Raw genomic sequence first — 144,179 nt, 5'->3', positions numbered from 1 at the left:
AGAATACTTCCAAGATTGCAAGTTTACTTCCAAGTTTTCTAAATCCATTCCAAGTAATCATCCAAGATCAAGAAACCTTTGTTACTTACAGTAGGTTATCTTTCTAATACAAGGTAATAATCATATTCAAACTTTAATTCAATTTCTATAACTATAACAATCTTATTTCGAGTGGAAATCTTACTTGAAATTGTTTTCGTGTCATGATTCTGCTTCAAGAACTTTCAAGCCATCCAAGGATCCTTTGAAGCTAGATCCATTTTTCTCATTTCCAGTAGGTTTATCCAAGGAACTTGAGGTAGTAATGATGTTCATTACATCATTCGATTCATACATATAAAGCTATCTTATTCGAAGGTTTAAACTTGTAATCACTAGAACATAGTTTAGTTAATTCTAAACTTGTTCGCAAATAAAAGTTAATCCTTCTAAATTGACTTTTAAAATCAACTAAACACATGTTCTATATCTATATGATATTCTAACTTAATGATTTAAAACCTGGAAACACGAAAAACACCGTAAAACCGGATTTACGCCGTCGTAGTAACACCGCGGGCTGTTTTGGGTTAGTTAATTAAAAACTATGATAACCTTTGATTTAAAAGTTATTATTCTGGGAAAATGATTTTTATTATGAACATGAAACTATATCCAAAAATCATGGTTAAACTCAAAGTGGAAGTATGTTTTCTAAAATGGTCATCTAGACGTCGTTCTTTCGACTGAAATGACTACCTTTACAAAAACGACTTGTAACTTATTTTTCCGACTATAAACCTATACTTTTTCTGTTTAGATACATAAAATAGAGTTCAATATGAAACCATAGCAATTTGATTCACTCAAAATGGATTTAAAATGAAGAAGTTATGGGTAAAACAAGATTGGATAATTTTTCTCATTTTAGCTACGTAAAAATTGGTAACAAATATATTCCAACCATAACTTAATCAACTTGTATTATATATTATGAAATCTTAAGATACCATAGACACGTATACAATGTTTCGACCTATCATGTCGACACATCTATATATATTTCGGAACAACCATAGACACTCTATATGTGAATGTTGGAGTTAGCTATACAGGGTTGAGGTTGATTCCAAAATATATATAGTTTGAGTTGTGATCAATACTGAGATACGTATACACTGGGTCGTGGATTGATTCAAGATAATATTTATCAATTTATTTCTGTACATCTAACTGTGGACAACTATATATTAAAAGTGTTGTAAATATATTTTGAACATACTTTGATATATATGTATATATTGTTATAGGTTCGTGAATCAACCAGTGGCCAAGTCTTACTTTCCGACGAAGTAAAAATCTGTGAAAGTGAGTTATAGTCCCACTTTTAAAATCTAATATTTTTGGGATGAGAATACATGCAGGTTTTATAAATGATTTACAAAATAGAAACAAGTACGTGAAACTACATTCTATGGTTGAATTATCGAAATCGAATATGCCCCTTTTTATTAAGTCTGGTAATCTAAGAATTAGGGAACAGACACCCTAATTGACGTGAATCCTAAAGATAGATCTATTGGGTCTAACAAATCCAATCCAAAGTACCGGATGCTTTAGTACTTCAAAATTTATATCATATCCGAAGGGTGTCCCGGAATGATGGGGATATTCTTATATATGCATCTTGTTAATGTCGGTTACCAGGTGTTCACCATATGAATGATTTTTATCTCTATGTATGGGATGTGTATTGAAATATGAAATCTTGTGGTCTATTGTTACGATTTGATATATATAGGTTAAACCTATAACTCACCAACATTTTTGTTGACGTTTAAAGCATGTTTATTCTCAGGTGAATACTAAGAGCTTCCGCTGTTGCATACTAAAATAAGGACAAGATTTGGAGTCCATGTTTGTATGATATTGTGTAAAAACTGCATTCAAGAAACTGATTTCGATGTAACATATTTGTATTGTAAACCATTATGTAATGGTCGTGTGTAAACAGGATATTTTAGATTATCATTATTTGATAATCTACGTAAAGCTTTTTAAACCTTTATTTATGAAATAAAGGTTATGGTTTGTTTTAAAAATGAATGCAGTCTTTGAAAAACGTCTCATATAGAGGTCAAAACCTCGCAACGAAATCAATTAATATGGAACGTTTTTTAATCAATAAGAACGAGACATTTCAGTTGGTATTCGAGCGTTGGTCTTAGAGAACCAGAATTTTGCATTAGTGTGTCTTATCGAGTTTGTTAGGATGCATTAGTGAGTCTGGACTTCGACCGTGTTTACTTGAAAAATGATTGCTTAACAAATTTTGTTGGAAACTATATATTTTTAACATGGGAATATTATGTGATATATTAATCTCTTAACGTGTTTGATATTATGTGATAGATGTCTACCTCTAGAACAAGTCCCATTGACTCACCTAATAATAATGAAGAGTCAAATGTAAATTGGAATGATTCGTGGACTGATTCACAAGTTCCCGAAGAGGAACCGGAAAAAGAGTCAAAATCGGAAGAAAAATCGGAACCGGAAGAAGAATCGGAACCGGAAGAAGAAATAGAACCAGTGGGGGAAATAATAAAACGGTTAAGTAGAATAAAATCCTCAACCAGCCGACCAAAGTTAATTATGGTTAATGGTGTTTCCGCCAAGGAAGCAAAGTATTAGGAGGATTACTAATTCTCCGATGAATCGGATCCCGAAAAGGATTCCGATGATGTTATAGAAATTACCCCAACACAATTTAATAAGGCAAAAGAGAACAATAAGAGAAAGGGCATAAAAATAGAGAAATTTGATTCCAAACCCGATGAACTTTATATGTATCGTCAACACCCGTATTTATTAAGTTGTGACAATAACCCGGGAACCTCTAAACCACCAGGTTTTTCTAAACCAATGTGGAAAACGACGGCTCGTATTAGGGGAACATCATATATCCCTAGAAACTTGGCAAAACGAACCAAAACCGAAGAAGAAGAAACGAGCGAATCGGAATAAGATAGTTGTATTCGTGTGGTGTAATATATGTAATATAGTGTGCTTATGCTTTATGATATATGTAAAAATTTCTTGTATTAATAAGTATTTTTTTTTTATGAATCTAACTCTTGTCTATTTTACAGTATAAAAACACAAAAATGGATAGACAACCCAATATTTTAAGAGACCTACCCGGAGACATGATTGATGAAATCTTGTCTAGAGTCGGTCAGAATTCTTCGGCACAACTATTTACGGCGAAATCAGTTTGTAAGACAATCGAAGAACGTTCCAAGAATGTCTTGGTTTATAAGAGACTTTCGTTTGAAAGATGGGGGATATCACATTGGGAAACCCATAAGTTACGATGTGTTTACTTTGACGCATATATTGCGGGGAACCCAAATGCTATTTTACGCAACGGGTTAAGAAATTATTTTGACTCAATGTATCCGAATATAGGACTTCATGATTTAGAAAAAGCGGCTAACATGCAACATAAAGAAGCATGCTATGCTTACGGGTTAGTAATGTTCGCTTCTCACCAAAGTGAGAAAAAGAACATCGGGCTACAACTATTAAACAAAACGTTCCCACAAGTGACGGAGTCGGTAATTGGGGTAAGAAATGAGGTTTTTAGGTTATTACGAGACTGTTGGTCATTACGTAACCCTCGTCCCTTTGACGACGTTACAACACGCTGTCTTATCAACGGCCATAACGGTTATGTTACACAAGACCAAGGATGGGAAGTAGTCCTAGTAAAACCAGAATGCATGACTTGTTTCTGGACGTATAAATTACGTGTCTTTATTGCCTTTGCTGAACGACTTGTGTACTAGCTAGAATTATCTTCACAACCATCTAGTATCAAATTTATTGTGTGCTATATTTCATGCTATATGTAAAATAAGCGGTATTGTAAGTTTGTAAAATATTGTGTAAAAGTTTGAACGCGAAATAATATTATAATCAGTTTTTCATATAGAATTGTAGTAGTTGAATTGTATATTAGCTACTAAGTATGAACTTAACGGGTAGGTACTACCCGAATTTAAACTTATAAAACGCTAATATGAAGAAAAAGATTTTATAAATGAGTTCATATTATGCTACGAGATACTATTGACTACTCTTAATATTCTGTATGATTAATTTGTTTCATTTGACTATTTTTAAGGAAATGGCACCAACTACTCGACACACCTTGAATATGAGCGAAGAGGAATTTCGTGCCTTTCTAGCTTCAAACATAGCCGCACTACAGGCTGCGCTACATACCAACAATAACCTTGGATCTAGCAGTACATGAAATCGTGTAGGATGCACCTACAAACAATTCACTGCCTGCAAACCGTTGGAATTTGATGGAACCGAAGGACCGATCGGATTGAAACGGTGGACCGAGAAGGTCGAATCGGTGTTTGCCATAAGTAAGTGTACTGAAGAGGACAAAGTGAAGTACGCTACGCATACCGTCACAGGTACTGCGTTAACATGGTAGAATACCTATCTAGAGCAAGTGGGACAAGATGATGCTTACGCACTACCGTGGTCAGCATTCAAGCACTTGATGAACGAGAAGTACCGTCCCAGAACCGAGGTCAATAAGCTCAAGACAGAACTTAGAGGGTTACGAACCCAAAGATTTGATATTACCACTTATGAAAGACGATTCATAGAATTGTGCCTATTGTGTTCGGGAGCGTTCGAAGATGAGGAAGAGAAGATCGACGCGTTTGTGAAATGATTACCGGAAAGAATCCAAGAAGATATAAGTTCACACGAGCCCGCCTCCATACAACAGGCATGTAGAATGGCTCACAAACTAGTGAACCAGATTGAGGAAAGAATTAAAGAACAGACGGCTGAAGAGGCTAATGTGAAGCAAGTCAAAAGAAAGTAGGAGGAAAACGGTGATAAGAATCACCAATACAACAACAACAGCAATTACAATAATAATCGCAACAATTATCCCAACAATCGCAACATCAATCGCAACTACAACAAACAGCCCAACAACAACAACAACAACAACAACAATAACAACAACTACAACAATCATCCCAACAACAATAACAACCGCAACAACAATAACAATCAGAAGCAGCTATGCCAAAGGTGTTGTGATGACCCGGAAATTTCTGACCAAATTTAAACTTAATCTTTGTATGATTAACATTTCTGACACGATAAGCAAAGTTTGTAAAACTGAATCTCAAAATTTTTGAACTATTTTCATATATTCAAATACCTTTCGGTTGTTCTCGACGATTCGCGAACAATTATATGTATATAGATACATATATATATATACTATAACTTGAAAACGTAACAATGTATTAATTTTTTTGATATCATACATTAAACTTATTGGTTTAAATATTTATTTGAATATATATATGATAAGTTGGAATATTAATTATGTGAATAACTTGCGACGTATATTTAAAACGTGTTTATGAATGTTGAAAATATATATTAACTTGGTCATAAAACGATTTGTTATTATATATATATATATATATATATATATATATATATATATATATATATATATATATATATATATATATTAACAAATAGCGAGACAATGATTTATAGAAGTAAATGAACAAAACACTCGAAAGTTTAAGATACACTTTGAATGATATAGTTTATTGATAATTTAATACTATATTTTGATAAAAGTACGAGTCACAAAACGTAAATTGCGAGTTTTCTAAGCGTACGAAAATGCGTTCGAGAAACCGGAACCGGAACATAAGTCGAGTTACAACGTACGAGTCATCGGAACGAAAATTACAAGTCAACTATACACATGAATTTAATATAATATATAATTAATTATTTAAATTATATATATTATATATATTATATTAAATTATGTCGACAAACTAAATTACAAATTATATGTGAGCTGTCCAGACGGGCCATGCGATCGCATGGCATTTGCACTGAAAGCCCATGCGATCGCATGGGCATCAGATTCAGCAAACATGTATAAATAGCTCGATCTATTCTGTTTCTTTCCTCATTCTTTTTACTCCGTATTATTTAAATTATTATTATTATTATTATTATTATTGTTATTATTATTATTATTATTATTATTATTATTATTATTGTTATTGTTATTAATCCTAATATTATTATTTGTAATATTAATGTTATTATTAGTATTATGCATAAAATACTACGACGAAGTACTGCTCAAATGATTTCAAACCGAGTTTTCAAATAAGTCAAAGCTAAGGAAATTATGGGTTATAGCTATGGAGGTTATGGGTAATGTTCGTGGGCATTATTTGCAAGTCAAACCTAGTGTTTATCATCTCCGTCACGTCTACGTACTTTCCTACAATATTGAATCACAATATTGATACGTAAGCATTTATATCTTATCTATTATATATTAATAGTGTATCCATGTCTAGTGCTCGAGTATATATTTATACATGCTTGTATGCTAAATTTCGTCGTTAAATAGTTTATAATGAATCACGAATTAAATACATATATTACTGGTAAAAGGTATATGATATACATGTTTTTGGAAACCTGGCGAAAAATCAATAACTTTTTATTTAGATATCGAATAGTTTTGAAGAACGGATTAAAAGATATGATCAACTGAATTATGATTAACGTTAATTGGAATTCTTTTGAATCTGCAATTAATATTTAAACAACTTGTTTGTAAGATTGATAAATTGGATTTTTGAATATTACCAATCGAGTAAATGAATCCTTATATGAGGTACGTCTCGTTTTGTTAAACTATTGTCAAAATTGACTTTTTGAAACGACTTTGGATAACTTTTGTATGCTGATCTCGAGCATTAGGATTATGATACACTATGACCAGACCTAGCTTGATAGTCATTTATTGACCAACATACATTCTCTAGGTTGAGATCTACGATTATTTGATATTCCGAATTTCGGTCACATTACGATGAACAACTTTGTGTGCTGCTAAGGTGAGTTTCATATGATCCCTTTTACTCAATATATTTTTGGGCTGAGAATACATGCGACTGTTTATAAATACTGAAAATACTAGATTTATATGCGTGAGTTTCATTGATCCCCTTTTAATTGCTTTTGCAATATATATTTTTGGGCTGAGAATACATGCACTTTATTTTAAACGCAATGGATACAAGTACATACTAAATTCTATACTGAGTTTGAACCGAAAATCCCTTAGCTTTGGTAACTAGTAACTGTCGGTTATAAGAACTGGTGGGCGCGAGTAGTAGTATATGGATCCATAGGGCTTGATATCCCCGTCCGAGCTAGAGCACTAGCCTTTTAACGGACGTATGCTATTTGAGAAGCGTACACGTTGGTTTGCGTGTATTATTAAGATGATTATACAAAGGGTACAAATTATATATACGTTAAGTTTAGTTACCAGGGTGCTCAATTTCGTAGAATATTTTGATAAATGTTTCTGGATTGAACAACTGAAATCTTGTTATCCAGTTTTATATACAAATTATGCGAAACACTAAAACTATGAACTCACCAACATTTGTGTTGACACTTGTTAGCATGTTTATTCTCAGGTTCCCTAGAAGTCTTCCGCTGTTTCCTTATATGATAGACAAGCTATGTGCATGGAGTCTTACATGGTATATTTTTCAAAAAACGTTGCATTCACCAATTCATCACCATGTACCTTATTTTGACTGCATTGTCAACGGAAGTACTGTTGCAAACTATTATATAAGGTGATTGTCTATATGTAGAAATCATCAGATGTCGAAAACCTTTGATTTAAATATTCATTTATGATGTGCCTTTTCAAAAGAATGCAATGTTTATAAAATGTATCATATAGAGGTCAAATACCTCGCAATGAAATCAATGAATGACGTATTCGGCCAAATGGATTTGGAGCGATCGTCACAGGTGTGAAAAGTATCACTCGGGGTTCTGCACCAAATTTTGCAACAAGTGTAAAAGAAATGGTCATAGCGCGGCGAAGTGTGAGGTCTACGGACCAGGGGTTAACAGAACGAAAGGAACAAATGGTGTCGGAACGAGTAATGGTGGAGCAAGTAGTGTCGGAGCAAGTTATGCCAATGTAGTTTGTTATAAATGTGGAAAACCGGGCCACATTATTAGAAATTGCCCGAACCAGGAGAATACGAATGGACAAGGTCGCGGAAGAGTTTTCAATATTAATGCGGCAGAGGCACAGGAAGACCCGGAGCTTGTTACGGGTACGTTTCTTATTGAAAATAAATCCGCTTACGTTTTATTTGATTCGGGTGCGGATAGAAGCTATATGAGTAGAGATTTTTGTGCTAAATTAAGTTGTCCATTGACGCCGTTGGATAGTAAATTTTTACTCGAATTAGCAAACGGTAAATTAATTTCAGCAGATAATATATGCCGGAATCGAGAAATTAAACTGGGTAGCGAAATATTTAAGATTGATTTGATACCAGTAGAGTTAGGGAGTTTTGATGTAATAGTTGGCATGGACTGGCTGAAGAAGGTGAAAGCAGAGATCGTATGTTATAAAAATGCAATTCGCATTGTACGAGAAGAAGGAGAACCCTTAATGGTGTACGGAGAAAAGGGCAACATGAAGCTACATCTTATTAGTAATTTGAAGGCACAAAAACTAATAAGAAAAGGTTGCTATGCTGTTCTAGCACACGTCGAGAAAGTACAAACTGAAGAAAAGAGCATCAATGATGTTCCCGTCGCAAAAGAATTTCCCGATGTATTTCCGAAAGAATTACCGGGACTACCTCCACATCGATCTGTTGAATTTCAAATAGATCTTGTACCAGGAGCTGCACCAATAGCTCGTGCTCCTTATAGACTCGCACCCAACGAGATGAAAGAACTGCAAAGCCAACTGCAAGAACTATTAGAACGTGGTTTCATTCGACCAAGCACATCACCATGGGGAGCTCCTGTTTTGTTTGTCAAGAAGAAGGATGGTACATTTAGGTTGTGTATTGACTACAGAGAGTTGAACAAACTTACCATCAAAAACCGTTATCCACTGCCGAGAATTGACGACTTATTTGATCAACTACAAGGCTCGTCAGTTTATTCGAAGATCGATTTACGTTCTAGATATCATCAAATGCGAGTAAAGGAGGATGATATTCCAAAAACTGCTTTTAGGATGCGTTATGGTCATTACGAGTTTATGGTTATGCCGTTTGGATTGACTAACGCACCAGCTGTGTTCATGGACCTTATGAACCGAGTGTGTGGGCCATATCTTGACAAGTTTGTCATTGTTTTCATCGATGACATACTTATTTACTCAAAGAATGATCAAGAGCACGAAGAACATTTGAGAAAAGTGCTATAAGTATTGAGGAAAGAAAAACTGTACGCTAAGTTTTCAAAGTGTGTATTTTGGTTGGAAGAAGTTCAATTCCTCGGTCACATAGTGAACAAAGAAGGTATACAGGTGGACCCGACAAAGATCGAAACCGTTGAAAAGTGGGAAATCCAAAAAACTCCGAAGCATATACGTCAATTTTTAGGATTGGCTGGTTACTACAGGAGATTCATCCAAGATTTCTCCAAAATAGCAAAACCCTTGACTACATTAACGCATAAAGGGAAGAAATTTGAATGGAAGGATGAACAAGAGAAGGCGTTTCAGTTATTGAAGAAAAAGCTAACTACGGCACCTATATTGTCATTGCCTGAAGGGAATGATGATTTTGTGATATATTGTGACTCCTCAAAGCAAGGTCTCAGTTGTGTATTAATGCAACGAACGAAGGTAATTGCTTATGCGTCTAGACAATTGAAGATTCACGAGCAAAATTATACGACGCATGATTTGGAATTAGGTGCGGTTGTTTTTGCATTAAAGACTTGGAGACACTACTTATATGGGGTCAAAAGTATTATATATACCGACCACAAAAGTCTTCAACACATATTTAATCAGAAACAACTGAACATAAGGCAGCGTAGGTGGATTGAATTGTTGAATGATTACGACTTTGAGATTCTTACCACCCGGGGAAGGCAAATGTGGTAGCCGACGCCTTGAGTAGAAAGGACAGAGAACCCATTCGAGTAAAATCTATGAATATAATGATTCACAATAACCTTACTACTCAAATAAAGGAGGCGCAACAAGGAGTATTAAAAGAGGGAAATTTAAAGAATGAAATACCCAAAGGATCGGAGAAGCATCTTAATATTCGGGAAGACGGAACCCGGTATAGGGCTGAAAGAATTTGGGTACCAAAATTTGGAGATATGAGAGAAATGGTACTTAGAGAAGCTCATAAAACCAGATACTCAATACATCCTGGAACGGGGAAGATGTACAAGGATCTCAAGAAACATTTTTGGTGGCCGGGTATGAAAGCCGATGTTGCTAAATACGTAGGAGAATGTTTGACGTGTTCTAAGGTCAAAGCTGAGCATCAGAAACCATCAGGCCTACTTCAACAACCCGAAATCCCGGAATGGAAATGGGAAAACATTACCATGGATTTCATCACTAAATTGCCAAGGACTGCAAGTGGTTTTGATACTATTTGGGTAATAGTTGACCGTCTCACCAAATCAGCATACTTCCTGTCAATAAGAGAAGATGACAAGATGGATAAGTTAGCACGACTGTATTTGAAGGAAGTCGTCTCCAGACATGGAATACCAATCTCTATTATCTCTGATAGGGATGGCAGATTTATTTCAAGATTCTGGCAGACATTACAGCAAGCATTAGGAACTCGTCTAGACATGAGTACTGCCTATCATCCATAAACTGATGGGCAGAGCGAAAGGACGATACAAACGCTTGAAGACATGCTACGAGCATGTGTTATTGATTTCGGAAACAGTTGGGATCGACACCTACCGTTAGCAGAATTTTCCTACAACAACAGTTATCATTCTAGTATTGAGATGGCGCCGTTTGAGGCACTTTATGGTAGAAAGTGCAGGTCTCCAATTTATTGGAATGAAGTGGGGGATAGACAGATTACGGGTCCGGAGATAATACAAGAAACTACCGAGAAAATATCCAAATTCAACAAAGATTGAAAACCGCCCAGAGTCGACAAAAGAGCTACGCAGACAGTAAAAGAAAAGATATAGAGTTTGAAATTGGAGAAATGGTCATGCTTAAGATTGATTTATTGAACCCGTTAAGACTTGTTAAGACTTGGAGAAATTACCCCAACTGAATTTAAAAAGGCAAAAGAAAATAATAAGGGAAAGGGCATAAAAATAGAGAAATCTAATTCCAACCCCGATGAACTTTATATGTATCGTCAACCCCCGAAGCCCTTAAGTTGTAACAATGACCCGGGAACCTCTAAACCACCAGGTTTTTCTAAATCGTTGTGGAAAACGACAGCTCGTATTAGGGGAACATCATATATCCCTAGAAACTTGGCAAAATGAACCAAAACCGAAGAAGAAGAAACGAGCGAGTCAGAATAAGATAGTTGTATTCGTGTGGTGTAATATATGTAATATAGTGTGCTTATGCTTTATGATATATGTAAAAATTGCTTGTATTAATAAGTATTTTTTTTTATGAATCTAACTCTTGTCTATTTTACAGTATAAAAACACAAAATGGATAGACAACCCAATATTTTAAGAGACCTACCCGGAGACATGATTGATGAAATCTTGTCTAGAGTCGGTCAGAATTCTCCGGCACAACTATTTACGGCGAAATCAGTTTGTAAGACATTCGAAGAACGTTCCAAGAATGTCTTGGTTTATAAGAGACTTTCGTTTGAAAGATGGGGGATATCACATTGGGAAACCCATAAGTTACGATGTGTTTACTTTGACGCATATATTGCGGGGAACCCAAATGCTATTTTACGCAACGGGTTAAGAAATTATTTTGACTCAATGTATCCGAATATAGGACTTCATGATTTAGAAAAAGCGGCTAACATGCAACATAAAGAAGCATGCTATGCTTACGGGTTAGTAATGTTCGCTTCTCACCAAAGTGAGAAAAAGAACATCGGGCTACAACTATTAAACAAAACGTTCCCACAAGTGACGGAGTCGGTAATTGGGGTAAGAAATGAGGTTTTTAGGTTATTACGAGACTGTTGGTCATTACGTAACCCTCGTCCCTTTGACGACGTTACAACACGCTGTCTTATCAACGGCCGTAACGGTTATGTTCTACAAGACCAAGGATGGGAAGTAGTCCTAGTAAAACCAGAATGCATGACTTGTTTCTGGACGTATGAATTACGTGTCTTTATTGCCTTTGCTGAACGACTTGTGTACTAGCTAGAATTATCTTCACAACTATCTTGTATCAAAGTTATTGTGTGCTATATTTCATGCTTTATGTAAAATAAGCGGTATTGTAAGTTTGTAAAATGTTGTATAAAAGTTTGAACGCGAAATATTATTATAATCAGTTTTTCATATAGAATTGTAGTAGTTGAATTGTATATTAGCTACTAAGTATGAACTTAACGGGTAGGTACTACCCGAATTTAAACTTATAAAACGCTAATATGAAGAAAAAGCTTTTATAAATGAGTTCATATTATGCTACGAAATACTATTAACTACTCTTAATATTCTGTATGATTAACTTGTTCCATTTGACTATTTTGAAGGAAATGGCACCGACTACTCGACACACCGTGAATATGAATGAAGAGGAATTCCGTACTTTTCTAGCTTCAAACATAGCCGCAGTACAGGCTGCGCTATATACCAACAATAACCTTGGATCTAGCAGTATAGGAAATCGTGTAGGATGCACCTACAAAGAATTCACTGCCTGCAAACCTTTGGAATTTGATGGAACCGAAGGACCGATCGGATTGAAATGGTGGATCGAGAAGGTCGAATCGGTGTTTGCCATAAGTAAGTGTACTGAAGAGGAAAAAGTGAAGTACGCTACGCATACCTTCATAGGTTCCGTGTTAACATGGTGGAATACCTATCTAGAGCAAGTGGGACAAGATGATGCGTACGCACTACCGTGGTTAGCATTCAAGCACTTGATGAACGAGAAGTACCGTCCCAGAACCGAGGTCAATAAGCTCAAGACAGAACTTAGAGGGTTACGAACCCAAGGATTTGATATTACTACATACGAAAGACGATTCACAGAATTGTGCCTATTATGTCCGGGAGCGTTCGAAGATGAGGAAGAGAAGATTGACGCGTTTGTGAAAGGATTACCGGAAAGAATCCAAGAAGATATAAGTTCACACGAGCCCGCCTCCATACAACAGGCATGTAGAATGGCTCACAAACTAGTGAACCAGATTGAGGAAAGAATTAAAGAACAGACGGCTGAAGAGGCCAATGTGAAGCAAGTTAAAAGAAAGTGGTAGGAAAACGGTGATAAGAATCACCAATACAACAACAACAGCAATTACAATAATAATCGCAAAAATTATCCCAACAATCACAACATCAATCGCAACTACAACAAACGGTCCAACAACAACAACAACAACAACAACAGCAACTACAACAATCATCCCAACAACAATAAAAACTGCAACAACAACAACAATCAGAAGCAGCTATGCCAAAGGTGTGAAAAGTATCACTCGGGGTTCTGCACCAAATTTTGCAACAAGTGTAAAAGAAATGGTCATAGCGTGGCGAAGTGTGAGGTCTACGGACCAGGGGTTAACAGAACGAAAGGAACAAATGGTGTCGGAACGAGTAATGGTGGAGCAAGTAGCGTCGGAGCAAGTTATGCCAATGTAGTTTGTTATAAATGTGGAAAACCGGGCCACATTATTAGAAATTGCCCAAACCAGGAGAACACGAATGGACAAGGCCGCGGAAGAGTTTTCAATATTAATGCGGCAGAGGCACAGGAAGACCCGGAGCTTGTTACGGGTACGTTTCTTATTGAAAATAAATCTGCTTACGTTTTATTTGATTCGGGTGCGGATAGAAGCTATATGAGTAGAGATTTTTGTGCTAAATTAAGTTGTCCATTGACGCCGTTGGATAGTAAATTTTTACTCGAATTAGCAAACGGTAAATTAATTTCAGCAGATAATATATGCCGGAATCGAGAAATTAAACTGGGTAGCGAAATATTTAAGATTGATTTGATACTAGTAGAGTTAGGGAGTTTTGATGTAATAGTTGGCATGGACTGGCTGAAGAAGGTGAAAGCAGAGATCGTATGTTATAAAAATGCAATTCGCATTGTACGAGAAGAAGGAGAACCCTTAATGGTGTACGGAGAAAAGGGCAACATGAAGCTACATCTTATTAGTAATTTGAAGGCACAAAAACTAATAAGAAAAGGTTGCTATGCTGTTCTAGCACACGTCGAGAAAGTACAAACTGAAGAAAAGAGCATCAATGATGTTCCCGTCTCAAAAGAATTTCCCGATGTATTTCCGAAAGAATTACCGGGACTACCTCCACATCGATCTGTTGAATTTCAAATAGATCTTGTACCAGGAGCTACACCAATAGCTCGTGCTCCTTATAGACTCGCACCTAGCGAGATGAAAGAACTGCAAAGCCAACTGCAAGAACTATTAGAACGTGGTTTCATTCGACCAAGCACATCACCATGGGGAGCTCCTGTTTTGTTTGTCAAGAAGAAGGATGGTACATTTAGGTTGTGTATTGACTACATAGAGTTGAACAAACTTACCATCAAAAACCGTTATCCACTGCCGAGAATTGATGACTTATTTGATCAACTACAAGGCTCGTCAGTTTATTTGAAGATCGATTTACGTTCTAGATATCATCAAATGCGAGTAAAGGAGGATGATATTCCAAAAACTGCTTTTAGGACGCGTTATGGTCATTACGAGTTTATGGTTATGCCGTTTGGATTGACTAACGCACCAGCTGTGTTCATGGACCTTATGAACCGAGTGTGTGGGCTATATCTTGACAAGTTTGTCATTGTTTTCATCGATGACATACTTATTTACTCAAAGAATGATCAAGAGCACGAAGAACATTTGAGAAAAGTGCTAGAAGTATTGAGGAAAGAAAAACTGTACGCTAAGTTTTCAAAGTGTGCATTTTGGTTGGAAGAAGTTCAATTCCTCGGTCACATAGTGAACAAAGAAGGTATCCAGGTGGACCCGGCAAAGATCGAAACCGTTGAAAAGTGGGAAACCCCAAAAACTCCGAAGCATATACGTCAATTTTTAGGATTGGCTGGTTACTACGGAAGATTCATCCAAGATTTCTCCAAAATAGCAAAACCCTTGACTGCATTAACGCATAAAGGGAAGAAATTTGAATGGAAGGATGAACAAGAGAAGGCGTTTCAATTATTGAAGAAAAAGCTAACTATGGCACCTATATTGTCATTGCCTGAAGGGAATGATGATTTTGTGATTTATTGTGACACATCAAAGCAAGGTCTTGGTTGTGTATTAATGCAACGGACGAAGGTGATTGCTTATGCGTCTAGACAATTGAAGATTCACGAGCAAAATTATACGACGCATGATTTGGAATTAGGCGCGGTTGTTTTTGCATTAAAGACTTGGAGGCACTACTTATATGGGGTCAAAAGTATTATATATACCGACCACAAAAGTCTTCAACACATATTTAATCAGAAACAACTGAATATGAGGCAGCGTAGGTGGATTGAATTGTTGAATGATTATGACTTTGAGATTCGTTACCACCCGGGGAAGGCAAATGTGGTAGCCGACGCCTTGAGCAGAAAGGACAGAGAACCCATTCGAGTAAAATCTATGAATATAATGATTCACACTAACCTTACTACTCAAATAAAGGAGGCGCAACAAGGAGTTTTAAAAGAGGGAAATTTAAAGGATGAAATACCCAAAGGATCGGAGAAGCATCTTAATATTCGGGAAGACGGAACCCGGTATAGGGCTGAAAGAATTTGGGTACCAAAATTTGGAGATATGAGAGAAATGGTACTTAGAGAAGCTCATAAAACTAGATACTCAATACATCCTGGAACGGGGAAGATGTACAAGGATCTTAAGAAACATTTTTGGTGGCCAGGTATGAAAGCCGATATTGCTAAATATGTAGGAGAATGTTTGACGTGTTCTAAGGTCAAAGCTGAACAACAGAAACCATCAGGTCTACTACAACAACCTGAAATCCCGGAATGGAAATGGGAAAACATTACCATGGATTTCATTACTAAATTGCCAAGGACTGCAAGTGGTTATGATACTATTTGGGTAATAGTTGATCGTCTCACCAAGTCAGCACACTTCCTGCCAATAAGAGAAGATGACAAGATGGAGAAGTTAGCACAACTGTATTTGAAGGAAGTCGTCTCCAGACATGGAATACCAATCTCTATTATCTCTGATAGGGATGACAGATTTATTTCAAGATTCTGGCAGACATTACAGCAAGCATTGGGAACTCGTCTAGGCATGAGTACTGCCTATCATCCACAAACTGATGGGTAGAGCGAAAGGACGATACAAACGCTTGAAGACATGCTACGAGCTCGTGTTATTGATTTCGGAAACAGTTGGGATCGACATCTACCGTTAGCAGAATTTTCCTACAATAACAGCTACCATTTAAACATTGAGATGGCGCCGTTTGAAGCACTTTATGGTAGAAAGTGCAGGTCTCCGATTTGTTAGAGTGAAGTGGGGGATAGACAGATTACGGGTCCGGAGATAATACAAGAAACTACCGAGAAAATCATCCAAATTCAACAAAGATTGAAAACCGCCCAGAGTCGACAAAAGAGCTACGCGGACAGTAAAAGAAAAGATATAGAGTTTGAAATGGGAGAAATGGTCATGCTTAAGGTTTCACCTTGGAAAGGCATTGTTCGATTTGGTAAACGGGGGAAACTAAATCCAAGGTACATTGGACCATTCAAGATTATAGATCGTGTCGGACCAGTAGCTTACCAACTGGAGCTACCTCAACAACTCGCGGCTGTACATAACACTTTCCACGTCTCAAATTTGAAGAAATGTTTTGCTAAAGAAGATCTCACTATTCCGTTGGACAAAATCCAAATCAATGAAAAACTTCAATTCATTGAAGAACCCGTCGAAATAATGGATCGTGAGGTTAAGAGACTTAAACAAAACAAGATACCGATTGTTAAGGTTCGATGGAATGCTCGTAGAGGACCCGAGTTCACCTGGGAGCGTGAAGATCAGATGAAGAAGAAATACCCGCATTTATTTCCAGAAGATACGTCAACACCTCCAACTGCTTAAAATTTCGGGACGAAATTTATTTAACGGGTAGGTACTGTAGTGACCCGAACTTTTCCATGTTTATATATATATTAAATGAAATTGTTATTTACATGATTAAGTGTTTCCAACATGTTAATCAATCAAACTTGTTAAGACTTGATTTATTGAAATAGGTTTCATATAGACAATTGACCACCCAAGTTGACCGGTGATTCACGAACGTTAAAACTTGTAAAAACTATATGATGACATATATATGGTTATATATATAGTTAACATGATATTATGATAAGTAAACATATCATTAAGTATATTAACAATGAACTACATATGTAAAAACAAGACTACTAACTTAATGATTTTGAAACGAGACATATATGTAACGATTATCGTTGTAACGACATTTAATGTATATATATCATATTAAGAGATATTCATACATCATAATATCATGATAATATAATAATTTAAAATCTCTTTTGATATTATAAACATTGGGTTAACAACATTTAACAAGATCGTTAACCTAAAGGTTTCAAAACAACACTTACATGTAACGACTAACGATGACTTAACGACTCAGTTAAAATGTATATACTATTGGTATATACACTCCAATGATCAGCTCTTAGCAGCCCATGTGAGTCACCTAACACATGTGGGAACTATCATTTGGCAACTAGCATGAAATATCTCATAAAATTACAAAAATATGAGTAATCATTCATGACTTATTTACATGAAAACAAAATTACATATCCTTTATATCTAATCTATACACCAACGACCAAAAACACCTACAAACACTTTCATTCTTCAATTTTATTCATCTAATTGATCTCTCTCAAGTTCTATCTTCAAGTTCTAAGTGTTCTTCATAAATTCCAAAAGTTCTAGTTTCATAAAATCAAGAATACTTCCAAGATTGCAAGTTTACTTCCAAGTTTTCTAAATCCATTCCAAGTAATCATCCAAGATCAAGAAACCTTTGTTACTTATAGTAGGTTATCTTTCTAATACAATGTAATAATCATATTCAAACTTTAATTCAATTTCTATAACTATAACAATCTTATTTCGAGTGGAAATCTTACTTGAAATTGTTTTCGTGTCATGATTCTGCTTCAAGAACTTTCAAGCCATCCAAGGATCCTTTGAAGCTAGATCCATTTTTATCATTTCCAGTAGGTTTATCCAAGGAACTTGAGGTATTAATGATGTTCATAACATCATTCGATTCATACATATAAAGCTATCTTATTCGAAGGTTTAAACTTGTAATAACTAGAACATAGTTTAGTTAATTCTAAACTTGTTCGCAAATAAAAGTTAATCCATATAACTTGACTTTTAAAATCAACTAAACAAATGTTCTATATCTATATGATATGCTAACTTAATGATTTAAAACCTGGAAACACGAAAAATACCGTAAAACCGGATTTACGCCGTCGTAGTAACACCACGGGCTGTTTTGGGTTAGTTACTTAAAAACTATGATAACCTTTGATTTAAAAGTTGTTATTCTGGGAAAATGATTTTTATTATGAACATTAAACTATATCCAAAAATCATGGTTAAACTCAAAGTGGAAGTATGTTTTCTAAAATGGTCATCTAGACGTCGTTCTTTCGACTGAAATGACTACCTTTACAAAAATGACTTGTAACTTATTTTTCCGACTATAAACCTATACTTTTTCTGTTTAGATTCATAAAATAGAATTCAATATGAAACCATAGCAATTTGATTCACTCAAAATGGATTTAAAATGAAGAAGTTATGGGTAAAACAAGATTGGATAATTTTTCTCATTTTAGCTACGTGAAAATTGGTAACAAATCTATTCCAACCATAACTTAATCAACTTGTATTGTATATTATGTAATCTTGAGATACCATAGACACGTATACAATATTTCGACCTATCATGTCGACACATCTATATATATTTCGGAACAACCATAGACACTCTATATGTGAATGTTGGAGTTAGCTATATAGGGTTGAGGTTGATTTCAAAATATATATAGTTTGAGTTGTGATCAATACTAGGATACGTATACACTGGGTCGTGGATTGATTCAAGATAATATTTATCGATTTATTTCTGTACATCTAACTGTGGACAACTAGTTGTAGGTTACTAACGAGGACAGCTGACTTAATAAACTTAAAACATCAAAATATATTAAAAGTGTTGTAAATATATTTTGAACATACTTTGATATATATGTATATATTGTTATAGGTTCGTGAATCAACCAGTGGCCAAGTCTTACTTCCCGACGAAGTAAAAATCTGTGAAAGTGAGTTATAGTCCCACTTTTAAAATCTAATATTTTTGGGATGAGAATACATGCAGGTTTTATAAATGATTTACAAAATACACACAAGTACGTGAAACTACATTCTATGGTTGAATTATCGAAATCGAATATGCCCCTTTTTATTAAGTCTGGTAATCTAAGAATTAGGGAACAGACACCCTAATTGACGCGAATCCTAAAGATAGATCTATTGGGCTTAACAAACCCCATCCAAAGTACCGGATGCTTTAGTACTTCGAAATTTATATCATATCCGAAGGGTGTCCCGGAATGATGGGGATATTCTTATATATGCATCTTATTAATGTCGGTTACCAGGTGTTCACCATATGAATAATTTTTATCTCTATGTATGGGATGTGTATTGAAATATGAAATCTTGTGGTCTATTGTTACGATTTGATATATATAGGTTAAACCTATAACTCACCAACATTTTTGTTGACGTTTAAAGCATGTTTATTCTCAGGTGAATACTAAGAGCTGCCGCTGTTGCATACTAAAATAAGGACAAGATTTGGAGTCCATGTTTGTATGATATTGTGTAAAAACTGCATTCAAGAAACTGATTTCGATGTAACATATTTGTATTGTAAACCATTATGTAATGGTCGTGTGTAAACAGGATATTTTAGATTATCATTATTTGATAATCTACGTAAAGCTTTTTAAAACTTTATTTATGAAGGTTATGGTTTGTTTTAAAAATGAATGCAGTCTTTGAAAAACGTCTCATATAGAGGTCAAAACCTCGCAACGAAATCAATTAATATGGAACATTTTTAATCAATAAGAACGGGACATTTCATCACCTTGGAAAGGCGTTGTTCGATTTGGTAAACGGGGGAAACTAAATCCAAGGTACATTGGACCATTCAAGATTATAGATCGTGTCGGACCAGTAGCTTACCAACTGGAGCTACCTCAACAACTCGCAGCTGTACATAACACTTTCCACGTCTCAAATTTGAAGAAATGTTTTGCTAAAGAAGATATCACTATTCCGTTGGACGAAATCCAAATCAATGAAAAACTTCAATTCATTGAAGAAACCGTCGAAATAATGGATCGTGAGGTTAAGAGACTTAAACAAAACAAGATACCGATTGTTAAGGTTCGATGGAATGCTCGTAGAGGACACGAGTTCACCTGGGAGCGTGAAGATCAGATGAAGAAGAAATACCCGCATTTATTTCCAGAAGATACGTCAACACCTCCAACTGCTTAAAATTTCGGGACGAAATTTATTTAACAGGTAGGTACTGTTGTGACCCGAACTTTTCCATATTTATATATATATTAAATGAAATTGTTATTTACATGATTAAGTGTTTCTAACATGTTAAGCAATCAAACTTGTTAAGACTTGATTAATTGAAATAGGTTTCATATAGACAATTGACCACCCAAGTTGACCGGTGATTCACGAACGTTAAAACTTGTAAAAACTATACGATGACATATATATGGTTATATATATAGTTAACATGATTTTATTATAAGTATGTATCTCATTAGGTATTTTAACAATGAGTTATATACATAAAAATGAGACTATTAATTTAAGAAACTCGAAAACGATATATATAACGATTATCGTTATAACAACGTCTTACTAGGTACATATGAATCATATTAAGATATTGATACACTTGGTTAATTATGTTAAATGATAAGTAAATATATTATTAAGTGTATTAACAATGAAATACATATGTAAAAATAAGACTACTAACTTAATGATTTCGAAACGAGACATATATGTAACGATTATCGTTGTAACGACATTTAACTGTATATATATCATACTAAGATATATTATATATCATAATATCATGATAATATAACAATTTAACATATCATTTATTATAATAAACAATGGGTTAACAACATTCAACAAGATCGTTAACCTAAAGGTTTCAAAACAACATTTACATGTAACGACTAACGATGACTTAACGACTCAGTTAAAATGTATATACATGTAGTGTTTTAATATGTATTCATACACTTTTGAAAGACTTCAAGACACTTATCAAAATACTTCTACTTAACAAAAATGCTTACAATTACATCCTCGTTCAGTTTCATCAACAATTCTACTCGTATGCACCCGTATTCGTACTCGTACAATACACAGCTTTTAGATGTATTTACTATTGGTATATACACTCCAATGATCAGCTTTTAGTAGCCCATGTGAGTCACCTAACACATGTGGGAACCATCATTTGGCAACTAGCATGAAATATCTCATAAAATTACAAAAATATGAGTAATCATTCATGACTTATTTACATGAAAACAAAATTACATATCCTTTATATCTAATCCATACACCAACGACCAAAAACACCTACAAACACTTTCATTCTTCAATTTTCTTCATCTAATTGATCTCTCTCAAGTTCTATCTTCAATTTCTAAGTGTTCTTCATAAATTCCAAAAGTTCTAGTTTCATAAAATCAAGAATACTTCCAAGATTGCAAGTTTACTTCCAAGTTTTCTAAATCCATTCCAAGTAATCATCCAAGATCAAGAAACCTTTGTTACTTACAGTAGGTTATCTTTCTAATACAAGGTAATAATCATATTCAAACTTTAATTCAATTTCTATAACTATAACAATCTTATTTCGAGTGGAAATCTTACTTGAAATTGTTTTCGTGTCATGATTCTGCTTCAAGAACTTTCAAGCCATCCAAGGATCCTTTGAAGCTAGATCCATTTTTATCATTTCCAGTAGGTTTATCCAAGGAACTTAAGGTAGTAATGATGTTCATAACATCATTCAATTCATACATATAAAGCTATCTTATTCGAAGGTTTAAACTTGTAATCACTAGAACATAGTTTAGTTAATTCTAAACTTGTTCGCAAATAAAAGTTAATCCTTATAACTTGAATTTTAAAATCAACTAAACACATGTTCTATATCTATATGATATGCTAACTTAATGATTTAAAACCTGGAAACACGAAAAACACCGTAAAACCGGATTTACGCCGTCGTAGTAACACCGCGGGCTGTTTTGGGTTAGTTAATTAAAAACTATGATAAACTTTGATTTAAAAGTTGTTATTCTGGGAACATGATTTTTATTATGAACATGAAACTATATCCAAAAATTATGGTTAAACTCAAAGTGGAAGTATGTTTTCTAAAATGGTCATCTAGACGTCGTTCTTTCGACTGAAATGACTACCTTTACAAAAACGACTTGTAACTTATTTTTCCGACTATAAACCTATACTTTTTCTATTTAGATTCATAAAATAGAGTTCAATATGAAACCATAGCAATTTGATTCACTCAAAACGGATTTAAAATGAAGAAGTTATGGGTAAAATAAGATTGGATAATTTTTCTCATTTTAGCTACGTAAAAATTGGTAACAAATCTATTCCAACCATAACTTAATCAACTTGTATTGTATATTATGTAATCTTGAGATACCATAGACACGTATACAATGTTTCGACCTATCATGTCAACACATCTATATATATTTCGGAACAACCATAGACACTATATATGTGAATGTTGGAGTTAGCTATACAGGGTTGAGGTTGATTCCAAAATATATATAGTTTGAGTTGTGATCAATACTGAGATACGTATACACTGGGTCGTGGATTGATTCAAGATAATATTTATCGATTTATTTCTGTACATCTAACTGTGGACAACTAGTTGTAGGTTACTAACGAGGACAGCTGACTTAATAAACTTAAATCATCAAAATATATTAAAAGTGTTGTAAATATATTTTGAACATACTTTGATATATATGTATATATTGTTATAGGTTCGTGAATCAACCAGTGGCCAAGTCTTACTTCCCGACGAAGTAAAAATCTGTGAAAGTGAGTTATAGTCCCACTTTTAAAATCTAATATTTTTGGGATGAGAATACATGCAGGTTTTCTAAATGATTTACAAAATAGACACAAGTACGTGAAACTACATTCTATGGTTGAATTATCGAAATCGAATATGCCCCTTTTTATTAAGTCTGGTAATCTAAGAATTAGGGAACAGACACCCTAATTGACGCGAATCCTAAAGATAGATCTATTGGGCCTAACAAACCCCATCCAAAGTACCAAGATGCTTTAGTACTTCGAAATTTATATCATATCCGAAGGGTGTCCCGGAATGATGGGGATATTCTTATATATGCATCTTGTTAATGTCGGTTACCAGGTGTTCACCATATGAATGATTTTTATCTCTATGTATGGGATGTGTATTGAAATATGAAATCTTGTGGTCTATTGTTACGATTTGATATATATAGGTTAAACCTATAACTCACCAACATTTTTGTTGACGTTTAAAGCATGTTTATTCTCAGGTGAATACTAAGAGCTTCCGCTGTTGCATACTAAAATAAGGACAAGATTTGGAGTCCATGTTTGTATGGTATTGTGTAAAAACTGTATTCAAGAAACTGATTTCGATGTAACATATTTGTATTGTAAACCATTATGTAATGGTCGTGTGTAAACAGGATATTTTAGATTATCATTATTTGATAATCTACGTAAAGCTTTTTAAACCTTTATTTATGAAATAAAGGTTATGGTTTGTTTTAAAAATGAATGCAGTCTTTGAAAAACGTCTCATATAGAGGTCAAAACCTCGCAACGAAATCAATTAATATGGAACGTTTTTTAATCAATAAGAACGGGACATTTCAAGATTCTTCCAAGGTGATGTGGTTCAGACTCGGTTGATCAGAGACAGAAACATACACCCCATTCCTGACATCAGCAACTACTGGATCAGAACTGTTGTGCGAGACCAGTGGGTCAAAATCAGGCATGTATTCACAGCCCATTAACATAGGCCTGTCACGACACCCACACTTAAATACGGATTGAAAATAATCAAAGACAAAGGATTTCACAATGTTCGGATTTTCGCACCAAGAACCGTTGATATTTAGCCCACGGATATTACAATGTATGTACTTCCTACGGATAGAGGAGTGAAAATACTTTGTATTTTCGTCACCTTCAAGTACCCATTTAATCCGGGCTTTTTGTTTCAACATATTAGTTTTCGCTTTAATTTTTTCCAACCACCTCCTCCTAGTATTCAACCAACATTCTCTTTGGTAGTTACTTAAACCACCTTGTTCGGCCTCTGCTTCCCAATTACTTACCTCTACCTCGAGTTGTTTAATTTCGTTATCAATATTACTAAACTCACCTTTGCTCCATACCCTTAAGTCTGCCTTCACGTTTTTCAATTTGTCCCTAAAGATACAATCTTTCTTAGATCCACGTACGCTTTTACCCCAAGCCTCAATAATCACCTTATCGACCCCTTCTTTGTTCCACCACTCATCAAAAACCTTGAACGGTTTGGGCCCATAATCGATAATTTTGTCTCTGAGTATAAGAGGGCAATGGTCCGATGTCCCTCTGTCTAAAGCCATAACCGAAAGATCTTCCCATAGATTTATAAACCCCTCATTCACTAGAAACCGATCAAGTTTACTAAACTTTACCCCACTATCACAAATTCGGGTGAAACGTTTACCATTAATCGGGATATCAATCAGCGAATTTCGATTGATAAATTCATTGAATTTACGGGCCCAGAGAGACTAAATAAACAATTCAAACGATCCGAACAATACCTCACTTCATTAAAGTCACCACAAAGCACACAAGGTGATTTAATTCCGGATAATAGATTGTCTAATGAAGACCAAAACATAGTTTTATCTTTATCGTTATGTGGCCCGTACACATTAATAATCGTTGATTCAAACCCTGAGCCAATCCACACTCCATTGACCACAATAAAAAAGGAGTTACCCACCGCACTGTTCACCCTAAATCTAGAGCTATCCCAAATAAGGAGCATGCCACCAGAGAAACCGTTGGATTCCTTTTGTACAAAACCGAAGGAATCACTCCCCCAAAGCCCTTGAACCCACCTATCATCAAAATACCTACATTTTGTTTCTTGAAATATGGCGAAATCAGGTCTGTCCCCACAGCACAATCCTTTAACCCACCCGAATTTGCTACCCCCAAACCCACGGACGTTTAAAGAGAGAATCTTCATTGAGAAACAAAAAAAACAAACGAAACGAGAAACGAGAAAGGAAGCTTACTGGGGGTTGAGGTGTGACCACCTCAGCCCAATTTGCTCCCCGAATTCCTTAATCTCCACATCATTAATTGAGAAGCTATCACCAGAGAACGAATTATGCGAATTAGGGTTTGAATTCCTCCTCCTGTTCTTGTGGCGAAGGGGCCCGCAATTCTTGCATTTACCCTTACCATTGAATCCTGCCGATGGTTTTTTTCTGACAATATCCCTGAGCCTCATAATTCTTGAAAAGGCCTTCCAGTTACCTATGAACTTCCAATAGCAGCCATTACAGAAGGATAACTCCGAAGATTTACAGGTCTGAGATGTATCGCACCCTTTTTTACTGACTTTATTGCTTGGATCCACTTTTGATTTAGATGTCTTGTTGGACAAGGGCTAGCTGGACCCATTTGATCATGGCCCAACTTATTTTCATTCCCTGATTTAGGACTATTTTCCATTTCAGGCCCACAAGACACATCAGGCCCACCAGTGTTAATTGGGTTTACTGGATTTTGGCCCAACCTATCCTGTTCCCCAGTCTGATCATGAACGGTTTGAATTCCAGCCTCCACATTAAATGCATTACCCACGCCATCGACCTTGGGAATAGGTATGTCATCATTAATCTCTGCTATTTCTACGACAACCTCCTCGTTCAGTTAAAAAAGATTACCTATCCCGACACAAGCCGACTCTTGATCTTCTTCATCACTACACTTCGTATTCTGACCACCGTTACCGGTGTCTGATTGCTTCTCACTGTAACTGGGATTTGAAGGATTATGATTGTCTTTTGGTTGATTCCTGTCAACATAACCCATCGAATTATCACTGGAATAATCGTCAGAGTCAATGTATTCGGAACTAAACTCAGAACAATCTGAATCACTGTCGTTCATAACACTCCCTTCAGTGACCGAATTAATCCTCTCCTCCTCTTCAACATGGATAAAGTACACCCTCGACTTATGGATTAGCTTCACCGAGTCATCCACTTTACCAGGTTCCGATAGTTTAACAAACACCCTTCTAATTGTTAGTTTTTGATTACCCGAAAGAGAACAATTGTCGTATTCATAGACGACACCCCACCATTCGGCGATGGACATGAAGGTAGGTTCACTCCAACAATGTGGTGGAACACCGGAGATACGTAACCATGTCATTCTCCCTTCCGGCCAACCCTCATCATCCCAAAGCGTAGTCTTGCATACCCAACGCCTCAGGGGGTGGTTTTGATTCTGTACCAGTTCAACCGCCAACTCATGATTCTTAAAAATCAGGATCACAGACATCCCATCAAGTATCTTGATATGGACATCATGGTACCCTTCTTCGCAACAAATAGCTTCCAGATTGTTGAGTATTCGCAAATTTTTTGCCTCGCATAGGACAGCATTCTTTAAAGAATCTTCATTACTACCTTCCTCTTTAACCTCAACAACTTTATCCTTAACCTTGTCTTCAACATTCTTTGAACCGCCACCATTTTTTCTGTTGAGATAGGATCTTAAATCATCATCATTCCTTAGAACATCTGTGAACTTCCCGCCATCCTGGAAATTACTTCCCGCCGGTTTATTGTATTGCACATCTGGTTTGGGTCTAGGAATCTCCCTCTCTTTACTTTTGTCACCAGGGTTTTTAGGGTTTCGTGCAGTAGCTTTAAAAACCCTAATGGGTTCACCATTGAATCTTACGCCGTCTAGCTTCCTTAGGAGAGTATCTTCATCCTTCACGTCAGCAAACCTCACGAATGCAAGTCGATTTCCATTCTTCAACCTTTTCACAGCAATATACACGTCCCTAACCGAGCCAAACGGTTTGAAAGCCTTCCAAAGGTCGACCACCTCCCATTGAGTCGGAAAGTTAAAAAACATGTAAGATGTTAGATGATTTTTGCCGGACCAAGTGTGACCTCGATCGTAGTAGCCGTTGTACCTGCCTCTATCCCTAGTCGTGCCGCCCCGATCCTCTCTTGCTCTCGTGTTTGCCCTCTCACACTTGTTGACATTCTCTCTCTTGTTTTCTCTCTCACACATTCTCTCTCTCTCTAATCGTTATCGTTATTTAGATGATGTTTGGTTACAGGATAACAATGTTGATATTGTGACAACTGATTATATTTATGTTTGTAGTTGACGGTGCGTATATATGATGGCGACTACAGACTTAATTAATTATATCCACGCACAAAAAACATACGACTTTCTACTTTACTTTAAATAATAAATTAAATTAAATTAAATGATATGCTATAAACTGTGATAATTAAGTTATTTTTAATTGTTTTATTAAAAACTATTAGGTGGCAATTTCCACGTATCTTACAAATTGACAAGATGTTGATTGTTAGAAAATTAGGATTGTGCATCCAATTTATCTCCATATATATGTGATCCATTAATTTAATAAAGTAATAATAAACCAATATATAATAATTAATAATATTATTAATTTCATATGTAAATTGGACATAGAATGATAAGGTCGTTGTCTAAATATATGTATGATAGAGATTAAACTAGAAACTTATTTATCAAGATATTGTAGGAAATATTATTATTTTTTTCTTTGAAAACAATCAAATAATAGTAGGGCAAATTGTTCAACAAAATAAGATAAAAGCCGTAACTTATAAATTGAAATATCGTGTGTTTTTTTTTTTTTTTTTTTTTTTTTTTTTTCACATAAAAAAGTTTGGTTTCATTTGGTGTTAAAAAGGTGTCTAAATTGAAAATGGTTGTAATTTGAGTAAAAATAGACATCTTGATTTTTTTTTTTCTTTTTTACTTATGTGTATGTTCATGTTTTATTTGTATGTGATGTGATGTTCGCGTTTGGTTACACCTTAAACTCACAAATCTGGAGCTTGTACAATAGAAAATACCAAATTTTCATCAAATTTTAAGATTTGAACTGCTGAAACAACAATGACACATATTTCTGTCAAATTTCTTAATGATATGTTTCCAATAAAGCCGAACATCACATAAACATTTAAAATGTTGTTTATTATACCTTGTTCTTTATATCTTGTTAAGAATTGGCTCTAGAGAAAAATTTTTAACATTTATTTATGTCTTGATCTAATAACTATTTTGTAAAATATAAGAACATACAATATATTTTATCGTAATAGAAAGAGACTCGAAACGAGTAATGGTTAAATGTTATATTATGAATTACGGAGTATGATTCTCCGAAAAGAACTCAAATAACATTACTTAAGTTATTACTCCGTATTAATTGTTAATTTTCATCTTTGTCATTTTACATTATTTTACAGGTTTAAAAGATTTTTTTGCTCGGTTAATCCCTCTATTATCCACCAAATCGCTACTTTGGTCTCTCGGTTTTTAATTTGGCAATCAACGTTCCTTTATTATCTTAATTTTGCAATTCGAGTCCCTCCGTCAACTTGCCATCCAAATCGAACGTTAAGTCCCATCATGTGAGTTGCATGTGAGGGTAAAATAGTCTTTTTACTCTGTTGTTCACTAATAACGAAGGACCACCGGCGCAAAAAATCAAAAAATCTTATAATTTATATATTTCTTATTTATATGTTTATATGATATAATTTTGTTATTTTAAATAATAAATACCTTATAATTTGTTGTTTTTATAAAATAAAAATACAAAGATGGATATATTATACGTAGTATAGATTTATTAATATATATAATATAATTAACACAATTTTTTTATAAATAAAGTCTTACTATTTATATATTATATTATATATTATTAATTTATAAAAAATAAAAAATTCTTATAATTACTCGATCAAGATAATAACTTTGTTGTAATCAATCTAAACTAAGCTATATACCATATGTACGATTTATTATAAAACCAAATCACAACTAAAAATACAAAACTATAAAAAAAGAAAAATCAAAGGTTATGCTTGGTTGAATTGTTGGGTAATTGGTTATTTGATGAATCACAACACGAATTGAATACAGGAACATAATCTATATGCTATTTCTAAGCTTCGTGTTCTTTTAGATTTGAGAAACAACAGATTCAAGTAGATTGATCTCGAGTTAATAACGTGACCGATTTGGTCTCCGATTCAATCCAGAGGTGCATAACAAAAACTACAAGTTCAGATGTATTCTAAATGCATTCTTTATGCTATCTGCAAACTTATAGATTCTAACTTGCTGAAGTGAACTCGAATTCAAAAAGTCAAACATGTATTCATCTCGGTCAACATTTCAATTCGTGGAATCTGTGTTGTTACAGGTAATGATTGATACTTCTCGAGTGTTACTAGGGTGATACAAACACTTTTTATGAAGGAATCAAGAGCTACAAACGTTCGAATTTCGAAATCATATTTTAAGTTCATTTGAAGTTTATTTCACCGTTCTTCATCGATTCCTGACTCTTAATGATGTTTTAATTGAAATTTCTTCTCAAATTGTTCAAATCGCTGCATATAAAAGCCTATTGATTCGATTTTGAGGCTCCATTGTGTGACGATCTCTCCAAATCCATATGGACAAACACGTCATTCATCGATTTCATTGCGAGGTATTTGACCTCCATATGATACGTTTTGTAAACATTGCATTCTTTTGAAAAGGCACACCATAAATGAATATTTAAATCAAAGGTTTTCGACATCTGATGATTTCTACATATAGACAATCACCGTAATATAATAGTTTACAATAATACTTCCGTTGACAATGTAGTCAAAATAAGATAGATGGTGATAATTTGTGAATGCAACTTTTTCTCGAATAAAGTATGTATGACTCCATGCACATATCTTGTATAACATATAAGCAAACAGCAGAAGACTTCTAGGAACCTGAGAATAAACATGCTAACAAGTGTCAACACAAAGGTTGATGAGTTCATAGTTTTAGTGTTGTGCATAATCTGTATATAAAGGTGGATCACAATATTTCAGTTGTTTCATCCAGAAACGTTTATCAAATTATTCTACAAAATTGAGCACCCTGGTAACTAAACTTTAACGTCTATATAATAAGTACCCAAGTTTTAACATACATGCAACCAACATGTACAATACACGCAAACCAACGTGTACTAAACTCAAATAGCATACGTCTGTTTTATAGTTCAGGCTAGGGTTTCTATACCTGAAACAGACAGGGATGTCAAGCCCTATGGATCCATATATAACTACTCGCGCCCACCAGTTCTTATAACCAGCAGCTACTAGTTACCAAAGTTAAGGGATTTTCGGTTCAAACTCGGTGTAGAATTTAGTATGTACTTGTATCCATTGCGTTTAAAATAAAGTGCATGTATTCTCAGCCCAAAAATATAGATTGTAAAAGCAATTAAAAAGGGAGCATATGTAACTCACCTTAGCAGCACATAAGGTCATTCATCGAAATGTGACCGAAACTCGGAATGCAAAGTAATCATAGATTTCAACCTAGAGAACATATGTTGGTCAATAAATGGCTAACAGGCTAGGTCGGGTCATAGTGTATCACAATCCTAATGCTCGAGACCGACATGCAAAAGTTAACAAAAGTCATCTCAAAAGTCAATCTGACCCAATATGATCTTTAAATCTATACATGTTTATTAACATAATATAAGTCTTGATAATTAAACGAATTTATAGTTTATCAAACTCAAAATATTATTTATTTCAGGAGCTATATTATATTTGAATTATCATGGCAATTGGAAATATTTTATTATTTCACATAGTTTTCCAATACTTGTAAAATCAGATTATAGTGTTTATAAAGCTTTAAAACATGATAAGACAGTCAACTTTGACAATTGCTCAACAAGACGAGACGTGCCTTATATAGAAATTCATTTACTCGATTAGTAATATTTAAAAATCCAATTTATCAATCTCATAGACAAGTTGTTTAAATATTAATTTACAGTTTCAAACACAATTTCAATTAACGTTAACCATAATTCAGTTGACCATATCTTTTAATCCGTTCATCAAAATCACGCGATTTCTAAATGAAAAGTTAATAATTTTTCGCCAGCTTTCCAAAAACATGCATATCATATACTTTATATCAGTAGCATATGTATCAAATTCGTGATTCATCATAAACTATCTAACGACAAAATTAAAGCATACAAGCATGCATAAACATATATACTCGAGCACTAGATATGGATACACTATTAATATATAAAAGATAAGATATGAATGCTCACGTATCAATATTGTGATTCAATATTGTAGGAAAATACGTAAACGCAACGGAGATGATAAATGCTAGGTTGACCTTTGACTCATGATCACAACCCCCAAGTAATACCCATAACCTTCATAGTTATAACCCATACTTTCCTTAGCTCTATCCCGTTCGAAAAGCTTGTTTTGAAAATAACCTGCTCATAACCTCGTCGTAGTATTTTATGTATAATATTAATAATAATATAATACAAATAATAATAAGATTAATAATAATAATATTAATCTTAATAATAATAATAATAATAATAATATTAATATATATATATATATATATATATATATATATATATATATATATATATATATATATATATATATATATATATATATATATATATATATATATATATATATATATATATAGGTACGAGAGAGATAAATGAAAAATATGAATGAATCGAGCAGGCTCATCGAGCTTTTATAGATAGGTTCTGTCCAGGGTCACCATGCGATCGCATGGCTCTCATGACCAATTCCCATGCGATCGCATGGGTTGGTTTTACAGCTCACAATTGTTTGTTTGCTAGTTCGTTGACATATTATTTAATTATATATAATATATTTAATTTATATAATTAATTATATATTATATTAAATTCACGTGCATAGTTGACTTGTAATTTTCGTTCCGATGACTCGTACGTTGTCACTCGACTTATGTCCCAGTTCCAGTTTCTCGAATGCATTTTCGTACGCTTAGAAAACTTGTATTTTACGCTTCGCGACTCGTACCTTTGTCAAAATATAGACTTAAATTATACATAAACTATATCACTCGAAATATAACTTATACATTTGAGTGTTTTGGTCATTTACTTCTATAAATCATCGTCTCGTTATCTATCAAAGTATATTTAATAATATTGTTTTAAATCAGAACGTTTTATGACCAAGTTAATAAATATTCAATATTCATAAACACGTTTTAAATACACGTCGTAATATTTTCATACAATTAATATTCCAACTTATCATATATATTCAAATAGATATATAAACCAATAAGTTTAATGCACAGTATCATACAATTAATACTTTTTTACGCTTTCAAGTTATAGTATATATATGTATCTATTTACATATAAGTGTCCGTGAATCGTCGAGAACAACCGAAGGGTAATTGAACATATGAAAGTAGTTCAAAAATATTGAGATTCAGTTTTACAGGCGTTGCTTATCGTGTCAGAAATGTTAATCATACAAAGATTAAGTTTAAATTTGGTCAGAAATTTTCGGGTCGTCACAGTACCTACCCGTTCAAGAAATTTCGTCCCGAAATTTGAGTGAGGTCGTCATGACTAACAATAAAAATGTTTTTATGATGTATATGATTCGGTAAATAGAGTTTTATCACCGTTGAATAATATGGATAAAACAATCCAATTACTCGAAGCGTATGAGAGAAGTTATTGTAAAAGAGTGAAATGAAGGAATAGAGATTCGTCTTAACTTTTGACGTATTAACGATTGATTTTCGGGATCTAACTAATAGAAAATTTCATAATCTCAATAAGATTTAATTCTTTGGAAATTGCGGAAATTAGGATTTTCTTTGATTAAATGCGTAATCTTCCTCGATTGCTGTGTCTGATATTTCGCTATAAATTGACCACTTCTGTTTCATTATTTTCACCACTCCTACATCTTCTTCCTCATTTCATACTTCCAAAAGATTGTGAAAATGCTTCATCCAGTTCTGATCCTTGATCTCATTCTGACTATCACTACAATCATCCTTCTATTCCAACTACCACCGGAGGAATCTGTTTACTTCTACTTCGCTCTTGGGGTAGTGATTTTCATAATCCTTCCTTGCATTTGTCTTTCCATAATTATTGAAATCTATGGTTAATGATCTCTTCTATTTGCTGTGATTTATACTCCTATTTATATTTCGAAGCTTTGTGTTATTGTTTTCTCTTCCCGACCTTAAGTCAAGCGGATAATGGTCCAGAATTCGTAGGTATGAAGTTTCGAATGATCATAATATACAAAGCAGAAAGGAAAGGTAATATCACGATTTGTTTTGTCAAATTACCAGAATATCCGGAAAAGACCGAATCATCAAGAAAAATATTTTCTTGATAGTTTAGAGGTTAAATAGAATGAAAGAGTTATGTAACATGGTTCATGATGAGGGTATGATCTGTGAACCTTTATCACGTTCCATTAGAAACTCAGTATGACTTACTGTAATATAATCACGTTGATCAAGTGTCATTATATTATACTAACTCATGCTTCAGTTCCCAACACTACTTCAAAACATTCATATTTTAAATAAGAATTTTTTTTCTTCAGAATTTAGAAATTAAAATAGTTTCCTTTATGATGTAACGCAGATATCGCGAAGAGATAAATGATTTCAGATAAGAATAGTTATGAAAATATCTTCAGAAATATCGAGGATATTTATAATGAAAGATACGATGATATCTTAGAATTTCTAATATCGATGGATGATGAAGAAGATTTGTCCGTAAAGGTTTAGAGTCAGGAACAAGGTATTCGTTAATAACTTCAGCAGATACGGAATCATTTGGATTCTTTGAAGGCAGATTTAGTCTTTGTGATTTGTCAACAATCTCCTTCATAGTTTGCTCAATCCGTTTTTCAGTTCCAAATATGAGCTTTTTCAACACACCACTCTTTATTATCAAACTTTTGGCCATTAAGACCATTTACAGTTTTGCTGCTTCATCAGCATTCAAAGTTATTATAACCAAATCGTCGGTTATCAATCCGAGGTGTTTTCAAGAGTTCGAAGAGTTTGAATGAAGATTGTAATTGTCAAGATACATATGATGTTCTAGAATTTTGAATGATACAAATATTTTTCTGAGGTTTAGAAGTGATGTTCTAGCACAGTTTTGAAGTCAAAGTATAACTTTGAAAGATATAGGGATCTAAGAGTGATATCTTCTGTTAAATCTTAACTTGGATTCGAATTTGTCAAAATCAGAATATGTAATCAAATTTGGGTGAGAATGGTTGTTTTGATTTCTATGAAAGAATGTATATATATAAAATATACATGTATGATAGCTCTATCGAGTTACCCATAAATCTTTATCCTTATATCTTTATAATACAAACAAATCTCAAAGTAATAAAAATCTTAAAAAGAGAAATGTTAACTCAAAAGACACATAGAGTTAAGTATGCCCAAAAAGCCAAAAAGTATCATATTATCATATCCTTATCAAATCAATGAAAAGCCATGCTACACGTGATAATGCGTGGAACGACAAATTTAAAGCCAGATCATTCATTTCTGGCTTCTTTTCGATTACACTATCTTACCACGCTTATTGTTGCGAACAATTAAATTTAGATAATACTTATACCCTTTTTCTATATAATAAGGAAACGACCAAATTGATTTTATTTATTGGTGAATGCTAAATAAATTAAACATCCTATTATAATTTCCGTAAGTTTCCCATAATAGGAGATCCGGAAGAACTCTTACCCATATCATTCCATTTCTTCGAAATGTCCACTCATAGGGTTTTATTTATGCATATCATACATAATTTAATTTCCTTATTTATAACTAAAGGTTTTCATTAATAAATATTAATATCAAATTTAAATAAAATAATAGTATTAAAAAGAAATATTTATATTTTATATTAATCAAATTGAGTTTATAAACTTAAAGTTTAAACGTAGCCCTAGGTTTAACATTCCATATGTATCTAACCTTATGTACACTTATCTTACCACTTTTAAGATTCGTATCTACCAAGTTATTATGTATAAGTAGTCGTGTAAACTGTGTAAGATTACAGATAACGCGTCGTTTGTCTTTTATTTACCCTCTACATGTCACGAGAAATGTCACGAGAAACGCCCCACGGACGCCTGTAATGGGGCGTTTGTGGGCGTTTGTAGCCAGGCTTTGTCAACAAAAAACACAGAGGAGAGATGGCGTGATGGTGATATGGCATCATGCAATTGGATCTGATTATTTTCTCTCTTCAACTCATTACTATTTACACCTCAAATACCAATCAAATCTTACCACATCACCTACAAACTTCTTACAAAAATCCCCCATTACAACTCTCTCATTCCACTGTCATGGTCATATCAGCGACAATATCCAAAAAGTACCACTCTTTCACTCCACTTCAACATCACCATTATCAGTGGTCTAAGGTGATAAATTAAAATGTCTGTATACTTATCTTACCACTTAATACAACTAACATATATATTTATTAGTTTTATGAGTCCGTGCGTTGCACGACATTTGTATAAAGTATTAGTCGACAACATTCATATTGATATAAATCAAATGTATAATATACAACAACAACAACAAACAACAACAACAAAATCCAATCCTGCATATGCGAGGTATGAGAGAGGTGAGATGTATACAATCCTTCTCCTATCCTAGAATAAAGACAAGTCATTTCCCCACCCGAAGTGAAACACTCCCAAAAGTAGAGAAAGTCACCCCTCTCAATTTTCTATGGATAGAGATATTGCTTTTAAAGGTACATCGAACCTATAAGTAGGAAATTTTTTTAAAAATAAAAATAAAACATATAAAAAAATAAAAAATGAGACGCCATAAAAATGGAAGAATCAAATTTCCATGGGTTTAAATCCTGCCTGAAATTCAATTTAGACTTTAAGCGACAGTCAAGTCGCCAATAAATCGACGCCATAAAAATTTGATTCTACCAATTCCATTATAAAAAAAGTATTCATCATAAATGGAAAATAAATTATTGTTATTTCTAAGATCTTTCAGGGAACATGTCTTATAACTTTAGATAATTTGTGTCGGAATAAGAAAAAAAAAATTCGACTGTAATACTTGGACCGATAGAGAATCAAGTAACACAAAGATTTTTGAAAATTTGAACATTTCAAAACTTCGGGTCATGTTCAGTGACTTATCTTACGCACGTACACGCTCAGAGACGGCTATGGTACGTAAGTTTATCTAGTGAACACTAGTCAAAAGTCCATTTCAAATACACACTTTCTCAAGGTAAAAAGTTAAAAGGTAAAAGGTATGTGATAATATACAGATCAAGCACCACAATCAACCACAGCTTCCAATAATAATCAGATCCACAATTACACAAACAAAATTATTCACAATCGATGAACAATAAATCGAAAGAATAGATGAAATACAAGATCAATAGATCAATTTGATATTGAATCTAGGAATACAAAAAAAATTATGAGAGAAAACTTGAGAGAACTTCGAAATCAATCTTGATAGAATGTGTGTTATGATTCCAGAACTCTAAAATCAACCTTTTAACCTCCAGACCACATAAGTCGGCTACTGTGATGCCCCGTACAAAATCATCGTGTACGAATCATCAACAACAGGATCATTACAAGGTTAAGTACTATATGCGTTTTCAAAAAGAGTTTGCATTCATAAATAAAGTGATGTCTAAACCAACATCGAATGTTTTACAATCCAAAAGCATGCTTCACTAAGTAGAAGCAAATGATAAGTGTATGTGACCACAATGGTCGTTACAAGTCATAGTTCAAAAGTACGAATGTTTGAATGCAAAATAAAGTAGTTCATGCGATAGCAACTCTAAGCAGCGGGTGTCTACAGCACGACTAGTGTACAGCGGAAGTTAACCTCAAGCACCTGAGAAAAACATGCTTAAAAACTTCAACACAAAGGTTGGTGAGCTATAGTTTAAGTATAACAGTAAGTAAGGTAGGCCACGAGATTTCAGTGCTACAAAGAGCGTTTCAAAACAGTATGATAAAGTATATGTTAACCGTGGGCACTTGGTAACTAACTTAACGTTTATACCCCCTGAAAGTACACTTGGCAAGTGCGTATGTTTACGAAGTATTAAACACTCGTTAAATGCTAGCGCTACTAGCCCGAGTGGGGATGTCAAACCCTATGGATCCATATCTAAGATTCGCGTTCACGGTTCAAAAACCAATGATTAAACGTTACCGAGCTAAAGGGAATGTTTATGCCGTTGTATAACCCACACATATATAAGTTTAAGTACTCGTGCCTAGTATGTAAAACATAAAATCCGCATGTATTCTCAGTTCCCAAAATAAGTTAAAGTAAAAAAGGGAATGCTATAACTCACAATGATAATGTAGTCGTAAAGTCGGTTCGGAAAAGGTGTGCAAGTAATCGGTCCGAAAGTCCTCAACCTAAGTCAAATAGTACTAAGTCAGTAAATCGTCTTAATATATTTAAAAGTATGTAAATAAGGTCTTAAAGGTCATCATCATTCATCATCAAACAAAAGGCGTAAAGTAAGTTTCGTTCATGAAAGTAGTTTAAAACAAAAGCTGACTTCAGTCAGTCACCACGGCCTCTACCCTTACTGAATTAAGGTGAGACCAGTGTCCATGGCTCCGTCTATGAGTCCATTAAGTGTGGTAAAATTTACAGAAGCAAACTCGTCTTGGTTTGACCGTGGCGACGGTCTAAGTGCGAGTAGGTCAGAAATTTATGCACAACGTTAAAGGACATAGTGACGATCGGAGGGCCATAAATCCTAAACCGTAACTCGGATTAAGACGAGTCCTATATGAAAAGTTATCTACTCGAAAAGTTCTATCTAAAAATCATGGTTAGAACAGCCCAGGTCTACTGGTCTGTTACAGAAACAGCAGGTCAGTAGGTTTTGGACAGAAACAGTAAGTTTAAGTGAGTTCTGGTGGTCTTGGTGCTTGATGTTCATCATGGTTCTCGTCCTTGATGCATATAGCTTCAAGTGTACAACTCATTGATGTATCTACATCATCTTAACCAAGTCTTGACCATCATAACCCTATTGCAAGTCTAAGACATGAAGCACAACTCACTTAAGAGTTGTATGAAGTTTGATGAACCAAAGTTACATCAAAGTCTTAGATCTAACACATACATGAACTTTAAAGCTAATAACAAGTTACAAACTTGAAAGTAAACTAACTAATCAAGATCTTAAGATGTAGAACATAGTTCTTAGTTAGATCTTGAAGATCCAAGACTCAAAAGTCTAGATCAAGCATATGTATACAAAGTTATATTTAAAGAAAACTTATTTGTGTGTTCTTGAACTTTCAAGGTTAACTTTTAGTTCAAGATTAATGAGATCAAGACTAACTTGTAGTACTTGACCATTTAAACTAATTACATGAAAGTAAAGTACAAGAAGAAGTAAACTAAGTAAACAAGTAAATTATTCATGTTTGTTCATACTTTAAAGATTCAAACCAAAGTTTGATCTTTAGAAAGTAAACTTTAAAGTTTACTTCATGAACTTCAAGTATGAGTTTAATCAACACATGAACTTGCAATCTTTTAAGAAAGTATATGTAGAATCATAACTAGTAAGCTATGTTCTTGAGTGTTCTTGTAATTACAAGATAAAAGAAGAATCTAACTAGAAAGTTAATTCTTGTAACAAGTATGTAACAACAACAAGTAAGTAAACAACTATAACTAACAAGAAATCAAACAACAACAAAGATGATGATGATTATGTGATGTTTGAATTCGGTTTTAGCAAGAATAAAGGAAGAGAAAAAGTCAAGTTACTTACAAGAACTAGAGAGAAAAAGAGAGGAAAAAGTTGAGAGAAAATCAAGTGTGTTTGAAATGAATGAAGTGTGAGAGAACTAGTAGCCAAGTTATCAAAATTTGAAAGCCAAAAACACCTCCCCATCCATGGTACCTCACGGCTGCAGCAGCAAAAGGAGGGGGGAGAGAGTTGTTCCAAGGTTATTAGCATGAAAAGCTTACAAAAGTTGGATAAAATGGGTGTTTGCATAGGAATGAACAAGTAACTTGATTCTTTACTAAGTCAACTAACTAGTTTGCTTCTAATTGATACTTACAAGTGTTAGTGGGCTAACTAAGTCCACTTAAAATGTAGGGTGGGATTCTAAAGTCCAATAATACTAGTAAAGGCCCAAGTTCAAATAAAAGCCCAAGTATGTATGTAATTAACAAGTTAATCCAATTAAAAGCCCAAGTAACTAACTAACAACATTAGTTAATTAAAATGATTAATAAACTTAATCATGAATGTAAATAATACACTAAAAATATTATTCGTGAAGTTTCGTGTGTCACAAAGACGTTTCGGGCAATTAAAGTCAAGTTCGGGCATTCATGGCAACATGCAAATGTAATGACATACATCCGTTTAATCACACGTATTAATAATAATAATTATTAATAAATAAACGTTGGAAAATCCAGGGTCGTTACATTACCCACATGTTAAAGAAAATTTCATCCCGAAATTTAAGCTGAGGTAGATGGAGTAGTCGGGAAAAGGTGAGGATACTTCCGCATCATTTGGTCCTCTCGTTCCCAAGTAAATTCATGTCCTCATTTGGCATTCCGTCGTACTCGTACAATCGGAATCTTGTTGCGTTTCAAAGTTTTGATCTCACGATCCATAATTTCAACAGGTTCCTCCATAAAGTGGAGTTTGTCATTAATTGTAAGTTCTTCCAGTGGTATGATAAGTTCTGGTGCAGCAAGGCACTTCTTCAAGTTTGACACGTGGAAGGTAGGATGAACTGAGCACAATTATGCTGGTAGATCCAAACGATAAGCAACGGGTCCAATACGTTCCAAGATCTCAAAAGGACCAATGTATCGTGGGTTCAACTTTCCACGTTTTCCAAAACGGATCACACCTTTCCAAGGTGCAACCTTCAACATTACACGATCACCAACATTAAATTCAAAGTCCTTACGTTTAAGATCGGCATAACTCTTTTGACGATCGCGAGCAGTCTTAAGTCTAGCTTGAATCTGAGCAATCTTCTCCGTGGTTTCATGGACTACCTCGGGTCCGGTGATTTGCTTTTCGCCTACTTCGGCCCAACAAATAGGGGATCGGCACTTACGGCCATACAACGCTTCAAAAGTTGCAGCATTAATGCTCGAGTGGTAACTGTTGTTGTACGAGAATTCGGCGAGTGGCAAATGCCTTTCCCAGGCCTTTCCAAAATCAATGACACATGCACGCAACATGTCTTCCAACGTCTGAATCATTCGCTCACTTTGCCCGTCAGTCTGTGGATGATAAGCAGTACTCATGTCGAGACGAGTTCCCATGGCTTCTTGCAAAGAACGCCAAAATCTAGAGGCAAAATGGGGATCGCGATCGGAGATGATCGATAAAGGTACACCGTGTCATGATACAACCTCCTTAATGTATAATTGAGCAAGTCTTTCCATTGTATCAGTCTCCTTCATAGCTAGGAAGTGTGCAGATTTGGTGAGGCGGTCAACAATAACCCAAATAGTATCGTACCCGCCCACCGTCTTGGGTAGCTTGGTGATGAAATCCATTGTGATCCTTTCCCACTTCCATTGTGGGATTTCCGGCTGTTGAAGTAACCCAGAAGGTCTCTGATGCTCGGCTTTAACCTTCGAGCAAGTCAGATACTTACCAACATAAGTCGCAACGTCCTTCTTAAGATTCGGCCACCAATACTATTCTTTAAGGTCGTGGTACATCTTGCCCGCACCAGGGTGAATCAAATATCTCGATTTGTGTGCTTCATCAAGTATAAGGTTCCGTAGATCTCCATAAAGAGGTACCCAAATTCTTCCGGCATAACATCGGAGTCCAGATTCCCTAACCTCGAATCGAGAGACAAGTATGTTCAAATGTTCGTGAGATATGTGCTCCTCCTTGAGAGCCTCATCTTGGGCTACTCTGATCTGGCTGTTGAGGTTCGAATGGATGGTGATGTTCAGAGCCCTAACACGAAGAGGTGCCGTCCTCTCCTTTCGGCTTAAAGCGTCAGCCACAACATTGGCCTTGCTAGGGTGATAACGGAGTTCACAATCGTAGTCGTTGAGTGTCTCGATCCATCGACGCTGTCTCATATTCAGTTGCTTCTGATCAAAGATGTGCTGGAGACTCTTGTGATCGGTGAAGATAGTGCTCTTAGTTCCATACAAATAGTGTCTCCACAATTTGAGCGCAAAGACAACGGCTCCAAGTTCAAGATCGTGAGTAGTGTAGTTCCGCTCGTGAATCTTCAGTTGGCGGGAGGCATAGGTAATAACCTTTGATCGTTGCATCAGTACACAACCAAAACCACTCTTCGATGCATCACAATAAACAATGAAATCATCACTGCCTTCGGGAACTGATAGGATAGGTGCGGTGGTTAACTTCTTCTTCAAAGTTTGGAATGTTGATTCGTGTGCGGGTTCCCAAATGAACTTCTTGCCCTTGTGAGTCAGTGCGGTCAAAGGATGCGCAATCAGAGAGAATCCTTCAATGAATCTTCGGTAATAACCGGCGAGACCTAGGAATTGGCGAATATGCGTCGGAGTAGTGGGGGTCTCCCACTTGCTGATGGCTTCAATCTTGGCGGGATCAACTTTGATACCCTTGTCGCTTACAACATGACCCAGAAACTGTACTTCCTTCAACCAAAATTCGCACTTGGAGAATTTGGCGTAAAGTTGCTCTTGCCTCAAGAGTTCAAGTACTAATCGGAGGTGTTGCTCATGTTCTTCTTCGCTCTTTGAGTAGATGAGGATATCATCTATGAAGACGATAACAAACTTATCCAAGTACGGCTTGCAGACACGATTCATGAGATCCATGAACACGGCAGGTGCATTTGTCAAACCGAATGGCATCACGAGAAATTCATAATGACCATAACGAGTTCTGAACGCAGTTTTCGTCACGTCACTTTCCTTCACCCTCAACTGGTGATAACCGGATCAAATCGATCTTTGAGTAGACACTCGATCCTTGTAGTTGGTCAAAAAGATCATCAATTCGTGGAAGAGGATACCGATTCTTGATAGTCAATTTGTTGAGCTCACGGTAGTCGATACACATACGAAAGGATCCATCCTTCTTCTTTACAAACAACACAGGTGCACCCCAAGGCGAGAAACTTGGTTGGATAAATCCACGGTCAAGTAGTTCTTGTAGTTGGTTTGTAATTCTTGCATCTCGGAAGGTGCGAGTCTATAAGGTGCGCGAGCTACAGGTGCAGCTCCTGGCACTAAGTCAATCTGAAACTCTACGACTCTCTGCGGCGGCAATCCAGGCAATTCCTCTGGGAAGACATCGGAAAATTCGTTCACAATTCGAACGTCGTTCACGCTCTTCACCTCAGTTTCTACCGCTTTCACATGTGCTAGGACAGCAAAACGTCCCTTCTTCATAATCTTTTGCGCTTTCACGCAACTAATGAGGTTCAACTTCGAGGTACATCTCTCTCCATAGATAACCAGTGGTTCGCCATCTCCTTGTGGTATGCGAAGTGCTTTATCTCCACAGATAATATCGGCCTTTATCTTGCTCAACCAATCCATACCAACGATCACGTCAAAGCTTCCCAGTTTGATAGGTATCAAATCAATTTCAAAATTTGCACCAGCTATATTGATAATAGCTCCACGACTAATATGGTCAACCTTTTCAAGTTTTCCATTGGCGACCTCGACAAGCATACTTTCTTTTAACGGGACTAATGACCAATTAATCTTATCGCAAAAATGTCTACATACATAACTTCTATCCGCACCAGTATCAAACAAGACAGAAGCTAAAAGATTGTTGATTTTGAATATACCTGTCACCAAGTTGGGGTTATCGCGTGCATCCCTTGCATTAACATTAAAAGCTCTACCACGAGGTGGTCCTCCGTCTTTTCACTTGTTTGGCCACGCATTTCTGAAATGGCCCGTCTGTCCACATTCGTAGCACTTCTTAGGTCCATTGGTGTTCGGCTTCCCATTCAAAGTGGTGACCTTGCAGTCCTTTCCGATATGCCCAGACCGTTGGCACTTCTCGCAGACAACATTGTAATACCCAGTGTGGTGTTTGTAGCACCGTTTACATTGTGGTAAGGTTCCTTTGTAGTTCGGGTTGGTGTTGGTGTTGTTGTTGGGATTAGGGTTTCCACCGTTGTTGTGCCTCTTGGCGGGGGTTTGATCGTAGTTTCTCCCCCTGTTGTTGTTGTTGTTGTTGTTGTTGTTGTTGTTGTTGTTGTGGTTGTTGTGGTTGTTGTCCCATTTCCTCTTTTCGCTACTACCAGCCTCAAACTTAGCCTTCTCCAGCTCATCAATAAGAATCTGATTCATGAGAGTATGCGCCATGCGCATTGCTTCGGGAACATTCGGTGGTTTGGATGAGGTGACATTTCCTTTGATGGACTTAGGGAGTCCCCAGAAGTATCTCTCCATACGCTTGAATTCTGGGGTGACCATGGTCGGACACATAAGAGCTAGTTCCAAAAACCTCCTGTTGTAGCCATCAAGTTCGTTCCCAACGGCCTTTAACTGCATAAATTCGATTTCCATCTTCTGGATTTCAGTTCTCGGACAATACTCATCAATCATAGCAGCTTTGAATTCCTCCCATGGCATAGCATACGCTTCATCAATGCCTTTCGCTTGAGCTAACGTGTTTCACCACGTTAGCGCGCCGTCAGATAGCGTGCAAGATGCAAACTTGGTCTTGTTGTCCTCCGAACAGTTGCTAAGTCGGAATACTGATTCAAGTTTCTCGAACCATCTGGTGAGACCAACCGGTCCCTCAGTGCCGCTGAAGTTATGCGGTTTGCAGCTCTGGAATTCCTTGTAAGTACACCCATTTCGAACGGGTGGGATAACTGGTGGTGGTGGCGGTGGAGCTTGGAGATTTCTTTCAGCTAGGGCTGCAGCGACCCGTTCGTTGATCATGTCCTCAATCTGGGCGGCGGTAGGTGTGGATCTTCTGTTAGCCATGATATTCTAAACAAAAATTTTGACTCAAGTCAAAATCCAGCATTCAATATGTAGTAATATAGAATATAGTAACCAACATGGAATCAAAACATCTCATGTTATTAAATAACGCATCTAGGTACAAATACCACAGAATCATCGTACAGTAATGTAAATAGAACATCGTGCAAGAATTTAAATAACGCAAAGTTCCATTAATAATAATATGTTTCATACATCTGAATAAGTCCGTACAATACATAAATAATACAAGAAGCTACAACTAGATTACATAACGAAATCTAAATACAAAAGTCCTATGGTGAAGGTGGGTGTAGGATGTCCAAAACCTGGGACAGCTGGTCCTCAAGTTCAGTGACCCGAGCTCGGAGAGTCTCAATCTCCCGCCAGGTGGTGCGGGTGGTGCAGGTGGTGCTGGTGGTGCAGGTGGTGCGGGTGGTGCAGGTGGTGCTGGTGGTGCGAGTGGTGCTGAAGTAGATGGTCCAGCTCCGGATGTAGACGGTACGTCCCTGGATGGGAATGGTCCGTATCTAAATCTAGGCGGTACGATTCCAGGAATAGTCAATACGTAACGGGGAACCTTACGTATGTGTGGGTCGGCAGGGTACGGCACAAGCCGCTTACGGGTAGTAACCCTCCGACGCTGACCGAAAGCGTCAGTGAAAGCACGACCTCCATTCACCCCTGGAATGACGGTGCCGTCAGGACAGTACCGCTTCTTCGGCGGGGTGGAGGGTGCCCGAATAGGTACGTCAGCGGGATCCTCATCATCACTGGAGTCATCCGTAGAGGTGTCGTCTGATGGAGCATCAGAGGAAGACCCTTCGTCTGAATCATGTGGTGGTGACACGGGTGGTTCAACTGGCAGTTCGAAGGCGGCCAACATCTGTCTGTGTCTTCCTGGCGGAATCGGCACTAAACGTCCGTCGGGAGTGCGTCGGCAAGGCGTGCGCATGTGGTTACAAAACGGCCCTTCCCTGAACTCCGCGGGAATCTCAATCCCACCGATGCGGGGCTGTGACCCCGAGGGTCCGGGAGCAGACGGAGCTGGAATCTCCGTAGGGTCAGAAGTGGTCACAGGTGCCGGCGCACTACTACTCGCTCCGGAAGACGAAGCGCTGGGATCACTAGTGGGTAACGGGACCGGTGTATCAGCAACAGTAGCAGGTGGTGTGGTGGAGTCTGAGCCTGAACTGCCCAAAACGCTAGCAGGTGGTACATCCGACATCTGAACAAAGAAAAATAAATTTTCCATGTCAGTAAGTCATAAGCAAGCACATATTAGGCCCACAATTTAAATCATGTATAACAATAAGTAGCATGGCAATAATAACGAATCGTACAGAAGTAGCATGCAATCGAAAGCAATTAATATCATGCAGTAGTGAAATCATGTAGTAGCATACGGCATATAGCAGTAAAAGTAAGCAGCAGCATGCAGTAAGTTCAGCGGAAACAAGTAAACTAGCAAGTTGTAGATTAGTCCTATTAGTGAATCCTACTCGGGTCGGTCTTAGACTCACTAATGCAACCTAATTCCCTACAACCAATGCTCTGATACCAAATGTGATGCCCCGTACAAAACCATCGTGTACGAATCATCAACAACAGGAACATTACAAGGTTAAGTACTATATGTGTTTTCAAAAAGAGTTTGCATTCATAAATTAAGTGATGTCTAAACTAACATCGAATGTTTTACAGTCCAAAATCATGCTTCACTAAGTAGAAGCAAATGATAAGTGTATGTGACCACAATGGTCATTACAAGTCATAGTTCAAAAGTACGAATGTTTGAATGCAAAATAAAGTAGTTCATGCGATAGCAACTCTAAGCAGCGGGTGTCTACAGCACGACTAGCGTACAGCGGAAGTTAACCTCAAGCACCTGAGAAAAACATGCTTAAAAACGTCAACACAAAGGTTGGTGAGCTATAGTTTAAGTATAACAGTAAGTAAGGTAGGCCACGAGATTTCAGTGCTACAAAGAGCGTTTCAAAACAGTATGATAAAGTATATGTTAACCGTGGGCACTTGGTAACTAACTTAACGTTTATACCCCCTGAAAGTACACTTGGCAAGTGCATATGTTTACAAAGTATTAAACACTCGTTAAATGCTAGCGCTACTAGCCCGAGTGGGGATGTCAAACCCTATGGATCAATATCTAAGATTCGCGTTCACGGTTCAAAAACCAATGATTAAACGTTACCGAGCTAAAGGGAATGTTTATGCCGTTGTATAACCCACACATATATAAGTTTAAGTACTCGTGCCTAGTATGTAAACCATAAAATCCGCATGTATTCTCAGTTCTCAAAATAAGTTAAAGTAAAAAGGGAATGCTATAACTCACAATGATAATGTAGTCGTAAAGTCGGTTCGGAAAAGGTGTGCAAGTAATCGGTCCGAAAGTCCTCAACCTAAGTCAAATAGTACTAAGTCAGTAAATCGTCTTAATAGGTTTAAAAGTATGTAAATAAGGTCTTAAGGGTCATCATCATTCATCATCAAACAAAAGGCGTAAAGTAAGTTTCGTTCACGAAAGTAGTTTAAAACAAAATCTGACTTCAGTCACTCACCACGGCCTATACCCTTACTGAATTAAGGTGAGACCAGTGTCCATGGCTCCGTATATGAGTCCATTAAGTGTGGTAAAATTTACAGAAGCAAACTCATCTTGGTTTGACCGTGACGACGGTCTAAGTACGAGTAGGTCAGAAATTTCTGCACAACGTTAAAGGACAAACTGACGATCGGAGGGCCATAAATCCTAAACCGTAACTCGGATTAAGACGAGTCCTATATGAAAAGTTATCTACTCGAAAAGTTATATCTAAAACTCATGGTTAGAAAAGCCCAGGTCTAATGGTCTGTTACAGAAACAGCAGGTCAGTAGGTTTTGGACAGAAACAGTAAGTTTAAGTGAGTTCCGGTGGTCTTGGTGCTTGATGTTCATCATGGTTCTCGTCCTTGATGCATATAGCTTCAAGTGTACAACTAATTGATGTATCTACATCATCTTAACCAAGTCTTGACCATCATAACCCTAGTGCAAGTCTAAGACATGAAGCACAACTCACTTAAGAGTTGTATGAAGTTTGATGAACCAAAGTTACATCAAAGTCTTAGATCTAACACATACATGAACTTTAAAGCTAATAACAAGTTACAAACTTGAAAGTAAACTAACTAATCAAGATCTTAAGATGTAGAACATAGTTCTTAGTTAGATCTTGAAGATCCAAGACTCAAAAGTCTAGATCAAGCATAAGTATACAAAGTTATATTTAAAGAAAACTTATTTGTGTGTTCTTGAACTTTCAAGGTTAACTTTTAGTTCAAGATTAATGAGATCAAGACTAACTTGTAGTACTTGACCATTTAAACTAATTACATGAAAGTAAAGTGCAAGAAGAAGTAAACTAAGTAAACAAGTAAATTATTCATGGTTGTTCATACTTTAATTATTCAAACCAAAGTTTGATCTTTAGAAAGTAAACTTTAAAGTTTACTTCATGAACTTCAAGTATGAGTTTAATCAACACATGAACTTGCAATCTTTTAAGAAAGTATATGTAGAATCATAACTAGTAAGCTATGTTCTTGAGTGTTCTTGTAATTACAAGATAAAAGAAGAATCTAACTAGAAAGTTGATTCTTGTAACAAGTATGTAACAACAACAAGTAAGTAAACAACTATAACTAACAAGAAATCAAACAACAACAAAGATGATGATGATTATGTGATGTTTGAATTCGGTTTTAGCAAGAAGAAAGGAAGAGAAAAAGTCAAGTTACTTACAAGAACTAGAGAGAAAAAGAGAGGAAAAAGTTGAGAGAAAATCAAGTGTGTTTGAAATGAATGAAGTGTGAGAGAACTAGTAGCCAAGTTATCAAAATTTGAAAGCCAAAAACACCTCCCCATCCATGGTACCTCACGGCTGCAGCAGCAAAAGGAGGGGGGAGAGAGTTGTTCCAAGGTTATTAGCATGAAAAGCTTACAAAAGTTGGATAAAATGGGTGTTTGCATGGGAATGAACAAGTAACTTGATTCTTTACTAAGTTAACTAACTAGTTTGCTTCTAATTGATACTTACAAGTGTTAGTGGGCTAACTAAGTCCACTTAAAATGTAGGGTGGGCTTCTAAAGTCCAATAATACTAGTAAAGGCCCAAGTTCAAATAAAAGCCCAAGTATGTATGTAATTAACAAGTTAATTCAATTAAAAGCCCAAGTAACTAACTAACAACATTAGTTAATTAAAATGATTAATAAACTTAATCATGAATGTAAATAATACTCTAAAAATATTATTCGTGAAGTTTCATGTGTCACAAAGACGTTTCGGGCAATTAAAGTCAAGTTCGGGCATTCATGGCAACATGCAAATGTAATGACATACATTCGTTTAATCACACGTATTAATAATAATAATTATTAATAAATAAACATTGGAAAATCCAGCGTCGTTACAGCTACCAAATGTTTTGAGGGATATAATTTACATTTTAAACCCACAACTTCTAAACTTGAACTCTTTAGCTAATCACTTTTAAAACAGCAACTGCAGTCCTTAACTTCAATAGATCTTTCAAAGCAAGTCCAAAAATAGACAGCAGTAATATACTCAGCTAAACCTACACAAACCAGAATAAGTTAGATGATTGAAACAATCAAGATTCTATTTTACTTACCTGATTTAACATGGCCCCAGAATCTTGACTTGTGAAAGCATCCTTGAGTTGAAGATTGTCACAGAACTCTTTATGTTGACAAGATGTCAAACCCTTAGTAAACAAATCTGCAATGTTTAAAACTGAAGCAACTTTGACAATATTAAGAACACCACTGTTAGCTTTTTCCCTTACAATATGCCAATCAATATCAAAATGTTTTGTTCTCTCATGATGAACAGGATTAGCAGAGATTTGAATAGCAGGATTATTATCACAATGCATTAAAACAGGTAAAAGCTTATTAAGCTTAAGTTCAGTCAAAAGATTAATAATCCAAATAATTTCACAGGTGCAGGCAACCGTGGCTCTATACTCTGCTTCTGCAGAGAATTTAGAAACAGTTGGTTGTTTTTTACTTTTCCAGGAAATTAAACAATTTCCTAAAAATATACAAAATCCAGTAATAGACCTTCTATTGATTAAGTTTTTACCCCAATCAGAATCAACATAAGCACTCAAAGTTAAAGAATTACTTTTACTGAAAGACAGACCTTTTCCAGGACAACCTTTTACATACCTCAGAACCCTAAATGCCAAATTTAAGTGTGAAGGTTTAGGAGCATGCATAAATTGACTGAGAATATGCACAGCATAACTAATATCAGGTCTGGTAATAGTAATATAAATGAGTTTTCCAATAAGCTTTTGATAAACAGTGATATTACTTATAACTTTCTCATTATCTTTTCCTTTATATGAAGAAACATTTAATTCAATAGGAGTAGATAAAGGTTTAGAAGCTAAAAGACCAAACTCATTTATTAATTCCATGCAGTATTTTCTCTTAGAAAGATAGATAGCATCATTGGTTTGAACAACTTCAATTCCAAGAAAATATTTCAATAAACCAAGATCTTTGATTAAAAACTTTGACTTAAGAAAATGTTTAACAGAATCAATTTCAGCCTTATTATTACCTGTTATTACTATGTCATCAACATAGACAAGTAAAACAACAAAGATATCATGTTTATCCTTTATAAACATTGAATAGTCACATTTACTTTGAACAAATCCATTTTCAAATAAACTATTACATAATTTTTCATTCCACTTTCTAGGAGCCTGCTTTAACCCATATAAAGATTTATTTAATTTGCACACTTTTGTTTCACCCTTATTAAAGTAACCCTGGGGTAAAGACATGTAAACTTCTACATCAAGTTCACCATAGAGAAAGGCATTGTTAATATCAAGTTGAGATAATTCCCAACCTTTATTAACAGCAAGGGTGATGACACTTCTAATTGTAACCATTTTGACAACAGGAAAAAAAGTCTCATAGTAGTCAACACCTTCAGTTTGACTATAACCCTTAGCAACAAGTCTTGCTTTAAACCTTTCAATCTCACCAGTAGATTTATACTTTATTTTATAAATCCACTTACTACCAATAGGTTTTCTGTTAGGAGGGAGATCAGTTAAAACCCATGTATTGTTTCTATATAAAGCCTCCATTTCAGTGTTCATAGCTTCAACCCAATTGGTATCTTTAGATGCCTCAAAATAATTTGTTGGTTCAACTTGTTTATTTAAAGATGATGTAAATAAAAAATTTCTTTTGTCAAGTTTAGCACAATTAGCAAAATTTTCAATACCATACTTAGCCTTACTAGACATAACATAATCATTAAATTTTCTGGGTAAAACAGACTCTCTAATGGATCTTCTCAAGTTATCAACAGGTGGTTCATGAACCACATTTCCCTCAGAATTAGAATCATTCTCTTGAAAAGAAGGAATGATATAATCATCATCAGATGATGTTTCAGATGTATCAACTACTCTGGTAGATTTAGGAGTACTACTAGGACCATGTCCATCACTAGAATAATCATTTTGAATATGATCATTTGGTCTAGTTTGTAGTGACCCGAACTTTTCTATGTTTATATATATTAAATGAAATTGTTATTTACATGATTAAGTGTTTCCAACATGTTAAGCAATCAAACTTATGAAGACTTGATTAATTGAAATAGGTTTCATATAGACAATTGACCACCCAAGTTGACCGGTGATTCACGAACGTTAAAACTTGTAAAAACTATATGATGACATATATATGGTTATATATATAGTTAACATGATATTATGATAAGTAAACATATCATTAAGTATATTAACAATGAACTACATATGTAAAAATAAGACTACTAACTTAATGATTTTAAAACGAGACATATATGTAACGATTATCGTTGTAACGACATTTAATGTATATATATCATATTAAGAGATATTCGTACATCATAATATCATGATAATATAATAATTTAAAATCTCTTTTGATATTATAAACATTGGGTTAACAACATTTAACAAGATCGTTAACCTAAAGGTTTCAAAACAACACTTACAAGTAACGATTAACGATGACTTAACGACTCAGTTAAAATGTATATACATGTAGTGTTTTAATATGTATTCATACACTTTTTAAAGACTTCAAGACACTTATCAAAATACTTCTACTTAACAAAAATGCTTACAATTACATCCTCGTTCAGTTTCATCAACAATTCTACTCGTATGCACCCGTATTCATACTCGTACAATACACAGCTTTTAGATGTATGTACTATTGGTATATACACTCCAATGATCAGCTCTTAGCAGCCCATGTGAGTCACCTAACACATGTGAGAACCATTATTTGGCAACTAGCATGAAATATCTCATAAAATTACAAAAATATGAGTAATCATTCATGACTTATTTACATGAAAACAAAATTACATATCCTTTATATCTAATCCATACACCAACGACCAAAAACACCTACAAACACTTTCATTCTTCAATTTTCTTCATCTAATTGATCTCTCTCAAGTTCTATCTTCAAGTTCTAAGTGTTCTTCATAAATTCCAAAAGTTCTAGTTTCATAAAATCAAGAATACTTCCAAGATTGCAAGTTTACTTCCAAGTTTTCTAAATCCATTCCAAGTAATCATCCAAGATCAAGAAACCTTTGTTACTTACAGTAGTTTATCTTTCTAATACAAGGTAGTAATCATATTCAAACTTTAATTCAATTTCTATAACTATAACAATCTTATTTCGAGTGGAAATCTTACTTGAAATTGTTTTCGTGTCATGATTCTGCTTCAAGAACTTTCAAGCCATCCAAGGATCCTTTGAAGCTAGATCCATTTTTCTCATTTCCAGTAGGTTTATCCAAGGAACTTGAGATAGTAATGATGTTCATAACATCATTCGATTCATACATAAAAAGTTGTCTTATTCAACGTTATAAGCTTGTAATCACTAGAACATAGTTTAGTTAATTCTAAACTTGTTCGCAAATAAAGTTAATCCTTCTAACTAGACTTTTAAAATCAACTAAACACATGTTATATATCTATATGATATGCTAACTTAATGATTTAAAACCCGGAAACACGATAAACACCATAAAACTGGATATACGCCGTCGTAGTAAAACCGGGGGCTGTTTTGGTTGGGATAATTAAAAGCTAAGAAGAAATTTGATTTAAAAGCTATACTTCTGTAAAAATGATTTTTCTTATGAACATGAAACTATATCCAAAAATCATGGTTAAACTCAAAGTGAAAGTATGTTTTTCAAAATGTTCATCAAGATGTCGTTCTTTCGACGGAAATGACTACCTCTTTCAAAAATGACTTGTAACTTGTATTTCCGACTATAAACTTATACTTTTTCTGTTTAGATTCATAAATTTAAGTTCAATACGAAACCGTGGCCACTGGAATCACTCAAAACGGATTAGAAACGAAGAAATGGCGAGTAAAACAAGATTGATAAAAACTACTCATTTTACCTACGTGAAAGTTAGTAATAAATCTATTCCAACCATAACCTAATCAACTTATATTGTATATTATGTAATCTTGAGATACCATAGACACGTATACAATATTTCGACCTATCATGTCGACCCATCTATATATATATTGCGGAACAACCACAGACACTCTATATGTGAATGTTGGAGTTAGCTATACAGGGTTGAGGTTGATTCCAAAATATATATATAGTTTGAGTTGTGATCAATACTGAGATACGTATACACTGGGTCGTGGATTGATTCAAGATAATATTTATCGATTTATTTCTGTACATCTAACTGTGGACAACTAGTTGTAGGTTACTAACGAGGACAGCTGACTTAATAAACTTAAAACATCAAAATGTATTAAAAGTTTTGTAAATATATTTTGAACATACTTTGATATATATGTATATATTGTTATAGGTTTGTGAATCAACCAGTGGCCAAGTCTTACTTCCCGACGAAGTAAAAATCTGTGAAAGTGAGTTATAGTCCCACTTTTAAAATCTAATATTTTTGGGATGAGAATACATGCAGGTTTTATAAATAATTTACAAAATAGACACAAGTACGTGAAACTACATTCTATGGTTGAATTATCGAAATCGAATATGCCCCTTTTTATTAAGTCTGGTAATCTAAGAATTAGGGAACAGACACCCTAATTGACGCGAATCCTAAAGATAGATCTATCGGGCCCAACAAGCCCCATCCAAAGTACCGGATGCTTTAGTACTTCAAAATTTATATCATGTCCGAAGGAGGATCCCGGAATGATGGGGATATTCTTATATGCATATTGTGAATGTCGGTTACCAGGTGTTCACCATATGAATGATTTTTATCTCTATGTATGGGATGTGTATTGAAATATGAAATCTTGTGGTCTATTGTTATGATTTGATATGTATATAGGTTAAACCTATAACTCACCAACATTTTTGTTGATGTTTAAAGCATGTTTATTCTCAGGTGAATACTAAGAGCTTCCGCTGTTGCATACTAAAATAAGGACAAGATTTGGAGTCCATGTTTGTATGATATTGTGTAAAAACTGCATTCAAGAAACTGATTTCGATGTAACATATTTGTATTGTAAACCATTATGTAATGGTCGTGTGTAAACAGGATATTTTAGATTATTATTATTTGATAATCTACGTAAAGCTTTTTAAACCTTTATTTATGAAATAAAGGTTATGGTTTATTTTAAAAATGAATGTAGTCTTTGAAAAACGTCTCATATAGAGGTCAAAACCTCGCAACGAAATCAATTAATATGGAAAGTTTTTAATCAATAAGAACGGGACATTTCAGTTGGTATCCGAGCGTTGGTCTTAGAGAACCAGAATTTTGCATTAGTGTGTCTTATCGAGTTTGTTAGTATGCATTAGTGAGTCTGGACTTCGACCGTGTTTACTTGAAAAAAAAAAAGATTGCTTAACAAATTTTGTTGGAAACTATATATTTTTAACATGTGAATATTATGTGATATATTAATCTCTTAACGTGTTTGATATTATGTGATAGATGTCTACCTCTAGAACTAGTCCCATTGACTCACCTAATAATAATGAAGAGTCAAATGTAAATTGGAATGATTCGTGGACTGATTCACAAGTTCCCGAAGAGGAACCGGAAGAAGAGTCGGAACCGGAAGAAGAACCAGTGGGGGAAATAATAAAATGGTTAAGTAGAAGAAAATCCTCAACCAACCGACCAAAGTTAATTATGGTCAACGGTGTTTCCGCCAAGGAAGCAAAATATTGGGAGGATTACCAATTCTCCGATGAATCGGATCCCGACGAGGATTCCGATGATGTTATAGAAATTACTCCAACTGAATTTAAAAAGGCAAAAGAGAACAATAAGGGAAAGGGCATAAAAATAGAGAAATCTGATTCTAACCCCGATGAACTTTATATGTATCGTCAACACCCGTATTTCTTAAGTTGTAACAATAACCCGGGAACCTCTAAACCACCAGGTTTTTCTAGACCAATGTGGAAAACGACGGCTCGTATTAGGGGAACATCATATATCCCTAAAAACTTAGCAAAAAGAACCAAGTTCGAAAAAGAAGAAACGAGTGAGTCGGAATAAGATAGTTGTATTTGTGCGGTGTAATATATGTAATATAGTGTGCTTATGCTTTACGATATATGTAAAAATTGCTTGTATTAATAAGTATCTTTTATGAATCTAACTCTTGTCTATTTTACAGTATAAAAATACAAAATGGATAGACAACCCAATATTTTAGAAGACTTACCCGGAGACATGATTGATGAAATCTTGTCTAGAGTCGGTCAGAATTCCTCGGCACAACTATTTAAGGCGAGATCAGTTTGTAAGACATTCGAAGAATGTTCCAAGAATGCCTTAGTTTATAAAAGGCTTTTGTTCGAAAGATGGGGGATATCACATTGGGAAATCCATAAGTTACGATGTGTTTACTTTGGCGCATATATTGCGGGGAACCCAAATGCTATTTTACGCAACGGGTTAAGAAATTATTTTGACTCAATGTATCCGAATATAGGACTTCATGATTTAGAAAAAGCGGCTAACATGCAACATAAAGAAGCATGTTATGCTTATGGGTTAGTAATGTTTGCTTCTCACCAAAGTGAGAAAAAGAACATCGGGCTACAACTATTAAACAAAACGTTCCCACAAGTGACGGAGTCGGTAATTGGGGTAAGAAATGAGGTTTTTAGGTTATTACGAGACTGTTGGTCATTACCTAACCTTCGCCCTTTTGACGACGTTACAACACGTTGTCATACTATCGGTCACAACGGTTACATTCCGCAAGACCAAGGATGGAAGTGGTATTAGTAAAACCAGAATGCATGACTTGTTTCTGGACGTATGAATTACGTGTCTTTGTTGCCTTTGCTGAACGCCTTATTTATTAACTAGAATTATCTTCGCAACTACTTTGTATCAAAGTTTTATGTGCTATATTTCATGCTATATGTAAAATAGCAGTATTGTAAGTTTGCAAGTTATTGTATAAAGGTTTGAATATGATATATATATATTTTTTTGTGATTAGTTTTTCATATAGAATTGTAGTAGTTAAAATGGTATGTTAGCTACTAAGTATGAACTTAACGGGTAGGTACTACCCGAATTAAAGAGTATAAAACGCTAATATGAAGAAAGAGCTTTTATAAATAAGTTCATATTACGCTACGAAATACTATTGACTACTCTTGATATTCTATATGATTAACTCGTTTCATTTGACTATTTTGAAAGAAATGGCACCGACTACTCGACACACCTTGAATATGAGTGAAGAGGAATTTCGTGCCTTTCTTGCTTCAAACATAGCCGCAGTACAGGCTGCGCTACATACCAACAATAACCTTGGATCTAGCAGTACAGGAAATCGTGTAGGATGCACCTAGAAAGAATTCACTGCCTGCAAACCTTTGGAATTTGATGGAACCGAAGGACCAATCGGATTGAAACGATGGACCGAGAAGGTCGAATCGGTGTTTGCCATAAGTAAGTGTACTGAAGAGGACAAAGTGAAGTACGCTATGCATACCTTCACTGGTTCTGCGTTAACATGGTGGAATACCTATCTAGAGTAAGTGGGACAAGATGATGCTTACGCACTATCGTGGTCAGCATTCAAGCACTTGATGAACGAGAAGTACCGTCCCAGAACTGAGGTCAATAAGCTCTAGACAGAACTTAGAAGGTTACGAACCCAAGGATTTGATATTACCACGTACGAAAGATGATTCACAGAATTGTGCTTATTGTGTCCGGGAGCGTTCGAAGATGAGGAAGAGAAGATCGACGCATTTGTGAAAGGATTAACGGAAAGAATCCAAGAAGATATAAGTTCACACGAGCCCGCCTCCATACAACAGGCATGTAGAATGGCTCACAAACTAGTGAACCAGATTGAAGAAAGAATTAAAGAACAGACTGCTGAAGAGGCCAATGTGAAGCAAGTCAAAAGAAAGTGGGAGGAAAATGGTGATAAGAATCACCAATACAACAACAACAGCAATTACAACAATAATCGCAACAACTATCCCAACAATCGCAACATCAATCGCAACTACAACAAACGGCCCAACAACAACAACAAAAATAACAACAACAACAACAACAACAATAACAGCAACTACAACAATCATCCCAACAACAATAATAACCGCAACAACAACAACAATCAGAAGCAGCTATGCCAAAGGTGTGAAAAGTATCACTCGGGGTTCTGCACCAAATTTTGCAACAAGTGTAAAAGAAATGGTCATAGCGCGGCGAAGTGTGAGGTCTACGGACCAGGGGTTAACAGAACGAAAGGAACAAATGGTGTCAGAACGAGTAATGGCGGAGCAAGTAGTGTCGGAGCAAGTTATGCCAATGTAGTTTGTTATAAATGTGGAAAACCAGGCCACATTATTAGAAATTTCCCGAACCACGAGAACACGAATGGACAAGGCCGCAGAAGAGTTTTCAATATTAATGCGGCAGAGGCACAGGAAGACCCGGAGCTTATTACGGGTACGTTTCTTATTGACAATAAATCTGCTTACGTTTTATTTGATTCGGGTGCGGATAGAAGCTATATGAGTAGAGATTTTTGTGCTAAATTAAGTTGCCCATTGACGCCGTTGGATAGTAAATTTTTACTCGAATTAGCAAATGATAAATTAATTTCAGCAGATAATATATGTCAGAATCGAGAAATTAAACTGGGTAGCGAAATATTTAAGATTGATTTGATACCAGTAGAGTTAGGGAGTTTTGATGTAATAGTTGGCATGGACTGGCTGAAGAAGGTGAAAGCAGAGATCGTATGTTATAAAAATGCAATTCGCATTGTACGAGAAGAAGGAGAACCCTTAATGGTGTACGGAGAAAAGGGCAACATGAAGTTAAATCTTATTAGTAACTTGAAGGCACAAAAACTAATAAGAAAAGGTTGTTATGCTGTTCTAGCACACGTCGAGAAAGTACAAACTGAAGAAAAGAGCATCAATGATGTTCCCGTCGCAAAAGAATTTCCCGATGTATTTCCGAAAGAATTACCGGGATTACCCCCACATCGATCCGTTGAATTTCAAATAGATCTTGTACCAGGAGCTGCACCAATAGCTCGTTCTCCTTACAGACTCGCACCCAGTGAGATGAAAGAACTGCAAAGCTAATTACAAGAACTTTTAGAGCGTGATTTCATTCGACCAAGCACATCACCGTGGGGAGCTCCTGTTTTGTTCGTCAAGAAGAAAGATGGTACATTCAGGTTGTGTATCGACTACCGAGAGTTGAACAAACTTACCATCAAGAACCGCTACCCACTACCGAGAATCGACGACTTATTTGATCAACTACAAGGCTCGTCTGTTTATTCAAAGATTGACTTACGTTCCGGGCATCATCAAATGCGGGTGAAAGAAGATGATATTCCAAAGACTGCTTTTAGGACACGTTATGGTCATTACGAGTTTATGGTTATGCCATTTGGATTGACTAACGCACCAGCTGTGTTCATGGACCTTATGAACCGAGTGTGTGGACCATACCTTGACAAGTTTGTCATTGTTTTCATTGATGACATACTTATTTACTCAAAGAATAACCAAGAACATGGTGAACATTTGAGAAAGGTGTTAGAAGTTTTCAAAGTATGCATTTTGGTTGGAAGAAGTTCAATTCCTCGGTCACATAGTGAACAAAGAAGGTATTAAGGTGGATCCGGCAAAGATAGAAACTGTTGAAAAGTGGGAAACCCCGAAAACTCCGAAACACATACGCCAGTTTTTAGGACTAGCTGATTACTACAGAAGGTTCATCCAAGACTTTTCCAGAATAGCAAAACCCTTGACTGCATTAACGCATAAAGGGAAGAAATTTGAATGGAAGGATGAACAAGAGAAAGCGTTCCAGTTATTGAAGAAAAAGCTAACTACGGCACCTATATTGTCATTGCCTAAAGGGAATGATGATTTTGTGATTTATTGTGACGCATCAAAGCAAGGTCTCGGTTGTGTATTAATGCAACGAACAAAGGTGATTGCTTATGCGTCTAGACAATTGAAGATTCACGAACAAAATTATACGACACATGATTTGGAATTAGGCGCGGTTGTTTTTGCATTAAAGACTTGGAGGCACTACTTATATGGGGTCAAAAGTATTATATATACCGACCACAAAAGTCGTCAACACATATTTAATCAGAAACAACTGAATATGAGGCAGCGTAGGTGGATTGAATTGTTGAATGATTACGACTTTGAGATTCGTTACCACCCGGGGAAGGCAAATGTGGTAGCCGACGCCTTGAGCAGGAAGGACAGAGAACCCATTCGAGTAAAATCTATGAATATAATGATTCATAATAACCTTACTACTCAATTAAAGGAGGCACTACAAGGAGTTTTAAAAGAGGAAAATTTAAAGGATGAAATACCCAAAGGATCGGAGAAGCATCTTAATATTCAGGAAGACGGAACCCGGTATAGGGCTGAAAGGATTTGGGTACCAAAATTTGGAGATATGAGAGAAATGGTACTTAGAGAAGCTCATAAAACCAGATACTCAATACATCCTGGAACGGGGAAGATGTACAAGGATCTCAAGAAACATTTTTGGTGGCCGGGTATGAAAGTCGATGTTGCTAAATATGTAGGAGAATGTTTGACGTGTTCTAAGGTCAAAGCTGAGCATCAGAAACCATCAGGTCTACTTCAACAACCCGAAATCCCGGAATGGAAATGGGAAAACATTACCATGGATTTCATCACTAAATTGCCAAGGACTGCAAGTGGTTTTGATACTATTTGGGTAATAGTTGATCGTCTCACCAAATCAGCACACTTCCTTCCAATAAGAGAAGATGACAAGATGGAGAAGTTAGCACGACTGTATTTGAAAGAAGTCGTCTCCAGACATGGAATACCAATCTCTATTATCTCTGATAGGGATGGCAGATTTATTTCAAGATTCTGGCAGACATTACAGCAAGCATTAGGAACTCGTCTAGATATGAGTACTGCCTATCATCCACAAACTGATGGGCAGAGTGAAAGGACGATACAAATGCTTGAAGACATGCTACGAGCATGTGTTATTGATTTCGGAAACATTTGGGATCGACATCTACCGTTAGCAGAATTTTCCTACAACAACAGCTACCATTCAAGCATTGAGATGGCGCCGTTTGAAGCACTTTATGGTAGAAAGTGCAGGTCTCCGATTTGTTGGAGTGAAGTGGGGGATAGACAGATTACGGGTCCGAAGATAATACAAGAAACTACCGAGAAGATCATCCAAATTCAACAACGGTTGAAAACCACCCAAAGTCGACAAAAGAGCTACGCTGACATTAAAAGAAAAGATATAGAATTTGAAATTGGAGAGATGGTCATGCTTAAAGTTGCACCTTGGAAAGGCGTTGTTCGATTTGGTAAATGAGGGAAATTAAGTCCAAGGTATATTGGACCATTCAAGATTATTGATCGTGTCGGACCAGTAGCTTACCGACTTGAGTTACCTCAACAACTCGCGGCTGTACATAACACTTTTCACGTCTCGAATTTGAAGAAATGTTTTGCTAAAGAAGATCTCACTATTCCGTTAGATGAAATCCAAATCAACGAAAAACTTCAATTTATCGAAGAACCCGTCGAAATAATGGATCGTGAGGTTAAAAGACTTAAGCAAAACAAGATACCAATTGTTAAGGTTCGATGGAATGCTCGTAGAGGACCCGAGTTCACCTGGGAATGAGAAGATCAGATAAAGAAGAAATACCCGCACTTATTTCCAGAAGATACGTCAACACCTCGAACTGCTTAAAATTTCGGGACGAAATTTATTTAACGGGTAGGTACTGTAGTGACCCGAACTTTTCCATGTTTATATATATTAAATGAAATTTTTATTTACATGATTAAGTGTTTCCAACATGTTAACCAATCAAACTTGTGAAGACTTGATTAATTGAAATAGGTTTCATATAGACAATTGACCACCCAAGTTGACCGGTGATTCACGAACGTTAAAACTTGTAAAAACTATATGATGACATATATATGGTTATATATATAGTTAACATGATATTATGATAAGTAAACATATCATTAAGTATATTAACAATGAACTACATATGTAAAAAGAATACTACTAACTTAATGATTTTGAAACGAGACATATATGTAACGATTATCGTTGTAACGACATTTAATGTATATATATCATATTAAGAGATATTTGTACATCATAATATCATGATAATATAATAATTTAAAATTTATTTTGATATTATAAACATTGGGTTAACAACATTTAACAAGATCGTTAACCTAAAGGTTTCAAAACAACACTTACATGTAACGACTAACGATGACTTAACGACTCAGTTAAAATTTATATACATGTAGTGTTTTAATATGTATTCATACACTTTTGAAAGACTTCAAGACACTTATCAAAATACTTCTACTTAACAAAAATGCTTACAATTACATCCTCGTTCAGTTTCATCAACAATTCTACTCGTATGCACCCGTATTCATACTCGTACAATACACAGCTTTTAGATGTATGTACTATTGGTATATACACTCCAATGATCAGCTCTTAGCAGCCCATGTGAGTCACCTAACACATGTGAGAACCATCATTTGGCAACTAGCATGAAATATCTCATAAAATTACAAAAATATGAGTAATCATTCATGACTTATTTACATGAAAACAAAATTACATATCCTTTATATCTAATCCATACACCAACGACCAAAAACACCTACAAACACTTTCATTCTTCAATTTTCTTCATCTAATTGATCTCTCTCAAGTTCTATCTTCAAGTTCTAAGTGTTCTTCATAAATTCCAAAAGTTCTAGTTTCATAAAATCAAGAATACTTCCAAGATTGCAAGTTTACTTCCAAGTTTTCTAAATCCATTCTAAGTATTCATCCAAGATCAAGAAACCTTTGTTACTTACAGTAGGTTATCTTTCTAATACAAGGTAATAATCATATTCAAACTTTAATTCAATTTCTATAACTATAACAATCTTATTTCGAGTGGAAATCTTACTTGAAATTGTTTTCGTGTCATGATTCTGCTTCAAGAACTTTCAAGCCATCCAAGGATCCTTTGAAGCTAGATCCATTTTTCTCATTTCCAATAGGTTTATCCAAGGAACTTGAGGTAGTAATGATGTTCATAACATCATTCGATTCATACATAAAAAGTTGTCTTATTCAACGTTATAAACTTGTAATCACTAGAACATAGTTTAGTTAATTCTAAACTTGTTCGCAAATAAAGTTAATCCTTCTAAATAGACTTTTAAAATCAACTAAACACATGTTCTATATCTATATGATATGCTAACTTAATAATTTAAAACCCGGAAACACGATAAACACCATAAAACTGGATATACGCCGTCGTAGTAAAACCGGGGGCTGTTTTGGTTGGGATAGTTAAAAGCTAAGAAGAAATTTGATTTAAAAGCTATACTTCTGTAAAAATGATTTTTCTTATGAACATGAAACTATATCCAAAAATCATGGTTAAACTCAAAGTGAAAGTATGTTTTTCAAAATGGTCATCAAGATGTCGTTCTTTCGACGGAAATGACTACCTCTTTCAAAAATGACTTGTAACTTGTATTTCCGACTATAAACTTATACTTTTTATGTTTAGATTCATAAATTTAAGTTCAATACGAAACCGTGGCCACTGGAATCACTCAAAACGGATTAGAAACGAAGAAATGGCGAGTAAAACAAGATTGATAAAAACTACTCATTTTACCTACGTGAAAGTTAGTAATAAATCTATTCCAACCATAACCTAATCAACTTATATTGTATATTATGTAATCTTGAGATACCATAGACACATATACAATATTTCGACCTATCATGTCGACCCATCTATATATATATTGCGGAACAACCATAGACACTCTATATGTGAATGTTGGAGTTAGCTATACAGGGTTGAGGTTGATTCCAAAATATATATATAGTTTGAGTTGTGATCAATACTGAGATACGTATACACTGGATCGTGGATTGATTCAAGATAATATTTATCGATTTATTTCTGTACATCTAACTGTGGACAACTAGTTGTAGGTTACTAACGAGGACAGCTGACTTAATAAACTTAAAACATCAAAATGTATTAAAAGTTTTGTAAATATATTTTGAACATACTTTGATATATATGTATATATTGTTATAGGTTTGTGAATCAACCAGTGGCCAAGTCTTACTTTCCGACAAAGTAAAAATCTGTGAAAGTGAGTTATAGTCCCACTTTTAAAATCTAATATTTTTGGGATGAGAACACATTCAGGTTTTATAAATGATTTACAAAATAGACACAAGTACGTGAAACTACATTCTATGGTTGAATTATCGAAATCGAATATGCCCCTTTTTATTAAGTCTGGTAATCTAAGAATTAGGGAACAGACACCCTAATTGACGCGAATCCTAAAGATAGATCTATCGGGCCCAACAAGCCCCATCCAAAGTACCGGATGCTTTAGTACTTCGAAATTTATATCATGTCCGAAGGAGGATCCCGGAATGATGGGGATATTCTTATATGCATATTGTGAATGTCGGTTACCAGGTGTTCACCATATGAATGATTTTTATCTCTATGTATGGGATGTGTATTGAAATATGAAATCTTGTGGTCTATTGTTACGATTTGATATATATAGGTTAAACCTATAACTCACCAACATTTTTGTTGACGTTTAAAGCATGTTTATTCTCAGGTGAATACTAAGAGCTTCCGCTGTTGCATACTAAAATAAGGACAAGATTTGGAGTCCATGTTTGTATGATATTGTGTAAAAACTGCATTCAAGAAACTGATTTCGATGTAACATATTTGTATTGTAAACCATTATGTAATGGTCGTGTGTAAACATGATATTTTAGATTATCATTATTTGATAATCTACGTAAAGCTTTTTAAACCTTTATTTATGAAATAAAGGTTATGGTTTGTTTTAAAAATGAATACAGTCTTTGAAAAACGTCTCATATAGAGGTCAAAACCTCGCAACGAAATCAATTAATATGGAACGTTTTTAATCAATAAGAACGGGACATTTCATAGTTCTACTAGTAGTTGGCTCACTAATACTGCCAGAAGTAGAGTCCAATCTACCTTCATTATTCAGACTTTGATTTTTAAAATTAGAATCATCATTGGGATCTTGAGAAGATTGCCCAGCTTGAGAATTATCTAAATCAAAGAAAGAAAGAAGACCAGTATCATTATTATTAAAACCTTGATCTTTAGACTTCATCTTAAAAGGAAATATATTTTCATAAAATTTTACATCCCTTGAGAAAATAAAGGTTTTTGACTCCATATTATACAATTTATAACCTTTTTGAGAATTGGAATAGCCAACAAAAACACATTTGTTGGCTCTTGAAGCAAATTTATCATGTTCATTTAGAATTTTTGAAAAACAGAGACAACCAAAAACCCTTAAATGACTAAGAGAAGGAGAATTTCCATATATAACTTCATATGGAGATTTTCCTTTTAGAACAGAAGAAGAAGTTCTATTAATAAGATATGTAGCAGTGAGAACACATTCACTCCACATGCTGAGTGGTACACTGATGTGCATAGAGGTGTATACGAAATAGTTATATTTTTACTGCGAAATACTATTAAATACGATACAATTTTACACAAGTTATTTATTTATTTATAGAGTGGAAATACCTAAACCTTGCTACAACACTTATAGGCAGTGTACCTAATCATACAGTAGTGTAGTTTTTAGTAAGTCCGGTTCGTTCCACAGGGATCTAGCCAAGTTTAACGCTATATTTAAAACTAAATTTGTATATAAATATATATATAAATATAAGTAGTATTATTATTATAAAAGGGGGATTTTACCGTTTAATGACCGGTTTGTCGATTTTAAAACTTTAGTCGCAGTTAAAACCTAATGAAAAATATTAAAAATTAAAATAACTTAATTTAAAGCATAAAGTAAATGACAATAATTAAAGGGCGATAAATTAAAGTGCTATAAATAAAATGACAATAAATAAAATTGCGATAAAAAGTACGATAATTAAAAGTGCAATTAAATAAAATGACAGTAAATAAAAGTGCGATGAAATAGGAAATAAAGGAATTATGCTTATTTAAACTTCCGTAATCATGATGTTTGACGTGTTGATTTTAATTTATTAACATGGGTTAATTGTCCTTTGTCCTGGATTATTCAATATGTCCATATGGTTTTTGTCCATAACAGTCCATCAGTCATAAATATAAAGTGCGAGTGTCCTCGTCAAATTATCCTTATATCCGAAGTCAAATATTCCAACTAATTGGGGACTTAAACTATAACAAGGTTTTAATACTTTGTTAACAATTACGCCAAGTGTCCTTGTACATAATTCACCCCTATTTTAATGAGTCTATTGACTATTAATCCATTCCCGTGTCCGGTTAAATGAACGATTATTAGTACTTATAAATATCCCGCCCATCGTGTCTGATCGAGTGTATATGGTTATTTATAATTACGTCCAATTGTAAATCTTTATATTAAATTAACGAACTATCATTCAATTAAACAAATATAAAGCCCATTAATAGCCCATAGTCTAATTTCCACAAGTGTCGTTCTTTTGTCCAAACCCCAATTATGGTACAAAGCCCAATTACCCCGTCTTTAATATTTTAGCCCAACATCACGATTACTTCAATTTAAATAAGCATAATAATAACTTAGCTACGAGATATTAATTTAAAAAGGTTGAACATAACTTACAATGATTAATAATAGCGTAGCGTTACACGGACAGAATTTCGACTTACACACTTACAACATTCGCTAACATACCCTTATTATTATTAATCTTAAATTAAAATTAAAATTATAAATTATATATATATATATATATATATATATATATATATATATATATATATATATATATATCGTAAGAGTGAGAGATAGATTAGAAAAAGGTGTAAAACATTCGACCAAAAACTGCGAAATTTATAGATGTGGCCAGCCTTTCACTGCCATGCGATCGCATAGCTTGCTTTTCCAGCTCACAAAGATTCCAAAACGTGGGCTGCTGCATTTTTTAATATATATATATATATATATGTATATATATATAATATATATATATAATTTATATAATTATATATATTATATTATATTCTTGTACATAGTTGACTCGTAATTTTAGGTCCGTTGCGTCGCGCGTTGAGAGTTGACTCTGGTCCCAGTTCCGGATTTTCGAACGTCCTTTCGTACTATTTAATATCTTGTACTTTGCGTTTTGCGGCTCGTACTCTTGTAATTTTTAGATGTTTCTCATCAATAAATTGAACCACTTTGATTGTACTTTGTACTTTTGAGCCTTTTGGTCGTTTGCGTCTTCAATTCATCGAATCTATCTTTTGTCTTCACCTTTTATCATTTAAACGAATATCACTTGTAAATAGAACAATTGCAACTAAAAGCTTGTCTTTCTTGAGGGATAATGCTATGAAATATATGTTCGTTTTTAGCATTATCAAATATTCCCACACTTGAGTGTTGCTTGTCCTCAAGCAATATAGTCTCGAAATAAAAATACTAGTGTAACGACCCGGATTTTTCCGATCGTTTTATACTTATGAGATTAATATTTACATAAAATAAACCTTACCAACATGATAAGCAATCTAAACTGTTGAGACTTATGTTTTTGAAAAGAGTTTCACACAACGTCTGACCGTCCAATTTGACCGATGATATCATGAACTATATAACACACGATAATTATACGATTATGTATATGTACATATCTATACATATTTAACATGATTTAAGGATGGTTTAACATTTCATTGTGAACTAACAACAATGAGTTATAAGTATACTTTGAGACCACTAACTTAAGTTTTCAAAACGATAACTATATGTAACGTTCTTTGACATATATACTTACGATTATGTGGAGTGCACACTTGTTTGAACTTATCTTGATTATGACGGGGGTTCGGGGGCATGATGTTACATGTGGGAACCAGCCATTTAACCTCATGTGTGACTTTTGTGCAAGAAAACAAACTAAATCTCCTATATATCCATCCCATAATCATGTTATTTTGCGCACACACACACACATACAATTTCATTTCCAATTTTCTTTCAAGTTAATTCACTCCCTAATCTCTCTTCATTTACCTACTCAAGAACGTATCAATATAGTCATCCGATTTCAAGGAGATTACTTCCAGTCTTTCAATCCCACTCCACCACTCTTTTGATTCCAAGATTTTTCTTACCTTTTCCAGTAGCTTTGTCCAAGTAACTTGAGGTAGTAACCTTATTCATAACCTTATTCGATTCATATTTATATAGCTATCTTATTTTGTGTTGTAAAATTTTAACAACAAGAACATAGTTTGAGTGATTTCAAACTTGTTCACAAACTAAATAGATCCTTCTAATTTGATTTTTAAAAACACTTCAAGACCTGTAATATATCATATTATGAAAAAATCGGATTAATCATATCTTGGCTAATTAACATAATATTTAATATATATTTACTTATGATTTGATTTTATATATTTCAGGACCACCCGTAAACAACACGAGAAGATTAATCATAAGACCTCATGATTGTACGCAACACGTCATTTGACAACACGGTACTTTATGTACGCAACACGTCATTTGACAACATGGTACCATGGGTCAAGATTAATTCTGATCAATACGAATACGATGGGGTCTTTATTTATTTTATTTAAGCAACTAATTGTGGACCACTAACATCGGACTGCTAACTATGAACTAAGAAAATATTAAAAGTATTAAAAGTATATATATATATATATATATATATATATATATATATATATATATATATATATATATATATATGTAACGATTACTTGAAAAGAAAATATGTTGATATATTATATATATGGTTAGGTTTGTGATATCAATCGGAGACCAAGTCGTGATAAATACCTTCAAGGCAAAAGTGAGTATATAGTCCCACTTTTAAACTCTAAATATTTCGGGATGAGAATACATGCATTTTATGATTTACGTTATGGACACTGATGTGAAGCGAGGTGTATATAAAATAGTTTATATTTTACTAGGAAAAACTATTAAATACGATACAATTTTACACAAGATATTTATTTATTTATAGAATGGATATACTTAAACCTTGCTACAACACTTATAGGCAGTGTACCTAATCGTACAGTAGTGTAGTTTTTAGTAAGTCCGGTTCGTTCCACAGGGAAATCTTTAAACAAAGCTCAACGCTATATTAGTTTACTTTTATAAAAATACAAATATATATATAAGTAATATTATTATTATAAAGGGGGGTTTTTACCGTTTAATGACCGGTTTGTCGATTTTAAAACTTTAGTCGCAGTTAAAACCTAATGTAAAATATAAAATAAATACAAGACTTAAATTAAAGCGTAAAGTAAATAACGATAATGAAATTGCGAATAATAAAAATGCGATAAAATAAAATTGCGATAATTAAAAAGTACGATAATTAAAAGTGCGATAATTAGAAGTGCAATTAAATATAAAATAAAGGAAATTAAATATGAAATAAAAGAATTATGCTTATTTAAACTTCCGTAATCATGATGTTTGACGTGTTGATTTTAGTTTTATGCCCATGGGTTAATTGTCCTTTGTCCTGGATTATTTAATATGTCCGTCTGGTTTTTGTCCATAACAGTCCATCAGTCATAAATATAAATTGCAAGTGTCCTTGTCAAATTATTATTATACCCGAAGATAAATATTCCAACTAATTGGGGATTCGAATTGTAACAAGGTTTTAATACTTTGTTTAATGAATACACCAGGTTATCGACTGCGTGTAAACCAAGGTTTTATTACTTTGTTAACAATTACACCAATTACCCTTGAATGTAATTTCACCCCTGTTTTAATTATTCTAGTGGCTATTAATCCATTCTCGTGTCCGGTTAAATGAACGATTATTCGTACATATAAATACCCCGCCCATCGTGTCCGATTGAGTGTATATGGTAATTTATAGGGACGCCCAATTGTAAATCTTTATATTAACATTAACAAACTTTCATTTAGTTAAACAAATATAAAGCCCATTAATAGCCCATAGTCTAATTTCCACAAGTGTCGTTCTTTTGTCCAAACCCCAATTATGGTACAAAGCCCAATTACCCAATTTTAGTAATTAGCCCAACATCATGATTACTTCGTTTTAAATAAGCATAATAATAACTTAGCTACGAGACATTAATATAAAAAGGTTGAACATAACTTACAATGATTAAAAATAGCGTAGCGTTACACGGACAGAATTTCGACTTACACCCTTACAACATTCGCTAACATACCTTTATTATTAGAATTATAATTAAAATTAAAATATAAATTATAAATATAAATATAAATTTTACGTATGAAGAGGAAGAAAAAGATATGAAATTTGATCAGAATTCGGTTGGCTTTATAGCCAGAGTTGAAAATTGGGGCTCCGCGACTCGCGGCAAAATGCCCTTAAAACTCCGCGAGTCGCGGAGATGTATTTACAGCTCACACCCTTGGAGTTTCTTGCTGCCGACGGTTTTTAATATATATATATAATATATATATATAATTAATATAATTAATTATATATTATATTATATTTATATACATAGTTAACTTGTAATTTTTAGTCCGTTGCGTCGAGCGTTAAGAGTTGACTCTGGTCCCGGTTCCGGATTTTCGAACGTCCTCGCGTACAATTTAATATCTTGTACTTTGCGTTTTGAATCTTGTACTCTTGTGATTTCGAGACGTTTCTTATCAATAATTGGAACCTTTTTGATTGTCTTTTGTTCTTTTGAGCTTTTTGGTCGTTTGCGTCTTCAAATCGTCGAATCTGTCTTCTGTCTTCACCTTTTATTATTTAAACGAATATCACTTGTAAATAGAACAATTGCAACTAAAAGCTTGTCTTTCTTGAGGAATAATGCTATGAAATATATGTTCGTTTTTAGCATTATCAAATATTCCCACACTTGAGCGTTGCTTGTCCTCAAGCAATATTGTCTTGAAATACTAGAATCACTTCTTTATTCTTCACACTTTGTACATCAGTGATTTCTATATGGCGGTATAAACAATGGTAGTAACGATATGGTTTACAGTCCCACATGACTATAAAAATTTAGATCCATTAAGGAAATTGGATCTTTATGAAAACATTTGATCTTTTGAAAATTAAATCTAGTTTTTACCCTAGATAAGTTTTCCGGAATAACCCTTTACCGGTGTTTGCAAAATATTTTTGTGGGTTTGGTGGGTTTCAGATTTGAAAATTTTAGCTCAAAACTTGCGGTTTTGTGTCACCCACTTGCTAACCTTGTATTTGGAAAGCAACACGTCCAGTTTACTTGTCCCGTATATTACCTTTCGGCAAACTACCGTCCGGTTGTAAAGGAAAGCGTTGAACAAGCAACTGTTTAAGGCAATGTCCCGTGACATGCTTTTGATTATGGTCTATAATGTGTCGGACGCAATTACTATCCTTGGTAGGAGCAATAGTAAAGCTCACCCTTATAATTTTTTCGGTCTGGCACAAGGTCCTGTCTTTGACCACTATGCAACCACCGTTCTTACAGTTGACACCCGATTTAGTTCAGGTGACCTAATGAATTCCAGGTGAATTCCTAGGATTTTACGTTCAATGGTAATGAACGCATTAAAAATAGGGTTTTCAGAAAACAAATCGGTTTGTAATTTTGATCAAAATATTTTCTCGTTTAAGCTCGAGTTTAGATATCATCGAATTCCATGAGTTTGTAATTCTCAATCTTTAAGGTCAATCTCTAGGATTGAGTAATATCAGTCTTAAAAGCTGATTTTTAATCTTTAAGGAGATTATCCTTTCTGGGGATCTGATTCATTAGTCTTATCAAGCTAATTTGCACGGTGCCTCCCCATTGTACGAGATAAATCCTTCTCATGGTTAGGATAAATCTGACCACTTGGCGACCCTGTTTAATGCTGAGGTCCGTGGATTTCCTGCTGATTTTAGAGATGACTTTTCTAGATTTTTTGTCAACCTACAGCTGGTCTGGACGACAACTTCATGACCTAAATCAAGAAGCGCGTTTCTTTTTCGGAAGACTTTACTTCCTTTTAATGATGGAATTGATTCATCGTGTAGATCCATCTCTTCTTTTCTTTCATTGGGTAAAACAGTTTAGTTTAGTCCAAAGCAAAAGTATTTTCAGTTATTTGTTACAGATATATGTGACATATGTTTAAAATAATTTGGTAAATTTTCCCACACTTGGCTTTTATTTTCCTTTTTATCGTCCTCTATTCCATTTTAAATGAATTTTAACATTTTAGTTTGTTTCTCAATTTATGTCCTTTCCGAGGTAACAATAATTTCGGTGTTAAAACCTAGTTTTATCGTTCATAAATATGTATAAACATGATTTGAATTCATTTAATTGAAAATTTTTTACTAGAATTGGGTAGTCAGTATATAAGACTAGGGCTGTTCTTTTTTATCAGAGAGCACTAGATTCTAATACAACTACTGCTTTACTAGTATTTTTAATGGTAACCAAGTGTTTAATATAAAAATTTTAAAATCCGAAAGAATTTAATCCCTTCCCACACTTAAGATCTTGCAATGCCCTCATTTGCAAGAAATCAGTAACAATTTAAATTATTGAGGTTGATTTGTGTGAAAATGATTAAATTTTTACCAAAGTTTCCAAATATATTGGCGTTTGTTTGCTGAATGATAAATGGTGCACATCATTTGTTCATTCCGTCTTGTTGTTATTTCACATATATTTTGCATCTTGTCGTCAAAATTAGTTGCTTTTGCTGAACTTAATGCCAGTCTTTGAAAATGCGTTGTTTTACCCTGTTGTGTACATAAGATAAACTGCAAACATATATACATATTTTTGAAGTTTGGTATATTACCCCACATTCAAAAATTATTAAAATCTAAGAATAAAAGTTAGATAATTATAAAAATGATTACAATATTAACAAAAATATTAAATGTATCAATAATTACAAATTACAAAATAAAAAAAATAAGTAAACTAAGGATGATATTGGTACCAATAGGGGTTCCAGGCATAACCATAAGTGCTATAGAATGCTTCGGCAGGGTCATACGTAGGATATGGTGGCTGCATCTCTATCGACCAAGGAGGGAAGACGGGTTTCGGTGTAGGAATATAGTTTCTACCTATATGTTGGCAATGCGCTATGATCTGGTTCTGATGAACTTGCCAATCTTCAAATGCTCTCTGTCTAGCATTTTCGTATTCCTGAGAAGCTATAAACCTATGCATTTCTTGCATCTCATTCCCCCCTCCTACATTACCTTGTTCCTGGTTTCTCTCCACCTGTGGATGTCTACCATGGTATCGTACTGCGGCGTTATTTCGCCGCTTCAAAACTTTCGCACCATGGTATACATTTAAACCTATAGTGTCGCGGGGTTCCGGCTCTTCTAGTAATAATCCCCCCCGACTTATATCCACACCGAGATATTCACCAATCAAAGTAATAAAAATACCACCTCCTATTATGCTATGTGGTCGCATCCCCCGAACCATAGCTGATAAATAATAACCCACACAATATGGTATACTTACAGCGCTCTGTGGGTCTCGAATACACATATGGTAAAACAAATCTTGTTCATTTACCTTTTCTTTGTTTTTACCCCTTTGTGTAATCGAATTAGCTAAAAACCTATGTATTACTCTTAATTCGGCTCTATCTATATCCAAATAAGAGTAGTTTCCCCCTTTGAAACGGTGATGGCTTGTCATTTGACTCCACACACCGTGTGTATCAAAATTCTCATCTATCTTTCTACCGTTTAGTATCAATCCTCTACAATCGGCAGACGCTAATTCCTCAGGCGTATATATACGTAAAGCCTGAGCCATGTCCAGTAAAGACATGTGGCGCATCGAACCGCCTAACAAAAATCTAATAAAAGAACGATCGGTTAAACTAGCTACCCGATCATTCAACTCTATACTACATAACAACTCTTCACACCAAACTTTATATACAGGTCTGCGTATGGTGAATAAACATATCCAGTCATTAAAAGAAGAATTACCATACCTCTGTACCAGTAATTCCCTAATTGGCCCGGCCAATTCTACAGCTTCCAAGGGTCCCCATTCTATGACCCTCGGTACCTCAACAACCTTGGAATGAAGAGTATGCAAACCCCGTTGATATTTTGGATAATCTATCCAAAGTCTGTCAAATCTCAGGTTCGGGTGCAACTCTTCCAAATGCATATCGGAAAAGGTCATGACTGGATGAGGTACATCCTGCTTGTAGTAGTTATCTACCTCCTGTTGTTCCAAGTTCTCAGCAGGAGCATGGCGGGCTTGGGATGAAGATTCACCCCTTTCATTCTGCAAAACACATCAAACACAAATTTTGTGCATCCAAATATGCATTAGTGTCAGCAAAATCATCAATTAAAATAATTACAATGACATTATCAATTTATATCAAACTTAAGCTTATTTTCACATTTTTATCAAATCTACACTTTTTCAAATAAGCATATACGGAAATTTTCGCCAAGTTCATAAGCATTCAACTCAAATAACATGTCAAAATAATCATTACTAGCAAATAAACAAGTCTCAAATGGCATTATCTTTCAAAAATCAAGTTCATGAATTTTGGACTTGAAAAAGTCCACTTTAATTCTCAAAATCATGTTTAGGCTCAAAGTTTGGATCATTTAACTACCTAGACATGTTACACTACTCAATTTAGCAACAATTCATGACAAAAATCGGCCATAACCTGTTTATATCAAAAAGCCCCAAATTTGCTCAAGAACACAAACCCTAGATTATTCAAAAATTGAAGTTTAAGGCTTCTAATCATGTTAAACAACATCAATCTAGGTTATACAAGCATAATACATAAACAATTTAAGTCTAATTACACTAAAAAGCATCAAAATCAAATTGGGGAAAAAATAGCTCAAGAACACTAAAATTCGAATTAAATGGTGTTTAGGTGTAGAAATTTACCGTTTTTCTTGAGTAATTCTTAGATATCATCCTTCTCAACATGATTTTAGCAAAAAATTTGGTGATTACCGGTTAAAAATTGAGATTTTTGGGGTGTTTTTGGGTGTATTTTCGGGTTCTTTTTTTCGCAGTATTTGGGTGTTTATGTGTGTGGGAGCTGATCAGTTCGTGCAGCTCTTTTATTTTTTTTCTGGATTTTGGTCCCTCCGCGAGTCGCGGAGGTTTTGTACCTCAAACTCCGCGAGTCGCGGAGTTTGCTTTTTTTTTTTTTTTTTTTTTTTTTTTTTTTATATAATCTTTAACTTATAAAACAATTAAGAAATTAATTTTAAAATTTTGTTTCCCTTGTTATTTAGGACGAGGTCGTTTCGGATCGATGTCCTAGTCCGTCCTTCGACAAAATTTTAAAATTTGTCTTTTTGTAGCGATTGTTTTAAAAGCTAAGATTTTTGGGTTCTTTCAATGTTTTTGGCATACTTTAAATCAATAAGATTAAAAATAATGATAATAAAAGTTCTCGTCCCTCCCTCGGGTAAAGCAATTTCGGTTCAAAGACCTAGTCTTCAACTTACGACGAATTTTAAAAATCATATTCTTAATTTAATGAGATAAAGTAAATTTTTGTTTTTAAATTCACACAACATAAATATAAAATTCAAAATTAATATTAAAAATTCACACCAAACTCAAAATTTAAAATGCATAAAATTAAAAATTCATATTTTAAAAATTAAAAGTTCACACCAAACTTAATTTAAAAATTTATAAATTCATATCAAATTTATATTAATTTTTCAAATATTTACAATTTTAAATATATTGTTTTTACAAAGTTTACAATATTAATTTAAGATTTAAATATTAATTTTAAAAATAAAATTAAAAATCTTTTTGTCTTTTTATTCCACTTTAATCAATCAAATATTATCAAAAATATGCGCCCCTCTTTTCGGTAAAGTAATTTCGGTTCCAAGACCTAATTTAACTCATGACGAATTTTTGAAATATTTTGGGTTGATTGTTTAAAGATATTTATACCTTAAGAATAAACGTTAAATTTCGCAGTGATGTAATAAATTTTTGAATGATATCAATAATTTCGGTCGCCAAACCTAATTTTATTTAATACCAATTTAATACTTTTTAGCGAACAAATTAGCGTTTATTATCAAAAGGTTAAAAATAAAAATAAAAATAAAAACTGTACAGACATACCTGTGAAATAGATTTCTTAGTTATATGATCTATTCCATTCATAAGATAGTCGGTTTAATTGATTTTCCATGGCTGCATAGGCGTAACCTCGAGCATTCATTGTCTTTTCTTCTAAACATATGAACGGTCCGTCTCTGCATAAAGTAACAAATTCGGTATTTGAATAGGTTTGATTATTTGAACATTTACCTCCATGTGACCATTTTCCGCATTTGTGACATCTTTCTAGGTGTCGTGCTCTTCTTTTCGCTGCGGATTTTGATTTTCCTTTACCAAATTGTAACTTATTATCTTCGCATCTGGATCCTTTTCTAACTTCGTCCATTCTTTCTCTGATTACTGATACTAATTCACTCGGTAGTATGTCATTATTACGTTTAGTGATCAAAGCGTGTAGCATTAGACCATGGTTTAGTTCACAGGCAGTCTTCATTTCGTAAAAACCTAAAAAAAATAAAAATTCAGAATGGGGGGAGAAGACTAGTTCTTTAGGGTCTGCTAGGAAAAGACCATACGTGTTCCATTTTCGAGAACTACACGAAAACAGACAATCTAACTCTAACAGAAATACATATTATCCTTTAAAGACTTGATTCTCCTCACACTTAGTTAGCTGTGGTATCGAAATTGTGATTAACTTCGTTGTCGACTTCCATCGGACCATGTATGTAATGTTTAACTCTGTGACCATTAACTTTAAATTCAATCCCATTTGAATTTATTAATTCTATCGTTCCGTATGGGAAAACTCTTTTGACTATGAATGGTCCAGACCATCTTGATTTCAATTTTCCAGGAAATAGCTTGAATCGTGAATTGAAAAGAAGAACTCTGTCTCCTTCTTTAAATTCTTTTGAACTTCTGATTCTTTTATCATGCCATTTCTTCGTTCTTTCTTTATAGATTAACGAATTTTCGTATGCTTCATGTCTTAATTCTTCTAATTCGTTTAGTTGACTTAATCGTAGACGTCCGGCTTCATGTAAATCAAGATTACATGTCTTCAAAGCCCAAAATGCTTTGTGTTCAATTTCTACTGGAAGATGACATGCTTTTCCATAAACAAGTCTAAAAGGTGTGGTTCCAATTGGAGTTTTGTAGGCTGTTCTAAAAGCCCAGAGTGCATCCTCCAATTTAATGGACCATTCCTTCGGATTCGATCCTACGGTTTTCTCTAGAATACGTTTTAAAGCTCGGTTTGTATTTTCAACTTGTCCACTTGTTTGTGGATGATATGTGGTGGAGATTTTATGAGTTACTCCATATCTTTTAAGAACTTTCTCAAGTTGATTATTACAGAAATGAGTACCCCGATCACTTATTAAAGCTTTCGGTGTTCCAAACCTTGCAAAAAGACGTTTTAAAAAGTTGACTACAACTCGTGCATCGTTAGTTGGGAGAGCTTGTGCTTCCGCCCATTTAGATACATAATCAATGGCTACGAGTATATATAGATTATTATTAGATTTTGGAAATGGACCCATAAAGTCAATACCCCAAATGTCAAATACTTCACATACTTGGATGACATTTTGTGGCATTTCATCACGTTGACTTATTTTTCCGGCCCTTTGACAAGCATCACAGGATTTGCAAAGAAGGTGTGCGTCTTTGTAAATTGTAGGCCAATAGAATCCAGCTTCATAAACTTTTCTTGCTGTTAGTTGAGGCCCATAATGCCCTCCTGTTGGTCCTGTGTGACAATGGTTTAAAATTTTACTAGCTTCATCTCCAAATACACATCGGCGTATTATTCCATCGGGACAACTTTTAAACAAATGTGGATCTTCCCAGAAATAGTGTTTTATATCACTGAAGAATTTCTTTCGTCTTTGGTACGATAATCCTTTTTCAAGGAATCCACAAACTAAGTAGTTTGCATAGTCTGCAAACCATGGGATTTCTTTATAATCTATCTTCAATAGATATTCATCAGGAAAGTTGTCTTGTATGGCCGATTCATTTAGAACTTCTAATTCGGGATTTTCAAGACGAGAAAGATGATCAGCGGCGAGATTTTCTGCTCCTCTTTTATCTCGGATTTCAATATCAAACTCTTGTAAGAGTAAGATCCAACGGATTAATCTTGGTTTAACATCTTGTTTTGAAAATAGGTATCTAAGAGCAGAATGGTCGGTATAGACCACCGTTTTTGCTAGAACGAGATATGATCGAAATTTGTCAAAAGCAAAGACAATAGCAAGGAGTTCTTTTTCAGTAGTTGTATAGTTTGTTTGTGCTCCTTGTAATGTCTTACTAGCATAATATATAGGTTGAAATCGTTTTTCAATCCTTTGTCCTAAAACGGCTCCCATTGCAAAATCACTTGCATCGCACATTAGTTCAAATGGTAGATTCCAATTTGGTGTTATCATGATCGGCGCATTAGTGAGTTTTTCTTTAAGAATATTAAAAGATTTGATACACTCATCTGAAAAGATGAATGGCGCATCCTTTTCTAGGAGTTTATTCATAGGAGTGGCAATTTTAGAAAAATCTTTTATGAAACGTCGGTAAAAACCGGCATGCCCTAGAAAACTCCTAACTCCTCTAACATTTGTGGGATGTGGAAGTTTAGCAATTACATCTACTTTAGCTCTATCCACTTCAATTCCTTCTTTTGAAATTTTATGTCCAAGAACGATGCCTTCTTTAACCATGAAATGGCATTTCTCCCAATTAAGTACTAGATTTGATTTTTCGCATCTAATTAGCATTCGTTCCAGATTAACTAGACATGATTTAAATGTATCACCGAAGACTGAAAAGTCATCCATGAATACTTCCATGCATTCTTCTATCATGTCATGAAAAATCGCCATCATACACCTTTGAAAGGTTGCAGGGGCGTTGCAAAGTCCAAATGGCATGCGTTTGTAAGCAAAAGTACCATAAGGGCACGTGAATGTGGTTTTCTCTTGATCTTCGGGTGCTATTGGAATTTGAAAATATCCGGAAAATCCATCTAGAAAACAATAGTAACTATTTCCGGCTAATCTTTCCAACATTTGATCTATGAAAGGTAAGGGAAAGTGATCTTTTCTGGTGGCGTCATTTAATTTTCTATAATCAATACATACACGCCATCCTGTTACAGTCCTAGTAGGAATAAGCTCATTTTTCTCATTTGTAATGACAGTCATGCCACCCTTCTTAGGTACGCATTGAACTGGGCTTACCCATGGACTATCAGAAATTGGATATATCAAACCTGCATCTAGCAGTTTAATAATCTCTTTCTTAACTACATCTTGCATATTAGGATTTAGTCTTCGTTGGCGTTGCACATACGTTTTATGACCTTCTTCCATAAGGATTTTATGTGTGCAATACGAAGGACTTATTCCTTTAATATCATGAATCTTCCATGCAATGGCTGGTTTATGAGCTTTCAACACAGAAATGAGTTGTGATTTCTCATTTTCAGTAAGAGAAGACGATATTATTACAGGTAATTCAGATTCACCATGTAAATAAGCGTATTCCAAATGGTTTGGAAGTGGCTTTAACTCTAATTTCGGAGGTTCTTCTATCGATGATTTATATCGATATCTGTCTTCTTCTTTTAGCATTTGAATTTCTTCTGTTGTTGGTTCATATCCATTAGCTATAAGTGTAGCTAACATTTCAGCTTCATCAATTGGTTCATTACCTTCTCCTAAAGAACATTCTCCTGTTCCTTGTAATTCTGGAAATTCTTCTAATAATTCTGCAGGTGCATCTATAGTTTGAATATAATAACATGTATCATCTGCAGATTGTGGTTGTTGCATTGCTCTATCAACTGAAAAGGTAACACTCTCTTCCTCTATACTTAGGGTCAGTTTCTTACCGAACACGTCTATCATTGCTTTAGCCGTGTTTAAGAATGGTCTTCCTAATATGAGAGGAACTTGAGAATCTTCTTCCATGTCCAAAACAACAAAATCTACTGGAAATACTAAAGTACCAACTTTAACTAGCATGTTCTCCATTATCCCTCTAGGATATTTTATTGATCTATCGGCTAGTTGTATGCTTATTCTTGTTGGTTTTAATTCTCCAAGGTCTAGTTTAGCGTATAGTGAATACGGCATTAGATTTATACTAGCACCTAAGTCTGCCAATGCTTCTATTGAACTAAGACTACCCAGAAAACATGGAATTGTGAAACTTCCTGGATCAGATAATTTTTCTGGTATCTTATTCAACAGCACTGCTGAACAATTAGCATTCATAGTAACAGCCGAGAGTTCTTCCATTTTCTTTCTATTCGTGATTAGATCTTTCAAGAATTTAGCATATCTTGGCATTCCTGAAATCACATCAATGAAAGGAAGATTTACATTTATCTGTTTAAACATATCCAAGAATTTGGATTGCTCGGCTTCAAGTTTCTCTTTCTTCATTTTACTCGGGTAAGGAAGTGGTGGTTGGTATGGTTTAACATAAGGTTTATCCTTAACTGTCTTATTTTCATTAACCTTTTCAACTACCGGTTCTTTTTCCTTATCTTTATCAGGTTGTGGTTCTTGTGGAGTAGGAATAGTTTCATCAGAAGTTACAGGTATTTCAGGTGATTTAAGTGTTGTACCACTTCTTGTGGTAATAGCTTTAGCTGTTTCATTCCGGGGGTTAGCATTTGTATCACTAGGTAAACTTCCCGGTTTTCTTTCACCTATTAACCTTGCTAGGTTACTTACTTCATGTTCCAGATTTTGAATAGAAGCTTGTTGATTTCTAAATGCTTGAGCATTTTGTTCATTGGTTTGTTTTTGAGATGTGAAAAACTGCGTTTGAGTTTCAACTAGCTTCGTCATCATATCTTCTAAATTCGGCTTTTTATCATCGGTTTGTTGTGGTGGTTTGTTTTGAAAATTTGGTCTTTGCTGATTATAAGTATTATTGGATACTTGTTGATTGCTAGGACCTTGTTGGTTGTTGTATGGAATATTTCGGTTATAATTCTGATTTTGATTGTAAATAGGTCTTGGCGGTTGATAATTATTCTGATAATTATTTCCAGGCCTTTGGTTTATGTATGAAATATTCTCTCTTTGTTCCATTGTTAATTCAATGCTGAGACAATCTTTTGTCAAATGTGGTCCTCCACACTGCTCACAACTAATTCGTATAGCATGAATATCTTTAGTCATCTTTTCCATTCGTCTCTCGAAAGCATCTATCTTTGCCGAAATGGAATCTAAGTCATGGCTAGAATCGGCTCTAGCTGCTTTAGATGATCTAATGATATCTTTTTCTTGATGCCACTCATGTGAGTGGGAAGCAGTATTATCAATAATTTTGTAAGCATCAGTTTCGGTTTTCTTCATAATAGAACCACCAGCTGCTATATCTATATCTTTCCTTGTAGTGATGTCGCATCCTTGGTAGAATATTTGTACTATTTGACAGGTGTCTAAACCATGTTGCGGACATCCTCTTAACAACTTTCCATATCTTGTCCACGCCTCATATAGAGTTTCATTTGGTTTCTGTGTGAACGTAACAATTTCTGCTTGAAGTCTTACGGCTTTAGATGCAGGAAAGAATTGTTTAAGAAATTTGTCAATTAAAACGTCCCATGTATCGATTGCCCCTTCAGGTGACGATTCCAACCAATCTTTGGCTTCTCCCTTTAAAGTCCAGGGAAATAACATGAGATATATTTGTTCATCCTCCACTTCTCGGATTTTAAATAGTGTGCAGATCCTATTAAAGGTACGTAGATGTTCATTTGGATCTTCCTTCGGCGCACCACTAAATTGGCATTGATTAGTCACCATGTGTAGAATTTGTCCTTTGATTTCATAATCTGGCGCATTAATGTCTGGATGAGTAATTGCGTGACCTTGGCCAGTGCGTTTAGCTCTCATTCGGTCTTCCATACTTAAAGGTTCCAGATTCTCCATAATTGAATTTGTTGACTCGGTATCACTAGATGATTCTGATTTAATAGTTCGTTCCTCAACAATCTCTGTTTGAATGATTGGTGGTTCCGGAGGAAAGTTTAATGGTTCAGGATCTACGAACCGTTCCTGAATATTTTCTGGATTCTCAATTGTGAGGTTGGGTTCAAAAAATGGATTATCGGAAATTTGAACTGAAGTACTTGGTCGACTGGATGACGATTCTAAAGAAAAATCAACGGCGGTTATATTTGTTAAACGATGTCTTGATCGAGTTACAGGTGGTGAACGTACAAAAGGTGATGAACGTCTTGCTCGGTGCATTCACTGAATATCCTATTAGTTTTAAAAAGGAAAGAAAAATTATAATAAGTTATCCAATCAATAGACTTTTCTGATTTTGCCCACGTTTCGAATAGCCAAAAGATGCAGCAGAGGGGCAGGATTCGTTTGGTCTCAATATAATTGAGGACTGTTTGGCTCCAATAACCCGGTCCACGTACAAATCCAACTATTACTACGAACCAGAAAATTTTGATGTCTATCAATTTAACCACTTAAAATAAATTTTCGTAATTTTGAGAAATTTAGATAAGAAGTAGAAAAAATTCTAAGTCCTAAAAACTAGAATAGCGAGAAATAAGAAAGACAAAGAGTTCGTCGCAAAAGGTCGAAAAAGAAAAAAAAAATGGTTGAAAAAAAAAGGTGACGGAAAAATAAAAAAAAACTTATCAAAACTTAAAAATACTTAACTAACCTAACCTTATTACTACAACTAACTTAAAATTATAATCGCAAATTGAGATTACTAATTGGAATGATAATTGATACATAGTAAAAGGTCTAAAAATATTAAAGCTTACAAGAAAAACTAAATCCCAAATGGAAATAACTTAAAAAGAAACTAAAACTTAAAAAGGCGTCGCAAAATTCTAAAGCACCTAAATCTTAGTCTAAAGAAAAAGCACTTAAGGAATTCTACGGCAAAGCCTAAAAATCTAGGAGTAAAAATAACTATAGCAAAAACTAAGTTTAAAATTAAATATGAGCTAAAAAATACAAATTTTACGCTACAACTATTAAAAAGGTACAAAATATAAAAATATACAAAAAGTTGTAAAAAGTACAATTTTTATAAAAATATTATTTTTATATTATTTATTTAATAAAACTACTAATTTTATAATTTAATAAAACTAATTTAACTAAATACATAAATAAATAAAAAGTAAAAATAAAACTAAAACTAATAATAATAATAATACATAATTAGGGTTTAATAATAATTAAAATTAATAATTTCCGTAATTAATGCTGAATTAGAGCTTCCTGTGCGCGTGTCAGATGATCTCCGCGAGTCACGGCAATTAAAGAAGAAAACCCCGCGAGTCGCGGGGTTCAGAAATTCAGCTGACAGGGTTGAGTTTTTACGCGTTTTCTTTATTTTTTTATTTTTTTTTATTTTATGTTTTCTGTTTTTTAAATAAATAAAAGATTTTAAAATAAAACTTATATTTTTATAAACTAAAATAGAAATAAAGAAACTTATAAAACTTAAATATTTAACAAAATCTTAAAAATACTAATATTTTTGTTTTTTCTTTTTATATTTTCGAATATTTAAAACGTATTTTTACAAAAACGACTTTTAATAAAAGTAACTAAAAATCTTTTTTTTTTTTTTATATATTAGCGTTGCGCTTCCGGCTTTTAAGATAGATCCCCGGCAGCGGCGCCAAAAATAACTTGATGTGAAGCGAGGTGTATATAAAATAGTTTATATTTTACTAGGAAAAACTATTAAATACGATACAATTTTACACAAGATATTTATTTATTTATAGAATGGATATACTTAAACCTTGCTACAACACTTATAGGCAGTGTACCTAATCGTACAGTAGTGTAGTTTTTAGTAAGTCCGGTTCGTTCCACAGGGAAATCTTTAAACAAAGCTCAACGCTATATTAGTTTACTTTTATAAAAATACAAATATATATATAAGTAATATTATTATTATAAAGGGGGGTTTTTACCGTTTAATGACCGGTTTGTCGATTTTAAAACTTTAGTCGCAGTTAAAACCTAATGTAAAATATAAAATAAATACAAGACTTAAATTAAAGCGTAAAGTAAATAACGATAATGAAATTGCGAATAATAAAAATGCGATAAAATAAAATTGCGATAATTAAAAAGTACGATAATTAAAAGTGCGATAATTAGAAGTGCAATTAAATATAAAATAAAGGAAATTAAATATGAAATAAAAGAATTATGCTTATTTAAACTTCCGTAATCATGATGTTTGACGTGTTGATTTTAGTTTTATGCCCATGGGTTAATTGTCCTTTGTCCTGGATTATTTAATATGTCCGTCTGGTTTTTGTCCATAACAGTCCATCAGTCATAAATATAAATTGCAAGTGTCCTTGTCAAATTATTATTATACCCGAAGATAAATATTCCAACTAATTGGGGATTCGAATTGTAACAAGGTTTTAATACTTTGTTTAATGAATACACCAGGTTATCGACTGCGTGTAAACCAAGGTTTTACTACTTTGTTAACAATTACACCAATTACCCTTGAATGTAATTTCACCCCTGTTTTAATTATTCTAGTGGCTATTAATCCATTCCCGTGTCCGGTTAAATGAACGATTATTCGTACATATAAATACCCCGCCCATCGTGTCCGATTGAGTGTATATGGTAATTTATAGGGACGCCCAATTGTAAATCTTTATATTAACATTAACAAACTTTCATTTAGTTAAACAAATATAAAGCCCATTAATAGCCCATAGTCTAATTTCCACAAGTGTCGTTCTTTTGTCCAAACCCCAATTATGGTACAAAGCCCAATTACCCAATTTTAGTAATTAGCCCAACATCATGATTACTTCGTTTTAAATAAGCATAATAATAACTTAGCTACGAGACATTAATATAAAAAGGTTGAACATAACTTACAATGATTAAAAATAGCGTAGCGTTACACGGACAGAATTTCGACTTACACCCTTACAACATTCGCTAACATACCTTTATTATTAGAATTATAATTAAAATTAAAATATAAATTATAAATATAAATATAAATTTTACGTATGAAGAGGAAGAAAAAGATATGAAATTTGATCAGAATTCGGTTGGCTTTATAGCCAGAGTTGAAAATTGGGGCTCCGCGACTCGCGGCAAAATGCCCTTAAAACTCCGCGAGTCGCGAAGATGTATTTACAGCTCACACCCTTGGAGTTTCTTGCTGCCGACGGTTTTTAATATATATATATATATAATATATATAATTAATATAATTAATTATATATTATATTATATTTATATACATAGTTAACTTGTAATTTTTAGTCCGTTGCGTCGAGCGTTAAGAGTTGACTCTGGTCCCGGTTCCGGATTTTCGAACGTCCTCGCGTACAATTTAATATCTTGTACTTTGCGTTTTGAATCTTGTACTCTTGTGATTTCGAGACGTTTCTTATCAATAATTGGAACCTTTTTGATTGTCTTTTGTTCTTTTGAGCTTTTTGGTCGTTTGCGTCTTCAAATCGTCGAATCTGTCTTCTGTCTTCACCTTTTATTATTTAAACGAATATCACTTGTAAATAGAACAATTGCAACTAAAAGCTTGTCTTTCTTGAGGAATAATGCTATGAAATATATGTTCGTTTTTAGCATTATCAGACACAAGTGATTAAAAATATATATTCTACGTTGAGTTGTACCACTGGCATACTTCCCTGTAACTTGGTAACTATTATTTACATGAGGTATTGTAAACGCGAATCCTGTTGATAGATCTATCGGGCCTGACAACCCCAACCGGACTGGATGACCAGTATTCAACGGTTGCACAGTACTTGGTTTCGGTGACTACACTTGGTACGGTGTAGTAAGATTTCATAATAAAGGGAATATGCGACGTTGATTAAATGTTAAGTATGGTTATCAAGTGCTCAACAACTTAGAATATTTTTATTAAAATGTTTATATATGAAATCTTGTGGTCTATATTTATAACGCTGCCGGCATTAAACCTATATCTCACCAACTTTATGTTGACGTTTTAAGCATGTTTATTCTCAGGTGATAACTAAAAGCTTCCGCTGCAACATGTTGAATTTAAGCAAGATCTTGAGTATGCATATTTGTGTCAAAAATAAAACTGCATATCGGAGGATTTGTAATGTAAAATATGTTGGAGGTCGTATTGTTATTATCACATGTAAAGTTTGTAAGTCTAAGATTATCGCTAAACGATAATCATTATTAAGTTGTTTAAACCTTGTATTTGTAATAAAAGCTATGGTTTGTATTGTAAAAACGAATGCAGTTTTGAAAAATGTCGCATATAGAGGTCAATACCTCGCGATGAAATAATATGTTATTGTATTCGTCCTTATGGTTAAGGTCGGGTTATGACATGTGGTATCAGAGCGTTGGTCTTAGAGAACCAGAAAATTTGCATTAGTGTGTCTTATCGAGTTTGTTAGGATGTATTAGTGAGTCTGGACTTTGACCGTGTTTGATTTCGAAAACTATTGCTTATCCTTGTTGGTTAAAAATTAATATGTAAATATTATGTGGTATTAACGTGCTAGTTATTATGTGATAGATGTCTGGCTTAGAACTTATTATCACATTCATCGACTCCGAACCAGAATCTTCAGATGGTGTTCCAGTCATTAACCTATCCGATGATGAAAATGACACCTTTGGGGAAGACTCACAAGTTCCGGATGAATCAATTGAAGAGGAACCAGAAAGTGATCCTGAGGAGGAAGAAATACAGGAAATTACGAAAGACAAGTTCGAACGAGGAAAGAAACGAAAGGCTACTGAAATGGAAAATCCAAATCCCGAGTCTAGAGAGAATGTTGCCGCACCAACTCCACCAGATACTTCCACACCTATTCCCGCTATTCCTATTAGTTCTATCCCGACATCCAGTTCTTCGGTTCCTCAGCCAAAACGCAGGGAAACAACCAGGATAACCTTTAAGCGATTTCTTTGAACACAAACGCTTTGGGTTAAATGATGCGCTGTTGTTTTAAACCATGGGATCATATAATGTTTTGTATAATATTACTAGTGTGGTTTGCTTAATGTGTGATATAAGATAAGCATATGTAAAATAGTGAAGTGTGAAATGCAATAATTTTCCATGGTTAAGTATTATTTGGGTGGTAGTAATTGATTTTCGTACTAAGCTATTAAGTATGAACTTTAACGGGTAGGTACTACCCTAGATATAATTATAAAATGCTAATAAGAAGAAAAGGCTTTTATAATAATAACTGGTTCATATTATTAATAAGCTACGATGTACTGTAAATACATACTACATCTATAATATTCCATGTGAATAATTATTTTTTTTTCATTCTTGTTGAAGATTATGGCGCGATTGAACCGAATGACGGAACAAGAAATCCAGGAACTCATCAATCAACGAGTGAACGACAGAATGTTATGGGTCGAGGCTGCAAGAGGTGCTGCAGTTAACCCAAATCCTCATGTGGGGTACACTTACAAAACTTTTCAAGGTTGCAAGCCCTCATCATTCAGTAGAACAGAAGGACCGGTTGGTTTAACCCGGTGGATCGAAAAGATTGAGTCTGTGTTTAAAATCAGTGGTTGTATTGAGAAGGACATGACCAAGTATGCATCGTGCACCCTACAAGATAGTGCACTCAAGTGGTGGAAAAATTATGTGAAGGCCGTAGGAGGAGATGTAGCTTATGATACTCCTTGGGAAGAATTCAAAACAATGCTAATCAACGAATATTGTCCAAGGAATGAGGTTAGGAAGTTGGAAGCTGAATTACGAAGCCTAAAAGTTGTTGGTACTGAACTCACCAACTACAATCAGCGATTCATGGAATTAGCTTTGCTATGTCCCGAGTTGGCACCAACCGAAGAACGGAAGATTGAACTGTACAAAGACGGGTTGCCTAAAAAGGTCAAGGCAAATGTTATAGCATCCAAACCCAAGACTATTCATGAAGCTATCACCATGGCGAACGAGTTGATGGACCAGATTATTCTGGATAAGAACACCGATGTCAAGACATCGGGAAACAAAAGAAAGTGGGAAGGTAATCATCAACAATCCAACAAGAAACAAGAAACCACGCAAGGTGCGGGTAGCGGTTCGAACTCAGGTTACAAGGGACGAAATCCTTTATGTAACAGATGCCACAAACATCACTCTGGTTATTGTAATGTGGTGTGCAACAATTGTAATTGAAAAGGTCATCTTGCTGAAGATTGTAGGGTTCCCGCTACAAATACAAACGGTACCAAGACTCCTGCCACCAATGCAAATAGAACTGCCTTGGCCACTGTTACTTGTTATGGGTGTGGGAAACAGGGTCATTATAAGAGTCAGTGCCCAAATCCAGAGAAGAATAACGGATCTGCACGTGGAAGAGCATTTGTTATTAATGCTAGAGAGGCGTATGAAGACCCGGAGCTTGTTACGGGTACGTTTACCATTAATAACTTATCCGCATCTATTATATTTGATACTGGTGCCGATAGAAGTTACGTGTGTAGAGACTTTCACGCTAAATTGAATTGTTCATTATTACCTCTAGATGCTAAGTACATGATTGAGTTAGCTAATGGTAAACTAATTAAAGCCGAAAAAATTTACCGTGATTGTAAAATAACTTTAGCCGGAGAAACATTTAAGATTGATTTGATACCCGTAGAATTAGGAAGTTTTGATGTAATAGTCGGCATGGACTGGATGTCCAAAATAGGAGCTGAAGTTGTGTGCGCCAAGAAGGCAATTCGTATTCCTCGTAAGGATAGAACGCCATTAATGATTTATGGAGAGAAGGGTAACTCAAAGCTAAAACTCATTAGTTGTTTGAAAGCTCAAAAGTGCTTGAAGAAAGGGTGCTATGCTATCCTAGCACATGTTAATAAAGTCGAAACGAAGGAAAAAGTGAAGAGCATCAACGACGTGCCTGTGGCGAGAGATTTTCCTGAAGTATTTCCGGAAGAGTTGCCGGGATTACCTCCATTTAGATCTGTAGAATTTCAAATAGATCTAGTACCAGGAGCTGCACCAGTGGCTCGTGCTCCATATAGACTTGCACCATATGAGATGAAAGAGTTACAAAGCCAGTTACAAGAATTACTGGACCGTGGTTTCATTCGACCGAGCACTTCACCGTGGGGAGCTCCAATTTTATTCGTCAAGAAGAAAGATGGATCTTTCCGAATGTGTATAGATTATCGTGAATTAAATAAGTTAACTATCAAGAATCGGTATCCACTATCGAGAATTGATGAATTATTTGATCAATTGCAAGGATCATGTGTGTACTCGAAAATCGACTTAAGATCGGGCTATCATGAATTACGTGTCAAAGAAGAAGATATTCCGAAAACTGCTTTTCGGACATGCTACGGTCATTATGAATTTTTGGTCATGCCGTTTGGGTTGACTAATGCGCCAGCTGTATTCATGGACCTCATGAATCGAGTTTGTAGTCCGTATTTAGATAAGTTTGTTATCGTTTTCATTGACGATATTCTTATCTATTCCAAGAGTGAGCAAGAGCATGAGCAGCATTTAAGGTTGGTATTAGAATTGTTAAGAAAAGAACAGTTATACGCCAAATTTTCTAAGTGTGCATTTTGGTTGAAAGAAGTGCAATTTCTTGGCCACGTTGTTAGTAGCAAAGGAATTCAAGTTGATCCAGCTAAAATTGAGGCCATTGAAAAATGGGAGACTCCTAAGACACCAACGCAGATACGCCAATTTTTGGGTTTAGCTGGTTATTATAGAAGGTTTATTCAAGATTTTTCCCGAATAGCTAAACCATTAACAGCGTTAACGCAAAAAGGGAAGAAGTACGAATGGACTTCTGAGCAAGAGAGTGCATTTCAATTACTGAAGAAGAAGTTGACTACAGTACCTATTTTATCATTACCTGAAGGGAACGATGATTTCGAGATATATTGTGACGCTTCGCGACAAGGTTTTGGTTGCGTCCTTATGCAATGGAAGAAAGTTATAGCATACGCATCCCGACAATTGAAGATTCACGAGCGGAATTATACGACGCATGATTTAGAATTGGGAGCAGTAGTGTTTGCATTGAAGATATGGAGACACTATTTATATGGGGTTAAATGCACTGTGTTTACTGATCATAAAAGCCTTCAACATATTTTTGATCAGAAACAGCTGAACATGAGGCAACGTAGGTGGGTCGAGCTGATAAACGACTATGATTGTGAGATTCGCTATCATCCCGGGAAAGCGAATGTAGTGGCCGACGCTCTAAGAAGAAAGGAACGGGAACCAATTCGAGTACGAGCAATGAACATAAAAATTCGCATGAATCTCAACTCACAAATCAAAGAGGCTCAACGAGAAGCTCTTACTAAAGAAAACATAGGAAATGAAATAATGAAGAAGTATGAGAAGCAACTCGTTATGCGGGAAGACGGAATTCGATATTTTGCAAACCGTATTTGGGTACCAAAGTTGGGTGGATTAAGGAAGTTGATATTGAATGAGGCACATAAGACAAGATACTCGATACATCCTGGAGTTGGAAAGATGTATCAAGATCTTAAGAAGCATTATTGGTGGCCTAATTTAAAGACAGATGTTGCAACATATGTTGGGGAATGTTTAACTTGTTCCAAAGTCAAAGCAGAACACCAGAAGCCGTCAGGGTTACTTCAACAACCAGAAATCCCAGAATGGAAATGGGATGGTATTACCATGGATTTCATCACAAAGTTACCTAAGACTGCCTGGGGTTATGACACCATTTGGGTAATAGTTGATCGTCTCACCAAATCTGCACATTTCTTGCCTATAAAGGAAACGGATAGAATGGAGAAACTATTACGATTATACATAAAGGAAATTGTTTCAATGCATGGAATACCTATTTCCATTATATCCGATCGTGATAGTAGATTTACATCAAAGTTTTGGCAATCACTACAGGAGGCCCTGGGAACCCGTTTGGATATGAGCACCGCATACCATCCGCAAACTGACGGGCAGAGTGAAAGAACAATTCAGACTCTTGAAGACATGCTCAGGGCATGTGTGATCGATTTTGGAAATGGATGGGATAAATATCTACCATTAGCAGAATCCTCGTATAATAATAGTTATCATGCGAGCATTAAAGCTGCACCATTCGAAGCACTGTATGGAAGGAAGTGTAGATCCCCTATCTGTTGGAATGAAGTAGGAGATCGACAATTAACTGGTCCCGAGATCATCCATGAAACTACTGAGAAGATAGTGCAAATCAAGGAGAGATTGAAAACAGCCCGTAGTCGCCAAAAGAGCTACGCGGATGTCCGAAGGAAACCATTAGAGTTTCAGATTGGTGACATGGTTATGCTAAAGGTGTCACCTTGGAAAGGTGTAATATGTTTTGGAAAAAGGGGTAAACTGAACCCAAGGTATGTAGGCCCGGTCAAGATCATCGAACGCATCGGACCGGTAGCTTATCGACTCGAGTTACCACAACAACTCGCCGGAGTACATAATTCATTTCACGTCTCAAACCTCAAGAAATGTCTTGCAAAGGAAGATCTCACCATTCCTCTTGAAGAAATCCAAGTCGATGAGAAACTACAGTTCATAGAAGAACCAGTCGAAATCATGGACCGTGAAGTTAAACGGCTCAAGCAGAGCAACATACCAATCATTAAGGTTCATTGGAATGCTCGAAGAGGATCAGATGAAACAAAAGTACCCACATTTGTTTCCCGACAACGCAAAATAGGTACAACTTTAAAATTTCGGGACGAAATTTATTTAACGGGTAGGTACTGTAACGACCCGGATTTTTCCGATCGTTTTATACTTATGAGATTAATATTTACATAAAATAAACCTTACCAACATGATAAGCAATCCAAACTGTTGAGAATAATGTTTTTGAAAAGAGTTTCACACAACGTCTGACCGTCCAATTTGACCGATGATATCACGAACTATATAACAAACGATAATTATACGATTATGTATATATACATATCTATACATATTTAACATGATTTAAGGATGGTTTAACATTTCATTGTGAACTAACAACAATGAGTTATAAGTATACTTTGAGACCACTAACTTAAGTTTTCAAAACGATAACTATATGTAACGTTCTTTGACATATATACTTACGATTATGTGGAGTGCACACTTGTTTGAACTTATCTTGATTATGACGGGGGTTCGGGGGCATGATGTTACATGTGGGAACCAGCCATTTAACCTCATGTGTGACTTTTGTGCAAGAAAACAAACTAAATCTCCTATATATCCATCCCATAATCATGCTATTTTGCACACACACACACACATACAATTTCATTTCCAATTTTCTTTCAAGTTAATTCACTCCCTAATCTCTCTTCATTTACCTACTCAAGAACGTATCAATATAGTCATCCGATTTCAAGGAGATTACTTCCAGTCTTTCAATCCCACTCCACCACTCTTTTGATTCCAAGATTTTTCTTACCTTTTCCAGTAGCTTTGTCCAAGTAACTTGAGGTAGTAACCTTATTCATAACCTTATTCGATTCATATTTATATAGCTATCTTATTTTGTGTTGTAAAATTTTAACAACAAGAACATAGTTTGAGTGATTTCAAACTTGTTCACAAACTAAATAGATCCTTCTAATTTGATTTTTAAAAAACACTTCAAGACCTATAATATATCATATTATGACAAAATCGAATTAATCATATCTTGGCTAATTAACATAATATTTAATATATATTTACTTATGATTTGATTTTATATATTTCAGGACCACCCGTAAACAACACGAGAAGATTAATCATAAGACCTCATGATTGTACGCAACACGTCATTTGACAACACGGTACTTTATGTACGCAACACGTCATTTGACAACATGGTACCATGGGTCAAGATTAATTCTGATCAATACGAATACGATGGGGTCTTTATTTATTTTATTTAAGCAACTAATTGTGGACCACTAACATCGGACTGCTAACTATGGACTAAGAAAATATTAAAAGTATTAAAAGTATATATATATATATATATATATATATATATATATATATATATATATATATATATATATATATATATATATGTAACGATTACTTGAAAAGAAAATATGTTGATATATTATATATATGGTTAGGTTTGTGATATCAATCGGAGACCAAGTCGTGATAAATACCTTCAAGGCAAAAGTGAGTATATAGTCCCACTTTTAAACTCTAAATATTTCGGGATGAGAATACATGCATTTTATGATTTACGTTATGGACACAAGTGATTAAAAATATATATTCTACGTTGAGTTGTACCACTGGCATACTTCCCTGTAACTTGGTAACTATTATTTACATAAGGTATTGTAAACGCGAATCCTGTTGAAAGATCTATCGGGCCTGACAACCCCAACCGGACTGGACGACCAGTATTCAACGGTTGCACAGTACTTCGTTTCAGTGACTACACTTGGTACGGTGTAGTAAGATTTCATAATAAAGGGAATATGCGACGTTGATTAAATGTTAAGTATGGTTATCAAGTGCTCGACAACTTAGAATATTTTTATTAAAACGTTTATATATGAAATCTTGTGGTCTATATTTATAACGCTGCCGGCATTAAACCTATATCTCACCAACTTTATGTTGATGTTTTAAGCATGTTTATTCTCAGGTGATAACTAAAAGCTTCCGCTGTAACATGTTGAATTTAAGCAAGATCTTGAGTATGCATATTTGTGTCAAAAATAAAACTGCATATCGGAGGATTTGTAATGTAAAATATGTTGGAGGTCGTATTGTTATTATCACATGTAAAGTTTGTAAGTCTAAGATTATCGCTAAACGATAATCATTATTAAGTTGTTTAAACCTTGTATTTATAATAAAAGCTATGGTTTGTATTGTAAAAACGAATGCAGTTTTGAAAAATGTCGCATATAGAGGTCAATACCTCGCGATGAAATCATATGTTATTGTATTCGTCCTTATGGTTAAGGTCGGGTTATGACAACTAGAATCACTTCTTTATTCTTCACACTTTGTACATCAGTGATTTCTATACGACGGTATGAACAATGGTAGTAACATTGTGGTTTACAGTCCCACATGACTATGAAAATTTAGATCCTTTAGGAAATTGGATCTTTATGAAAACATTTGATCTTTTGAAAATTAAATCTAGCTTTTACCCTAGATAAGTTTTCTGGAATAACCCCTTCATTGGTGTTTGCGAAATTGTTTTTGTGGGTTTCAGATTTGAAAATTTTAGCTCAAAACTTGCATTTTTGTGTCACCCACTTGCTAACCTTGTATTAGGAAAGCAACACGTCCAGTATACTTGCTCCGTATATTACCTTTCGGTAAACTACCGTCCGGTTGTAAAGGAAAGCGTTGAATAAGCATCTGTTAAGGCAAACGTGTCGGATGCAATTACTATCCTTTGTAGGAGCAATATTAAAGATCACCCTATAGTTTTTCGGTCTGGCACAAGGTCCTGTCTTCGACCATGCTATGCAACCACCGATCTTACGGTTTACACCCGATTTGGTTCAGGTGACCTAATGAATTCCTGGTGAATTCCTAGGATTTTGCGTTTAATGGTAATGAACGCATTAAAAATGGGTTTTCAGAAAACAAATCGGTTTGTAATTTTGATCAAAATATTTTCTCGTTCAAGCTCGAGTTTAGATATCATCGAATTCCATGAGTTTGAATTCTCAATCTTTAAGGTCAATCCCAAGGATTGAGTAATATCAGTCTTAAAAGCTGATTTTTGATCTTTAAGGAGATTATCCTTTCTGGGGATCTGATTCATTAGTCTTATAAGCTAATTTGCACGGTGGCCCCCATTGTACGAGACAGATCCTCTCATGGTTGATAAGTCTGACCACTTAGAGACCCTGTTTGATGCTGAGGTCCGTGGATTTCCAGCTGATTTTCGAGAAAACTTTTCAAGGTTTTTCGTAGACTCTACAACTGGTCTGGACGATAACTTCCTGGCCTAAATCAAGAAGCGCTTGTCTTTTTCTCTCGGAAGACTTTACTTCCTTTTATATTACAATAAACTGGGTAAAACTGATAAATATCGTCCAAAACAAAAGTATTTTCAATTATTTGTACAAAAATATGTGATATATGTTCTAAATAACTTGGTAAATTTTTCCCACACTTGGCTTTTATTTTCCTTTCTTTGCCTTTTTATTTTCCTCTATTCTATTTTAAATGAATTTTAACATTTTGGGTTATTTCTCAATTTATGTCCTTTCCGAGGTAACAATAATTTCGGTGTTAACACCTAGTTTTATCGTTCATAAATATGTATAAACATGATTTTGAGTTCATTTAATTGAAAATTTTGAAATTTTTTTACTAGAAGTGGGTAGTCAGTATATAAGACTAGGGCTGTTCTTTATTATCAGAGAGCACTAGATTCTAATACAACTACTACGTTACTAGTATTTTTAATGGTAACCAAGTGTATAAGTTAAAATTTTAAAAATCCGAAAGAATTTAACCCCTTCCCACACTTAAGATCTTGCAATGCCCTCATTTGCAAGAAATCAGTAGCTATTTAAATTATTGAGGGTGAGTAGCGTAGAAAAATGATTAAATTTTACCAAAGTTTCCAAACATATTGGCGTTTGTTTGTTGAATGATAAATGGTGCACTTCATTTGTTCATTCCGTCTGTTGTTACATCACATTTGTTTTTTGTTTTGTTGTCAAAATTAGTAGCTTTTGCTGAACTTAATGCCAGTCTTTGAAAGTGCGCTGTTTTACCCTATGAGAAAGAATTCTCAGAGACCTGCTTTAGCCGACTCATAGGAGAGTCGTGTGATTTGGTTTTCCATAGCTACATAAGCGTAACCTCGATTCTTCAATATCTTTTCTTCTAAACATATAAACGGTTCTTTTCTGCATAGAGTAACAAATTCGGTATTTGAATATGTTTGATTGTTCGAACATTTACATTCGTGTGACCATTTTCCGCATTTATGACATCTTTCAAGGTGTGATGCTCTTCTTTTTGTTGCGAACTTTGATTTGCCTTTGCCAAAATGTATCTTATGATGATCTTTCCCGAGTTCTTTTCTTACTCCGTCCATTTTGCCTCTTATGAATGATACCAATTCACTCGGAAGGGTGTCATTATTACGTTTAGTAATCATAGCATGTAGCATTAGACCATGGTTTAGTTCAAAGGAATTCTTCATCTCGTAAAACCTAAAATAAATAAAAATTCAGAATGGAGGGAGAAGACTAGTTCTTTAGGTTCTGCTAGGGAAAGACCATTCGGATTCTATTCTCGGAAACTACACAAAAACAGAATATCTAACTCTAACAGAAATATATATTACCCTAAAAAGATTCGAACCTTCCCACACTTAGTTAGCTGTGGTGTCAAAATTGTGATTAACTTCATCTTCAACTTCCATCGGACTATCTATGTAATGTTTAACTCTGTGACCATTAACTTTAAATTCAATCCCATTTGAATTTATTAATTCTACTGTTCCGTACGGGAAAGTTCTTTTGACTATGAATGGTCCAGACCATCTTGATTTCAATTTTCCAGGAAATAGCTTGAATCGTGAATTGAAAAGAAGAACTCTGTCTCCTTCTTTAAATTCTTTTGAACTTCTGATTCTTTTATCATGCCATTTCTTTGTTCTTTCTTTATAGATTAATGAATTTTCGTATGCTTCATGTCTTAATTCTTCTAATTCGTTTAGTTGACTTAACCGTAGACGTCCGGCTTCATGCAAATCAAGATTACATGTCTTCAAAGCCCAAAATGCATTGTGTTCAATTTCTACTGGAAGATGACATGCTTTTCCGTAAACGAGTTTAAAATGTGTGGTTCCAATTGGAGTTTTGTAGGCTGTTCTAAAAGCCCAGAGTGCATCCTCCAATTTCATGGACCATTCCTTCGGATTTGATCCTACGGTTTTCTCTAGAATACGTTTTAAAGCTCGGTTGGTATTTTCAACTTGTCCACTTGTTTGTGGATGATAAGCGGTTGAAATTTTATGAGTTACTCCATATCTTTTGAGAACTCTCCCAAGTTGATTATTACAAAAATGAGTGCCCCGATCACTTATTAAAGCTTTTGGTGTTCCGAACCTAGCAAAAAGATGTTTTAAGAAGTTGACTACAACTCGTGCATCGTTAGTTGGGAGAGCTTGTGCTTCCGCCCATTTAGATACATAATCAATGGCAACGAGAATGTAGAGATTATTATGAGATTTTGGAAATGGACCCATAAAGTCAATACCCCAAACGTCAAATACTTCACATACTTGAATGATATTTTGTGGCATTTCATCACGTTGACTTATTTTTCCGGCCCTTTGACAAGCATCACAGGATTTGTAAAGAAGGTGTGCGTCTTTGAAAATTGTAGGCCAATAGAATCCAGCGTCATAGACTTTTCTTGCTGTGAGTTGAGGCCCATAATGCCCTCCTATTGGTCCTGTGTGACAATGGTTTAAGATTTGACTAGCTTCATCCCCGAATACACATCGGCGTATTATTCCATCGGGACAACTTTTAAACAAATGTGGATCTTCCCAGAAATAGTGTTTTATATCACTAAAGAATTTCTTTCGTTTTTGGTACGACAACCCTTTTTTCAAGGAATCCACATACTAAATAGTTTGCATAGTCTACAAACCATGGAATTTCATTATAATCTATCTTCAATAGATATTCATTAGGAAAGTTATCTTGTATGACCGATTCATTTAGAATTTCTAATTTAGGATTTTCAAGACTAGAAAGATGATCAGCGGCGAGATTCTCTGCTCCCTTTTTATCTCAGATTTCAATATCGAACTCTTGTAAGAGTAAGATCCAATGGATTAATCGTGTTTTGGCATCTTGTTTCGAAAATAGGTATCTAAGAGCAGAATGGTCGGTATAGACCACCGTTTTAGCTAGAACGAGATATGAACGAAATTTTTCAAAAGCAAAGACAATAGCAAGGTGTTCTTTTTCAGTAGTTATGTAATTCATTTGTGCTCCTTGTAATGTCTTACTAACGTAATAAATAGGTTGAAATCGTTTTTCAATCATTTGTCCTAAAACGGCTCCCATTGCAAAATCACTTGCATCACACATGAGTTCAAACGGTAGATTCCAATTTGGAGTTATCATGATCGGCGCATTAGTGAGTTTTTCTTTAAGAATATTAAAAGATTTGATGCATTCATCTGAAAAGATGAATGGAGCATCCTTTTCTAGGAGTTTATTCATAAGAGTGGCAATTTTAGAAAAATCTTTTATGAAACGTCTGTAAAAACCGGTGTGCCCTAGAAAACTCCTAACTCCTTTAACATTGGTAGGATGTGGAAGTTTAACAATTACATCTACTTTAGCTCTATCCACTTCAATTCCTTCTTTTGAAATTTTATGACCAAGAACGATACATTCTCTAACCATGAAATGACATTTCTCCCAATTAAGAACTAGATTTGATTGTTCGCATCTAATAAGCATTCTTTCAAGATTAACTAGACATGATTCAAATATATCACCGAAGACTGAAAAGTCATCCATGAATACTTCCATGCATTCTTCTATCATGTCATGAAAAATCGCCATCATGCACCTTTGAAAGGTTGCAGGGGCGTTGCAAAGTCCAAATGGCATGCGTTTGTAAGCTAAAGTACCATAAGGGCACGTGAATGTGGTTTTCTCTTGGTCCTCGGGTGCTATTGGAATTTGAAAGTATCCGGAAAAACCGTCAAGAAAACAATAGTAACTATTTCCGGCTAATCTTTCTAACATTTGATCAATGAAAGGTAAGAGAAAGTGATCTTTTCTGGTGGCGTCATTTAATTTTCTATAATCAATACAAACAAGCCATCCTGTTACAGTCCTAGTAAGAATAAGCTCATTTTTTTCATTTGTGATGACAGTCATGCCACCCTTCTTAGGTACACATTGAAATGGGCTTACCCATGGACTATCAGAGATTGGATAAATTAAACCTGCATCTAGCAGTTTAATAATTTCTTTCTTAACAACATCTTGCATATTAAGATTTAGTCTTCGTTGGCGTTGCACATACGTTTTATGACCTTCTTCCATAAGGATTTTATGTGTGCAATACGAAGGACTTATGCCTTTAATATCATGAATCTTCCATGCAATAGCTGGTTTATGAGCTTTTAGTACAGAAATGAGATGAGATTTTTCATTTTTCAGTAAGAGAAGACGATATTATTACAGGTAATTCAGATTCACCATGTAAATAAGCGTATTCCAAATGGTTTGGAAGTGGCTTTAACTCTAATGTCGGTGGTTCTTCTATTGATGATTTATATCGATATCTGTCTTCTTCTTTTAGCATTTGAATTTCTTCTGTTGTTGGTTCATATCCATTAGCCATAAGTGTAGCTAACATTTCAGCTTCATCAATTGGTTCAGTTCCTTCTCCTAAAGAACATTCTCCTGTTCCTTGTAATTTCGGAAATTCTTCTAACAGTTATGCATGTGAATCTATAGTTTGAATATAATAACATGTATCATCTACAGATTGTGGTTGTTGCATTGCTCTATCAACTGAAAAGGTAACACTCTCGTCCTCTATACTTAGGGTCAGTTTCTTACCAAACACGTCTATTATTGCTTTAGCCGTGTTTAAGAATGGTCTTCCTAATATGAGAGGAACTCGAGAATCTTCTTCCATGTCCAGAATAACAAAATCTACTGGAAATACTAAAGTACCAAATTTAACTAGCATGTTCTCCATTATCCCTCTAGGATATTTTACTGATCGATCGGCTAGTTGTATGCTTATTCTTGTTGGTTTCAATTCTCCGAGGTCTAGTTTAGCGTATAATGAATACGGCATTAAATTTATACTAGCACCTAAGTCTGCCAATGCTTCTATTGAACTAAGACTACCCAGAAAACATGAAATTATGAAACTTCCTGGATCTGATAATTTTTCTGGTATCTTATTCAACAGTAATGCAGAACAGTTTGCATTCATAGTAATAGCCGAGATTTCTTCCATTTTCTTTCTATTTGTGATTAGATCTTTCAGAAATTTAGCATATCTAGGCATTTCTGATATTACATCAATGAAAGGAAGATTGACATTTATCTGTTTAAACATATCCAAAAATTTGGATTGCTCGGCTTCAAGTCTTTCTTTTCTCATTTTACTCGGGTAAGGAATTGGTGGTTGGTTTGGTTTAACATAAGGTTTAGCCTTAACTGTGTTATCTTCATTAACCTTTTCAACTACCGGTTCTGTTTCCTTATCTTGCTCAGGTTGTGGTGCTTGTGGAGTAGGAATAGAGTCATCAGAAATTACAGGTATTTCAGGTGGTTTAAGTGTAATACCACTTCTTGTGGTAATGGATTTAGCTGTTTCATTCCGGGGGTTAGCATTTGTATCGCTAGGTAGACTTCCCGGTTTTCTTTCACCTATCAACCTTGCTAGGTTGCTTACTTCTTGTTCCAAATTTTGAATAGAAGCTTGTTGATTTCTAAATGCTTGAGCATTTTGTTCATTCGTTTGTTTCTGAGATGTGAAAAATTACGTTTGAGATTCAACTAGCTTCGACATCATGTCTTCTAGATTTGGCTTTTTATCATCGGTTTGTGGTGGTTTGTTTTGAAAAATAGGTCTTTGCTGATTGTAAGTATTATTGGATATTTGTTGATTGCTAGGACCTTGTTGGTTGTTGTATGGAACATTTTAGTTATAATTCTGGTTTTGATTGTAGATTTGTCTTGGCGGTTGATAATTATTCTGATAATTATTTCCAGGCCTTTGGTTCATATATGAAACATTCTCTCTTTGTTTCATTGTTTGTTCAATACTGAGACAATCTTTTGTTAAATGTGGTCCTCCACACTGCTCACAACTAATTCGTATTGAGTGAATATCTTTCGTCATCTTTTCCATTCGTCTCTCGACAGCATCTATCTTTGCCGAAATGGAATCAAAGTCATGGCTAGAAACGGTTCTAGCAGCTTTAGATGATCTAACAATATCTTTTTCTTGGTGCCACTCATGTGAGTGTGAAGCAGTGTTATCAATAATTTTGTAAGCTTCAGTTGCGGTTTTCTTCATAATGGAACCACCAGCTGCTATGTCGATGTCTTTTTGTGTAGTGATGTCGCATCCTTGGTAGAATATTTGTACTATTTGATAAGTGTCTAAACCATGTTGCGGACATCCTCTCAATAACTTTCCAAATCTTATCCATGCCTCATATAAAGTTTCATTTGGCTTTTGCGTGAACGTAACAATTTCTCCTTGAAGTCTCACGGCTTTAGATGCCGGAAAGAATTGTTTTAGAAAATTTTCAACTAAAACATCCCATGTATCAATCGCCCCTTCAGGTAACGATTTTAACCAATCTTTGGCTTCTTCCTTTAAAGTCCAGGGAAATAATATGAGATAGATCTGTTCATCCTCCACTTCTCGAATTTTAAATAGTGTACAAATCCTATTAAAGGTACGAAGATGTTCATTTGGATCTTCCTTCGGCGCACCACTAAATTGGCATTGATTAGTTACCATGTGTAGGATTTGTCCTTTGATTTCATAATCTGGCGTATTAATATCTGGTTGAGTAATTTCATGACCTTGGCCAGTGCGTTTAGCTCTCATTCGGTCTTCCATACTTAGAGGTTCCAGATTTTCCATGATTGAATTTGTTGAATCTGAATCACTAAGGGATTCTGACTTAATGGTTTTTTCCTCGACAATCTCTAGATGAGTGATTTGTGGTTCAGGAGGAAAGATTAGTGGTTCAGGATCTCTGAATTGTCCCTGAATATCCTCCGGATTCTCAATTGTGAGGTCGGGTTCAAAAAATGGATTATCGAAAATTTGAATTGGAGTACTTGGTCTACTGGATGACGATTCTAAAGAAAAATCAACGGCAACAATATTGGCTAGATGTCTTGATCGAGTTACAGGTGGTGAACGTATGAAAGGTGGTGAACGTTTTGCTCAGTGCATTCACTGAATATCCTATTAGTTATAAAAGATAAAAATTATATAAGTTATCAAATTAATAGACTTTTCTGATTTTGCCCACGTTTCGAATAGCCAATAGATGCAGCAAGTAGCCAGGACCCTTTAAATCGGAAGCCCACAACTCGCCACTAACAAATCCAACTATTACTACGAACCAGAAAATTTTGGATGTCTATCAATTTAACCGTTTAAAATAAATTTTCGTTGAAATTTAAAGAAATTTTAGAGAAGAAATAGAAAATTCTATGTCCTAAAAACTAGAGCGTCGAGAAATAAGAAAGAAAAAGATTGCGTCAAAAAATGTTGAAAAATAAAAGGTCGAAAAATAAAAATAAGAAAGAAAAACGTCGAAACTTAAAATTCTAAAAATTAAAAATTAAAACTTGCGTCTAAAGGTATTAAAGCTTAAAAGGAATTCTATATCCAAAACGGCAATAACTTAAAAAGTACTAAAATCTTAAAACGGCGTCGCAAAATTCTAAAGCACCTATATCTTAGTCTAAAGAAAAAGCACTTAAGGGATTTTACGGCAAAGCCTAAAAATATAAAAATAAACTATGGCTTTAACTAGACTATAACTTAAAACTAATTACGAACGATAAATATTATAAAAGTTACGATTTAAACGATTAAAAATATGCGAAAATATAAAAAAAAAAATAAACTTAAAGTTATAAAAATACAATTTTTATAAAAAAATATTATTTTTAAATTATTTATTGATAAAAGTATTAATTTTATAATTTAATAAAACTAGTTTAAGACTAAAAATACAAAATAATAAAACTAAAACTAATTAATAAATAAATAAAACCCTAATTAGGTTTTAATTAATAATAATAATTAATATTAAACCCTAAACCTATTCGCCAGTCAAAGGTTTCAAGGCTGTCAACTCAAATCATGCGATCGCATGGGTTGATAGTTAAAATCTCATGCGATCGCATGAGCCTCGGATCCGGTTCAAAAATTGGGCTGCTATAGTTCTCGGGCCCGATTGATTTTTATATTTTTTTTTCTGTTTTTAATATATATAAAATATAAATATAAATTATTAGTAAATAAAAAAAATTATTGCTTATTAGTTTTTATAACTTTTCACAATAAATAAAAAATATAAACTTTTTAATTTAACTAAACTTTAAAATATAGATATATTTTTCTTTTTCTTGTTTTTGTATTTTTGTATTTTTGTATTTTTTTTAAAAAAAATTTAAAACTTATATTTTATACAAAAACTTAATTAAAACTAAAAAAAATCTTTTTTTTATAGCGTTGTGCTTTCGGCGTTTAGGAGTCCCGGCAGCGGCGCCAAAAATACTTAATGTGCGTAGAGGTGTATACGAAATAGTTATATTTTTACTGCGAAATACTATTAAATACGATACAATTTTACACAAGTTATTTATTTATTTATAGAGTGGAAATACCTAAACCTTGCTACAACACTTATAGGCAGTGTACCTAATCGTACAGCAGTGTAGTTTTTAGTAAGTCCGGTTCGTTCCACAGGGATCTAGCCAAGTTTAACGCTATATTTAAAACTAAATTTGTATATAAATATATATATAAATATAAGTAGTATTATTATTATAAAAGGGGGATTTTACCGTTTAATGACCGGTTTGTCGATTTTAAAACTTTAGTCGCAGTTAAAACCTAATGTAAAATATTAAAAATAAAAATAACTTAATTTAAAGCGTAAAGTAAATGACAATAATTAAAGTGCGATAAATTAAAGTGCGATAAATAAAATGACAATAAATAAAATTGCGATAAAAAAGTACGATAATTAAAAGTGCAATTAAATAAAAAGACAGTAAATAAAAGTGCGATGAAATATGAAATAAAGGAATTATGCTTATTTAGACTTCCGTAATCATGATGTTTGACGTGTTGATGTTAATTTATTACCATGGGTTAATTGTCCTTTGTCCTGAATTATTCAATATGTCCATCTGATTTTTGTCTATAACAGTCCATCAGTCAAAAATATAAAGTGCGAGTGTCCTCGTCAAATTATCCTTATATCCGAAGTCAAATATTCTAACTAATTGGGGACTTAAACTATAACAAGGTTTTAATACTTTGTTAACAATTACGCCAAGTGTCCTTGTACATAATTCACCCCTGTTTTAATGAGTCTATTGACTATTAATCCATTCCCGTGTCTGGTTAAATGAACGATTATTAGTACTTATAAATATCCCGCCCATCGTGTCCGATCGAGTGTATATGGTTATTTATAATTACGTCCAATTGTAAATCTTTATATTAAATTAACGAACTATCATTCAATTAAACAAATATAAAGCCCATTAATAGCCCATAGTCTAATTTCCACAGGTGTCGTTCTTTTGTCCAAACCCCAATTATGGTACAAAGCCCAATTATCCCGTCTTTAATATTTTAGCCCAACATCACGATTACTTCAATTTAAATAAGCATAATAATAACTTAGCTACGAGACATTAATTTAAAAAGGTTGAACATAACTTACAATGATTAATAATAGCGTAGCGTTACACGGACAGAATTTTGACTTACACACTTACAACATTCGCTAACATACCCTTATTATTATTAATCTTAAATTAAAATTAAAATTAAAATTTATATATATATATATATATATATATATATATATATATATATATATATATATATATATATATATATATATATATATATATATATATATATATATATATATATATCGTAAGAGTAAGAGATAGATTAGAAAAAGGTGTAAAACATTCGACCAAAAACTGCAAAATTTATAGATGTGGCCAGCCTTTCACTGCCATGCGATCGCATGGAAATTTTGCCTTCTGGCCATGCGATCGCATGGCCTGCTTTTACAGCTCACAAAGATTCCAAAACGTGGGCTGCTGCATTTTTTAATATATATATATATATATATATATATATATATATATATATATATATATATATATATATATATATATATATATATATATATAATTTATATAATTATACATATTATATTATATTCTTGTACATAGTTGACTCATAATTTTAGGTCCGTTGCGTCACGCGTTGAGAGTTGACTCTGGTCCCGGTTCCGGATTTTCGAACGTCCTTTCGTACTATTTAATATCTTGTACTTTGCATTTTGCGGCTCGTACTCTTATAATTTTTAGACGTTTCTCATCAATAAATTGAACCACTTAGATTGTACTTTGTACTTTTGAGCCTTTTGGTCGTTTGCGTCTTCAATTCGTCGAATCTGTCTTTTGTCTTCACCTTTTATTATTTAAACGAATATCACTTGTAAATAGAACAATTGCATCTAAAAGCTTGTCTTTCTTGAGGGATAATGCTATGAAATATATGTTCGTTTTTAGCATTATCATACACCCCCTTTGAAACAAAAGTGATCTAGAAATATTTAACAAATGTCTGTGTTTTCTTTTCACCACACCATTCTGTTGTGGTGTATAAGTACAAGAAGTCTGATGTAAAATTCCAGTTTTTAAACAAAAGTTGGTTAAGTTATTATTAACAAACTCTGTGCCATTATCACTTCTTAAAACCTTAATCTGTTTTCCATATTGAGTTTTAAACATGTGCACAAAGCTAATTATATTCTCAGTAGCTTCACTTTTGTGACAAAGAAGATAAACCCAAACAGCCCTGATGTGACGCCCCGTAATAAATCAACATGTACGGACCATCGACAACAGGATCATTACAAGGTCAAACACTATATGCGTTTTCAAAACAAGTTTGCATTCGTGATAAAAGGTGACGTCATAACTAACGTCGAATGTTTTACATCAAAAGTATGCTTCTATGAATAAAAGCAAAGATAATAGTGCGTGACACTTAGGTCGTTACAAATCATTGTTTTGAAAGTATTAAAGTTTAAATGCAAGATAAAGTGTTTCATGCGGTGACATCTCTAGTAAAGTACAGCGGAAGTCTACGAGGCATGACTAGTACAACAGCGGAAGCAACCTTAAGCACCTAAGAAAAACATGCTCAAAAACGTCAACACAAAGGTTGGTGAGCTATAGTTTAAGTATAATAGTATGTAAGGTAGGCCACGAGATTTCAGTGCTACAAAGAGCGTTTCAAAACAGTATGTAAAGTAAATGTTCAACCGTGGGCACTTGGTAACTAACTTAATGTTTATAACCCCCTAAAAGTACACTTGACGAGTGCGTATGTTTACGAAGTATTAAACACTCGTTAAATGCTAGCGCTACTAGCCCGAGTGGGGATGTCAAACCCTATGGATCCATATCTAAGATTTGCGTTCACCGGTTCAAAGACCGATGACTAAACGTTACCGAGCTAAGGGGAAAGTTTATGCCGTTGTATAACCCACACATATATAAAGTTTAAGTACTCGTGCCTAGTATGTAAAATGTAAAATGCGCATGTATTCTCAGTTCCCAAAATAGTTAAAGTAAAAAGGGATGCTATAACTCACAGTGGTAAAGTAGTAGTAAAGTTGACTCGGGAAAAGTAAGCAAGTATGTAGGTCCAGAAAGTCCTCAACCTAAGTTAAAAGTTACTAAGTCAGTAAATCATCCCAATAGGTTTAAAAGTATGTAAATTAGGTCTTAAGGGTCATCATCATTCATCATTAAACAAAAAGTATAAAGTAAGTTTCATCTTAAAAAAGAGTTTAAAACAAAGGCTGACTTCGATCAGTCACCACGGCCTCTATACCTACTGAAATAAGGTGAGACCAGTGCCATGGCTCCGTATATAAGTCCTTTAGTTGCTGTAAAAATTCCAGAAGCAAACTCATCTTTTTTTGACCGTGACGACGGTTTAAGTGCGAGTAGGTCAGAATTTTCAGCACAACGTTAAAAGGACATAGTGACGTTCGGAGGGCCATAGATCCTAAACCGTAACTCGGATTAAGACGAGTCTTGAATGAAAAATTATCTACTCGAACAGAGCTAACTTAAAATCAACTTTAAAGTAGCCCAGGTATTCTGATCAGTTCCAGAAAATAGTAAACAGTGTGTTCCAGTGGGTTCTTGGTGCTTGACGTTCATCACGGTTCTCATCCTTGATGCATATAGCTTCAGGTGTACAACTCGTTGATGTGTTTACATCATCTTTACCAAGTTTTGACCATCATAACACAAGTGTAAGTCTAAGATGAGTAGAACAACTCAATTAAGTGTTGCAAGTAGTTTGATGAACCAAAGTTACATCAAGATCTTAGATCCGACATCATCAAGATCTTCTTCCTTTTCTTGTCTTCAAAACCGTAGCCTACACAAATTATTATCATCATTTACTTGTCTTTGATTATTTTTTACTTACTTATAGTTGTTTAATGTTGTTAAGAATCAAACTCTCTAGTTTGTTCTTCATATTATCTTGTTCATACAAGAACATACAAGAACATAAACTTTCTAGTTTATGTTCTACACTTAATGTTTTGAATGATTGAAGGTTCATGTGTTTATAATCATTACTTGTGTTCATGTTTGCAAACTTAAAGTTTACTTTCTTAAGGATCTAAGCTTTGGCTTGAATCTTTCCAAGTATGAACAACCATGAACATAATACTTGTAGATGTAATTTATTTCTTCATTTTGTACATGTATCAATTCGTGTTTTAGTTAAATGGTCAAGTATTACAAGTTAATCTTGATCTCATACTTTCTTGAACTAAAAGCTAACTTTGTAAGTTCAAGAACATGGAAGTATAACTATCTAGTTATAACTTCACATACATATGAAAGATCTAAGTTTCTATAGCTTATGGTCTACTTAGTTTGTCATAAACAAAAGCTTGAAAGCTTACATATACTTTACAAGATGAAAATCTAAGTTTTATAGCTTATGATTTCATTAAAGTAAAGATTCAAGTGTTATAACTTGGGATTTAACTTAGTAACTTTAGATCTAGACTTTTGGGTCTTGGATCTTCAAGATCTAACTAAGAACTATGTTCTACAACTTAAGATCTTGATTAGTTAGTTTACTTTCAAGTTTGTAGCAAAATATTACTTTTAGAGTTCATGTATATGTCGGATCTAGGATCTTGATGTAACTTTGGTTCATCAAACTACTTGCAACACTTAATTGAGTTGTTCTACTCATCTTAGACTTACACTTGTGTTATGATGGTCAAAACTTGGTAAAGATGATGTAAACACATCAACGAGTTGTACACCTGAAGCTATATGCATCAAGGATGAGAACCATGATGAACGTCAAGCACCAAGAACCCAACGGAACACACTGTTTACTATTTTCTGGAACTGATCAGAATACCTGGGCTACTGTAAAGTTGATTTTAAGTTAGCTCTATTCGAGTAGATAATTTTTCGTTCAAGACTCGTCTTAATCCGAGTTAGGGTTTAGGATCTATGGCCCTCCGAACGTCACTATGTCCTTTTAACGTTGTGCTGAAAATTCTGACCTACTCGCACTTAAACCGTCGTCACGGTCAAACAAAGATGAGTTTGCTTCTGGAATTTTTACAGAAACTAAAGGACTTATATACGGAGCCATGGCCACTGGTCTCACCTTATTTCAGTAGGTATAGAGGCCGTGGTGACTGATCGAAGTCAGCCTTTGTTTTAAACTCTTTTCTAAGATGAAACTTACTTTATACTTTTTGTTTAATGATGAATGATGATGACCCTTAAGACCTAATTTACATACTTTTAAACCTATTGGGATGATTTACTGACTTAGTAACTTTTGACTTAGGTTGAGGACTTTCTGGACCTACATACTTGCTTACTTTTCCCGAGTCAACTTTACTACTACTTTACCACTGTGAGTTATAGCATCCCTTTTTACTTTAACTATTTTGGGAACTGAGAATACATGCGCATTTTACATTTTACATACTAGGCACGAGTACTTAAACTTTATATATGTGTGGGTTATACAATGGCATAAACTTTCCCCTTAGCTCGGTAACGTTTAGTCATCGGTCTTTGAATCGGTGAACGCGAATCTTAGATATGGATCCATAGGGTTTGACATCCCCACTCGGGCTAGTAGCGCTAGCATTTAACGAGTGATTAATACTTCGTAAACATACGCACTCGTCAAGTGTACTTTCAGGGGGTTATAAACGTTAAGTTAGTTACCAAGTGCCCACGGTTGAACATTTACTTTACATACTGTTTTGAAACGCTCTTTGTAGCACTGAAATCTCGTGGCCTACCTTACATACTATTATACTTAAACTATAGCTCACCAACCTTTGTGTTGACGTTTTTGAGCATGTTTTTCTCAGGTGCTTAAGGTTGCTTCCGTTGTTGTACTAGTCATGCCTCGTAGACTTCCGCTGTGCTTTACTAGAGATGTCACCGCATGAAACACTTTATCTTGCATTTAAACTTTAATACTTTCAAAACAATGATTTGTAACGACCTAAGGGTCACGCACTATTATCTTTGCTTTTATTCATAGAAGCATACTTTTGATGTAAAACATTTGACGTTAGTTATGACGTCACCTTTTATCACGAATGCAAACTTGTTTTGAAAACGCATATAGTGTTTGACCTTGTAATGATCCTGTTGTCGATGGTCCGTACATGTTGATTTAGTACGGGGCGTCACATCAGGGTCATTACACCTGCTAAAGTCATCCACAATGGTAAGAAAATATCTATAACCATCTATACTGGTAACTTTATAAGGACCCCAGATGTCAAGATGAATAAGATGACCAATGTCATGAGAAACATGATCACTTAGAGAAAAAGGTTCTCTAGACTGTTTAGCCTTATGGCATATGTCACATGGCAAAATGCTGCCATCATCAAAATCTAAAGAACCTTTAAGAATTTGCAACACAGGATCAGCTGGGTGACCAAGTCTGCTATGCCAAATAAATTTAGACACATAGCATATACTGGTACTAGAACAACTAGTATTATTACCCAGATTTGAAGAATCATTCAGAACATACAGACCACCTTGCATACTTCCAGTCTCCAAGATCCTTCCCATCATGCCTTTGTGGGGCAAATCCTAAATGTAACACATATTTTCATCAAAGCTAACAAACTTTTTACTGTCTCTAACAAACTTATAAACAGACATGAGATTGACAAAGTATTCTGGTACAACCAGAACATCAAACAAAGTGACATTGGGTGTCACTTGACAGTCACCAACCTTAAGAATCTTTGCCATTGAACCATTTGGATGTTCAACAACAAGATTAAGATCAGAAATATCTACAATATTTGTCAAATATTTAGCATTGGTGATGTAATGTTGATTGGCACTAGAATCAATAATCCAACTTGGATTATCTTTGAAGATATTAGAACAAGTCATGTTAGACTTAAAATAACCAGTACCTGCCATGTTTGATTTAGGTTCACTGGTATTTTGCTTTGGATTCAAGAGAGATAAGAGAACAGCCATTTGTTCTTCAGAGAAAGGTTGAGAACCTTGAGCAGAACAATCAAAAGAAGTAGAAGCAGAATTGTTAGTGTAACTTTTATTAGTACTAGTCCAGGAGGAACTAGTAGGATTATTATTAGACTTATTATTAGCCATTTTGCCTCTAAAACTAGGAGGATATCCAACAACCTCATAACACCTATCAATTGTGTGACCAATTTTATTACATTTTGTGCACTTAAGATTAGGATTAGGTCCTCTTGTGAACCTGGTGTTATTGGAAGGGTTATAAGTTTGGTTTGACAAAGTTTTAGTGACAAAGGCAGAAGCCTGATTCCTTTTAATAGTATTACTTGAAGCATTTTTATGAGACTCTTCTCTTGACAGAGTAGCATAAGCAGTTTTAATAATAGGAAGAGGTTAAGTTGTTAATATTATGCTCCTTATTTGAGAATATGATTCATCCAGACCCATTAAAAATTGCATTAGCTTAATCATTTCCATATGTTCTTTAAATTCAGTAGTATTATCATGTATGTGAACCATAGCATCAAATTGTTTCCATAAAGAATTAAGTGTGTGATAATATCCAGACAAAGATGAGCCATTTTGAGTTAATGAATTAATCTTTTTATGCAAATTGAACACAACAGAACCATCAACCTTATCATAAGTCTCTTTCAATTCAGTCCAAACTTCAGAAGAAATAGTAGAATAAACTTGTCCAAGATATAATTCTTCTGAGATGGTACCCAGAATCCAAGAAAGAACCACTGAATTACATCTATCCCATTGATTCCCCAAAATAGCATTTGTTTTATCTTTTTTAACTTTTCCATTAACAAAACCCATTTTATTTTTAGTTTGCAAAGCTAGAGTCAAGGCACAAGACCACACTCTGTAATTTTCAGTGCCAGTTAACTTCAAAGTAATAATAGGTGTGCTACTAATATCAGATGGATGTAAATACAGTGGATCTCCAAAATCAAGTTTACTAATCAAAACATCATCACTAACAGTTCCAGCCATGAATAAAGAATATATGCAACAAACACAGATTAGCAATATAACAGATAGAGAAAGAAGAAACAGATATCACAATTAATATCAAATAGCAGATAACAGATACCACAAACAACTATCAAGAACAGATGCAGACAATAAGAACAGATAACATAAGAAATATCAAGAACAAATAATAAAGAACAATTAATAATGAAAAACACGAATAAAAGCGAGACTCCCCTTTGAAGATGATAATAACAGTTGATTGAGATGAAGATAAGCAGCGGATGATAGAATTATCACTTCTTCAAAGGACAATTAGTTGATGAAACCCTAATTTGAGACGATGCCCAAATTTTTAGATCCAAGAACCCTAGCACGATACAAACCCTAAATCACCAGAATCGAACGTGTTTGATGAAGTACACAATTGATTCAAGCATCAACCGCTCTGATACCATGTGAAAATATACAGATCAAGCACCACAATCAACCACAGCTTCCAATAATAATCAGATCCACAATTACACAAACAAAATTGTTCACAATCGATGAACAATAAATCGAAAGAATAGATGAAATACAAGATCAACTAGATCAATTTGATATTGAATCTAGGAATACAAAAAAAATTATGAGAGAAAACTTGAGAGAACTTCGAAATCAATCTTGATAGAATGTGTGTTATGATTCCAGAACTCTAAAATCAACCTTTTAACCTCCAGACCACATAAGTCGGCTACCAAATGTTTTGAGGGATATAATTTACATTTTAAACCCTCAACTTCTAAACTTGAACTCTTTAGCTAATCACTTTTAAAACAGCAACTGCAGTCCTTAACTTCAATAGATCTTTCAAAGCAAGTCCAAAAATAGACAGCAGCAATCTACTAAGCTAAACCTACACAAACCAGAATAAGTTAGATGATTGAAACAATCAAGATTCTATTTTACTTACCTGATTTAACAAGGTAGAAGGTTTTCCCTATTCGGGCTATTCGAGAGGCCGAGTAATATGACCCCGCACTTTGATGTACGCAACCCATCAAGATTACTCTCTGGTTGTTTCCAACTCATCCTTGACCACCATCAAATATTCACCCTATACGGGACTCCTCAAGTTTCTAGTATATATAAGATCACTCTCATCAATGACATACTTCCTCATCAGGACTGACAGCTACATTAGCGTCACATCAACACTTTCTCCCCACTTCCTCTCCAAGACAGAACACTAATATACATAACATTCTTCCTCACTATCACATGGACCCTCAAAATAAATTAAATATATCAATTTACAAGTATGGCAAAAAGTACAAACAATAAAACCAAATACTTCCGTCGTGAATTATGCTTTGGACGAAATGTTTTAGAGCGAGACCTCGAAGGCTAAGCCTAAGTGATAACTAGTGAAGGCTAGGTCGGTAAAAGCAATGCCCTCGAGGGCTAAAGTGAGCACGAACCCATTAAATAGACCAATATTAGTGGTCTAAGTAACCATATTTTCTGTTTTTGCATTTGTAAAACAAAATGTAAATGCTAGTTCTTATGTTAAATAATATACTCGAAACTATAGATTAAGTGGTTATTTTGAGGTGACATGAGGTTGTGAATTAGATAATATACTCGAAAGTACAGATTAAGCGGTTATCGGCTTAATTTTGAAGTGACATTACAACTATGAAGTTGTGAATCTTAAGGTGACATTACAACTATGAAGTTGTGAATCTTGTGGCAGTTGTTTGTGCACACTTTCTTTCTGATTAAATTGTGACCATTTGATATATGCTTACTTAATGATATACTAAGTAAGTAACAACTAGTGAAACATTAACGAGTTGATGTAGTGGACTAGACTTATCTTTTCATATGGTATATTGGGGTTTAGACTCCCACTCATTGCAAAATTTGTTTTGTTGTTATCCGTTCATTTCATGGGTCTCGAAGATTTGCGGACGTTTTACATTCGAGTCTCACCCGAGGGGGGTTTACCATACGTGATGTCCGTATAAATTCGTTGTGAGGGTTTCACTCTGAGGGGAAGTAAAATTGTAATGATTCTTTACATAGGAAATAATTGGGTGGGTAGACACCGTTAAAAAAAAAAAAAAGTAACAACTAATGGTCGAATTTAGGAATTGATTTTCACAGATTTAATAGCCTAATTTTTCAACAATTTGGGCTTGATATTTTTATAACAACACAAGTGTACATAAACGGAAATGCTAATACACATAAAACCAGAAGATTATAGCCAACCACTTGATATTTACAACTATTGCCAACTATTCATACCTAGAACGACACTAATAATGTTACATACCTTTAATAATCCCTTAAAATAACTTAATTAAACATTGTTTGGTAAATAACTTAATTAAACATTGTTTGGCATCTACAAGCACGTGCATGCACACATATACACAAGAGTTCAAGCTATATTTATTATCCAACTTCAATCTCAACCAAGTTTAAAACAACCTATCGTTTTTGGCACATAATTTTAACTGCATATGACAAACACGCGCAAAGAGCCAACAAATTTATTATTTATTTCAACCCATTTTCACTATTTTAATATAATTAATACTTATTTAACATTTACAGTAATTAATTATTATGAGTTTATGAGCATTTTTAACTGTGACTGTGCCATTATAGGCAGTTAGTGTACTTTTTGACCAAAAAGTGCAATCTGACTATAATATGATAATGCCAGTTTTTGACATTTTTAACCATTGTCTCAGTTTTCCTGTAGGGTCCACCAATTTTTGATTTAATTATTTTTTTACCTAAATAAAATAAAATACATTAAAGCTAATAATTTAAAATAATAAACTTATTTAAAATAATTGTTATATTAAAACATATTATTAAATTAAAATAATGTTGAGAAAAAAATGGACCAATATGTATTAGCCCAAAGCAAAATATAAATTAAATAATGGACTTCTTTTTAAAACCTAAAAAATATACTCAGTATGTCGTCGCTGCTTCTTCTTCTTCAAAGTTGAGCAGCCACCATTTTTATTTGAAGCAGGAGAAGCAAAAATTGCAAAAAAAATTACAACAAAATAAAGCAAGGGCAACAAGCATTAGCCAATCGTAGCATTCCACGTCTCCCCCACGCTCGTCTCCTTCTCCGTCAAGTTTTTGATTAATGCCCGATCAGCGTTTCTGGTAACGCTACGTTAGAGGTGTTAATGGCGTCAGATTTGTGCCACCTTGTCTGACATAATCGATCTGACGTTCTGTTAGACCATTTTTAACCCTGCCTGTGACGTCACAGGCAGATTGTCCACTTTTTGGCCAAAAAGTGCAATCTGCCTCTGACGTGGCAGTGTCACCCTCTGACACCAAAATAACCCTGACGCCCCTCCAGTGTCAAATAGGTCCCACCAGTTTTATTTTTTCTTTTTCTTTTTTATTTTATTATGCATACAAATTATATTACATATAATTAAAAAACATATAAAAATTAACCATTACATAAATTTTAACCATTACATAAAATTCAACCTTTACATAAATTATAGAGTTTGATGTGTTAAAAATGATAGGTTTTGATGGGTTTATATAGAAAAAAATATAAATAATTCAAATAAAAAAAAATAAAACAAAACAAAACAAAAATCATTTGAATGAAAGTGTTAAAATGAGAGAAAAAATTGAGTTTGATATGTTAAAAATGATAGGTTTTGATGGGTTATATATAAAAGAAAATAAATAATTTAAAGAAATAAAAAAAACAAAAACAAAAAAAATTTTTTTGAATGAAAGTGTTAAAATGAGAGAAAATATTGAGTTTGGTGGGTTAAAAATGATGGGTTTTGATGTGTTTATATAGAAAAGAATATAAATAATTTAAATAAAAAAACAAAAACAAAATTAAAATCATTAAAATACGTGGACCAATCAGAAACCCTGACGCCTTTTTTTTTTCCGTGAGAAAGTTGACTGACGCCCCTCCCGCGTCAGCCATAACGCCCCACTAGGGGCGTCAGGGGGCGTCACCCACTGCCAGCGCGTCTGACGGGACCCCTCTGACGTCGCGTTAAAAATGGTCTTATAACTGATCTTAAAGAAGAAGATAAAGGAAAAGAAACTAATAAAATAACCACCAATCAAACCCCTAAACTAACTAAAAGCAACCAAAATTAAAACATTTAATTTGACTCCTTAAAACTAGGAATGCCATTCGTGAGCTACGAGCACGAAATCCTTATATTCGCGATTCAACCATATAAATATTGTGCACAATTGTATGTTAATGTCTATTGTTTTAAACCATATTATAAAAATCCACACTTATTCAAAATCCACATTTGTTCAAAATCCACACTAGTTTTAAACCATATAAAAGTCATCGATTTTGAACCATAAGCACATAATATTCTATAAAGACAAACTGCAACAATTTTGGCCCGAGAAAGGTCGTGATTTTTAATTGGCGTGCAACTTTCAAAAGGCTTCCGGTTAGAATTGAGTTTGATAAAAGAGATTTGGATCATGATTCGGTAAGATGCCAACTGTACAACGAGGGATTAGAATTAGTAGAACATAGTTTGTGGGATTGTAAAAATGCAAAAGATGTATGCGAAAGGCTTTATAAGTGGTGGAATTGTGACAACCTTCATAATAATTCGTTGGAAGACATTTTTAAAAGGATTTTATGGGGGCAAAATCTTCGGAATCAAATATGGCAAGCGGTGAAATTCATTAGTAGCTATCTTATTTGGAACAATCGAAACTCGATGGTTTTCAAAAAGAAAAAATGGAATGGTCCAGTTGCGTTAAACGAGATTCAAGTGAGAAGCTTCGAATGAATTTCAAGACGTATTCGAAACACCAAGATTGATTGACATATTTGGCTTACTAGCCCAAGTACATATGGGAAGTTCTAGTTTTGCAGATATTTTTTGTTGCTGCTAACTCCGCAGCCTTCGTTTTCATTTTCTTATATATCCCCATTTGTGCTTTGGTTGTCTGCTTGGTCTAGTTTGGCCTCCCGTTTGTTTTTGTTTTGTTTCATGTACTCTTGTTCTCTTGTTGGTTTTGTTTAATAAAATTTTGCTTGTTTTTAGAAAAAAAAATATTTTATAAAGATGACAAGCACGCACAAAAAGCCAAACATTTTATTATATATTTCAACCTATTGTCAATAAATTCGAATAAGAATACTAGTAATTATTCTGATTTTATATATTGCATTTGTAAGATGCATTTATATCGTATCATGCAATAATAAATAGTGTGCATAATTGTATGTTCTAATGACTATTGTTTGCTTTGAGCATCTACACAACTAATTGGGCGTTCATTAAAGGGCGTCAAATTCTCGATGGTCCCCTTATAATTAATGAAGTTGTCGATTGGTGCAAGAGGAAAAACAAAAAAGCTATGCTCTTCAAGGTAGACTTTGATAAAGCCTTCGACTCGATACATTGGGAGTTCATTTTCTCGATGTTATCCAACTTAGGCTTCAATTCGAAATGGATTAAATGGATTCGGGCTTGCCTCTCATCTTCGTGCGCTTCGCTCCTTCTAAATGGTAGTCCTTCCTCCGAATTCAACTTAGGGAGAGGTCTTCGTCAAGGAGATCCCTTATCCCCTCTTTTATTTATCATCGGTATGGAAGGTCTCACGGCTGCGATTAAAGATGCATTGGATTGCTCGGTTTTTCATGGTCTTCGTGTGGGGAATAACAATAGAAGTGAGATGATTACCCATTGTATTTATGCCGATGACGCTCTATTCGTTGGCGAATGGAGCGATAACAATGCTTTGAATCTTGTTACGCTTCTTGGCTGTTTCTATGCGGTGTCTGGCTTAAAAATTAATCTCCACAAGTCCAGCTTGTTTGGTGTTGGGATTCCATCTGGCGAAGTCGATCGCATGGCTAGTATCATGGGATGCTTTTCTGCTTCCCTACCTTTTCATTTTCTTGGATTACCAGTCGGCCACAATATGTCTAGAATTGAAAATTGGGATCCGATCATTAACAAGGTCAAGAATCGTCTTGCCTCGTGGAAAGCGAATATGATTTCATTTGGGGGAAGACTTACCCTCGTTAAATCAGTCGTTGGAGGGCTTGGAACGTACTACATGTCTCTCTTTAAAGCTCCTTCTAAGGTTATTCATATTCTTGAGTCTCTTCGTTCTTCTTTTTTTTGGGGTGGAAAAGACAACGAAAGGAAAATTCATTGGATTAAATGGAGGCTTATTCTTAATACTTACGAATGTGGAGGCCTAAATGTTACTAGTCTCTCGTCCCTCAACCTCGCACTAATTTATAAGTGGAGATGGCGTTTGATGATTAAAAAAGATGCAATATGGGCCAAGGTTATCAACGCAATTCACGGTCCATGTCAAGATGGTCGCATTTCTTCGAGTAGCTCCTCGTCTAGAACTTGGTCCTCTATATGTAAGTGTACTGATTATATTCATTCGACAAGTTTAATAAATCCATCTTTGTTGCACATTAAATTGGGTAGCGGTTCGATCACTAGTTTTTGGTACGATACATGGATAGATGGGGTTACATTGGCTTTACGTTTCCCACGGTTGTTAGCTTTAGATATTAGAAAACATGCTTCTGTTGCCGATCATTTCAATAATTGTTCCTGGGTTTGGTTTTGGCGTCGTAATCTTCGTAGTGGCATTGAGCTTACTTCATTCAACTCTTTGTGTTCTCTCCTAGAATCGGTTTCGCTATCGGATGAGAATGATAATTGGATATGGGATGGATCTCCTTCTCAAGCTTACTCGGTGGCTCATGCTAGAGAGATGATAGATGTTCATTTCAAAGCTGCTTACTCTCGACCAACGGATTGGTGCGCTTTGTTTCCAATTAAAATTAATGTGTTCTTATGGCGTCTAAAGTTACATAGGCTAGCTACAAAAGATAATCTTGCTCGAAGGGATGTTATTCTTCAAAATAATAAATGTTCTTGGTGCGATCAGTTTGAGGAAACAGAAAACCATGTCTTTGTTTCATGTGATATTAGCAAACAAGTTTGGTCTAACGTTGGTGTTTGGCTTGGTACTCCTGTTTCTAGCTGGAATTCAATGGAAGATTTTTGGTCATGGATAGATAGCAACCTCTTACAAGGTAAGAAGAAAATGATCGTGCAATGCATCTGCTTTTCGGCTCTTTGGAATTTATGGCGTCTTCGAAACAGTTACATCTTCAATGACACTAGCTTCCGTATTCATCATGTTATGGATAATATTATTGTTACCGCTTTCTTTTGGATTTTTTCTAGATATAAAAAATGTATGATTAATTGGTCAATGTGGCTACAAAATCCTATGGATTCTTTGTAATTTTTTCTAGCTTCTTGCTAGTCTCTTTTTTTAATAAAATCCTCTGCCGTTCCAAAAAAAAAAAATTGGGTAGTTGTCTTACAAATGTTAATTCGAACATACGGTCCAACGCTTGATAACGAGACATGACTCTGACTACACACATGAAGAGGAGCATGGTGACGACATGATAATAATAAAAGTTAATTACTCAAATTGTAGGGACCATTTACAAGGAGAAAGGAATAGAAAATCATATAAAAACTTTGACATTGCATGGTTATAACTTCATATATGAGTAATGAGTTGTATGCTTGTGGACTATATATTTTGAGGACCGGACCAAGGAAAATTGTAACAAAGATAATATAAACTATAGGTAAATCAATGTTGCTACGTGTTTGGGCTAGATTCTATGAGAACTCTAGACAGAACAAAAATGTCTGCAAGGCAAATTTGGACAGGATTGCGATATGATAAACCGAAAGTTACCAATTAAGTATACATACACTAATGACTTGTAGTTTGTGGTGATTGTACATATGTTTACCTTTGGTAACTTATGGATCTAAAATCTAAATATATACTACTATTAGATTGGCATTTGTAAGAAACACAATAAAAAAACAATTAATAAAGTGAAGTAAATAAAAACACACATAAAAGACATCCATTCTGAACCAGAAGACGGTTGTCGTAGTTGGTTCATACTGCTAAAGATTTATGAACCATTTTCATGGTCCACTCTATTTACTTCCTTCCAAACAGTCTTTAATTTCTTCACCTGTTCTCTCATCAAAACTGGTACGGAGTATTACTCATTTTTTTTATTACTCTTACTATTACCTGATAATAATAATAATAAGAAAATATCAATTTGATCATTAGGTAAGTCCACAAATTAGATTACATTACATTATTATTATTATTGGAAAATGTTAAATAAGGGGTACTTGTACATTTAAGAAATATAACTTAATTTATTATTTATAACTTAAAGTTAGCATGAATAAATAATAATATTAAATTAAATAAAAAATAGGATCTATCAAATTCCTGGTCAGAAAATGAGAGTGTGTGAGAGAGAAAACTTAGAGAGAGAGAGAGAGAGAGAGAGAGGGTGAGGCAAGACACTTCTAGAGAGGGCACGAATGGAAAACATGAAAGGTACAATGGTAATCACGAGAACAGCAAGCACGGGTGGTCGAATCGAAGTCGTCTTACATCATACATGTTCTTCAACTTCTCGGATGAGTGGAAGGTGGTGGATTTTTGGAAATTATTCAAGCAATACGGGGCGGTGCGTGATGTCTATATCGCAGGGAAGAGACTACATAATGGTTCCAAGTTTGCTTTTGTTAGATTTGCGGATGTTCAAGATGGCGAGGCTCTCCTAAAATCCCTAGAATCCATCTGTTTTAATGGGGTGGGTATCAGGATCTTTAGGGCTACGGCTAGAGCACCAAAGGTTGAGGTTCCAATCTATAACAACCCGGAAATTTCCGATAAAATTTAAACAAATTTTTGAGCTGTTTCAATTATCTTTGACCAATTCCGACGATTCACGAACAAATAATTTTAAATGAATATATAAACTTGAAATATAATACGACTTAATTGTTATAATTAAAAATGTAAAACTTTATACAAGATAATATTGTTGTTATATTTTATTATTATATTTAACAATATTATCATTATCATTATCATTATCAGTATTGTCAAAGACAATACTATTATTAATATTGTTATTATTATTATTATCAAAATTATTATTATCATTATTTATCATCTATTATTATGGTTAGTAATATCATTAACATAATATATCATTAACATTATTATTAGTATTATTGTTAATACTTAACATGAACATTAATATAATAAAATATCATTATCATTAATATCAATATCATTATCATTATAAAAAAATAATACAATCTTTTATCATTATCATTAACAATACTATTATTATCATTTTTATTATTATTATTATTATTATTATTATTATTATTATTATTATTATTATTATTATTATTATTATTATTATTAAAATCATTATTAACATAATTATTATTATTAATATTATTATTATTATTATTATTAATATAATTATTAATTATAAATCTTAATTAAATAAAATGATAAAGACTAATACCTAAATTAGGTATCAACTTTTAAATTTTAAATCGTGATCTACTTTTAATCTTTACAACAGATCATGATCGATCTGTAAATCTGCTTTTTAAATTTTTATAGCCATCGTGATTTTTTTTATTATCTGCTTTTTATTTTTTTTATATATTTCTCTGCTTGTGATCAACCATTAACACTAAACAACAATTAAGAATTCTGCTTTACACGTTAGATTAACATCATCATATTCATTTATATACTGATATGAGCTGCTGTAAATGGGAAATCAAACAGAAAAATCAAATTAAAATAAGAAACCCATCATTTATCCTTTGTTCTTCAATTTTTTTTGCCAAAATTCGAATTCGAAATCCATTTCAAAATCCACTAATGCAGTCTTGTTAGGAATCTCATACTAAAACTATCTGGAAAGTTTCAAATTCCAATGCTCTTTATCGGTCACAAATTTTGAAGTTAAAGTTTCAAATTTAAAAAGTCAAACGATTGTTCTTGATAAAATTCGAGGTCGTTTTTGAGTTTTAAGTTAAATTGATGATTCATAAACTATATATGAACGATTTAGAATATATTTCATGTTATAATCATAAGCCAAAACCACCTAGAATTCAAAAATCAAATTTTTTTTTATTTAGTCGCGAACAAGCAGCAGCCATTTATATATATATATATATATATATATATATATATATATATATATATATATATATATATATATATATATATATATATATATATATATATATATATATATATATTATTTATTTATTTATTTTTCGGTTAACACAAACACTTGATGACGATTCTTTCTGTTTCTAATGGGGAATTAAATCACTGGTCGTTATGGTTGTTAATTGGGTCTGTGATCGAATCAAATTATGAACAAGATGGAAATAAATTTATACGGGTTATATATATATATATATATATATATATATATATATATATATATATATATATATATATATATATATATATATATATATATATATATATATATATCAGAGAGAGATATAAACAGAAAGACAGATAGGTTCAGGTGGTTAGGGTTGTTGTCGGGTGAGCGTGAGGTCACGGGTTCGAGTCCCGTCCATGGCAATTTTTTTATGAAAAGCTTTTTGAGGTAGTTTTCTCTTTAAAATTATTATTATTATTATTATTATTATTATTATTATTATTATTATTATTATTATTTTTATTATTATTACTAAAATAAGAATTAAGGATCATTTGTTATTATTATTATTATTATTATTAAAAGTATTATCGTAATCAAATATACCTTTATATATATTATTATCGATATTATTATTATTACTAATGTTAAAGTTATCATAAACATTAATATTTAAAACATAATTATAATTAAAAAGTACTCCCTCCGTCTCATTCCAATAGTCCACAGACAAAAAACACACAGTTTTAGGAAATCCCACTAACTTCATTTCTCCACCAATGAAATATCTTCTCTCTCCAGATCCACCAATGAAATATATTCTTTTCTTTCTATTTATGGAAGTGGACTATCAGAATGGGACAACCCAAAATGGAATACTGCCCTATTGGAATGAGACGGAGGTAGTATCACTTTAATTAAAGTTATCAAAATTATCATTTCTAATAAAACTATCATTTTATTAAAAATTAACATTGTTATTAAAGTTATAATTAAAATTTCATTTAGGTTATTATTATTATTATTGTAAAAAGATACAACTTTATATTTATACTTATTAATATTATTTTACTAAATAAATACGCATTGTATAAAAATATATTTAAAACCTACAACAGAACTATATTTATATTTTTATAATGAACACTGCTTAATTAATTATAATAAAAATATTTAATGTACTATTTTCAAATAACATACATTATAAAAACATATATAATTTAAATAACAAATATATTACTATAAGTAATATATTATACACAAACTGGGTTGATTAACATTATATGTTCAATATACGTGTTAATATATAAATAATTGATATAGGTTCGTGAATCAGAGATCAACCCTACACTTGTTCAGTGCCATTATATGCTTAATTACTACAAACTATCATATCGTATCGTGAGTTCATCTGCTCCCTTTTTATATATATTTTTGGGCTGAGAATACATGCGCAACTTTTATAACTGTTTTACATGTTAGACACAAGTACTCAAACTTTTATGCTATATACGTGGTTTCGAATGCTAAATCCCTGCCGTAATATCGCTAATTGTTGAGGTATAAGATGCAAGCTTAGTTATTATGAGTAGCGCTACTGAGAGTGACGTCTCTGTCCATTTGACCGTTGGTCTTTGGATACATAATAATGATTCAACGACACTGACAGTACAAGGTATCACGGGGTAACTTTTGTTTAGTCGCGATATTACAAACAGCGACTCTTTTGATTAATATATTTGGTATTAATCAACTTTAAACTGAAATCTTGTGGTCTAATGCTATACTGAACTATTGATTTATGATAAACCTATGAACTCACTCAACCTCGTGTTGACTTTTTAAAGCATGTTTATTCTCAGGTACTTAAATATTACTTTCGCTGTATATCTGCTGCTTTGATGATGATTGCTTGCTATGCTTGGAGTCTTCATTACATATCATATCAATTAAAGAACATTTAATGCTTTAAATACAATGTAATCTATTTATCTTCAGCTGTAAAACTCAATAAAACGCCTCATTTAGAGTCGTTCTCGTTTATACAACTGTGATTTGATATAATTACTCACAAATACCCCAGGCCCTATTTGGGGGTGTGACAGATTGGTATTAGAGCAGGTTGTTGTAGAGAACCAGGATTGCATTTTATGTGTGCCTTATACAATTAGGTACCTTAGCAATGTAGGACTACAACATTCCTTGACCATAGTGCCTTGAATTGTTGCCTTTAATTGTTAAATGCTACACTATACCTTAGGAACTTTACTATTTCTTAGAATGTCGAGCCAATTTAAGAACTCTGCTCACTTTCCTAAGTACTATCAAATTCCGCCACCACATTTAAATGCGACACCATGATTTCTAAAATTCTCGACATTCCTTTGTCATATATCATGGTTTTGTGTATTACATATGTATTACATGAAATGTTAACCATGATTCTTGAAATCTTTACTATTCATATTCATTACTTTCAAAATCTTTGCTTTCTCGTTATTTTGATCATTGAATTTTCTTGATGGATGGCGTCTACAAAACTCTAGAATGGAAGGGTTTGGATTACTGATTTAAAGGATCCTATAGCTCAAGCCCCTAGACCTGAATAGGCCACTGCGAATTGAAAGTCTTTAATCGAAAGTTTATCTGAATACATACTTATCATTTTTATCTCGACACGTCATACCACAATTATTGCATAAATGGAGTATAGACACATCATATCTTATCGTATCTTATCATATCTATCCCAATAGACTTTGTCTAACACTTTTCCTAAATTTCCTCCGTAAATTACGGAAATATTTTTGCTATATATACGTATTTAAGGAGATGAATATACCATTCAGTATCCAACACCCATTTCATATCAAACCCTATCTCGAACACGTAATATGGATTCCTCGAACTCCTTGAGCTCTAATGGAAGCGTAACCGGAACAAACGAACCAATCAGCCATCATCTATTTTGGATGAATTGGGGATAGGTTCGTAGTCGACTCAATCAATGGAGGCAAGAAGAAGGTGATCCCTTCCACCAAGCGAATTCACCTCTTGGTGAAAAACCTGAAGCACTTACCCGTAAACCAGTCTGAAACACCATTTACTCTCTTCTTTCCAGGGTATCCCGTCATGATTATATAATATCGAAGATTCTAGATCTTATTCATCCCCTTATTCCAACCGCCAATCATCCCGAAATAATAGAAGAAGTCAACGAGCTTCGCGCTCGAGTGGTGGCTCTGGAGAATATGGTGCGATATCTACAAGCATCAGCAGCACCAACAGCATAACCAGCAGTACCATCAGTACCACCAACATCACCAACACCGCAAGCACTGAAGGCACCAGTATCAGCAACAGCAACACCAGTACCATCATCACCACCAACAACAACATCCGCATCCCACGCCTCAACATCACACTCGGTACCTCGAATATCAACATCATACGCCCCATAGATACCAAGGAATATTAGTAATAATGAGTTAAGATGTATTGACTCATTCTTCGTGAAGAATTATATATGTATACTTTATATATATATATATATATATATATATATATATATATATATATATATATATATATATATATATATATATATATATATATATATATATATATATATATATATATATATATATATGTGATTTGGAACAATAATAAATCTTGTCGTACTAAGCAATTACTTGTGAATCTCAACTAGTATGTACTACTTGGTTAATTCATATCACCCTTCGTTAATGACTTAACAATTGTTAATCACTGCTTCAACACAATAAACCCCATTTCATAATAAATCAAGTGTAACGATGAATGTATTAATTCATAACTTCATTAGCGAAATATTTCGCGACAATTATGAAAACTCTATGGTTTTGGAGATTATTCATTCTTGTTTCAACCATAAATCAGATGAGTTTAATATTATATTAACTCATTAAATCCATGATTACATCTGAAGGAAAATATATATGTACGTATATTTTCATAAAAACTGTATTTAAAACTCTTTTGTACAAACTGTTAATTGTGAAAATATTTTAACGGGTAGGTAATACCCGAGAAATATTTATATCTCACATTAATATGTTACATTGTACATTCTTCAAAATTCTTGAGAACACCTTAGAACTATAACCAACGATTCAGATTCGTTAACCCTAATAATGCCGATGAAGCAGCAAAGGCCGTAGATGGTCTTAATGACCAGAAGCTTGATAATAAAGAATTGTGTGTTGGAAAAGCTCAAAAGAAAATCTGGTATTGAAAGACGGATTGAGAAAAACATGAATGAAGCTGTGGACAAATCCCAAAGACTAAACCTATAATCAAAGAATCTAGATGATTCGATTTTTGATGAAAACCACAAAAGATCTCTTTACGTATTCTAAATCCTTACAGAAGAATTTTCTTCATTATTCTTCGATATCATCGTTTCTTTCATTATAAATATCATTTATATTTCTGAAGATATCTTCATAACGATTCTTGTCCGCAATTAATTATCTCTTTGCGATATCTTTATTACATCATAAAGGAAACTGTTTAAGTTTCTATATTCTATAAAATTCAAAATTTAAAATATGAATGATTTTGAAGAAGTGTTGAGAATTGAAGCATGAGTTAGTATAATATAATGACGTCAGGCCAACGTGATTATATTACAGTAATTCATGCTAAATTTTTAATGGAAGATGATGATTCATAGACTTTATAATCATCATTTGCCATGTTACACGACTCTTACATTCTACTTCATCTCTGAACATATCAAGAACATATATTCTTGATAGTTCTATCCTCAGTAATTCTAGTAATTTAACAAATCAATCGTGATATTACGATTCCTTCCTGCTTAGAACACTAGGTTCATTTGAAACTTCATACCTACGAATTTTGGACCACTACTTGCTTTACAAAAGCATGAAGCTTCGACATATAAGGGAAAATATAAAGTCCAATAACGACACAGAAATTACAAATCATGTATATCAATGCGTATAGCAATATAAAGACACGGGAGAACTAAAAATACAATAAATCCTAGAGCATAATAGAAGTAAGCAGACTCCTCTGGTAGGAGTTGGAAAAGAAGGAAGATTGTGGCGATAATCAATATAAGGTCAAGAACAAGAACTGGATTAAGCATATTAACAAATCTTTTGGAAGTATGAATTGAGGAAGAAAGTATAGAAGTGGTGAAGATAATGAAACGGAAGAAGCTAATTTATAGCGAAATTCCAGACACAGCAATTGAGGCAATTCACCGCATTTAATTAAAGAAAATCCTAATTTCCTTAATTACCGGAGAATCAAATCTTATAAAGATTATGAAGATTTCTTTAAATCCCTTGAATTCCGGAAAATCAACTTTAACCGTATCAAAAGTTAAGGCGAACATTTAATTTTCTCATTTCAATCTTTTATGATAGCTTCATTTATATTCTTCTTGTAATCAAATCGTTTTATCCATATTACCCAATGTTGATAAAACTCTATTTTTCAACTCATATTCATCATTTTTGTTGTAAACAATGACGATCTCTATCAAATTTCATGACTGTGATTTTCACGAACTCCTCTCTATTTTTTCTCCCCTAATATTGTGGCATAAACACTCAAGGTTTAAATAAGCTCACTATTATTCATAACACATTTCATGTGTATTGAGATGCTTGTATAATGTCATCATCTCTTTCTGAGAAAACCTAATCAATGACACTCTTGTTAAAATCCTTTAGATAACCTCCGCATTAATAATAAAATGCACTTCGTAGAGTTTATGGATCGTAATATTTAAACGCTAGAAACAAAACAGTATTCTATCCGTTGGAATTCAAGCAATGTAACGACCCTAGATTTTCCAATGTTTTATTATTAATAATTCATTGTTAATGCTTGCGTTTTAATAAACGTGTTCTTATACATGTTACTTGTTACCGTATTTAACTTTTCATGGCCCGACTTGTCTTTGTGACGTACGTACTTTACACGAATAATATTTTCAAATATTATTTACATTCATGATTAATTAATATTGATCATTTTTAATTACCTAAGGTTAGTAGTTAATTACTTGGGCTTTATTTATTTAATTGCGTACTTACTTGGACTTGGGCTTTTATTAATATACATGGACTTGGAAGCCCACCCTACACACTTAATAGACTAGTAAGCCCATCTTTTAAGCTAGTGATTTATTTATGAAAGCATGGATTAATTAACATAAGTAAGGAATCTAGTTACAAGTTTACTTACACCATTTTTCAACACCAATTTGCTTTAATACCATTCTAAGCATACACCATTCTTCCATGTTGGAAAGTTAGCTTTTGACCTTGCCCCATTTGTCCCAAAACCGTGAGCGTCATGGGGTGTGAGGGAGTTTATTTTTTTTTTTTTTGTTACTTATACACTTGATATTGCTTAAAATGAACATATATTTAGGCCCAATATCAGTCCAAAATAATAAGTTTGTATTTGTATTTGTATCAGTTTTCGGTTGTAAATGTATAAATATTCTAAAAGTGAAGACAGAGTGCGAAAATGAAGATTTAAAGAAGAGAACAGTCAAAATGCTCAATGTACAAATTATACTCTAAGATGTACAAAATGTCTGGATCAGTTTGATGGGATCTAACACAGTATCCATGAGTAAATAAACAATTACAAATCATCATTGGTGGCTATTTTAAGGAGCTCTAATAAAATCAAAAGAAGACTTGAGTGATAATAGTTTGGCCAGATCATGCCAACTTCCCTTTATAAAATTACAAAAGAATTTATAATGGAGATAGTTGGTCAAGTGCTATCATGATATACAGAGTAATAATTCACAAAGATGGAAACCCAAATTGAGTTGTTGCTTTTTAAAGATACAGCACCAAGAAATATAATAAAAATATTAGGTGAAGGTGGTTACTTTCAGTATTAAATTTAGAGAGTGGGACAACTGAAAGTGGTTTCCATACTATTTTACACTTTGAATAAATAAACAAAATTATGGGACAACATGATGGAGCATTTGGGTTATAAAGAGAACACACACAGAGGGGACAAGGGAGCTCAGCAAGTTCCAAGAGTAAAAGAAGTTGACTAACATTCTCACACACATCCGATTTATATTCCATTTTCCCAAGTTTCAGATTGTGTACTGTAATATAAATTTGTACGGGTGTTGTAATTTGAAGTTTTCTACCGCATTGAATTAATGGAAGCCAAGAACTTTTGTGTAAGTGTTATTTATTTTTCTACCATGTTTAGTAGCTAATTTGTTATTATGCTTATTTAACCCAAGTAGTTATGATGTTTGACTAAAAATAGGAAATGAGTTAATTTAATTTGTACAACGGTTAATATTTAGATAAAGAACGACCTTAAGGAAGATTGGGGTTTTAACTATTAATGGGTATGGTAAAATAATTAAGTGACAACTTGTTAAATTACCACTACTTATAATTTACTATATGCATAAATAACCACATACGTTGACCGGACACGGAAGACGGGTTATTTATATATATGGTAAATTATTCATTGAAACGGATACGTGAATGGATTAACGGTTAAAAGGCTAGTTAAAATTAAGGTGGGTTACATTCAGTGACAACTGGTGTAATTATTGACATACGTGACAACCGCGTCAAACCATCTAAATAGTAATTAGATAGAATATTTAACTGTAGTTACAAGATAGAATGAGGAGGACACTCGCATTTGATGCTTGTAATTATAGGACTGCGCTGGACAACTCCAGGTGGACGCATTAAATATTCTACGGGTGCAAGGAAAATTAACCCAGGGTAAAAAAGTAAAAAAAGTAGTAAAAGTCAAACATCGTAACTACGGAAGTTAAATAAGCATAATACTCTTTTATTGTATTTTTATCTCGTTTAGTTAAAGTATTTTATTTTTACAGCAGTACTTTTTATTTACTTTATCGCTTTATTCTAGTTTAAATTTGCTATATTGTTGTTTGAATTAAAAAGAAAAGTCAAAAAGACAAACCGGTCGTTAAACGGTAAATTCCCCCAAAGTTACCTATAATTACTATATATTACTAAATCTAATTTAGTAACTTAATTACCTAGTTAACCCTAGTAGAGCACCCAATAAAAGTATTCACGAATCGACCTCCCGGACTTTACCTTAGCTATATTACTATACGATAGGTATACTTCCCTATTGTGTTTTAGTTTAATTTAGGTGATTTCCTGTAGTAAATAATATAAAACTAATAACTGTTTCGTACACCCCATAAAACACATCAAGTTTTTGGCGCCGCTGCCGGGGACACTTTTTGTGTCCAATAGGGTATTTAGGATTTAATCTCGTAAATATAAAGTATAGATAATTTTAGTTTTAACTTAAAAAAAAAAAATCAGTGCACATAGATCTTTGCTCCCTTGTCTTTTTGTGTTTGTATATGCATATTTGAGTTAAAAAAAATAATTCAATTATTCATACTGACTTCGCATTATTCCATATGATCCCTTATTTTTTGTTAATTGTGGGTATATGTATATTAATCATTTTTAAAGTGTTTCTGTCCTTTTCTTCTTTTGTATGGAATCTTATATATTATTTTAATTAAATTCATGCATTTGTTGAACTCAGCAAACATTCACCTCGTAATTGCGAGTCAATTGGATATGACATTTCAAGTGATCATTAAACTGATTTAGTTTATTTAAAAAAATTAACAACTGTAGGGTTTTCTGTAAAAAAAAAAAAAAAAAAAAAAAAGACTCGAAATAGTTTATAGGACATAAAGATTAAATTTTTTTTTTTTTGAAACTTGGGAAAATGAGTTATTCCCTTTGAACTTTGTGTAGTGTGTGTTGATTAAAGTGTAAGAGTAAATTAAAATTCTTGGTTAGTGCATAAAAATAAAAATAAAAATTTGTCTTCTCATACTTGGTTGTGTATTGAAAAAAAAAATAAAAAAAATAAAAATAAAAAGTTATACTTGGTAAATCTGGGAACAGGGAATTGAAACCCATCTTTGGGTTCATGTTTTTCGACACAAACAAGTAATTGAAGAAAATCACGTGGCAATTTTGGAAGTGGTGGTCAAGTGGGATGAATTTAACATTCACTATTTTATAATTACTTGAGCAATTCATGTTTTTGTTCCATTAAATTTTGACATACATCAAGCCAAGGGAGTTGTTAGGTGTAGGTTTTGTGGAGCAGTTGGGGTGGCTCTTGTTAACTTTTGGCCACGCAAAGAAAAACAAAGAAAGAAATAAATTAATTGAATTTTTAATATTGGTCAATAATTGATTGCAAAAAGAAGGAAGATCAAATAATAAGAAACACAAGTAATTAAGTAATTGTTTGTGTTTCCAGCTTTTGTGCTTACTCACGTGGATACCGGCAAGGAGAAAAGAACAAGAGGCAAAATCAATTTAACTAGTGGTTAAAAAAAAAAAAAGGTCACAAAACCGGGAAAAAAAATTGTTTTTGATACATTGGTAGAATTAAATAAACAGTTTTGAATAGGTAATGAATGTACAAATTGAAAAAATCACCAATACGTTCACCACCTGTAACACGATCTAGGAATCTAACTAATCTCACTACGATAAATTTTTCGTTAGGACCGTCATCTAATCGTACGTCCTCGCCGATTCAACTTTCAGAAAACCTGACTTTTGAACCAGAAGCAATCATTGAGCACCCGGAGGATATTCAAGGACAATTTAGAGATCCTGAACCACTAATATTTCCTCCTGAACCACCAATCATTCAACCAGAGGTTGTCGAGGAAGAAACCATTAAATCAGAATTCTCTAGTGATTCAGATTTAACAAATTCAATCATGGAAAATCAGGAACCTCTAAGTATGGAAGATCGAATGAGAGCCACACGCAGAGGCCAAGGTCACGCCATTGCTCAACCAGACATTAATGCCCCAGATTACGAAATCAAAGGACAAATCCTACACATGGTAACTAATCAGTGCCAATTTAGTGGTACGTCAAAAGAAGATCCAAACGAACATCTTCGAACCTTTAATAGGATTTGTACTCTATTTAAAATCAGAGAAATTGAGGATGAACAGATCTATCTTATGTTGTTTCGCTGGACTTTAAAGGGAGAAGCCAAAGATTGGTTAGAATCGTTACCGGAAGGAGCGATTGACACATGGGATGTTTTAGTTGAGAAATTTCTTAAACAATTCTTTTCAGCATCTAAAGCCGTGAGACTTCAAGGGGAAATTGTTACGTTTGCGCAAAAGCCAAATGAAACATTATATGAGGCGTGGACAAGATTTGGAAATGTGTTGAGAGGATGTCCTCAACACGGTTTAGACACTTATCAAATAGTACAAATATTCTACCAAGGTGTCGATGTCGCTACACGGAAGGACATCGACACAGCAGCTGGTGGTTCCATCATGAAGAAAACCGCTACCGAAGCTCACAAAATTATTGATAATACAGCATCCCACTCACATGAGTGGCACCAGGAAAAAGATATCTTTCGTTCATCTAAAGCGGCTAGAGCCGATTCTAGCCATGACTTTGATTCCATTTCCGCAAAGTTAGATGCTGTCGATAGACGAATGGAAAAGATGACTAAAGATATTCACGTGATACGAATCAGTTGTGAGCAGTGTGGGGGGACACATTTGACGAAAGATTGTTTCGGTGTTGAGCAAACGATGGAACAACGTGAGAATATTTCCTACATGAACCAAAGGTCGGGAAATAATTATCAAAATAATTATCAACCGCCAAGGAATAATTTCAACCGACCTTACAACACCTCATACAATCCAAATGGGCCCAACAATAACTCGTATAACCAACAAGGTCCTAGCAATTAGCAAAGACCCGGTTTTCTTAATAAGCCACCACAAACCGACGAGAAAAAACCAAACCTGGAGGAAATGATGACAAAGCTCATGGAATCCCAAGCACAGTTGCATCTCAAAAATAAACTAATGAACAAAACCAATCATTCAGACACCAACAAGCTTCTATCCAAAACTTGGAACAAGAAGTAAGTAACCTAGCAAGGTTAATTGGTGAAAGAAAGCCAGGGAGTTTACCGAGCGACACGAATACCAACCCTCGAAATGAAGTAGCCAAAGTAATTACCACCCAAAGTGGTTTGACGCTTACGCCACCTGTTATACCAGTCATTTCCGATTATCCTGTTCCACCACCACAACCAGAACCAGAGAAGGCGACTGAACCAGTAGTTGAGAAAGCCAATGAACAACAAGCTGAAATCCCAGAAGGTTCAGTACGACCTAAACCATATGTTAAACCATATCAACCACCGCTTACTTACCCGAGCAAACAAAGAAAAGAAAGACTCGAAGCCGAACCGTCAAAATTTCTTGACATGTTCAAACAAATAAACGTCAATCTTCCTTTCATCGATGTAATTTCAGGTATGCCAAGATATGCGAAGTTTTTGAAAGACCTGATCACAAACAGAAAGAAAATGGAAGAACTTTCAGCTGTCACAATGAATGATGCATGTTCGGCAGTATTATTGAACAAGATACCCGAAAAACTCTCCGACCCCGGAAGTTTCACAATTCCGTGTTTAATGGGTAGTCTTGATTCAATAAGAGCATTAGCAGAATTAGGTGCTAGTATTAACTTAATGCCTTATTCATTATACGTTAAACTAGGCCTTGAAGAGTTAAAACCAACACGAATGAGCATACAACTAGCTGATCGATCAATCAAATATCCTAGAGGGATAATGGAGAATATGCTAGTTAAAGTTGGTACTTTAGTATTCCCAGCAGATTTTGTGATTCTGGATATGGAAGAAGATTCTCGAGTTCCTCTTATCTTAGGAAGACCATTCTTAAACACGGCTAGAGCAATAATAGACGTGTTTGGTAAGAAATTGACCCTAAGTATAGATGACGAGAGTGTGACCTTTTCTGTTGATAAGGCCATGCAACAACTTCAATCTGCAGATGATGCGTGCTATTATATGCAAACTATAGATGAACATAAAGAATTGTTACAAGAATTTCCAGAATTACAAGGAACGGGCGAATGTTCTTTAAGAGAAGGAACAGAACCAATTGATAAAGCTGAATTATTAGCTATACTCATGGCTAATGAATACGAACCAACAACAGAAGAACTTCAAGTTCTGAAAGAGGAAGAAAGATACAGGTATAAATCATCGATTGAAGAACCACCAACATTGGAATTAAAGCCACTTCCAAACCATTTGGAATACGCATATTTGCATGGTGAATCTCAATTACCTGTAATCATCTCATCCTCCCTTTCTGAAAACGAAAAATCTCAATTGATTTTCGTATTAAAAGCCCACAAACCAGCTATTGCATGGAAGATCCAAGATATCAAGGGTATAAGTCCTTCATATTGTACACACAAAATTCTCATGGAAGATGATTTCAAACCTTGTGTGCAACGTCAACGAAGACTAAACCCTAACATGCAAGATGTGGTGAAGAAAGAGATAATTAAACTACTTGATGCAGGTTTAATTTATCCTATCTATGATAGTCCATGGGTAAGCCCGGTGCAATGTGTACCTAAAAAAGGTGGCATTATCGTGATCATAAATGAAAAAGATGAGCTTATTCCTACTCGGACTGTAACTGGATGGCGTGTTTGCATTGATTATAGAAAATTAAATGACGCCACCAGAAAAGATCATTTTCCCTTACCTTTCATCGATCAAATGTTGGAAAGGTTAGCAGGAAACAGTTACTATTGTTTCGTTGATGGTTTTTCAGGGTATTTTCAAATCCCAATCGCACCCGAAGACCAAGAGAAAACCACCTTCACATGCCCATATGGCACTTTTGCGTACAAACGCATGCCATTCGCACTTTGCAATGCCCCTGCAACCTTTCAAAGGTGCATGATGGCGATTTTCCATGATATGATAGAAGAATGCATGGAAGTTTTCATGGATGACTTTTCAGTCTTCGGTGACTCTTTTGAGTCGTGTCTTTCAAATCTTGAATGAATGCTTATTAGATGCGAGAAATCAAATCTATTGCTTAACTAGGAGAAATGCCATTTCATGGTTAAATAAGGCATCGTTCTAGGTCATAAAATCTCAAGTGAAGGAATTGAAGTGGATAAAGCAAAAGTTGATGTAATTGCTAATCTTCCACATCCTACCAATGTCAAAGGAGTTAGGAGTTTTCTAGGGCATGTCGGTTTTTACCGATGATTCATTAAAGATTTTTCTAAAATTGCCACTCCAATGAACAAACTCCTCGAAAAAGATAATCCATTTGTATTCTCGGACGAATGTATTAAATCTTTCAACATTCTCAAAGAAAAGCTCACCAATGCGCCAATCATGATAGCTCCAAACTGGGCCCTTCCATTTGAGCTCATGTGTGATGCAAGTGATTTTGCAATAGGAGCCATTTTAGGTCAAAGGAGAGAAAAACGATTTAAACCCATTTACTATGCTAGTAAGACTTTACAAAGAGCACAAACGAACTACACAACCACTGAAAAGGAACTCCTTGCTATAGTCTTTTCTTCTGATAAATTTCGATCATATCTTGTTCTAGCAAAAACGGTTGTCTATACCGATCATTCTGCTCTTAAGTACTTGTTTTCAAAACAAGATGCTAAACCATGCTTAATTCCTTGGATCTTGCTCCTGCAAGAGTTTGACATCGAAATCCGAGATAAAAAGGGAGCAGAAAATCTTGCCGCCGATCATCTTTCACGCCTTGAGAACCCTGAGCTAGACACTCTCGATGAATCAGCGAAACAGGATGACTTTCCTGATGAACATCTCATGAAGATTGAGATTGAAGAACCACCATGGTTCGCACCAATTGCAAACTATTTGGTATGTGGATTTCTTGAAAAGGGACTGTCGTATCGAAAATGAAAGAAATTCTTTAGCGACATTAAATACTACTTTTGGGAGGATCCACATCTGTTTAAAAATTGTCTCGATGGAGTAATATTCAGGTACGTATTCGGGAATGAAGCTAGAAAAATCTTACTCCATTGTCACACAGGACCTACAGGAGGGCATTACGGACCTTAACTCACGGGAAGAAAGGTCTACGAGGCTGGATTCTATTGGCCTTATATTTTCAAGGATGCCCATCTTTTCTGTAAATCCTGTGATGCATGTCAAAGGGTCGGGAGAATAAGTCAACGTGATGAGATGCCACAAAATGTCATTCTAGTTTGCGAAGTTTTCGACATTTGGGGCATTGACTTCATGGGCCCTTTTCCAAAATCTCATAATAATCTTTACATACTCGTTGCTATTGATTATGTGTCTAAATGGGCGAAAGCGCATGCTCTCCCAACAATTGATGCACGAGTTGTAGTCAATTTTTTGAAACGTCTTTTTGTACGGTTCGGAAGACCGAAAGCTTTGATAAGTGATCGGGGTACACATTTTTGCAACGCTCAACTTGAGAAAGTTCTTAAAAGATATGGGGTTCTAATGACCTATCCTAATCCATACAAATGAAGTCCATATCGATTATAAACGATTCACAACAGTTGATTACATCGCGAGGTACATGACCTCTATATGATACATTTTACAAACATTGCATTCGTTTTTGAAAAGACAATCTTTCATTACATCGAAAGTTGACAGGCATGCATACCATTTCATAATATATTCAACTATAATTGACTTAATAATAATCTTGATGAACTCGACGACTCGAATGCAACGTCTTTTGAAATATGTCCTGAATGACTCCAAGTAATATCTCTAAAATGAGCAAATGCACAGCGGAAGATTTCTTTCATACCTGAGAATAAACATGCTTTAAAGTGTCAACCAAAAGGTTGGTGAGTTCATTAGTTTAACATAAATAATCATTTCCATCATTTTAATAGACCACAAGATTTTCATTTCTCATAAATATACGTCCCATGCATAGAGACAAAAATAATCATTCATATGGATTGAACACCTGGTAACCGACATTCACAATATGCATATAAGAATATCCCCATCATTCCGGGATCCTCCTTCGGACATGATATAAATTTCGAAGTACTAAAGCATCCGGTACTTTGGATGGGGCTTGTTGGGCCCGATAGATCTATCTTTAGGATTCGCGTCAATTAGGGTGTCTGTTCCCTAATTCTTAGATTACTAGACTAAAAAGGGGCATATTCGGTTTAATAATCCAACCATCGAATGTAGTTTTAATCACTTGTGTCTATTTCGTAAAGCATTTATAAAACCTGCATGTATTCTCAGCCCAAAAATATAAAGGGTAAAAAGGCAAATGAAAACTCACCTATTGTATTTTGTAGTAAAAATACATAGAACGACATTGAACAAAAGTAGGGTTGGCCTCGAATTCACAAACCTATATCATTTGTATATATATTAAAACATATACTCGTAATCGAATAAGTATAACTTTATGTAATTAATTTGTATATATCTTTGATAATGATTTTTAATCTATTTAGTTATATACAATATATATATATATATATATATATTTATATATATTAAAAATACTTAATTTATTATATATGGATATTTATATAAAGGTTGGTAATTTAATTAATTTATACTTATATGTAATATACTTATAAGTATATTTTACATAGATAATAATGTTTGCTATATATATAAAAAGTTGTATTTAATTATATTGATATGAAGATTACTAATAATATCGTTAATAATACTTAATGACGTTACTTAATCTAAATAATAATAATATTAGTCATAGTATTTACATTAACATAATGATAATAATAATAATACATCTATTAGTAGTTAATAAATATAATAATAATAGTAGTAATAACAATATTTTTTAGTTATAACTTTAATTTTAATAATAATAGTGATAATGATAACTAATACTTATTAGTAATATTAAAAATAATAATATTTGTAACACTATCAATAATAACAAAATCAAGGAAAATAATAATTACTATAACAATATTAATAACCATAGCAATAATCATAATAATAATAATAATAATATTAATAAAATTTATAGGAACAATGATAGTAATAATATTAATAAAAAGAAATTGATTACTACCTTAAAGGCATTAAAGGCTAAAAAAAAATATCAATCCAGCCAAGCCGGGACTCGAACCCGCGACCTCTCGAACACCCGCAACCACACTTAACCACTAGTCCATTTCAGTTTTTCTGAAATAAATCCCATTCCAATTTTACTTAACCCGAAATTAGTTATTCCCTTCTTCTTCACTCAATCAATTCGACCAGAGAACTTCCAATAGCCAAATAACGAAATTATGATATCATCTAGGACTTATAAATGATCATGGATTGGATTGGGTGTTTATGATAATCAAAGAAAAAAAAATATAAAAAAACTGTCCAGCTCCCGTCGCTGTTTGAAGAGGAAAAGAAAAAAAAATTGATTTTTATTTTCGAGGTCGTATTAGAAAAAGTTTATGACATGAAATACATTGTAAATCAATCTTAGAAACTACTGGATTCGTCAATTGAATTTAAAACATAACAAAGAATTCAAATTTCTTGATGAACACGGGCTTTGACTTTTTGAGTTTGAAAGTTTGACTCACGAATTCAAGATTAATAACAAAAATTGGATTGTGAAACTTTGCAGGAAGTTTCAACAGAGGATTCCTATCATAACTACATTTTTAGTTTTTTAAAAAAAATCGAATTTGAATTATGGGTGTTTTGGGTTCAAGAATAGAGTACCTGATGCGTTGCTTATTAATTTTCTCTTTTTTTTATATCGATTAATGAAGGTTAAGAGAGTGTGTAACTGGTCATGAGAGTGGGTAATTTACTTGCTTTATCTTAATTCACGTCGATAGAATCATTAAACAGAAAGGAAGAAAATAAGAACAAAATAAAAAACGAAGACAGTGACCTTCAACGGATTTTGTAATTTAATGTAATTGAAATAGATTGTTGTACTGGATTGGATTGAGATAGATAACAAATTAGATACAGAATCAAAAATCCTCAATAGCATATCGTGATTGAACAGGCAATATATATATATATATATATATATATATATATATATATATATATATATATATATATATATATATATATATATATCTGTGTTTACATTAGTATTTATAAAAAAAAATTAAATTTATTAATGATAATAATTGTATATAACCGTACATATATATATATTTATCTGTTATAACTATTTTCTTTTTATATAAATATATATAACTGACTTTTATATATAAGTATTTATATATATGTATCTGATTTCCTATATCTGTATTTATATAATTATATAACAAATATATATATAATTTTATATTAAATATATAAGGAACATAATCTTAATTATACACCTATTAATATTCGATATCAACAAATAATAATAAGAATGTTAGTAATAATAATAATCAATAATCAATAATGTTATTAATAATAAAAGATATGTTGTATTATTCTTTAATAACTGTAATAATGATAATGATAATAATTTATATTAATAATAATTTCGTAATATTAATATCTAATAATAATATTATTTATAATAATACTAATATTAATCATAATAACTAAAATTGAAATTTTATTATCAGTTACACTGATATTAACAATGATAACGATAATACTATCATTAACTTTATTAATAACACTACTTATAATAATATGAATATTATTGATATTAATAACAACTTATACATATCCTATTTTATTTATATTAAAATTAATAATATTAATAATACAAATAATAATACTAATGTTAATAGTAATGCTAATATTGATATTGATATAACAAATTATGCTTATCCAATCTCATATCTATGTATTAGGTATCAAATTAATATTATCATTAGTATGATAACTATTCTGTAATTATATTTTATATATTAACATTACATATTATTTATTATGTAACCTTCATATAACATATTAGAATTTTTAATACAATATACATAGTATTGTGTACAAAAATCATATATATATACATGGATTCATTCTTCATAACAGTTTAATTATTTTGTATCATACATTACGTATTTGATTCTAATGTTTCAATTATATTTTGTAAATTTCAGATTGTTGTATATATATATTTCCATTTACATAATATATACATTTTTATTTACACACAATTGTTCGTGAATCGTCAGGCATGGTCAAAGTGTAATTGATTACATGAATATAGATTTTAAAACTTTCGAGACTCAACATTACAGACTTTGCTTATCGTGTCGGAAACATATAAAGATTAAAGTTTAAATTTGGTCTGAAATTCCCGGGTCATCACAGGGGTAACTCATAAGATATTGACAGCTTATCATCCACAAACAAGTGGACAAGTTAAGAACACTAACCGAGAATTAAAACGAATTCTAGAGAAAACTGTAGGTGCAAATCCGAAGGAGTGGTCCATGAAATTGGAGGATGCTCTTTGGGCCTTTCGAACGGCCTATAAAACTCCAATTGGAATCACACCTTTTCGACTCGTTTACGGAAAAGCATGTCATCTCCCAGTTGAGATTGAGCATAAAGCATTTTGGGCTCTTAAGACTTGCAATCTTGATTTGCATGAAGCAGGACGATTACGCTTAAGCCAGCTGAATGAATTAGATGAGTTAAGGCATGATGCATATGAAAACTCACTCATCTACACAGAAAAAACAAAGAAATGGCACGATAAACGTTTAAACAAAAAAGTGTTTCATGAAGGAGACCGTGTCCTTCTATTCAATTCTAGATTTAAACTATTTCCTGGAAAGTTAAAATCTAGATGGTCAGGATCGTTTATAGTTACAAGAGTTTTACCTTATGGAACGGTCGAAGTAGTGGACTCAAATGATAAACCATTCAAAGTAAATGGACACAGACTGAAACACTATTTTGATGGACCACGAGAGATTGATAATGATCTTAATCATAAGTTTGACACCACAGCTAACTAAGTGTGGGGAGAGTCGAATGTTCCAAGAAAGAGAAAGTTCTCGTATTTGAAATTCTGTTCTTGTTTAGTTTTTCAAGAATGGAATCCGATTGGTCTTTCCCTAGCAGACCCTAAAGAACTAGTCTTCTCCCCCCATTCTAAATTTTTATTTTTATTTCGTTTGTTTTATTTTTGTTTCTATTTGTTTTCAGATGCATAAGTCGAGCACTTCGGTCGATCAAAACCATTCTCTTCTCACATATGCACTGATCTACACCTTACCAATTGATATGGTGTTGGAGATCAGGGAAAAAATAACTGCTATTAGAAAGGAGAAAAGGGCAGAACATAACAAAGTTAATTTCGCACAAGGTACATCTAAATCTGCTGCAAAACGAAGGGCAAAACAACTCGAGAAATGTTACAAGTGCGGAAAATGGTCCCACGAAGGGAAATGTCCCAAGAATCAAACTTATTCTAATTCCGAGTTTGTAACTTTATGCCGAGAAGGGCCAGTCAAGTGTTTTCAAGAAAAATTACTAAACCCGAGAGGGTACGCATATGAAGCTATGGAAAATCAACTTGGTCGACTCGCTTTCGAAGCAATTCGCTCAGGTCGTTTTCAAGATGATAATTCTGTGAGATTCTGAAATTCTCACAAGTGTGCAAGTGTGCGAGTGTGCGAGTGTGCAAGTGTGCAAGTGTGCAAGTTTGATGTGTGATTTATTTTAGTATGCTATTGTGTGATAAACAAGTATGTCTGTTTGAAAAAATAAATGTATTTGTAATTTAAGTTTGTTTGTTTGTTTAAATGCATTTAATCTTCGGCTTTCAAGCAATAAATCTTCTAATTTAAGTGTTTAAATTGGTAATTGGTAAAATTAGGTACCTAAAACTGAAATTACTGTTATCAAACAAAAGTTTAAATTTTGAATTAGGGAATATCGTTTATCAAGAAGATATAAATATCTTAAGTCAAATACTTAATATAACGATTTCAAAATATTCATGAGTGAAATTAATTTCCTGCTGACATCACGCTAGAACGGAAAATTTTGTTATTATTATTAAAGATAATTTGATTTAAGTGGGATAAAAAATTTACTTTTAGTTAATAACTTTAAAATGGTGATTGCTATAAATTGGTCGCGAGTTAAGATTAAGTGTTTACACTGAAATTACTTTACCCAAGGGTGGGGTGAGAATTTTGTTATCGTTATTTTATCCTTATTAATTTAAAGTATACCAAAAATAAATTTAATTCTTTTGAGTGATTTTATTTTCTATGTATCGACTTGAAATGATAATTATAAAAATTTGTCGCGGGTAAGAATAGGTGATAAAACTGGAATTACCCTACCCAAGGACGGGGCGCAAATTTTATTATTATTATTATTGCAAGCTATTAATTTTAAGTATTGTAAAAAAAATGTGTGTCTTTGTGTGCATGTTTGTTTGTTTTGTTGTTGTGTGAAAATAGGTAAAACAAGACAATTTCATAAACCGACAGTAAGTTCAGCAAAAGTAACCAATTTTTGACTAAACATGTGAACAAGAGACGATAAATTGGTAATAAAGAACAATTCAACACAAAACAGCGCAAGTTAGGGCTTTCTGGCTCTAAGAGGTTTTAACTCCCTTTCTATACTATTTGCCCTCGTGAATTCTAATTTTTGTGTGATTTCATTGCAAATGAGGGCATTGCATGATCTCAAGTGTGGGGAGGTGAAAGGACCCGTTCATATACATTATAAACGATTCACAATAGTTGATTACATCGCGAGGTATTTGACCTCTATATGATACATTTTACAAACATTGCATTCATTTTTAAAAGACAAACTTTCTTTACAACGAAAGTTGACGGCATGCACACCATTTCATAATACATCCAACTATAATTGACTTAATAATAATCTTGATTAACTCAATGACTCGAATGCAACGTCTTTCAAAATATGCCATGAATGACTCCAAGTAATATGCTTAAAATGAGCTAATGCACAGCGGAAGATTTCTTTAATACCTGAGAATAAACATGCTTTAAAGTGTCAACCAAAAGGTTGGTGAGTTCATAGGTTTATCATAACAATCATTTCAAAATATTAATAGACCATAAGATTTTCGTTTATAAATATATGTACACTCGCAAGTGTATAAAAGTATTCTATAAGTTGTAGGCACCCGGTAACAAGCCTTAACGTTCATGTTTTACCCTCTGAAGTACACCAGATCAGGTGTGTTTAAAATAACCTCAAAGTACTAAAGCATCCCATAGTCAGGATGGGGTTTGTCAGGCCCAATAGATCTATCTTTAGGATTCGCGCCTACCGTACATAGACAAGTAATTTAATGTTACCAAGCTAAGGGTATATTTCTGGTTTAAACCCACGTAGAATTAGTTTTAGTACTTGTGCCTATTTCGTAAAACATTTATAAAAACAGCGCATGTATTCTCAGTCCCAAAAATATATATAAAAGGGAGCAAATGAAACTCACCATACTGTATTTCGTAGTAAAAATACATATAACGTCATTTAACAAGTGCAAGGTTGGCCTCGGATTCACGAACGTATCAATATTGAGATTCAATATTGCAGGAAAGTACGTAGACGCAACGGAGATGATAAACACAAGATTGACCTCACGAGCATACCCATGAACCATACCAATCACCTCCATAGCTATAACCCATAATTTCCTTAGCTTCGACTCATTAAAAAAAACTATTTTGAAATCACTCGGACATCACTCCGTCGTAATATTTTATGTATACTAATAATATCTTGAAATAATACAGAGCAAATATATATATATATATATATATATATATATATATATATATATATATATATATATATATATATATATATATATATATATATATATATATATATATATATATATATAAATCGATTGAGAGAGTTTAGAGAAATATATTTTCAAATTTCTATGAAATAATGAAACCTATTGAATTCTATTTATAATAGATTTTTAAATTATTAAAGTGAATTATTAAAGTATGAATTATTAAAGTGAATTATTAAAGTATGAATTATTAAAGTGAATTATTAAAGTATGAATTATTAAAGTTAAAGTAAAGTAAAAGTAAAGTAAAGGTAAAGTTAAAGTATAGTAAAAGTATAAAAACTATTTATGTATAATATGCATATAAATATATATAATATTAATTTAAATCGTTATATATATTTAATAAAATAAAATATAAATATCGTTATATTTATTATACTGGTTAAGTAATGAGTTGTCAAAAGTGATTCTAGATATTTATAAAAGTTATATACGTTTTAATAATAAAGTTCTTTTTAAACTGAAAACGTCTTTGTACGTTTGAAAATAGATTAATAGAATATTATGGAAACCAATTATCCACTAACTTTTGTCTAACTTTCGTAAATGACACTTTTTGTTTTTATTTATAAATAGCTTTACAAATTATTCTGAATATCGTTAAGAGGAATAGATTTTCTCAAATCATAGTGGACCTCTCAACAGAGACTTGTAATCATAATTCAATGTTTCTGATAATTCAATAATTTAATATATATATATATTTTTAATTTCATCGATAATCATATTGAAGCAAATACGTTCATATAAAGCATTATACGTTTAAATACTTTGTTGACATTTTCAATTTATAATATATACACATATACATACATATACATACATGTTCATTTATTGGTTCGTGAATCCTTGGAATTTGGTCGAGGTTTAAATGAATGTATAAACATAGTTTAAAATACTTGAGATTTAACTTAACAAACATTTCTTATCGTTTCAGAATAATATAAAGATAAAGTTTAAATTTAGTCGGAAATTTCCGGGTCGTCACAGTACCTACCCGTTAAAGAAATTTCGTCCCCGAAATTTGATAGAGGTCGTCATGGCTAACAATGAGAATGTTATTATGACGATTATAAAGTTTTATCATCTCTAAGAAGTATGGATAAAATAATTCGATTACTCGAAGCATATGAGGGAATTTATCGTAAATGAAGGAAATAAGATTATAGTGATTCGTCATATCTTTTGACGTCATCACAATTGATCTCCGAATTTAAAGAAAATCTTTGTAATCTATATTGGATTTGATGCTTCGGTGATTAAGGAGATTATGATTCTCTTCGAATTAATACGATAATCCATCTTGATTTCTCTATCGGGTATTTCACTATAAATCCACCTCCTTCGTTTCCTTACAACTCACACCTTCTATTCTTTCTCCCTCAACTCATATTTTAAAGTATTTGTCAATATGCTTCATCCAGTACTGATTCTCGATATACTCCTCACTTTCATAT

General features: G+C 33.9%; 1 protein-coding gene across 1 annotated transcript; it reads right to left on the bottom strand.

The window, feature by feature from the left end:
* Positions 1-49,219: 49,219 nt before the first annotated feature.
* Positions 49,220-110,854, bottom strand: LOC139849895 (uncharacterized). Its single transcript, XM_071839510.1, has 6 exons — positions 110,310-110,854; positions 109,489-110,204; positions 109,390-109,444; positions 109,021-109,289; positions 49,283-51,207; positions 49,220-49,225 (listed from the first exon to the last, which is right to left on the bottom strand). Exons 1-6 carry the CDS (start codon positions 110,852-110,854, stop codon positions 49,220-49,222), a joined length of 3,516 nt encoding a protein of 1,171 aa, XP_071695611.1.
* Between the last annotated feature and the right edge of the window lie 33,325 nt (positions 110,855-144,179).

Source organism: Rutidosis leptorrhynchoides, chromosome 5, assembly GCF_046630445.1.
Source record: "Rutidosis leptorrhynchoides isolate AG116_Rl617_1_P2 chromosome 5, CSIRO_AGI_Rlap_v1, whole genome shotgun sequence".
Lineage (NCBI taxonomy): Eukaryota > Viridiplantae > Streptophyta > Magnoliopsida > Asterales > Asteraceae > Rutidosis > Rutidosis leptorrhynchoides.
Note: the sequence above shows the minus strand (reverse complement) of the source record. Positions and strands in the feature narration are given on the sequence as shown.

What these genes read in the sequence shown, in the direction of transcription:
- LOC139849895 (XM_071839510.1), bottom strand. Translation starts at nt 110,854, where the DNA reads ATGGCTGGAACTGTTAGTGATGATGTTTTGATTAGTAAACTTGATTTT. An exon ending in ATGGAAATGATTAAGCTAAT is followed by an intron (nt 110,205 to 110,309) that starts GCAATTTTTAAT and finishes TACTCTGTCAAG; the next exon opens with AGAAGAGTCTCATAAAAATG. An exon ending in GGAGACTGGAAGTATGCAAG is followed by an intron (nt 109,290 to 109,389) that starts GTGGTCTGTATG and finishes TTGGCATAGCAG; the next exon opens with ACTTGGTCACCCAGCTGATC.